Source organism: Chiroxiphia lanceolata, chromosome 14 (genome assembly GCF_009829145.1).
Source record: "Chiroxiphia lanceolata isolate bChiLan1 chromosome 14, bChiLan1.pri, whole genome shotgun sequence".
NCBI classification, from domain to species: Eukaryota; Metazoa; Chordata; class Aves; order Passeriformes; family Pipridae; genus Chiroxiphia; species Chiroxiphia lanceolata.
This window is the reverse complement of record NC_045650.1, coordinates 20127485-20256902: the sequence shown is the minus strand read 5'-3', so window position 1 is coordinate 20256902 and position 129418 is coordinate 20127485. Positions and strand designations below refer to the sequence as shown.

The following is a 129418-nucleotide window of genomic DNA, read 5'->3' as shown; positions in this document are numbered from 1 at the left end:
GGATTCCAGCTGTGCTCCTTCCCTTCGTTTGTCCCAGCTCTTGTTTGCAATGCCGTGGAGCCAAGAGGGGGCCAGGATCTGCGGGACCTGTGGAGCCACGGGACTCCTCCATGAATCCCAACTGTGAGGAAGTGGCTGTGGGAACTGGCCGGTGCCACCACGGTGCTTTGGAGGGCTGGAAAGGAAGAACCAACCCTCATGTACTTACTGTCCCATGTACATGGTGCCACACACACAGTCACACACTGTCACACACACACAGTCACACACACAGTCACACACACAGTCACACACAGTCACACACAGTCACACACACACAGTCACACACACTGTCACACACACACAGTCACACACACAGTCACACACAGTCACACACTGTCACACACACACAGTCACACACACACAGTCACACACACACAGTCACACACACACAGTCACACACACAGTCACACACACAGTCACACACACAGTCACACACACAGTCACACACACACAGTCACACACACACAGTCACACACACAGTCACACACACAGTCACACACACAGTCACACACACACAGTCACACACACAGTCACACACACAGTCACACACACAGTCACACACAGTCACACACACAGTCACACACACTGTCACACACACACAGTCACACACACAGTCACACACACAGTCACACACACAGTCACACACTGTCACACACACACTGTCACACACACACAGTCAGACACACAGTCAGACACAGTCACACACACAGTCACACACACACAGTCACACACTGTCACACACACACTGTCACACACACACAGTCAGACACACAGTCAGACACAGTCACACACACAGTCACACACACAGTCACACACACAGTCACACACACTGTCACACACACAGTCACACACAGTCACACACACAGTCACACACACTGTCACACACACACAGTCACACACACAGTCACACACACTGTCACACACACACAGTCACACACACAGTCACACACACAGTCACACACACAGTCACACACACAGTCACACACTGTCACACACACACTGTCACACACACACAGTCAGACACACAGTCAGACACAGTCACACACACAGTCACACACACACAGTCACACACTGTCACACACACACTGTCACACACACACAGTCACACACTGTCACACACACACTGTCACACACACACAGTCAGACACACAGTCAGACACAGTCACACACACAGTCACACACACAGTCACACACACTGTCACACACACACAGTCACACACTGTCACACACACACACTGTCACACACACACTGTCACACACACACAGTCACACACTGTCACACACACACTGTCACACACACACAGTCACACACATACTATCCCACATACACTGTCACACAGACACACATGCCCACACCACACCCCCCCCACATGCACCCCCCGTCTCCAGCACACACACAGTGGCCACACCAGCATTCCCTGCAGTATTCCAGCTCCCCCTTCCTGCACACCCCAAGCCCACCAAACCCCCTGCTCAACCCTGCCAGGGCTGTCAGTGACCAAGGCACGTACAGGCTCGTGCCAGGGTCACACATCCCATGTGGGCTGTGACACAGTCTGGGGTTACCAACACAGACATCTGCAAGGGCTCCTCGTGCCAGCACAGGCAAACAGCAAACCATGAGCCCACCCAGGGCACCGAGCCCCCCAGAGCCCTGTGCCCACACAGATCCCTGTGCTCACCAGGAGCCCTGAGCCCACTCATAGCCCCGATCCCCCCGTGTCCCTGTGCCCACTCGGGTCCCTGTGCCCACCTGGAGCCCTGTGCCCAGCTCTCCAGGCAATGTCCTTGTGGTGCAGCTGCTCCTTTGCAAACTCACAGTAAAACAAACAATTTTCCTGATACTTTCCAACCTTTTGATGGGATTTTCATTAAGGGAAGGAGTAGGGGAAAAAAACCTATTGAAGGATTTTTCTTCAAGTGTTTGCAATGGATTTCCTTCCCCTGCTAGATACAGCTCTGATCCCACTTATCCTGCTGAAACCCCTCATGTAGGTGGCAACAGAATCATGGATGAATGTCCTGGCTGGCAGCCAGCGAGATGCTGCTCTTGGAGGCTCCCCCAGGCCAGAGGGCTGCCAGCCCAGTGCTCCTGTGAGCTACGGATATGTGCAAATGAAACGGTAAAAAAATCCTGCTCCTGCATCCCTGTCTTCTGGAACATTCCCAGGCCCTCAGTGAGCAGATGGGTGGTGATGCCCGATCCCTGTCATCAGCTCAGGATGGCTCTGAGCAGTTGGAGCAGCTTCTTGGGAGAGCTTTGTGCTTAGCACAGGCTCATGTCAGTGAAGGTTCTGTTGGTTAATGAGTGTGGAGGTGTCCTTCTGCTGGGAGACCGGGAAGAAACCAAACCTGACAGGGATTTGCCCATTCTGCTTGGCTGGTGGAAGCACCATGCGAATGAAAAGTGGTGATGGGGAATGGGAGGATGATACTGCCCAGGTGTGTCACCTGCCCTCATGTGTCACCTGCCCCATATGTGTCACCTGCCCCAGGTGTGTCACCTTCCCTCATGTCACCTGCCCCACATGTGTCACCTGCCCCACATGTGTCACCTGCCCCAGATATGTCACCTGCCCCACATGTGTCACCTGCCCCACATGTGTCACCTGCCCCAGATGTGTCACCTGCCCTCATGTGTCACCTTCCCCACGTGTGTCACCACGTGTGTGCAGCTGCTCTGGCCGGCGGGTGCTGAGCAGGACAGCAGGTCATGGGCAGCACCCCCAGCCCAGGGCAGGGGGGCAGGTGGGGACACTGGGTCATGTTCTTTCTTTCTTCAGCACCACAGTTTGAACTTTTTCATTCAGAAGCTGGGTTCTTATAGTTACCAGGAGATGTGGGAGCCAGGACCTGCAGCACCTGTGTGTGTGTTTGCTGGGGGAATGAACACTGTTTCCACCTGGATTTTCTTGGGCGGCTGCAGGAACTGGAGAAGAAAAGACCTAAGAAATACCAAAGTCCAGCTCCTGCCATGAATCTTTGTGTTTTCTTCTGCATTTTCTTGTCCACTTTCACTTTAATAAAGCAAAGAGAATTTCACTGTGTTCACAGTCCCACAGAAGCTGTCCCTGAGGCTCCTCTCAGGGTGGCCAAGCCCTGGAGCAGAGACCCCCTTGGTGTCGCAGCCGGGAGCCAACCACATCCACGTTCCCCTGCAGACTCTCTGGCTCTGCTCTGGCTCATCTCAGAGGTGTGGGGGCTTTTGGGCCGGCTCAGTCTGAGTCAGAGCTCAGACCATCAGCTCCTGCCCAAGGCAGCAGATGGAGGACAAGGGACACACACTTGGCATCTCCCTGAGAGCAGCGTTGTACATGGATGGGCCCAATTCCATGACAGAGGGTGCAGAATAAGGGATGCTGCCTTTAGTGAAGGCGGGAGAGACTCTTCCTCAGTCCTGTGTCATGCCAGAAGGTGGGATCAGGTGGTGCAATGGCACGTGGCATTCCCAAGGCAAACTGGGGCCCTCCTGAGCCTGTTGGGTTCCTGCCAGCACCCCCTGCTCAGCAGGGAGCTCGGCTCAGCAGGAGCGAGAGCTGGGGCAGTGACTCTCCGCTCAGAGAGGCCATGGATGAGTGGAGAACTGGCAGCATCCATGTGCTGTTGCCATAATGTTCAAGAGGCTCTGTGCTCAGCTCAGGGAACAGGGCCCTCAGTCACGGCCATCGGGCTCAGCCAGGGAGGCAAACCCTGCAGGACCACTCACTGTTCCGAGCCCTGCGGGGCCGGGGGGCCGTCACCCTGCTCTGTAGGGATGCTGAGGGGTGCCCCAGGGGTCACCAGCCCCCGGGCAGTCCGAGTGCTGCTGCCCTCACAGTCCTCGTGAGGTCCCTCCCCTTGCTGAGCTCTCACCTTGGATGTTTCAATAATATATGCTAAAGATATCTGTATCTATGTAAAATAAAGGTGTGGCCCATTTTCTGTCACTAAAGATATTTATTTAGTGTGATGCTCTTAGAGAGTCCTCTCTAGTTGCACACTGAGGCACTGAATGCTCTTCAAGAAATGAGTCAGAATGTACCAATTTAGTAGAAACTTCTAATTTAATTATTTTTCTGGCTGAGTGCTACCCAGTTTGCAAAGGTCCTCCCTTTCATGGCATGCACAGAGCACATACTGGAATAGACTGCTGTCGGTATTGGCTCCTCCAGGTTTCCTGTGGCTGCTTGTGGTTAGGCAGGGATGGTGTTTGCTCTTGGGGAACGATGGAATGTCCCTTGTTTCTGTCCTCTTTGACTGCACAAAGTGTCCTAGCATGTTCAGGCAGAATCCTGGGATTACAGAGAGGTGTCTGTGCTCTACCTGTCTCCAGACCTGGGGCAGGCAGGGTGCTCCAGCCCTTCCGGGTGGGTTGAAGCCTCCTCGTGCCCAGCGGTGCCTGCTCGCCCCCAGCTCATTCCCTGGGGCAGCAGAGGGACCCTGTGCTTGTGACTCACAGAGAAAATCTCTGCACCCACATAAACCCTCAGCAAGTGGATAAAAGCTGCTCTCTGTGCTGGATGTTTGGTGTTCTGTGGCAATTTTATGCTGTTTCTCTTTGTTAACATGTCTCTGTAATAATAAGAGTTCTCAATTTGATATATTTTATTTTCTTTGTATTAAACCAAAAAGCTCCTTGCTGGTGCCTTTTTACCTGGGGGGCCCTCCCAGCCTGCAACTGTGTTCCTGGGAGGAACAGAGGGCATTGTCTCCAACTGTTCCTTCCGCCAGAGTTGAGGGAAAGTGGGAAGCCAATGCCTCAGAACTGGCAGAATGAAAAGAACCAGAGGCCTTGGAATGGCAGAGAGACTTTGGGGTACGTTGCCGGTTCTTTCCCGGGGCGTGGCTCCAAGGCGAGGGCTGAACATGACACTGGGACACCTGGGCCCCGTCTCAGTGGGACTGGGGCTCTCGAGGCCCCGTGATGTGGGCACAGCACACACAGCCTGGGCCGGCCCCGCTTGGAATCACAGGGCTTTGCCCAGATTATTGCACCTGAGGGCAAATCTTCTAGAAAAGGACAAAAGGACGTTCTTAGATTGCTGCTACAGCTCTTTGATTTTTTAATTGGAACGGAATGCATTGGATAAGGAAAGTAGACCCTACAGTGTTCCGGTGCCATGAGGGCCAGAGCACAGTGACAGACGCTGCCGGGGCCGGCGGGATGCAGTGCAGGATGCCCAGGGGGCAACTGAGTCTCAAGTCCCTGTACAGGACTGAAGGCCATTTACTTGTGTAACCAAAGAGAGGAGCCTGTCTGGCACTCAGGTAAAGACAAACCAATGACACTGGGCTTGGGGTAAATGAAAATTCTCCTTTTTGGCTCTGTCAGCCATACCTGGGTCTCATGTGAGCCCTCGGCTCTGCCACAGGGCGGCCCCTCACGCTTGGTGTTCAGCTCCTTCTGTAATCTGAAAATTTGCTGCTGTTCTGAGTCCAATAAATGCAGAATCTGGTTTGCTGGAGCTCTGCCCTCTGCCTGCCTTTGGCTTTTGTGTTGTTTTTGTGCGTGAAATCGCTGTGGGTGTGACAGCTGTCAGCAAGTGAAGGCGCTGGGAATCAGTGGGTCATTTGTCAGTGGATAAGGCTGTACATTGGGTCGTTGTAGGCTTTTTTCACAGTCAGATTTCGCTATTAATCACATGTCTGAACTGGTAATTCAGTTACAGAATTGACTAATCCTTTCATATATTCCTCTTTGGGTCTTTTAAATTGAATTTCATTTGATTAATGTATTTCTCAAAACAAGAAGCTAATAAAGGCCAGTGTCCTCCTCCTTTTGTTGTTGTTTTCGGTAACTTTATGAGTAATTGTAAATCCATTCTGCTGGAACGTCTTTATAAAATTGACCTGTGCTCTCTAAGTAATAAAGAAGATGCTTATCAGCCACTTGTAAATTCAAGGCACAGATGTGAACCCTGCTAAGGGCCAAGATTTGATTAACTGAGACAAAGCAAAGAACTTGGAAAAAAGCCACCCTCATCAGGCCACAGATAAGTGACAATGCCTGGTGTGTAACTGCACAGCAGTTCCACACACCGTGCCCCAGGAGATGAAGCACAGAGAGCTGAGAGCACAAAAGCCTTGGCATCAGGGTTAGTGACATGCAGGGAATCTGGTCCCATCCCTCACTCTGAGACACAGGGAAATATTGATGTGTTATTTTCAAAATTTGCCCTTAGTGGACACTGGGAAGGCCATCAGTGTGCAGGGCTGTGCTGGTATCTCGGGTACCTGATGCCATGTCAGCCCCAGTGTCACCTGCCAAACGGTCACTGGCCACCAACGTCCACAGGAACACGCAGGAGTCACTGGTCAGTGCATTCTGGGGTGATCCACTGAGGGTCCCAGTCCCTCAGTGGCTACACATTCCTGGGCTTACACCAGCCTTGGTCTCTGGCAGCCCCGGACTCATGTGGCCTGAACAGTCCATGGGAGGACAGCGAGGGAACCAGTCTGAGGGTTGCCAGGGTTGGGACTGCCAAAGGGCAAATGCACCTCACTCAACTCCTTCTTCCCTGTTATGTTCCAGTTGTCTCTGCTGTGCATCCTGCATCCCACACTATGCATCCCACATCCCATATCCCACATCACGCACCCTGCATCTCCCATCCTGCATCCCTCCTTCTGCATCCCACATCCCCCATCCTGCATCCCTCCTTCTGCATCCCACATCCCCCATCCTGCATCCCTCCTTCTGCATCCCACATCCCCCATCCTGCATCCCTCCTTCTGCATCCCACATCCCCCATCCTGCATCCCTCCTTCTGCATCCCACATCCCCCATCCTGCATCCCTCCTTCTGCATCCCACATCCCCCATCCTGCATCCCTCCTTCTGCATCCCACATCCCCCATCCTGCATCCCTCCTTCTGCATCCCACATCCCACCCCCCGCCACCAGTCCCAGGACCTGCAGGTCACTGTGGAGCTGCTCCCGCCCCGACCGTTCCGAAGCACCGGAGCCGCGAGGTCGGGCAGGGCGATGATGGCCACTGTGCCAGCACAGGGGCTGAGCCACATGCTGGAGGGTTCCAGAGCTGCCCTTGGAGATGCCTCTGCTCCCAACAGAGTGGCACAGGGCTCTCTGGAGAAAGTTCAGTTACCAGAAAGAAGAAGAAAACTGAAAACATGGAAACATCATGAAAGCCCCAAAATGGCCCCGTGCTTTAAGGCCGTTTGCTTATCCTTGTCCTCAGAGCAGCCAGTGGGAAATTTTTAGAACAGAAAAGTGTTCTGTTTCCTAAAATGATGACGAACTGTGTCAAACAGCCCTTTCGGCAGCAGCTCCCCTCCCCAGGGGCCCACGAGCGCCAGCACTGTGACCCCACTGAGCTGGCAGCCAGCCCGTGTGCCTTCCAGGCTGTCAGGGCTGTGCCCGCGCTCCCAGGAACGAGCTGGTGGCAACCGCAGCCCTCAGTGGGGTCACAGTGACTCAGGTGCCCTGACATGAGGGATGTCGGCCAACACTGGGGCTTTCTCTGGACCCAAAATCACCGCCGCCCGCCGGCTGTGGGCAGGCGCCGAGGGGAGGGCGAGCAGGGCCCGGCGTGCCCCACGTCCCGGCCCCGCTAGAGCAGAGTGACCCCAGTGGCACGGTGGGGTGGCACGGTGAGGTGACATGGTGCAGTGGCACAGTGCCGGGGACAGCCTGCAAGGCCAAGTCACCAAAGGGAGCCAGGGTGTGCAGCACGCAGAGTGAGGGAGGACGGAGCTGTGGGAGGATGGAGCTCCTGTGGGTTTTCTTTGAGCCAACATGAGAATGGCCACATTTTATACAGGATTTCAAGAATCTTCAGAACTTCTGCCTTGCAGGAGCCCTTAGAACCTCTGAGAGAGGTTGTTAAAGCACTTCTGAAAACACAGAGAATGAGAAACATCACAGCTTTTACTGGTTTAAAGCATCTCCTGACTGTTTAAACCAATCGTAGGATTTTTTGGTGTCCTGACCTGATTTACAGCTGTGTGTACAGGACAAGAAACCCACTGAGGACTGCCAGGAACCCACTCAGCACAGGGAGCTGCTCCCAACTCAGGGTGTCCAGATAGGTAATTGTGCAGTGGGGTGGGCCAGGGAGAGCCACAGAGCTGAAAGCTCTGATCCTGCAAGGAGTCCCACGTGGGTGGATTCCAGTGCCTTCATGGGTCCCTGTGCAACACATAAATTTCAGATGTCAGTGCTCCACTAAGTACATTTCAATTCTAAATTTATCACACAGATGTGTCTGCTGCAGCGTCTTTGGCCTCTCCAAATTCTTCCTCTGAGAAGAGCTCTCTGAGGCCCAGGCTCAAGCTTTGGAACTGCTTGTTTTGTTATCTTCTGCCTGTATAAAAACCTACAAGGCTTTACTTGTGCTGGAAAATCATTTTCTTGCTCAGAATAAATCCAAATGTTTTCTGTAAGAAAGCAGACCAGGCAGCTGTGGGTTGGGAGACAAGGATTGTTGGGGCAGTGCCTTGGTGCTCATTCCAGTTCATAATCACTTAATACAAGGGCTAATGGCAAAAAAACCCATTTAGTTTCCCAAATGCCGCTATTTTGAAGGCATCCAGCTTTGGAAAAGTTACAGCTCCAGGAGAAAACATTTCAGAGAAACTAGGAGCCAGAAAAAACAAGCAGAAAAACCTCAAGCTGCTGCTCCAGCTGCACTGCATCCGTGCCCACCCCAGGAGTGCTCCGGCCCAGAACCAGGGCACAGCACAGCCCTCTGAGCTGGCAAACCCGGCCTGGTGCTGCCCGTCAGAGCCCTCAGCGAGGGCTGGGCTGGTACAAAATAATTGCAGGAGGATCCGAGAACAGCAACCAGCCCTGAGAAGTGTGGGTGGGAATGCTCCCCTGCTCCAGCTGGGGACTCTCATGGCCGTGGGGGCAGCTCAGCTGCCTGTGTCCCCAGGAACACCCTCCTGCTCTGGCACCCTCCGGCGTGGTCACCTTGTCAGGCTTCTCCAGAAACCCAGACTCCAAAGCTAGATGCAAGATTCCCATTTCACACAGAAAAAGCTGTTGTCTCCTGAAAGGGCTTGCTGGTGAAGAAAAGCAAGGGGCCTGAAAAGCAAACACTGGTGCACAGGGTCAGAGTCATGAGGGGTGGGAAAGCAGATGTAAGGAGAGGAAAAAGGTGCTGGATAGATGGAAAGAAGCCGGTGCTGGTCACTGCAAATCTGAAGCCTCAGTGACTCACAGCACAGGACACTGTCCTGGCATTGTGGCAGCACAGGAATATTCAGCCTCTGCAGGACAGCTTCTCCTGTCAGAAAATGCAGAAACCCGGGGACTGCAAACGCAGAGTGGGGCCGTGCAGAGCCCAGGGCACTCCCAGTCCCATGGACACAGCCCTGGGCAGCCTCCCTGGGGTGCAGGGCCAGGACCCCACCGGGGACCTGCCCGCAGAGAGGGCAGCAGCAGGGACAGCACTCAGGCACTGGAAAAAGAGGAACAAAACACACTGGGACGGTTCTGTTTGACTTCATGGAAATTTATAAACACTTGTAGCAACCTACGCTTGTACAAACAAAAACAACTCCCAGGCTGATGCCGGGGAGCTGCCACCCACATGGGGCAATCCCGAGTTCCCAGCTGTTGCTCCTGTGGCACTGGCAGCAGGAACTGTGCCCAGAGCAGTGGGGACTGTGCCCCTACGGCAGCAGGGATTGGGCCCCACAGCCCCCCTCACCCCCAGCCCCCCACCACTCCACTGCTGGTCCCATGTTCAGCTGCGCCCACAGAGGCAGAAAAACCAGCACAGACACACAAGTGACAAAGGGCTTTAAAAGGACACCATGAAATATGTCTGCAAGAAGCTGCTTCCTCCCCACTGTTCACACTGTGAGACTGAAACTCAACTGCTCTCGGACCCCCTGCCCGTGGAGCCCGGCTCTGTCTCGGGGGTCTGTGCCAGGCAGTGGGTGTGAGCAGGAGGGGGATGTGACAGCCACTGCTCCTGCAGGACGGGTCCTGGGGGTGTCCCCTCCAGAGCCACCCATAGCAGAACCCTGGGAGCTTCCCAAACTGACAGGCTTGAGGGGTCCCTAAAGCACAGTCCTGAGCGGGGAAGGAAGCTGGGAAATGCTGGCCTTGTGTGTGGGAGCCACCAGCCTGACAGCCCTGGGACAGTCACCCCAGGAGGGGACGAGGCTGCCGCTGAGCTGGTCAGAGCAGCTCCCTCTGACTTCACCTTCATCCTACTTGCTCCAAGACACCTGTCCGGGAGCTGCTGGCAAGGGGCTGCAGCAGGAGGGGCCCAGCACAGCCCAAGGTGCCACTAGTGCCTGTGGCACAGCCTCAGCCACCACAGCACAAGGCTGGTTTGGTTTTAAAGCCTCTTTCATGTACCGGATCCAAAGGAGGGAGCAACTGGGGCACTGCTGAAGCCGAGGGAGCAGGAGCACCATGGACACGATGTGTGAGCACCAGCGTGTGACATCCAGCAATAACAGACACAAGATCACACACGAGGCAAAGCCCCGGGAGACGGGAAGGACGGCGGCAGCATCCCATCGGAAAACCTGCGCCGGGCAGGACACAGCGCGCACGAGGGATGGAGCACCTGGGAAGCAGCTGGTGGAATGTTTGGCCACTCTTTTGGAATGCCCTCGGCACCTAAGGAAAATCATTCAAAATGGGGAAATTGCCTTTGGGCTGGCAGAGGAAGCAGGGGAGCCGTAGGCTGCTGTGTATGGCCCTGGCGCTGGAGCCGCAGACAAGCCTCTACTGCTATGGGGGTGCACGGGGTGGTCCTGGCCAGGGACAGCTCCTGGGTCAACAGGCATTGCCCACAGGACCACTGCTGAGGGACAGACTGGGCATCTCAGACTGGAAATCAATAAACAAGAAAACAAGAAACTGGGCAGCTCTTAGAAAAACGGTGGGTTTGACCCACATTCAGTGAGTTTCAGATCCTCAGCACCTCTGTGCTGGCCCACCAGAATCACCCCAGAACAGACTTCTTGGTGTGCCTGTGGGAAGCGGATCCGGTGGGAGTGTGGCTCACACAGGAGGAGGAGGAGAAGCACCTGCTGCTCCCTTCCCCCAGCTGCACCCTTGGAGCTGCTGATGTGACAGTGCTGCCCGAGAGCCAACCCCGGGCAGGGCTGCAGCCCCACTCAGGCCAAGGCCTCGACCCAGCCATGCCCGCTGGCACAATCTTCCAGGACAGGGATGTGCTGATGCCCGGGAGATGAGGAGATGTCCCACAGAGCTGAGCACAGTGCTTCCCCCCTCCCTGCCCAGCCTGCTCAGCACGGCAGCCTTCCCAGGGACGGCTGCCCCAAACACTGCAACTGCAGCACAGCTCACCAAGTGAGGGACACGAGCACAGAGGAAGGGACTTCTCAGGGCAAGGGGGGCCAACCCCAGCTGCCACTGCTCTGCCCTTGCACCCAAGCATGGGGCCTCAGCCCCTGCACTGTCCGGGGTCACCCTTGTCAAGGCATTTCCCAAAAGTGAGCAGGTCAGTGGTGGCTCTGCTGTCCCTTCCACAGCCGGTCGGTGTCCCCCAGCCCTGCCCACGCTGCCGCCACGTGTGCGGGCACACACGGGCACTGCCACAGCCTGCGGGGAGGAGAGGTGGGAGGGCTGAAAACAGTTCAACACAGACGTGTGGGCAGGGCCTGCTCTCCATCGTGGTCTCCCTCTTCTAATTTCTTGAGCCACTTGTGGCTCGGAAATCATCGTCCAGTAAGAAGGCTGCTCTCCAGGGCACTGGGGCTGGCAAGGCTCAGCTGTGACTCCTGGGTCACAAGCACAGAAAGTCTCCTGGGTCCAGCTGGGCCGAGGTGCTTACAAAGCCTGGAAAAAGAAAACAAGCTCTATGCTCTGCAGCAGTACAAATGCGTCAGCGATGGCACAACCACTAGACTCCCACCACCCCATAAATGTTGAATTTGTGTTACATGTCTGCTTTTGGTTTATTATTTCATTTGTTGTCATAAACACGTACCTTTAGCCTCAGCTCTCATCACCTGGGATCCTGCCTTGTGGTGATGAAGAACTGGATAAAAGGAAATAAAAGAATAAAGAAAAAAATGAATGCAAGGAGCAGGCTCCGACTCAGCCCCACGAGCTGCTCAAGGCTGTGCAGGGAGGGCTGTGTTTTGCAGTAGAACAAATGATCTCCCCAGCAGCACTAGCAGCAGCAGTTCTCAGACTTACAAATGTGCTCGCCCTTGGGCAGAGGCTGGTGACCCTTCAGAGCGGGAAGCTGGAGCTTATTTGGGCAGATGTTATCACAAGTGGTACCTGCTGGCACTGAGAGCCGAGGGCTTCGGTGCCCACACTGTCCACCCATCACCCTGTACCCCCCTGCCCACACAGCCCCGGTGTGGGACCAGCCACATGCCCTAACCAGCCCTGCTCAGCTCGCCCATGACCTGACTCCTCACAAAGCCCCAGTACAATGGGCACTGTGCCACACAGACCCACACCCATGGCAAACAGGATCCACGGGGATGTGTGTGGCACTTGGCAGATTTAATTTATCAAGTCTGTATCTGGATTCACATTTTACTCTTTGTGTACTTGTTTCAGCATTTTAGCTGAGCCCCACCTGCTGCCCACAAGCAAGACCAAGCCAGGCTGGGGCTGGGGCTGGGGCTCAGGGTGGCTGTGCTGGCTCTGCCTCAGAGGGAGCACCCTGTGCTGCAGGACTGCTGCTATCCACGTGCTGCCTTCCCCACGCCAGCCTTACCTGCCTGTTCTTCGGGAAGCCGTCTCAAAGAACTTGGTCCTAGAGGCCACCCTGCAAAGAGGACAGGAAAGGTCATGCCAGTGATTTGATCATTTGCTAATTAGATCTGCTCTGTGCCAGGGGAAAGAGCCACAGCACTGGCAGAACTGCAGAGATCCCCTTCAAATGACAGCTCTTGTGCTAAGGCATAGCTGGGCTCCTTCTGCCACCTGCTCTGGGCCCTCTGCCCTCACAGCACCTGCCAGCACTTTGGCTGTGCTTACAGAACCATGGAATCATGGAATTATCTGGGTTGGAAAAGACCTCCAAGATCATCTAGTCCAACCTTTGACCAAACATCACCACACCAACTAAACCACTGCACTAAATGCCACATCCAGTCATTATTTCCATACTTTTGCCTGTAATCCCATGTGCTGGGTTATAAACCTGCATCCATGTCTTTCATGGTCCCTCCTTCAGTGTTTTCATGCCCATGCTCACAGAAAGAGAAGTTCTCCCAGGCAGTTCAGGAGAGCCAAGGCCTGGCCCTGGATCATGGAGCTGACACTCACGGCACTGTTTTTTCTTTTGTTTAATTCCCACTGAAGCCAGCAGGGTTTCTGACTCTTTAAAATCTGAAAGAAATCTGAGGAGGAAGCTGAACTCTATCCAGTTTCCTTGAGATCCAAGCTGGATGTTGTCCTACCCCAGGAAGTGTCTCATTTGAGAGGTTTGCTGGGACCAAGCAGGGAGGCCATGCCCTCTGCTCAGCTTCCCAAGTGACACTGGAACCTGTGCTCGCAGTGGTGCAGAGTGGATGCCCATGGGCTCCAGCCACTGCACACCGGCACTGGAAACCAACTGGGTATTTCTTCTCCTCGTCTTCCAAAATTTCTGGGAGGTGACGCCTACTCCTACTCCTGTTGCCCAGGCTCACCTTGTTCCCCTTAAGCTTCCCGAGCCCCCAGGAGCCCCCACTGGCACCGCACCCATCACAGGCAGCTGGCTTACACAGATGAGGGCATCTCCTCTGCTGTCCCTGCTATCAGATCTGGCCTCTGCTCCAGCTTTGGAGGGACTGGCATCCTGCAGGGTGGATCTGGAGGTCTCACGGGAGGACGCATTATCACCGGCTTATCGCCATGGGAACGCGGCTTAGGGACACCGTCACACTCACCTGCAGGATGGAGATCACAAACACTGAGCAGGCAGCTTTGCCAGAGGGGAGATGTTTATGAGGGGACACTGAACAGGTCAGTGGATTTAGTTCTGTCTGTCTGCCCCAACTCTTGCTGACAGTGGCCAATTGCCAGAAGGGAGGGACAGAGTCCAGGGAAAGGCAGCTCCCGTGCTGCCTGCCCCAGCCCAACCTTCCTGGCACTGGGAACAGGGCTGGTGAGGACAAACTCGATGTAGCTGCTGACTGTGAAGCTGATACTGCCTGGGAACGACAAGTGTTCTTAACTAAATGCTGTGCAGCGCTGTTTGCAAAAGGGAGAGGAACAGCATGAACTGGTGATCCCTGCGGCTGCTGCTTCTCCCAGCTTTTATGCAGTAGCACTATTTGTCCTCTCCTCAGCTGCTTTTCTTCCCCAAGATCCAGCCAACCTCACTATTCACTTAAACCCTGAAAGTCTTTTAGGGTCAAGTCAACATGGAATGAGTGTCAGACTTTGGCTGTGCCCACGTCTCAGGCTGCTCTGGTCTCTCCTCCCCTCCTGCCAAGCTATATTAAGAGGACTCAAGGTGAGAAGCCCACCACCCACCCCAGAGAGGGCTGGCTTTGGCACCTCAGGCTTCCCCTGGGAGCAGGGCACTGCAGGGCACGGTCCCAGGGCACACTCACCGTCCCTGCTGCCCCCCGGCCGGGGGGCCGGTCTCCTGGCCTGCAGCGTGCCGCTCCTCAGGGCCGGGCTGGCCACCACGCCGTTGGCCGCCTTGCCGGCCGGCTTCACCCCTCCGTCCTGCAGCCTGGCCCCCGGCCGGCCCGGCTCGGGCTCTGCGCGGGGCTGGGGCCGGCCCTCGGTGGGGGGACGCCCCGGCTCGTCCCCCCCGGGCCGGGGCGCGGGCGGGCGGCTGCGCTGGAGGGGTCTGGGGGCTTCCGCGCCACCACCATTGGGGGTCTGGGCGAGCCACTCTGCTGCGGAGTCAAGGGGACAGAGAGCTGTGGGGTTAGTTGTGTGCCATGCTCCATGTCCCACCAAAAACCCTTCACCTCACCCCTCCGGCTGTGCCACAGAGCCAGGAGCAGGAGCTGTGCTGTGAACCTGCCCGCTCCCTGCAGCCCGCTCCCTGATGGTGCTTCCACTCCCAGCTCGGGGAAGCACTGGAATGCAAGGCCAGCCCCAACAGCATGAGCAGGCTGGGGGTTTTAAGGAGTAACGTGAATCAATCGTGTTTTGCCAGTGTCATAAAGTGCATTTCGTGTACACTTTATGCCTAAAACATCATCTGCCTAAAAGCTCTGAGAACTGTAATGGAGAAAGAAATTTGCCATTTCTTTGGTAACAATGGCATCAGGGCACAGCTTGCAGTGACAATTAGAGCAAATTGGGTGCAGAAACATGATCTTAAGCAGATGTGCCCTTCGACATTGCGATAAAGGCTTCAGCATTTCCTTACAGTCAGCTGGAATTAACAGCAGAGCTGAACTTGGTCTAGAAAGTACTATCACTGGGTCCTGAAAAAGTACTTTAGAGTTCTTGCTCTGGAACCACCAGTGGCTGAGCCACCCTGCAGACCTCCCTGGTTCCCATCCCACCAACTCCCTCTGCAGTTCCCTTTGCACCTTTGCCTCCGAAGCCACAAAACCTCTCCTCTGGGCCTCTCCTGTGCAAGAACCAGCCTTAGTTTAGCTAATGGAGAACACAGCAGGAAGCAGAAAAACCCAAATCCCAGGGAATCTGACTTGTGACATGATGCAACCCACGCGCGCGTATTTTTTGCTTTCCTTTCTCCCTGAACAGCCCTCACTGCCTGCCATGCCCAGGGCTAAGGAAGTGCAGCCCTGCTGCTGTTTCCTCCATTGCTTCTGGAAAGGTGTTACAGGAAGCAGGAGGGGTGAGAGGCAAGTAAGGCATCAGAGAACAGGTGGACTGACCTCCACTTTCCTCCACAGAAGCACCAAAGAAGACAGGTCTTTCCCTCAGGGGACGTTTGGAGATGGTGATGGGTTTGTGGCGCCGGGCAGCCACCCTGGGTGGGGGCACTGGAGGGGCCGTGGTGTCCTCTGGGGGGCCGGAGTAGATCTGTAAAGGGAGACACGTCCAGGTGACCCAACACGAAGGGGCTGCTGCCTCACCTCCCGCAGGTGCCCCCACCACCACCAGCACCGTCCCCATCACCAACACCCTCCCCCCCACCAATAACCTCCACACCACCAACACCCTCCCCCCCACAACACCCTCCCCCCCATGACGCCGTCCCCACGGCACAGCAGCGAGATCACAAACACAGACAATCTCTAGAATCAAATTCTCCTGGAGCAGACAAGGGAGGCTTTGAAGCTTTGGAGCTGACAGCTCCTGAGGAACATCAAAATTCCCACTGGTGAGGTGATATGATCTCCAAAACACCCAAACCAGCCCGTCATTGTTTCAGATCTACCTACAACACTCCAGCTCTCGGCTTACAATGAAGTGTGTGGTACCAGGAAATTACCTGGGAAGAATTATAGGCATAAAAACAATACTGCTGACTTTTATCTCCTTTTCTCAGTGGTCATGTGGCACCTATTTGGTGGGTTTAATTGAGAGGTTCTTATTTATGTCAGGGCTTTTTTTGAGAGCTGAAAAAGAATTTCATTTTAATAGCTGAAACATAGTGTTAAGGCCCAAAGGAGCTGCTCCAAGGTTATTCCCAGGGATGTTACTGAAGTTATATTAGGATTGAAAGCCTGAGTTACTGTGGAGGCGTGGCCCGAGCTGCCTGGAGGCTTCACTGCCTGTCCTGGGAGATGTAGCTGGTCCCCTCCAGGCTCCAGCCCAGAGGATGAGAGTGCTGGGCCACCACACCCTCGGGCCACACTTTGATGTAGAAAAACAACTTCATTGAGTCACCCAGAAAAATCTGAACATGAAGAAATGTAACATTTTGCTTTGATTAAGTGCCCCATGTTGGTAATTCAAACCAAAAGTGTATTCCTTCTTCTGTCAGCCAAAGAGCAGGACTGGGAGATCAAGATGAGGGATGGGAGAGGAAAGCACATCCCTAGTTCAACCTCCTTGGACCCGGTGAGCAGCAGCAGCAGGCAGGCTGCCCACACCCCATGGCTGGGCTGTCTGTGCCCAGCCTGGGCTGGCCTGGGATGATCTGTGTGCTGGACCCTGGCCTGGTTGCTGACAGCCTGCCCCCCTGCACAGGAGAGGAGCAGCAGGAACCACAGAATGGCTCAGGCTGGAAGGGAGCACAGTGGGCCATCCAGTCCATCGTCCTGCTCAGGCAGGGTCTATGGAGCAAAGGGCACAGGATTGTGTCCAGATGGTTCTGGAACATCACCGGTGAGGGAGACTCCACACCCTCTCTGGGAAAAAAACCAAAACCACTCAGGGTTTGGTGGCACAGGGCGTGTGCTAGCTCAGTGCCCACAGGGCTCTGCCTGGGCAGGGGCAGGACATGTTCCCCACTCTGGAACACAAAGTCTGGAGTGCTCTCCCTGCCTGGAATCAGAGGGAGTTAAAAGCAGCAGCTCATGTATTATTAAAACAGCAAAGTATTGCCTGCAGGAGGGCAATTTTTTTGAAATATCAACCTCCTTCCTATATCCTAACCAGAATCCAATCCTGATTTTTAAAGTGTTATGTTCCCCATGGATGCTTATAGAGGTACCACAGAATGCTGTTTTGACAAGGTGCTTTTCAACACCTGAGACCCAAGCTAAACCCACCACACACAACTCTGTTTAAGATGTGAGTGCAGCCTCTGCTTTGCTTCTAAATGAAAATCCAAGTTAAACAACCTGAAGGTACAAAGATATTGACATACCCTCACCTTACGAAGGGTTGTATAGGGAAGAAGATGTTTCCAGAACAATCAACCTATTTAACTTATTCGACTTAACTCATGGTACTGAAACATGAGCTGTGAAAATAGTAATATTATCTACAAAGACTTCATAGTTACTTTGTCCTCAGAGCCTTCACATTGCACCACATAACCCACATCCCCTCTTCCTCCAGACTCATCTGTTTGCTCATGTGTGAGCTGAAGACACTCAACTCTAAAACACTGAACTTACAAGCTCAATCTAGTAAATGTGACTAACTTAACCTTATTGCTAGAGAAATTAAAAGCAAGCAAAGGGACATGTGGTTTAATTAAAGGTGCCATCCCAGCTCTTGGAGGTGGCAGGGCAATGGTGTGGTGACTCAGCCTGAGCCATGGGCTGTATGGGGGGAGGACAGAGCCTCAGCTCTGGAGAGAGCTGGGTGAGACCCCAGACACAAACCAGTCCCTGTTTTTCTGTGGGAACTTATTAAAAGCCTTCACAGAGACCTACAAAGGAACTGCCTTGTGTTTCCCTGAGCTTCTGGTGTGGATACTCAGAAGTGTCTCTGAGCTCTTTCATCCTGTTTCTCTGGTTTCAATCCTTGGCACTACAGCCAACTTCCACCCCCACATCTGGTCCCACCCCCACATCTGGTCCCCACCTGGTTGCTCTGGCTCCACATCTCCTGTTGCAAGAACCTTGCTGATCCAGCTTCAGCCACCTATTCCTTTCCTCTCCCTGCCCCTGTGCTGCCCTATTGCTGGGAGCTGCCCCAGCCCCCTCACAGCAAACAGCATCCCTGAACAGATGGCTCCACACCTTCCCTGCCTCTAAGGCATGAGAGAAGTTTGGACACTGTATGCTGTCATGAAAAGTTGAAGGACCAACCCACTCCTTGGAACCTGGGGCAGTTACCAGGGAAGCAGTCTGCACCCTGCTTGGGATCTGCTGCTCAGGATGCAAATGCTGCTCAAGCTTTAAACATTAACACACAGGTCTTGCCATCCCCAGCCACCCTGATGTCCCCGAGCCAACATCAGATACCGCCAGGAGCAAGTAGAGACAGCGGCACGTTCTGCTCTCCAAAGACACAACTCCACACAACAAAGCTGTTGCCTGCACATGGATCTTCGGCACCACCCCAGCAGCTGGAGCCTGGGTGCTGCTCAGGCTGAAACAGCCAGCACAGATCCAGGGAAGGCAGATGGAGCTGGAGGCTCTCCAGGGCTCACTGCCCTGTGCAGAGCACGGCCCAACATCACGGGCACGGGACACCAGCTGCAGCCTCCTCAGACCACTCCACCCCAGGTAGCAGCTCCCCAGACCCCCACACTCCAGGGAGCAGCTCCCCCTAGACTTCCCACACCATCCCCACGCTGTCCTCACACCCGGATCTGAACGGATCGCATTCACAGCTGAATTACTTTCATCAACCATTCAGTACCTGTCTGCTCTGGGTTTTTTCCCCTGATTTAACAGTCGTGTAGTGTCTCATCTTGGACTGTGCACATTAAAACCAGTTCTGCTCTGGCCTAGCTCCTGTCTAGCAAAGAAAAGTGTCAGGCCCTCTAATGTCCAGCCATACAATAGGGGTTTTTCAATAAAGACTACCCTTATTTAAAAAGATAAAGCAAAAATGCCCAGACCTGGTGTTTGCTCTGGAACCAGCTAAAGGCCACGGTGAGGAACACACCTGCAATTCTTTGTTTCCTCCTGAAGCCTTTCAGAGCAGAGTGTTACACAAACCCAGCCCAAGGAGGCTCCCGAAGGAGCCAGAGCGCTGCCGCGTTGCCGCAGCAACAGTGTGCAGGAGCAGCCGGAGCAGCTCCGGGCTGGGGGGCTGCCTGTACCTTCCCAAAGTGCTCGATCAGGATCTCGACCACGATGTTTTGGAACTTGATGTTCATCATTGCTGCCACAGTGTCCTCCTGTGCCCGCATGAGAGTGGGCCCAAAGATCACGCCCATGTTGGACGGCGACATCAGGTTCTCCCGGCTGTGCTCACACACACTGCAGAGAGCAGGGGAAGGAGGAATAGGGTTTGGTTTGGTTTTTTCCAAACAGATCTCACTACAAGCCATAAAAACCCAGGATACAGTAAGAATCAGTCCTTCAATTTTCTTCATTGTGTCTCAGGAGAACCTGTTTCCCGGCAGAGACAAACACGGTTCTAGCTCCGACGTGCATGTTTGGCTGGGACAGCTGCTGAGAGAACAACGTACTGACAGCATTTTCATTTGATCCCTTCCCACTCCCAGCTCCACTTTAACTCTGAAATCAAAAGTCATCTGCACAACACATACACAAAAGGACTCAACAAAGGAATCATTTAAATCCTATATCCTATTTATCCAGAACTAACTTCTGGCTTTAATTTTCCTTCTCTCTCAAGGAAGAGGACTGAAGGTAGGGAGCACACTTCAGTGGTTTCCAATAAATCTCTGCACAGCATCTGCTCTCTGAGAGACCCCAGTTCCACAGGGCAGAGCTCTGCCTGCCCAGTAGTGCCCCGGCTCTGGAGGAGGATGGAGCCTGCAGGGCAGCCCTAGATGTTGGCTGCAATACAAACCATGCAGGTGGGCACTGCCTCAGCCAGAACTGGACCTGAGGAGGGACTGATGCTGACATGTGATGAACTCTGAATTTGCCCTGTAGCTCTGGCCTTAGAGGGTTCTGTCTCCAGGGGGAGAGTGAATAGAATTTAAGAGTAAACACTTTGAGGAATAAACTCAGTGACCACAAGCATTGCATCAGCCTCACAGGGCACTTGGTGTACTGATGGTGAACGCCAGGCACTTGGCTCAGCCTCACACACAGAAAGACTCCTAAAACCACACAGACAGGTACCTGAAAGGCTGAAACCAGCTTGCAGGCAGGGTCCCCCAAAGCAGCCCCCCTGAGGGACCATGGTATTGGGGCATGGCACTCCCCTTTGTGTGGCAGGGTGACAGTGCCAGGTCAGCCCTGCTGATGGAAACAGTCCAGGTTTGAAAACAGCTTCTCCAAAGCAATTCTGGAGCCCAAACAATTGCCCCTGCCCACCAAGTCTTTGAGTTTGGAGTGACAAGGAGGCAGGAAAACCTCCATTGCCAGTGCAGTGCTGGTGCCATGATCATCAGTAACAGGCTCTTTCAGTGGCTCACAGGGGGAGCCACAGGTCACTGTTCAGTGCCACCAAGCACCCACTGCCACATGCCTGTGCCAGAACCTGACCAACATGCTTACATCTTCCTGCTGCTCTGAGGGCTCAGGACATCGACCCACAGGGCTGCAGATAAAACCAAAGCTCCACATGCAGCCCATAGGCACAGGTCCCACAGCCATTCCTGAACCCCAGACCTAACATTCCTGTTACCTGGAGTGAGAGGTGAGATTTATAGCCCTGCTCTCAAGAGGGTATTTTAATTTTAAAATAATTTCCTGCTCTGTGTGTGTCAGAAAGGGGTGGAAGGGGCAATCAGAAAGAGAAGCATCACTTCATGCAGAGGGTAGCAAGGATAATCACCTCATTTGTGCAGTCCATGTGGAAATTCCCAAGGGGGCTGTGGTGGATACAATTTTGCAAACCTAACCCTAAAAATGGCTTGTTCTGCTGATTCTATTATTCCCTTTCTTTGGTTCTAGAGGAAAACATCTGCTTACTTGACGAGGTGCTGGATGAGGAGCTCTAACATCTCCCTGTTCTTGTCAGGCAGTTTATACACCAGTGCATGAATAGCTCCCAGCCTGTAATCCAGGTTCTCGGACTCTGGAAAGCAGTAACACAAAGAAGAGTTTGTGCCCACCACTTTCAAAGTAAATACACCAGGGAAAGATAAAGCCAAAAGAAACCAAAGCTGTTCTCTGTGCAGTGGGAGAGCAAGAGGGAGCAGAGAGAAGTGAGACTTCACAGCAACAGGGTGAACACTGGGAGGAACAACATGAGGTAGAAAGAGGAAGAAACGGAGCCTGAAAAGGAGCTCAGGGCCGCAGGCTGAAAGAGGCTGGGCATGGGCAGGTCCTCCCTTGGCACCCTCACCCCACACACCTGGGAGCACATGGCCCCTCTCTGGTGTCTTATCAGCCCAGAGAGCTCTAACACTGAACAACACCCAAAATATCCTGCAGGGAAAAAAACTGAGTCCCTGACCCAAAGAGGTCACCCTTAGAAGCATAAATAATCCAGAAACAATAAAATACTCAGTGTAAGCATGGTTTGGGATCTAGTGGTTGGGAAGCTCAATGCTGCAAGTTTCTGAGGGAGGGCAGGGAAGGGATCGGGGTCCTGCCCAGACATCATAGACTTAACCAGTTCTGAAACTAATAAATCCTGGGCTTTATTTAGCACCATCAGCAGGAGGTGGAACATTTCCCTTTCCAAGAAAGAAGGGGTGTTATTCATTCTCCAGGGAGCCACATGGAGGAGAGGTGGCCCCTCCCCTCCCATTGACTTCCAGGTGCACAGGGGAGCGAGGGACGTTCTAATGCCACATATTTCTGAATGCTAGCACTCCCCTGCTGAGAGCAATGACCAGCTTCCTGCATCCCTCTGTCTCCCTCACAGGACACCGGCTCCCAGCACGCTCTGAGGATGCAGCCAGTTCACAACTGTCACAGCTTATCTGCAATGGCCACAATGAGGGGACAGTTGAGGACAGGCCAGCTCAGCACACGTGAGGGCCTGGCAATACACCTATGCTTCCTGGCTGACCTCTGTTATTCCTGGCTGTGGCTCAATCCCAAGAGCTGCAGCAGAGAAATGTCTTTCATGTACTGGTAGACACTTTGGATTCAACATCCCAGGACAAATTTCACGACCTAAAGGGAGCACCTATCTGTGTGCTATCTATGTGGGAACAGCACAGCCCATTCCCTCGTGGGTTTTAAAATAAATATATCAATACTACAGGGCAGCAATTCTTGTGGGACTGTTGTGCTGCTCTCAGGTGAGTGACATACCCTGGCTCTCCAGACCCTCTGAGAACATGAAACCCTGTTCAAAGGAAGGGCACTGCAGCAGCAAAGGAAAGAAGGAAAATCTACCTCCCCTGCACAGGTAAGCACTTGAAAAGGAGGGTCACTGTTCTTTGAACAGGGGAAGCAGCCAGACACCATGGAGTTGGGCTGACAGAGCTCTGACAAGTGATTTTGATGGACCCTGTCTGGGGAGGGCAGGGCCAGGGACCATCAGTGGGGCAGCTGTGGCACTTACTGGCAGCCAGGACCAGCTCTTTGTGGAGCTTGTATGTCATGACGGGTTCAGACAGGTTCCTGCAACAACCAGAAGGAAAACTGAGTTGTGCAGGACAGCATGACCTGCTCATCACCGACCCTGGACCGACAGGAACCCGCCACCACAGCGGCACCTCCCCTCAGGCATGGGGGGTTCTGCAACACCCACATTTATCAAAATCCAGTCCTCTTCCCCCAGCCTTTGTGACTCTGCCCTCTCCAATAGCCAGATGTAAACATCTGGCAAATTACTCCACTTTTCACCTGAATCAGCCCCAGGCTCCTTTGCCCCCTTGGGGCAGGGGGGACCTGCAGTGCTACCTGAGATAGAACTTCAGTGAACTGGTAATGGTCTTGATGTCCCAGTCTCCACTCTGGAGATCCACGTCCCCGGGGCATTTCGGATCTGGAGGAAAAACAAAACGCCTTTAAAATAAGGTTCATTTAGAGGTTGTTTATAAATAGTCTGCTCTGGTGGGGTTTCCCCTCGAGACATATGAAGCCACAGCAGCACACAAAGAGAGCTTCTGATTCCTGTAGCTGGGAAAAACAGAACAGGGAAAAGCTGGGAAAAGCACCAGTGTCAGGACTTTGGAGAGGCTGGGGAGCAGTGCTAATGAGGGACAAGGGGGGAAGCAGAAGATCAAATTTAAGCAGTGCTGAAAAGTCAGTGAGGACGTATTCTCCATAGTTTGCTTTTTCCCAAGACTGGCAGAAACAACAGATTTTAACAGGCCAAGACAAGCTTTCTGACATCCATAGTAATCTGAGTGCCAGCTCCAATCCCCCCTTTGCTCCCCTGAATGCTGTTCTGGAAGCATTTCCTCTCGCTGCAGGGAGACAAAGGAGCTCAGGGGGGGCCCAGCAGTGTGGAAGGACAGTTTGCTCCTACCCACCCTCACTGAACAACCACATCATGTCTCTGGTGCCATGAAGTGAAGGATGTGGTTGCAGGGGCAGCTAGATTAAAAAAATAAACAGCAGGATTTATTTTTAAAAAGAAAGAGGAGTAAAAACAAACAAACAAACAAAAATCTAACTCCTTAGAGCAGTTCAGGTTGAAATCCTGCTGCAGCAGTTATTTCTGTGGTGTTGGACTTTCCATCGTGCATTCATACCCAGTGGGTAGCAAGTGGTTATCCAGGCCATGCAGATAAACAAAACAAAAAGCCACTCACTGGTGTGGTTTGGAGGAGAAACCACAGAGCTGCTCACAGGGAGGGTGAGAATCAAGCAGCAATAAAACTTGAGGCTCAGCAATGAGTCACAGGCGAGTGGAGCCAGTCATGGCTCCATGAGAACTGGGCACAGCCAGATGCCAGCACAAACCAGTGTCTTAATAAACAACATCCAGAGTAGAAGCAATAGGAAGCAACAGCCAAAGGCTTTGAATGCTGCATTAATATCAGGTGTCTGAGCTGGGGCGAGCCCAAGGCACGCAGGCAGTGAGGGGATCCCACTCCCTGCCCTGTGCTCCAGCCCCTAGGCAGGGCTGCAGAGAATGGCTCAGCCTTGGGCACACGGGCACCGAGCCCAGGGCTCACCCGAGGGGCTCGCAGGGGTCGGGGCACGATGGCCTCAGCCAGGTCCCAGCCTGGCAGCACCTGTCCCAGCACAGAGCTGTGCTGCTGAACAGCCTGCCCAGGGAGTCTCCTATAGACACTGCCCCCAGCTGCCACATTCTGTGACAGACAGATCCAGTCACAGGCAGGCTCACAGCAGGAATGCATCCACCGACTTCTTAACAGGTACACTGACTCCCTAACACACACAGTGAGGTGTCCCCATCCTTCCAGGGAAAAACCTTACACCAGGATGGAGGCCTCCCTGCAGAGGCCACCTCCCCAGTCCAGCTCACTGTGTTATCCCAGTGCAGCTCACCATGATATAGGAAAGAAGGGGAAAAGACCCAGGAAAGGAGGGGAACATGTGACTCAGAGGGGTTGCAGGGACCCACACTGGACATTTCTTACTGGGGTACTTGATACTCTCTGTCCCTCCCCAGCAATTCAAAACCAGGACAGGGTAATTGCATGGAATAATTAATTCTTACCAAAAAAGGCATTCAGCAACTTCTGCACCTGGATATTGCTGCCAACAGTCCGGTACACGCCCTCTGTGGAGATTCCTAAGAGGAGAAAGCCAGGAGTGTCAGCCAAGGTCCTCCCACTGGTTGGAAGCCCAAAAGCCCCATCTAGTGGAACTGCTCTCCCTGCTGCTGGGCTCTGTCCCACAGCCCGGTCAGCCAGTGCATGGGATACACCAGCCCAAATGTGCCATTTCTGGGAGGTGCAGGTTTAACATGAATGTGCTCAAACCCAGAGAGAAGACAAACACATTGGAGTAGATTCTGAAAACACTGGCCAGTGCTGGGACAGGCAGAGCCACTGTCTTTCCCAGCTCTGTGAGCAGGGTCTTTGTCACCCCATTGCCTCCCACTCCAGGAGGCATTGGCTGCCACAGTCCCAGAGGTTCTGGAGATGAACCCAGGTACCATTCCCTGCAGCAGCCTGGGCATCCAGAAGTCTGAGGGATTCACCCTACTCCTCCAGCCCATTCTGGTGAAGTTCACTGGATGTTCACTGGTGCAGGCTGGGAGACATGGGACAGCCCAGAGGATGAGCTGCCACCCCTCAGCCTGTTTCTGTCCTGCTGCTGCACAGACTGGGGCTGAACAACCCTGTACCCTCCTCAGCTCTGCCTGGCCCCCAGCATGGGCTGTCAGAGCTGCTCTCCTGCTGCCCAACAGTGGGTGTGCTCAGAGCCAGAACTGAGAAAACCGGGAGTGAAAACAGCATAAAGGTAGAAGTTCAATCCCAACCGAATTTGGTATGATGACATTCCAGACTACACAGGATTTCTTCAGCCAAGCTCCTGTGTCAGTGACTAACAAACACGGTACTACAGGAACTATGAGGTGCCTTGAGGCTACGGGAAGCAGGGCCAGGCCAGCAGCACCTCCCGACAGCAGGGCAAGCTCCTCACCTTTCGTCTCCACCGCGTTGATGCACTTCCGAACAAACTTGAAGCCGACCTCGTTCAGCTCCACTGTTTGGGACAAGGAATCCATGTTAGCTGCCTGAGCACCCCTGGGGAGCCCTGGGACACCCCCAGCTCCAGCTCCTCTCAGCACCCCAAGCTGCAGTGCCCCAGCTCACAGATATGTTCACACCTACACCCGCATCCCGTACATCCCTCCAGGAAAACACCAGCACTCTGTACATCCTGACAAGCAGTTATTAGTCCCATATGTTCTCCCATTTCCCCTTGAATTTATTTCGAGTTGCAGTACTGCTCCCTATGCCCTGTCTTTAATAATAGCAGTGTAAATCAGGTCCTGCCACATGTGAATTGTGTCTGATAAAGACTTCATTAATCACTTTTGGAGCAAAATTTGCAGTTGAAGCTCTTCTCCATCATGCAATCATGTATTTTCTGCTTCTCTACGTCACTAGAATTAAAAACCAAAATGAACCCAGCTTGATGTGCTGAGGAAAGCAGAGAACAGGGCTTGTTCCAGCCAACTACCCACAGTTCAGCTCTGGGCCTGTCTCTTTTTAACTTAAAACAACATTTTGCTGGAAAAAACAGCCACAGGATATATCTGGATCAATCCCAGTCCAGCACAGGCTGTGCTGGGGAAGCCCATGGGGTCCCTGCATTTTCAGTAGATTGTTTGTACTGGTTATTTCTGCTCTGAGCAACAGCAACACCAAGCTCAGATGTTTCTTAGTCTTACCACAGGAATCAGCACAGACCCCCTCGGTGCTTGATTCCGAGGGCTGTGATACCACTGGAACACTTACCAGCTCTAATCTATTAAAAATAGAGAGTGTTTATTTAGTGAACCCCTGAGTCACACTGCTCCCAGTGTGCCATGTGAACACGGCCGCACAGCAGGTTTGTGCTCATGCCCCTGTGCTCATCAGAGCCAGCTAATTACAGTGCTGATAAAGTGAGCTCTGAGACAGAATGCAGGTTTCACCCAGCTAACGAGGCCCTGGAGTGTTCAGGGCTCACAAGGTGCACCCCACTGCCGAGAGGGGGGACGTGGGACACTGTGGTGGGTGGGACCTCCAGGGAACTAAATGTCACTTCTTTTGCCCTATTAGTATCTTTGCTAAGGGACATATCCTCAGTCTCTCACTGATCTTTTCCCCTCTGTTATGCTGGCATTTGGAGGTGCAAATTGAATCCCACATCCCACTACTCCTGGCTAAATAAAAACTGCTCATTGCATCACTAACTTCTACTGTCTGCAACCCATTCTTATCTGGGCTCAGTGCCAGACACCGTGATGCAAGGACAGAAGCGACACTGCCACCACAGAGGGGGAACACAGCTACCTGGCAGCAATTGAGAATGAGAGTGTGTGCAAGGAAAACCCTGCCCAGCCTCTGGACAGCTCTGGGAGCCCAGATAACAGTAACAGAAGTGACTCACTTTCTTCCTGCTTCGTGATGGGACTGTGGTAGATCTGAAAAAGGGAGAGGGAATGGGAGAGGGAGAAACAAAAACATCATCAGCATGATTTGGTACTTATTTCTGAAAGAAAATGCAGCACTCGATAAATCACCCATAGATTACCCAAAGATTACCCACAGATCACCCATAAACCACCCACAGATCACCCATAAATCATCCATAAATCACCCAGAGCCAATCACAGCCAAAAAGACAATGTCCCATAGAAATGTCATTTTACAATTAAGCAAGATCCCATTATCTGCACAAAAAGGAGTTTCTGATGCCTCTCTGCATTTCCTTGGGGCACCTGTTGCTAGGGAAATTCTCTGTTCTGTAGGCAAACTGCAGGGCTCTGAGCTTCACTCAGACTGAAGGAAGGAAACCCCAGTAGGTACAGAAAGGTGGGAGAACATGGGTGCAGGGTGGGCAGCCCCACCTTTCCAAAGGCTGCGCAGAGCAGGGGCAGACAAAACATCAGCTCCGGCAGGCAGTGAGGAGCAGGAAAAGGCTAGTCCTCAAGCGGGCTGGCACAGCCAGGGAACATCCCGAGATTTAGGGGGAAACCCAAAATCCCCAGAGGGAGCTGTGCCGAGCCCAGCATGGAGCCCAAGGCCATGATCCACCGGCAGGTACCAGCAGAGAAGCAGGAGGGGCACAGAGCAGGGGCCGTGTCCTCGAGTGTGCCCTGCACCCGCCGGCAGAGGACACTGCTCGACAGCACATTCCAGCTGGGAACAGCTCCGGGAACACTCACTGGCTCCTTCCCGTCCATCGCCTCCATCCACAGTCTTCGGTTGGCTTCCGAGAGTGCCTGCAGCGTGATGGTCCCGGACCTGCGTGGAATTCCCCCAGGGACAGGCAGCGAAAGGAAGAAAAGTTGTTTTTAACAGACAGCAAAGAGGGATTTGCTCCAGGCCTGTGGGGTTTGGGGATGCCTGAACACGAGGCCTCTCACCTTTCATTGGTTTCAATGTCAAAACAAAACCTTTTGTCTATGGAGTCAGTCTTTCTCCTAACACAAGATTTCAGGGTCAGGTCCAAGGTGCCCTAGGAGAGAACACGAAAGCCAAGGTGAGAGGACAGAAACACAGGAGAAGATTTCGGGTTCCTCAGCCCCCTGCAGCTCTAGCCCAGCACAGCACTGCCCACAGATGTCCTGAGAGTCTGATGCCAGTAAGAGGAGCACAGAGGGCTGTCTCTCCACCAACACAGGCAGGGATCAGAGGCTCTGTGCTCCAGGCTTCCTCTCCTCAGCCACAGAATTTTCTGGACTTCACAGCATTACCCCACACACCAGCACTGTGCCTCTGCAGCGCTGGAACGCTGCTCCAGCAAACCTGGTGAGGCAGTCCCTGGTGCCTGAGACCAGAACCACGCTCCCCTCTGATCTGACACAGCTGGGTCCTAATTTTTATCGGGGCTGATCATCAGTACCAGTTCCCCACAACACTGATGGTCATTGATGGCTTTACACAAACACCATGTGGCAAAGGGACATTTTCTGACCCCACCTAGAGCAGGTGTGCTCTGGAGAGGTGGCACTGGGGGCTCAGTCCTGGCTCTGGGTGTTCATGTCCCTGTGCTCTGCAGCACAGTCAATTCATAACGTGATTGTGAAGTTGTGTGGCCAGCTGTGACCTGACGGTGCAGATTCCCAGACTGCCAGAATTTGGGAAAGGCACTAATTTACATGTTTCCAAGCCCTTACCTGCAGTAATTGGCCTTCTTAGACATGCTTATGGCATAGGTGACAACAAATCTCTCCAGACAATAGTTTGGACATTTCTTTGCCCCGGTCTCTGCCAAAGACTTGCAAAACATCTATTTTACTTTCCTGCTGCAGTGTGTAGAGTGCTGCCAAGAACAGACCATGAGCTCATGCACTGGAGCACACACCAGGCTGGAAAGGCCCTGGGGACCTGCTCCATGGCAGAGGAGGGTGGGGGATTCAGCTGGAGGCACTGGCTGTGCTCCATCCTCCCACCCCTTCCCTGTCACGAGGAGGCACTGGGGGAACTCCCAGACTTCGAGCACTTTGTGAAAAGCAGCAGTTCCCCAAATCACTGCCTTAGTACTTTGGAGCTGCATTGCTGCCCTCCCCTCCTCTCCTAACACTGTCCCAGTCCCACAGAACCAGTGCCGAGAGCAGAAGGCAAACCACAGAGCAGTACTGTGAGCACATGAGGAGGCAGGGAAATGCTGTGTTTGGAAGCAGTAACTCCTGTAGCAACTTGAGTCATTCAAGCACTGCAGTGGCTGCCAGAGGGCTCTGAAGCCCAGGCTGCAGCTCACAGCCTATGTGCATGGCGAAGGATCAACATCAGCTGGTCTAGAGAAGCACAAGCTTCACCCCAGACCGAACTCGTGGGTCAGCACTGTCCAGCACCGCTCCCGCTGCCAAACCCTGCCAGGCCTCAGCTCCAGGGACAGAGAGGGGGGAGACCTCCCCTCATGGAGGTGGCTCTTTCAGGCGACACCAAACTGCCCTGTGGGGACAAGGCACGGAGGGGATGGAGCCCCCCCCGCCCCAGGAGCTGCCCCGGGCCCAGCCTGTGGCCAGACACTGCTCCCATGGCAGGGCCGGCTGCTGCTCCTGCCCGTGGCACCCGCACGGCTGGCACGGGAAGGGACACCACGGGCGAGTGCAAGGGGAGACCCCATGGCTGGGCCAACGTTTGCAGACATCCAACTCACTTGCTTAGCTCCAGGCTTCTGGTCTATGGGTGTCATCCGTAAGGTTTTTGCCTCTTTTTCATACTGGCAGTAATACTTCACCCAGGAGATGCCCAGTGCCCCTGCAGAACACACAAGAGGCCAGAGTCAGGGACAGGGCTGTACCTGGATGCAGCTGGCAAGGCATGGCTGGTGCTTCCCATGTCCTCCCTTCTCTGGGGATGGACAATGACAGCCCTGTGGGAACACCTCCCTCACCAGTGTCTCCATGGGCAAGAGCCTGGAGGAGCAGGAGAAGCAGGAGAAGAGGAGGAGAGGAGGAGGAAAAGAGAGGAGGAGCAGGAGGAAGAAGAGGAGAGGAGGGAAGGAGGAGCAGGAGGAGAGGAGTGCAGGGCAGCCACTGCCTCCAGCGCCCTCCCAACACACTGCTGACTGAAAGGGCGTTTGTGGATCTCTGGGCACAAGCCAGGCTGGTTTGGCCAAGCCTAGCCAAGACCTCCACTGGCAGGATCCTATGTGTCCTGAATGCTTGTTCCACACACACCACTACTTTTTCATGTTGATGAAAACTCAGTAATAAAGAAAACAGCAGCTTTAAAATACCCTGAAGTTCCTATCTCTATCACACTGGATTTATTGTCACTTTTCTCTGTTGCCTTACCTGAACCCCTTTATAGGAAATACTTCAACTGGTATTTTTTCTTGAAGTTGCTTTTAAGTTGCAGTTGTCTGGAGGAACAACTCTTTATACTCAATTTATATGGAAACATAAACAGAGGTAGCAAATAGCCACTGGCCTGCAGGAACATGCCACAGAGTCTAAATTACTGTGTGTGTTTTCTTCTAAAAGCAGGATGAACAGATATAAAAATACATGTATAAATAGATTTGTATATATCATTAAAAATCAACTGCTCACAAAGTTGTCTGTAGCCTCAGAGGCCACAGCTCTGCACAGATTCATATCCCCTGAACATTCCTGCTGCATGGCCATGGAGAGTTGCAGCCAGGGTTTGGAAAAGGCTGAATTTGGTTTAATTTGACTCTGCTCAGAATCACAAGTTTTGCTCTCAGCAGCTTAGCTCAGCACAGTTCCCACCTCAGCTGTGCTCAGCTGCCTGCAGAGGCTGAGGCTGAGCACCAGACTCGTTCAGATAAAACACAGCCCAGACACAGTGTGCCAGAGCTCCAGAGTCATAAATCCCATCTCATTGGAGCGCAGGGCAATCAGCCCCGTGCTGACATGGCTCCTGTGACCCAGAGAAAGCTCTGTGCCACCACTGGCAGAGCTGCCAGCTGGAGCTGCCAGTGCTTCCCCAGGCAGTGCAGGCGGTGACACCTCAGGCACTGGCAGGATGTGCTGCCCCATGTCCTGGCAGTGCTGTAACCCTGGACACCCTGTGCCCTGGCAGTGCTGTAACCCTGGACACCCTGTGCCCTGGCAGGGGTGACACCTGGTGCAGCAGGACCAGCCTGGGCTCGGGAGCCGAGTGCATCCCACGGCAGGGCTATGTCAGGGCAGCCCAGGCCTGCACATTCCCTAACACATCCAGGTGCATCCCAAAGCCATTACATTTCTCCTGAGTGTAGAGGTAGCCCTCGATGGTCGGCTGCCCAGGGAGCTTGCAGGTTAGGGGCGCTTCCTTCATCCTCTTCTTCAGGTCTTCCAGCTCCTCCCGCGTGCTGGAAAAGTGATTCCTTGTCTGGTAAGAGAAAACAAATAGAAGCACATTTGAATATGAGCAAAGAGTGAGCTGAAAGTATTCCTGGATAAATTTGAGGTGCTCTGGCAGAAATTAATTGGTCCCCAAGATACAAAATTTGGAAGCCACTCCACAAATCCTCATGGAAACTCTGGCTATGAGAAGCACTGGGCTCTTAGAGATAATTGAAGAGGCAAGGTTTGACACAAGATTTGACACAAGGTTTGACACAAGGTTTGACACAAGGTTTGACACATGGTGCATGGAGATAGTGCTGAGGAGGCACAGCTGGGATGCCACTCGTTCCCTCAGTAAAAGAACCTCAGCTGGGTGGAGTAGAGGCAGCACCTGAGATTCTCCTGGCACCATTGTTCAAGTGACAGGTGTGTTCTCCCAAAAGTGTTGATTCCTCAAAGGCTCCTGCTACACTGCTTGGCAGGGGAGTCCTGTCAACACAGGGTACAAAATCCAGGCATTTTGATGGAACACCACTTGGACCAATTAATGAGCCAGCAGCAAACCCAGCTTGGCTCAGCATTATGGCTGTTGTTCCATGGAAATGAGGGCCAGCAAGGAAAGACTGAGGATAAAGGAAACAGGACCTGGATATTTTACCCCATGAGCACACTTGGCCAGCAGAGGAGCTTACCAAAGCATGTGGTAAGCCTGTAGTAAGCCAGTACAATTAGGATCAAGGTTAGAAGCCTTTTCAGAGTACAATTTCGATCTCATTACACTGGAAGATAATCTCAGGCTTGTTTATGCACCGGGTTAAATGATGCGACTGCAACAGCCCCTCCCAGACAGAGAAAACACTCTCATAGACCTGCGGACTCTGCTGTGCAGGAGAGGGGAAAACACAGTGAACTGAGAAGGAAATAACTGTATCTGCAACCTCCCCCAGTGGAAACACGGCCAGGCTGCTCGGGTGGAAAGGCCTTGCCATCAGAGGCATGTAAATCCAAATGAGAACAGAAGTCAATGGAAAAGTCCTGCAGCTGGGCAGGGACTCACGTTCTGCAGGCTGAGCTGGAGCTGCTGCTTGTAGGGGAGAAAATCCTGTGTCAGCTCCACTGTCAGATTGTTGTAAGTGAAGAGGCTGTGGAGAAACGCCAGCACCTGCAACGAGGGAAAGGGCAGACTGAACTTCTGTATTTCTAATTGGAGGAAGGATGGACAGACAGCCAGGTTTCAGAAATTACAATTCTTTTTTCCTTAAAGCTTTGGAGTGATGCCAGCCTCAGCATGACTTATCAAACACAGTGTCTCTAAAGCCCAGGCTACCACCCACACATCTGTCTGAATAAAACACTCCCAGAATAAAAGACCCTATGGGGAGACCCAGAGCAGATCTGGAGAGTGCTCATCCACACAGTCCACACGATCCCACCACACCTGGCACCTGGGCAGAGCCACCACCCAGGTCCCTGTACTCAGCCACAGGCTGGGAGCACTGCAGGCCAGGCTGTGACAGGTGAGCAGAGCAGGTAACACATCAGCACACCTGAGCACCAACCAACGAGGCTGAGAGAAAAGGAAGCTCCTACCGGCTCCACAATACTGAATTTCTTGCTTTCTTGTACTTCCTGGATCTGGTAGACGTACTCGAGGGAGGACTCAAAGAAATTGTGTCTCTCTTTGTCCACCTGAAGGTCAGCCTGAAAGAAGGAGGGAGAGGTGGAAAAAGAAAATACATCACATGTAGTTTTACAATACTTGAGTCGCTTTTGTCTGTCAGCCCACAGGTAGCTTTGTCCTTACTAAAAACAGCCTGCCAGGTCTCCAGTCCAGGTTTGAACTGGGATATTGGATATTCTTCTCAGTTTGCCTGTTTCTGCCTTCTTTTCATTCATGGATCCAGAACCTCCCCCCACTCTGCAAGGACAAGGTCTTTCCAAAGCTCATTTGTTATTTTAGCACAAGCCCCTTCTCCACCCACAGCCCTGGGAGGACAAGGTCACTGTCACCACCCTCTTGCCTGACTCCATCTGCAACCTGGAACCAGCAGTTCCAGAGTTGCAGCAGGGCAGGACCACAGGACACATCTCCTCTGCCTGCCCCCACAGCCACCCAAAAGCACCAGCAGTGAGACAACAGCAGGCCAGCAAAAGGAATAATAACAGGTTATTTCAGCCAGAGCAGTTCCTCAGGTGAAAGGGTGGCCAGTACCCAGCTGTGCCAGTGCCCCTGGTCGCTGTCCTACACCCTGAGGGTGGCAATAAGGTGACAACCATAAAGCCACTCCCAGCACCCAACGCACATGGAGAACTACGAGCTTGATTTCCCTGGTCTCACCAGAGAATCCAGGCTTTGAGTAGATTCCACTGATTATCAACTTCAACAGATTACTGGAAGGAATAATTCCCCCCCAAATTTTTTTTAAGATCTAGAGCAGCTGGTAGTGTTGCTTCCGGACCCAACTCTGAAAGAAACTCCATCCACACCTCCTGTAACTGGGATTCCTTCTTTTTGGAAGACAAGTGCAGGTGGCGATCCAGCATAGAGTAAAACTTCTCACCATCCTTCTCAAACTTTTTCTTTCTTTCCTGTAGACACAAGAGGTGAAACAGAACCAGTTACTGGCATTTTCCAGATAAGAACATGCATCAACACCAGATCCTTTACGCAATTCTGTATTCCCATAGACAAATTCTGGTCAACCCAGCCAGAACAGAAGGTCACTTCCCATTCACTCTGCCTTCACAGCCCGTTGCCTACCCTGGATGCAGTTACACCTCAGGACCCAGCCCAGGTTGACAAATAGCCACATCAGATGGTAACTGATGTTTTAGCAACTAAATTGCTAAAATCAGGGAATTCCAGCCTGGTAGCAGCCTCAGTGCCAGATTCAAGCAGCTGAGCATGGGTGTGTACATACTGCAGGGTATATACAGGATGTCCAGATCCTCTGTCTGGCTTTGGAAAGCTCAAGAAGGTAGAAGGCAGAATTAGGATATCCCAGCTTCCTGAGAACTAACGGTATCTCTCAACACCTACCTTCTGAAAGCCTTGAAATCCTGTTCTCTTGCCCCCACTCCGAAATCCATGGATATGCAAGCACACACCAGTGCCACCACAAATCAGCCAGACTGGTGGCTACTAGGGATTTTCCTCATGCATTCAGTAGGGACTGCAGAGTTTGCAGCCTCCCCTGCCATGAAATTTTGCTTCCCCATTCCACTTGAACGGACTACTCCATTTGTCTGTCGAGATGTCCTATGTGGCAGGATGCCTGGGGGCTCCCAAAACCCATTACTGGGCTCAACATGGTTGGCTCCCATTAACAGTAACAAGTGTTCCTGCCAGCTGCCTTTCTGGGAAAAGGAATTCTCACCTCACAAGAGTCCTGACTTGGCTGTTGGGAAAGCACAATTACCATGGGGAAATGCAGAGACACCAATTTGACTATTGCTGCTTATATGTAACTGTCCAGAGCAGTGCAGGCTTAACCCAGCAAACCTTTTTACCCTAGCAATTACAACTGCTGCCCTGCAGTTCCTGGAATTACCAGAGCTCTGAAGGGAAGTGCATCTTCTGGAATCACCCCCTGCAATATTGGGTACTGTGACTCTGCATTAGCAACTTCACGCCTCAGAACAGAGAGATCCACATCAAATCCAGAGGAGCAGGGAGTCCTCCACGGGTGATTCCTAATTTAAGCAGTGCTGCAGCTGTGGGGGTGAGGCCAGGAAGGACTGTCAAAACAAACCACCACCCTCGTGACTACCTCTGATCAGCAAACCCAAACCCAGTGCAGTGAAAGCGTTTGTGGAGCTGCAGTTCCTGTGCCTGTCTGTAAGGTCACGCTCCTGGGCTGTCTGGGCCATTAATGCCTGCCAATCATTCCCACTCTGGCTAATTAGCATATAACTGAACAGCAGAAGGATGACCTACAAATCCCTCTGATTGCCAAGCTGAGGCTTCAACAGCTCATTGGCTGCTGAACAGAGTGAGCCAAGACAAAAAAACAACACAAAAACCCACCCAGACTGAAGCACAATCTGGAAACACAAGCATGAATTAGTTCCTCATGAATATTCAGCAAAGGGCAGCACCACCTTCTCATTAAGGTTTGCCAAGTCCAAGAGCCACCCGACTTCCATTTATTGCTCTCCGGGAGCGACGGAACAGATCCCACAGGAGCGCAGGCAGGAGGGTGCTCTGTGAAAGCTCCACACTTGGAGCTTTGGCAGGTGCTACTTTAACCAGGAATGAGCAGGAGCCCCCAGGAAAGCACTGGCTGCCTGGTCTGGCAGGTGATCCAGCTCCAGTGATGCCAGAACCCCTCAGCAGGCATCAGGTCCAGCAGACCAGGGGGGAAAAGGGGCCAAAGAACTTGCCAAAACTTGCCCTTAATCATTAGGTGCTAATTAGGATCCTCTGAAATTCCCATCCTAGGAGAGGTGGAGTGAGTGGCAAACAGGGAACCCGTCTCACAGGGCCACTTCTCTCCTTTGCCTGCTGGAAGGCCCCACCTCCACACGCACCTGAGGGGTTCAGGTGGAGGGGTCAGTGGGTGCAGGATCATCACAACTCCTTTTTATAAAGCATCAGCTGTTAATACAAAAAAAGATAATTTCTAAAGAGTCAAGTTGATGGGTGTAGAAAGAGCATTTCCATCAAACTCCACTCAGTTTATCCTGGTGTTTTTCTCTCACCCACTGGTTTCTCTCAAATGCTCCTTAGGCCTTGCTACTGCAGAGACGAAAGTAAATAGAAGTTACTGTCCTCCCTTTCTTTTAAAATTATAATTAGTGAAACTAATAATAGAATTAATTAAGTCCTTTTATGAATACATTATCTCCTATGGAAGAACTTTTGACAAACACTGCAGCTATTCAGCATCCCTGAGCACAGTGAACATTCCTCCCGCCCTTACAGCGCATCCAAAACAGTTTTTCCCCTCTGACTTTTTGGTTTGCTTTGTGTTTCTGCTTTTGTGTTTGGGTCCTCTTTTTTTTAAAAAAAAAAGCTGTCTCCTTCCAAGTGGAATTGGAACGAAACTTTTCCTATTCAAATCCTCCTCAACACAGTGAGTGCAGCCAGGCTCTTCCAAAAGTACTCCAGCCCCACAGTGTGGAGCTGAGTGCCAGGGCTGTGGGGAGGGAGGGACAGGCTCCTCCGTGTGTGCTGGCTCCTTTCCACACTCACCCCTGCCATAAACCCCCTCCAGCTCCTCGGCTTTCAAGCAGAGGGAGGTGCCAGTGCTGGGAAATGGGTCAGCTCAGAGGGTCCTGGATCCTCACTTTGATCTGTGACGTCTGCACATATACACATCGATCAGCAAGTCATGGGCACAGCAGTGATCCCACGGGGCTGTGGCAGGACAAGGTGGCTGGAGGGGGTCCCAGTGACAGCCCGGGGGCTGCCCTGTGTGGAGCACACCCTCTGCCCAAGCAGATTCCATTTGCCCCAGGAGAGCGGGTGAATGCGGCCTCAGATGTGCTGGTCAGACCGACTGGCTGTGCTCCAGCCAGAGGCATCACAAAGCCCCAATTCAAGGGCTCTTCCTATCTGGCTCCAGCAGCTCACACAGGGAACAGAAAACATCTCACAGAAGGTGACGCTGCCAAAATACGGAAATGAAGCAGAGGGCACAGATTCCCTGTGTCATGTCTCCAGCCTGTCCCACAGCCCAGCCCTGGCCTCTGCCCCTGGTGTGGATCAGGAAGGACTCTGGGGTGATGCCGGTGAGGGACCTGTGCTGACAGAGCCCCACTGTGAGGAGCCTTGTCTGTATTTCACACCTTCTGCTGTGGGATGGGGATGAGCCAGAGGAGCTCTGCAGGCTGGCAGGTGAAGGAAGGCTCTGTGCCTGGAGCGATCCCTGAGGGTGCAGCCCGCAGGCTCCGGGCCAGCAGAGTGACACAGGCTCCTCTCAGGGAATCACTGGAGGTGAGGGCAAGGGGCTGGAGTGGCTAAGGCTCCTTCCCAAACTCACAGTGCCTCTAGGCCGTGGAGCAGTGCTGGGAAGAGCAGAACCTCTCTGTGCATCCCTGTTGGCAGGGGGATCACGGCGGGTGCGAGGCGCTGCCCTGCGAGCTCCCGAATGGAGCACTGGGGTGAGCCAGGGCACAACCCTCTGCACACCTTGTATTCCTCACAAGAAACAAAACCCAAAGCCAAACCACGATGACCTCTGAGCCACCTGCAATGACTCCCTGCCCTCCACCACCTCTCCAACTGCTCTGAGCAGTGTCCTGCCACTGTCACCACCCAACACATCTACCTGGAGGGCCCTGTCTGTCCACAGGGACTGAGGAAGGGCTGCAGGCTGCCAGGGGAATGCATGTCAGTGCTCAGGGCCCCCCACTGCCAGGGTACAGCACCAACCCTTCTGGGCACAGCCACTCTGGAGTGGGACATGGGATATGTGGTCCCTGGGTGGAGGCAGCTCAGCTCCTGGGGCACGGCATGCTCTGGGCTGTGGACAAAGGGATCCTTACACACCATAAGGGCTCCCTGGGAAGGAAACAGTCTCAGGGACACGAGACCAAGGGCTGTGGCTGCGGCTCCTCAGAGGGTTACACACACCCAGCCGTGCAGGGAATGGCAAAGGGCAGGAGGGTGATCGAGTACCTCTTCTCAAACCCTGTATTTATTAAAAGTCAAAGCCTCCAGATGGGCTGGGCTGAATCCAAGCCTCAAGTGTTCTCCAAAACATCTCCATTTCGGAGCTGGGTCAGAGCCAACCCCATTTCAAGCTGCTGCCGAGTAATGTGGAACCTGGATTTCTTGATAGCAGACAAGGGGAAAATTACCTTTTCTGCTCCAAATGTGCAGAATTTGCTTTTTATAGTTTGTTTCTTTAAAAGTTTGATCCAACTGAAAGACTCATTAGATGCTTTATGTAAATATTTCATAACAAATGCCCTATGACTATAATCAGGTTCTGCCTGTCGGCCTTTGCTTCTCTCCCCTCTTCCCTTCCTCCCTTCCTCCCTCCCTCCCCCTCTACCACACACTTCTCTGCAGAAAGTATTTTATTCTCAGTAGCACTGAGTGAACAAAGGGGAGAGGCAAGAAAGCACTCCTTGCTCAGAATGGAGAGAGTTTGGGAATCAGGCCAGGAGAGAACCCAAAGAATTCAGAAAAGGTTTTGGAGCCTCTTATGATTGAAAAATCAGACTGAAAGTCACAGCACGAGCCCTTGTGCCAGCGGCTGAAAGCCAGCATTGAACAGGGAGTTTCTGAGAGCCTGAAGTCAGAATGTAGTACAGCAACTGTCTGCTTGTTCACAACAGAAAAATCTGAATTCAGACACAGTAACAGAAAACAAATCTGTTTACATTGAAAAGAAAGAAACAAACAACCCTTACCTTGGTGAAGCCTATCTGCTCCTTCCGGAAGTTTTCCAAAGGTTTGATCAGCAAATCACTCGCATTCTGCACCTACAGTGCAAAGAAAAAACACTTTAATTGCAGGACATGGATCAGTTTTCTCCTAAACAGAGGCTCAACAGAGCTAGAAGCCAAGAACTCTCAGATTTTAATGTGTTTGACTGAAAACTTCTCTGTCTGTAGGTGAAGTCAACCCATCTGTGCCTGCTCTTCCCCATCAGTAACACCCAACAACCCCCAACCACAGCACAGGAGGCTTTGGGGACATCCCCCATCCTGATCTTACAACACTGCTCCCAAAAAATTATAGACTTCCCTTCTCCCAAGATCCAGCCAGATCCAGCTAGGGAAAAGGGAAAGCCTGCCTGTGACTCTTCCACTCCTGTCTCATGTCTGAGAGATGCTTTCCTGGGACATGCTCTGTACTCCCTTTCCATGAATCCACAGGAAACTCACTGGCTCCAGCTACCCCCTGGCACTGGGATCAATTTTCTGTCTCTTCCCATCCCCACTTCTGTGACAGGCTCTGTCCCAAGGACCAGAGAAGGGAGAGGGGAAGAGAAGGGGACAGGACAACACTCTGCCACAGCTCTTCAGGGAATTTAAAGCTGATAAACATGGTGAGAGTGTGAAACCTCCTGAGGGGCTGCTGTAAACAACTGCTCCTACAAGTGGAGGGCAAAAATCCCCAACTTTGGAAAGCTGGACAGCACCCACGATACCTGAAACAATTCCTTCCACTGCTTCCCCCACTGCCAAAGAGCCACTGTAATTAATAATACAGAAGTATTTCACATTTTCCTGGTTTCCTGCCGTTCCCTGCCTGCCCATGGACCCTCTGGCACAGCCGCCCCTGTGGCACTGGCCCAGCCTGGCACGAGCTCCCGCAGCCACACGAGGCAAAGGAACACAGAGCCAAGCAGCACATTCCTGGCATGCTGTAAGCTCTTCACCGAGCCTAACCTTCATATTTTTCCTGGAAGTAGGAGTGAGATGGGAAGCCAGCACTTGCTCTGGAGGAGCTCTGGAGAGGCAGAGGGCACACAGCAGCGGGAGGCTGATGGCAGGGCATGGCCCTGCAGGAGCTGGGCTGGCACGGGCAGGGCATCAGTGGCACAGGGGCACTGCCTGCCTGCACCAAGCAAAACCAGAGCAAAAACACATCTTATTCTTTAATGCCTGGTTTCAGCACAGAACTAGCTGGTGAGGAGCTCAGACACACCTGGCCCTGCAGAGCCAGCCTGCTCCTGCTGCTGGGCTGGGGGCTCTGGGACTGCCTGCACACCACAGAGGTCTGGGACACTGCCCGGGACACCTCAGCCCTCCCCACCCCGTGCCTCCCCTGTGCTCAGGGCACCATGGAGCAGACATGGTACAAAGCACAACATTCCCAGTGCTCCCAGCTTCCCTGCTATGGGAAGCCTCACACTGAGGCACATGCTGCTCTGGCCACAATTTGGCATTTAACCATGGTGGGAATGACAGAGCCCAGTTTTGATCACCTTACCATCATGGACCTCTCCAGCTCTACCTCTTGCAGCAGCTCTGCAAACTCCTTAAAGGACTCAGCTGTAAGGAAAGAAGAGGCTGGTCAGGAGGGCCGGGACATGGCACCGGAGTGTGGGACACATGCTGGGACACCCCAGTGGGGCTGTGCCCCCAGCACGGCCGGCTAAAGCCTTGCCAAAAACAGAGAAGAGGTGGCCCCTTTTGGCAGAAACTGGGTGAGGCAAAGCCACATGCAGGCTGGCCACAAAAAGTATTTATTTATGCACTGGAGAAGGGGGTCTCCTGGCCAGAGCAATGAGGGAGAGAAGGCCGTGGAAGGGGAAGAGGATGTTAATTAGCTTTCATTAGGAAAGGTGGCAGGGAAGATGCAAACATGGGGAAGGGGTGGCCACTGTCCCCAGGGCCAGTAGCAGGACAGGCTCTGCCATATAAGAGGCTATGGGCAGGATGGGGCTGCCTTTCCCACCTGGACAGCCACTGGCAGCACCAGGATGGGCCTGGCACCTCTGGCCTGGGAAGAGTCGTAGGTGCTCACCAGGACAATGTGTGTAAAATGAAAACAGCCTAGAATGACAAAGGTCACATTTAGTGACAGGAAGCACAAAGTCTGTGTACAGGAGGAAAGGCAGCAGGTGTAGAAATGGTCATAGACACTGACACCACTCCCCAAAATGTTAAAAGTGAAACAAAAGGATCTCACTGATCAGCAGTTGGAGTCCAAGTACAATAAAAATAGCAAGAAAGCTTTTCTTTAATGATCTGAAACTAGACTAATTTAGCCTGGGGAAAAAGAAGACTAGGTTGGAGTAACTGACTTTCCCCACACCGAGAGGGAACATGCAGCCCCTGTCCCTGCCCACCAAAGGAGAATTCAGGAAGGAGCTGAATTTGTCACAGGGGAAGAAACATCTCAGCAGCAGAGCACTGACAGCACTGAGCTGACTGGCTCTGCAAACTCCCAGCTCTCTGGGCTGCAAGGCAAGGCTGGGCCAACATCTGCCCATGCAAACAGTGTGGCTGTGTGCTGGATGCCCGAGGGAACAACCTGATTACCCCAGTGCACCTGGGAACCACCTGGAGTTAGCTGGGAAAGCTTCCCACAGTTCCAGCCTGCTCAGCACAGCATGGGATGGGTCTGACGGGTCCCACACTCCCCCTTGGCCTGGTGTGTACAGCACAGAATGGCTCTGTCAAACCCCCAGAGCTCTGTGCCTGCAGGTCACTCCCTCCCTCCCTGCCCTGCTGGGCCGGGCAGGCAGCACACGAGAGAGCACATCAGGTGTATGGTGAGGCGTGGACAGGAACAGCTCATCCCACAGCTCAGGGGAGAGGGTGCTCCTCTGCTCTCTGTGCAGGCTGAGGGCCCCCTCCCCTGGTTCACAAGCGGCACCTTCAAAGAGGTACCTGTCCTGCTAAAATCCAGCGTGAGAGGATTCGCTCTGCAGCTGCTGAGACAGACACAAAAGGGAACAACCGCAGCCTCGTGACATGGGCCCTCAGCCGGCAGCAGCACAACAGACCTTCTTGATGAGTCAGGAACTTCTGAGCTCTCCTCCAGCGAGGGCTCCAGCAATGCAACAGCCGCTGGCTCATCGTGCTCACCCCCAGGGCCACGCGTGGCTGTCACTGTGGCTGCCCAGGGCCACGGGAAACCTGGAGCGCACGGACACCGGTGGCCTGAGCCAGGAAAGGAATTATCACAGGGAAAAAGAGAATACAGCCCTGAACTTGCAGGGAATATGTCAGTACCTAAAACGTTCCCTAGCTGGTTTTTCCCCTTTGCTCCACAGGAAGAGCCCAGGAACATGTTTCCTGGCTGCAGTCACAGAGCAGCCCACTGAGTTTGTCCCTGCACCACACACACAAGACGCTGCTGCCAGTCCAGCAGTGCCCGGGAGCACTGGGATAGATCTGTGCTACTGGCCTGGGTCAGCACTTGCCAGCCCCTGCAGCACAGCCACCACCTGCCCAGCCATACCTGGGAACAGACACCTGGGGATGCCGGAGTGACTCAGCTGGGTGGCCAGAAGTACTGCAGGAACGTCCTTACTGCCAGAGGATTCCAGGCTCCCATGCCTGGCAGGGAGGAACATGCCATCCCATTTCACTGCTCCCTTCATCTCTGAAGGAGCTGCTGGTTCTGGTCCCATGTGGTGACCATGGCGGAGGGACCATGGGAGTGACACTGGAGGGACAACAGAGGGGACTACAGAGGGGACCACAGGGGGGCTGCAGCCCTGGGGTAACGTGGGTGTGTCTGTAACCATTGACGTCCCCAGGGGAAAGTGCTGCTCGTGACAGATAACACCAAAGACAGACAAAATCAACCCAGAGTCCTGACAGCCACCCGGCCGGGCGTTCGGCTGCTCTCTGCCCACACAGTGAGAGCAGCACGTCTTTAGCTCTATTTATTTGCAACCCAAACACGTTCCCTGCAGCTTATAAGAAGTGCCTGTGAGTGTTTTGCTTTATTCCCATATCCTGCACATCAAATGAGCTCTGTGCTCCCACGCAGATCCCTGGCACCCTTGCAGGAGATGGAAGCTGCCACAGAGACGACAACGCCCTGCTGCTGTGTCAGGAATAAGGGAGCCTCAGCCCCAGCAGGCACAGCAGGCCCTGGGTGGGAGGAGGAACACAGCCCAGGCTTCTTCCCAGGGAAACCAGGGACCTCTTCTTGAAAAGGCAAAAATACTCCCCAGCAAAACTGAAGGGAAATGTGCCTCTTTTCACATGGAGGGTTTTATATCTGCTATGATCTCTCCTTCTCTCACCCGCCTACGATCCCTCCCTTCAACCTCTGCCATTCCCAGCAGTCTCACTTGGCTGTCGGAGCTTTGCCCCTTCCAGCTAAGAGGAGGGACACTCCTTTCCTTGGGAGGCTGTTTGCCTCAGACCTCTCTGCTCCCAGGAGGGGCATTTACACAGCAGTGTTCTCCCCTCCCTGACTCAGATGTGTTTGGAAACTCAGCACCTCTGCTGCCATTAGATTTGGAGGCTGACTCATTTCCAGCATGTTTCACCTAGAGACTTTCCATAAAGGAAACCAGCCTTGGAGGGGCAGGCTGCAATTTGCTTCACATGGCTTTAAATACAACAGCCCAAGGAACAGGCTCCACTTCCTTCCCCTTCTGATGGTGTCCCAGAGATCTGAAACCTGACATCAGCCATGTCCCCCTGCAGCCGCTCTTCAACCACCGCCTGACAAAAGCTGCTTTTCTTTGTTCTTTTCCCCTGTGTGCAGCCCTGGAGCAGCCTGGCAAGACACTGTGCCCCAGCCTGGTGAATGCTCTATGCCTCTGCCTACTGACTGCCCTGTGCCCCCCATGGGCAGCCCCAGCCCCTCAGCCCAGGCAGGCACCCCAAGGGCTTTGTCTGACGGGACAGGGTCAGACTCTCGGGGGCTGTCGTCCTCCCTGCAGCCTGCCACCCCTGCAGCACCCACCCACCCCCTGTCACCCCCGCAGCACCCACCCACCCCCTAAGCCAAGAGCAGATGGATGTGAAACATGGGTTTGGGGCATTGGGGCGCCTCAGCTCAGCCTCCGGGGCAGTGGCCGCTGTGTGACCCACAGAGCTGTGCCGGGGGGGGCAGGGATGGAACAGGGCTCCAGGATCGCTAATCCCCAAACAGATGTGCGGGGAGCAGCAGCCCCACACTCCTGCCACACGCTGCCCTGCCCAAGGCACAGACTGGCCATTGTTTTCCCTATGAGACACATCCAGCCATCCTTTTTCCCAGCAGTCTGCAGCCCAGTCCCTTTTCAATGTGGGGCAGTTTGTGCAGTGGAGTGAAGGCAGCTTTGGGAGCAGCACCCACTGGGCTCCACCGGTGGCACTGGGAAGTGGAGCTGGCTGGGAGGGCAGCACCACATTGCCTCCTCCCCAGCACATGGCAGCATGGAGCAGGCCTGGAGCCATGGAAAACCTCCACATATTATCCGCTGAATTGGGAATGTGAAACTCGACCCGTGACTGTTCAACTTCATAAAATAGGCTATGGAAGAGCTGCCTGGAACCCGGCTCCTGAGGCTGCTTAAAAACCATCAGGCAGGCTAATTTGTAGAGAGGGAGACTGTTCCAGTTACTGAAAATCAGCATCAAAAAAGTGGAGAACTCACCAATATTAATCTCATCATCTGTTAGTGTGTCACCAATGAAGTCGAACTGGAAGGATTGCAGGGTCTGGGAGAACTTCTGCACCGCTGAGGAGTACCCTGAAAAAGGACAGAGCAATCAGCTGTGGGTTTCTGCAACAGTTCTACAGAGGCTGCAAGTCTGTAACCATAGTGAGGTGGTTAGGAAAATCCAAAGGCATCAGGAGTTTCAGCGCTGCAGCAAATGTTGCTGCATTAATAATCCTCAGAGGCTGCAGACAGAGTACTGGGTTTGGGGTTTTTTTCTCTTTGAAAAAGCTTCTGCAGCATTAATGGATGCACTGCACGGTACAACTACTGTCCTGCCATGTACAGGAAGGGACACTGACACACTTCCCTGCAGGAAAACATGCAGGAGATACCCCGGGGCTCTGTGTGCATCAGCACAGCTCCCTGGAGCACAGGGGCTGTCAGACAGCCTGGCCAGTGTTCACATTATAAGTGAGAAAAATCTGTAGAGTCAGAAAATAAACATGAGAAAAAAGGCAGAACTCAAAATAACTGTCCCTCCTGGAGGTCACGGACACAGACAGGCCCTGAGGGAAGAGGGACAGTGCCACAGGGAGCTGGGGGCTTGGCTGGGCTCACCCAGGCACCTGCTGCTCCCGCTGCTGAGGAACCGTCTGGGCTGGAAGCAAAGACACTGTGGCCTGGTGGTGGCTGTGGCTCAGTCCAAATTATTTTTGGACCTTCCAGAGAAGTTTCTGGCCAAAAGAAAGATCCTTTGTGCCTTTGTATCCTGCACAGCTGGCTCAGAGCCCTGGGGCAGTGGCTCTGTTGTCGGATGGAGGAGCCCTGGGACAGGGCAGCAACACTGCAGCAGAGCCCAACCCAGTTACCCACCCAGGGCCAGCAGGGACAGCACTGGTGACACTTCATCCAATCGACCACAACTTCCTGCACAAAGCTACATGCTCTCTGGGGGATAAGGCCTTCTCCAACAGCAAATTCCCGGGATACAAACAGAAGGAGGCTGCACTTGCCTGACCTCAGGGAATAGCATGTAGGCAACAGAACAAAAGCAAAGGAATAATTTTATATTCTTATTTACATCACTGTTTTCCCTAATTTGGAACTCCAGCCATAGGCATGGCCCCAGGCTGGACTCCTTTGGGGGGGTACACCGGAGATGGTACTTTTTGAAGTTCAGGAAGTTGCAAGTGGTGAAGTTGTGGAAGCACAGACATTAGTGTGCAACCAGCTCCCACCCGGGCTTTGCTGAACCAGGAGAGCAATTGCTGAATAAAAAACTTTGGTGTACATGGCTGTTTTTTTTTTAATTTGAACAGAGAACCTAGTACCACAGTGGCAATCATGGAGTGTTCTGAAACACTGCTGTGAAGGAGAGAGAAAAACTGGACAACACTGAAATGAATGTTGAGGAAGACAAATCAAGTGGCCCACTTGGGATCTCAGCAGGTCCCCGGACTGCTCTGTTCCCCTGTCCCTAGGTCAGGAGTGCCCTGGGCCCCCTGGCCCTCCCCAGGGTCCCCAGACAGGAGGGGCAGGGGGACAGCCAGGTACCCAGCATGGGGAGGAGCGTGGGCTCAGAGCACAGTCCTTGCTTCCCCCTCAAAAGCCTCGTTCAGCAGCTCCCTCTGATGGGTCAAACCTTTGCTCCTGAATGAGCAGATTCAGGCCTGAATGTTGCTATTTAGCCCCAGCTGCCAGGGGCTGGAGCACGTAAATGGGTGAACTCTCACACAGAACGATGTCATTGACTTGATGGAAAACCTCAGCAAATAATCCCCCTCAGTCCCCCAGTGCTCACTCAGGCTGGGCCGGAGGCTCATTCAGCCCTTGCTCAGGGGGAGCTTTGTTCGTTCCCCTGCAAACCCTGAGCTGCTGCAGCCCCATCCAGCCCCTCCACCCCCATTATCAGCGGGTGGCCTCCAGTCCCTCCCTCCGAACAGCCCTCCCGGCCCAGTGTGGGTCCCTGAGCCATCCCGAGAGCAGCGTCACCGAGGCAGCTCATCACAGCACCCCCGGCCAGCATCCGTCCGTCTGTCCATCCGTCCATCTGTCCATCTGTCCCCTCCATGTTTGCTGGCCAGGGGAAGGTGATGAGCCATCGGGAGGCTCTGGCTTCATGTCCCTGTGAGCAGGGAGCGTGGCAGCACACGCAGGTCCCGCACAGCACGTGGTGGGGACAGAGGGTCTTCACGTGCCACGTTTCCATGTCAGCCCCTGCAGCAGGGAATGAACTGGCAAGCTTGTGCCTTCTGGGTTTTACAGAAACAGGGGGAAGGGCCATGGCAGAGAAAGGTTTGAAAAGACAAACACAGCATGTTTTAACCAGAAAAGAAGATATAGTACAGCCAATTTAAGTTACATTTTCCTTTCAAAATACGTCTGGCCTGAAAGTTTATTTGCCAAATGTCCAGCTGAAGGAAACCCAGGTGCACATACATCAGCTTAATAGTGACAAACACAATGGATGCCCCACAGTTAGCCCAGTGCTGTTTGGCTGCGCTTGGAACAAGGAATCTTTTTCATTTTGGGAACCATCCTTATCCTTACCCTCAGTAGAGAGGTGTAGGAAGCCCCAGCTGCAAGTGGTGACAGCTGAAGGCAGATGGCTGCCAAAGACATCCCTGGGGTGGCACAGGCCTTCCCTTAGGGAAACAACCGTAGAAGACGAGAGAGGGAGAGGGAAAGGGGAGAGCCAGCACTGCACACGCCTGAGGAGCTCTTAATGGAAACCAGGCTCCTCCAGATCAAGGTGACTCAGCTCCTACAGGTAGGGAGCCTTTGCTGAACCCCAGCTCCTGACAGAGCCCTTGTGTGCTCGCACACAGACAGCCCCACGTGCTGCCGTGGTGCCAACACAGCTTTGGAGTGTTCCCTGGGACAGGAATGGGGCTGGCTGATTGGGGTGTTCCCTGGGACAGGAATGGGGCTGGCTGATTGGGGTGTTCCCTGGGACAGCAATGGGGCTGGCTGATTGGGGTGTTCCCTGGGACAGCAATGGAGCTGGCTGACAGCTGGTTCTGCCGCAGCACTGCCTGCTGGCACCGGCCACCACGGGAACAGAGGATGCTCCTGCCCAGGCCCAGCACAGGGACAGTATCAGGGCCTGAGGCAGAGCACTGGGGGGCACATCACCCCTTCCCTCAGTGGCACCTGAACAGCAGCGTGGTGACACCAGGGATGGGGCAGGGCAGGCGTCTATGCAGAAAGGGATGAGCCATGGCCACAGGAAAGTGGCTTGACCACAGGAAGGGGCCAGCAGGAAGAGACTTGCTGTGTGGAAAATTGGGGCTCCATCCCATGCTGGGAGAGATGTCTGTATTGTCCCTCGTTTTAACAGACACTCGGAAATGTTTTCCCTCCCGATACAAACACTCAGCTGCCAAACGCCCTCACTCTGCACCCCAAAGCCTGGCAGGAGGGAGAGGCAGCTGGAGGGCCTGTCCTGCTCCCCCAGCGCCAGGACCCGAGGCTGAAGAAATAATGCCATGCTCCAAACTGGAATGTCCCTGAGAGCAGCACGCCAAGGCTCAGCACCGCCAACAGCCCCAAGGGCCCTTCCTGCTCGTGGTGCAGCTCAGTCTGTTTCCATGGAAACACACCAAAATGGATTCAATCAGGAGTCCTCAAGGACTCCTCCTTCCAGCCTAAGAATGTCATACCAACTCTTACCATTTGTGGTCACAATACTTTACTCTTCTAGTAAAAATGAAGTTCCATCCCTGCACAGAGTCCCACAGCAGGGCTGTGGGGCAGGAATGGGGAGCACCAGCACCAGTGCCAGCCTCAGAAGCCACAGGGAGAACTTGGGGCTGTATTTATGTGTAGACACACCTCCAGAGCCAACAGCTCAGGAAGGATGTGCCCCACACACAGCCTGCTCAGCAAGGACCTGGCAGGATCCTCACTTCAATCTTTCACAGCAACCACAGGTAACCAAAAACCACAAACAAAAAAGTGCTGCTACCGCTGCAAAAGCCACAGGCCTCTGACAAAGCAGAAACACAAACGGAGCCCCAAACCAGGCTGTGCTGCTGCTTTTTACCTCAGTGCTTAGAATTTAAACCAGAAGGAAACCACCACCACCGGACAGAGCTGTGGGGGACACAGCCCCACACTCCCCCTCACACTCCCAGGGTGAGCAGCCTTGGCTGGAGAATGGGGCAGGAGGTGCCACACCAGGGTCTGTGATGCTCAAGGTGTCACAGGTGCACATCCTTAATTAGCTTTGCTAATTGCAACCCACAATCACAATCTCTGTGACTGCAATGGTCCTCTATTCCCAAGAGAGGAAACCATGTCCCTGAGCACACAGAAATAGAAGTGGCAGTGACAATCCAGTGGTGACAGCTACGGGGACCAGCAGAATCCATGCACCATAGGAGGAATGTGCTTGGGCTGCCTCACTTAACACCAGAGGCCAGGCTGCCAGCACCCTCACCCTCCTCATCCATACCCAAATAGTCCCTGCTTATATGACACTGGTTGGCTGTGCAGCAGCTGCTACAGCCAGCACTGCCTCTGCTTCTTCCTAGGACACAGCCAGGTGGGAATTGCTGCTCCTCCAGAAGGTCAGGGGCTGAGCAGACAGTGGGTTCAGCAGCCCTTTGGCTAATCTTCATCACATGCTACTCCCTGGGCATCACATTGCAAATTAAGGAGGAAAAACTAAAATAAAAGGAACTCCCCCACACCTCAGCACCATGGCAATCATTGGCCAGCAACAGTCCCAGAGCAAAGGCATCCCTGAACTTAACCTGATCCCACCGAGGGTGTGAACAGCTGAACAGCGATGGGGCTGCAGCATCCCCTGTTCCCGGGAAGGGATGGGATGGGATGTTCCAGTCCACACCAGAAGGTGGGAAGTGACTTCAGCTGGTCTCCCAGCTTGGGGAAGAGCAGGCAGCAGAGACTTCCATGGGGGAACAAGCCATTCCCAAGTTTCTGCATCCATCTGACCCACAGATAGCAACGCCAGGTGCCCTTCATGCAGCAACTCAGCCACAACTTCAGCAACCCGTGAGGAGTCCCATAAGGAATCAAAAAGGAAAATCCAAACCAGGTTTGAGCCATGCCAGTGCAAATAACCAGAGCAGATGTAAGCAGGAGCTCCACCTTTGCATTTTGCTTTCTTCTTCTCCAGCTTGAAAACAGAACTGTTTAACCCAGCCATACACTTACAAATAAGCAAACAAAAGACAATAAAAGTTCATTCTGCCCTTAAATAAGAGCATTTAAGACAAGGACAAATTTTCAGGTTAGATCTGAACTCTGGAAATCCATTTTTGTCAGGGAAATGTTGCAAGACCCTGACACAGAGCAGCTGAGGACACACCTACATTTCCTTCCAGTGGTCCCTATGGACCATTTCCTCCTCCCCCATGGAGTGCATGCACAGCACATGCACAACATGAGAAATGCCAGTTTTCCCCAGCATGCAGAGAGAGGGCTGTGATCCCTGAGGGGAAAACAGTGTGTTCATTGTTACCAACTCCCACCAAAGAATTCCCCGGGGTACTGCATCATGGAGATGGAGCTGATCCCTGCTGCCATCTCACAGATGATGTTCTGGACTCGGTACCTGACCCGCTGCTTCCCAGGGACTCTCTGTCCTTTCAGCAGAGCTTCAGCAGCTGACACACAAAGTGTTTGGTCAAGGGGCTGGAGTCTGCTCCGAGCTGCTGGATTTGCACTGTGTGTACTAACTGCATGAAAACCCCAGTCTGTGTCCCACCAAAATACCTCAGCTCTGAAAGCCATGAGCTCCCCCAGCCGAGCCGGATGCACCATCAGGATCAGCAGTAACGAGCCCTGACTCACAGAACACTCCCAAATACTCCACAGCTGCTCAAACACAAAAACATGTTGATTTTCTCAGATGAGGAAAAAATAACTTCCCGGATGGCCTTCTAGGTAGTCCCAAATCCACACCAGCATCCTAGGAAGAATCCAGCCCTCCTGTTGCTGCACAGAGGAGAGATGCTCACCATTAGGGAGTTACAGAGCGGCCCAGGACAGGCAGTGCCTGGCAGTGACCCAGGGCAAGTTGTCCGCAAGTGCCCCCGAAGGCTCTGTGGGGACTCAGAAATCCTGACACGTTGGACAAAGGCCATTTTTCCCACACTGACACGGGTTTTCCACTTGCCAGGAGTAAGTGGCTAGCATGAACTGCTAAAAATAGCTTGCTATATTTAGCTGTGCTTTACAAATCTCTTGCAAAGGAATTTACTGAATGTCTCACACTGTCACACAGTTACCTCTCCTAATCAGGGCTTCACTGACCAAGTCATTCATAAGCTGCTGCTTCCCTGTCTTTTCCAGGGAGAAGAGCAAGGCTGTACTCCCAGTACAAAGACAATTTTCAGTACCTCTCCCTTCACAGTCACCTTTTGCTCTGCAAGCTGGTTCTCTGCTCTCTGGACCACCACCTCCATTCACATATCCTCTCCCACTCTCCCTCCACCCAGTTTCTGTTTCCTGTCCTAAACTTCATCTTGTATTCCCATAAATTCTCCTCCTTGCCCAGGCAGCCTTGTGGGAAATTCCCGAACTTGCTTGACAGGCTCATTTTCTTATTTACTCTTTAATTAAAAACCCAAGCAATGGTTCACACTTATCATATACTTCTCATGCCTGCCTTATCTCTCTCACTGCCTGTGGAAACCGGCCACAGGTTTCCTGTGCCAAACCTGCCACGCTCCAGAAGAGCTGGCAAGGGTTACGAAGCTGCACTGAAGCCCAAGGCAGTTAAACACACAGAGGGGCTTTCCTGGCTGCCTGGAACAGAAGGAGACCACGGGCCTCCTCACCAACAACTTGGAAGTTTGGCAACGTATCGGCCCAAAAACCCAAGCAAAACACAAAGCAACCAAGCAAGGCTGGAAGGACAACAAAGTTTTGGGGCATATTGGTCTGTTTTGGAGAAAACTGGGAGTGAGTGATCTGGGATACAGGTTCTGGGGACAAGGGTGTACTCTTCCCCTCCACTGGATTAAGTGATCACTAATTATCCAGTGTCTTTTTCCTGAGACCTCCACAGTCACAGATCCATTGATCAGGAAGAGAGTCACACGGCAGAACCAAATTTTAAAGCAAAGACATGGAACACACCATTCTAACAGTGACACTCACTGGATTGTACCAGTTTCCTGGAGAGTGGCACTTGGGGCCCTATTTTTAATGTTTTTATAAAGGACCATGTGTTAGACTCATTTTTCTTTTATGATTTTTACTTCTGAAACCTGAGGGCAGCACAGGGCCCTGCCTGGCCCAGCACAGCCACGACATCCACTCTGCCCATGTGCAGCCGCACAGCAAAATTCCTGCAGGCACCAGTGCTTCCCTTAATGCTCCTTGGAATGAGCCAGGGGTAAAACTGCACTTTGGAAGCCCAAACTCCTCAAAGGACAGTTTTTCACCTTTGGCATTTTTGTGGCCTTTTAAACTGACCTTGCAGCTCTGCAAAGCTGGAGCAGTTGCTTCAGCAAAACTGGAAAGAGACACAGGGCAGCCAGCCCAGAACACATGGGCAACTGAAATGGAGATTAAGAAAAGATGATGGCCTTAGAAATCGGCAAAAGCGGTGAAATGTGCATTAAGAAATAATGCAACTACTTTTTGAGCAAATGCTCCCAGAGTCACAGAGGCAGAGAAGAGTCACCAAGGGGGAAACACCATTGCAGCCCTTTGGTCCACCACAGACTGAAGCCCAACTGCAGGGCTGGTGCTGCTACACCTGCAAGAATTTCACCACCTGGTGTCCAAATCCAATTGTCACTACAGCAGGGAATTGCTTAGCACTGCCCTGTAGTGTGCTGAACCTGGGCAAAGGAGGGACAGCCACAGCACGGGGACACTGCCCAGCTCCAGGGGCACTGGCACTGCTGACAGAGGTGGTACTGGTGTTCCTGTGCTGGGCAGTCAGCAGCTCCCAAACCCCTCACGGGAGGCTCCAAGGGCGGCAGCACATGGCTGCTTTCCTGCCAATTCCCAAGGCAGAGGCTGTTGGACACCTGGCGAGCCAGGATGGCAGTGCCAGGTGAGCTGTGAGGATGGCAGTGCCAGGTGAGCTGTGAGGATGACAGTGCCAGGTGAGTTGTGGGGAGGGTGGTACCAGGTGAGCTGTGACTGTGGCAGCTGGGTGTCACTGCAGGGCTGGGCGGGAAGCCAAGGTGGTTAGCTGGAATCAGGGTGAGGCTGGCAGGTGGCACTGGCTGCTGCACCTATTTATATACCTGTTTACATCACAGTCCCACAGAGGCCAGTCACTGCCTTCCCCAGACTGGGGGCAGGGCCTAGAGCTGGGGAATAATGGACAGACTCTTCAAAAACTAAAAATACACAAAGCTGAACCATGGAAAGCAAACAGACTTTTCCCTCCCTGGGATGGAGCGAGCTGTCAGGGAGGAGCACAGCCCCCCTCCCGGGAGCATCGGGACACCTCGTGCCAAGAGGCTGGTCAGGAAGGCCAGGGCAGAGCTGCACAGATCCCTGCAGCACTCCAGGCCACCCGGAGCTCCGAGAGCAGCTGAGCGGGCCCTTGGCACAGAGCTCTGGCGTGAGCGGCAGGAGAGGGTGTGCTCCAAGAGCCGCGGCTCCCCGCTGCACAGGCAGGACGGACACAGGGAAAACAAATATGAAAACAACAGACCCTTATCTGGGGCAGAGCACGAGCAGCCCCCACAGAGACATCTCATGATCTGCAGAGCCCTCACATGCGTCTCCCTGCACTCTCCCTTCCCAGGCCAGGGGGCCGGGGGCCAGGGCGCCGGGCTCGCTCGGAGCACAGAGATGATTTCAGAGTTTCCCTCGATAAGGGCGCAGCGGGGCGGGCAGGGGCCCAGCTGAGTCACACTCTGAGCCAGGGAGGGATTGCCAGCGGCTTGCGAGCGATCCAGAGCCATTCAGCACGAGGAGGGATGCACATCCCTCCTGTCCCAGGCTGGGAGACAGCTGGCACCTCCCAGGAGACCCCTGGGCACCGTCAACCTGACCGCCACTGGGATACCCGCCCACCCACCCTGCAGAGGTGCACCTTGGGGTGCTACCCCACCTCTGGCACCTCTGTGTCCCACGAGGACTTGGAGGTCCAGCTCTGTGCCTCCAACACAGAGGGTCTCCCAATGTCCTGCAAGTCCCCAGTTCATCCTGTGATGGCACAGGAACAGGTCATATTCCTTGCTCTCCATTTTCACAGCTACAAGGTTTAGTAAGATTAATAAATTCACTCTTGTTTTAAAAATCTCCAGGCTCAGCTCTTCAGAATGAGGCTTGGCTGGGGGAACAGGATAAAAAGGAGAGAGATCAGACTAAGAGAGCAACTGAATTCTGGGCTGTACTTGTATTTATAAACTTTATCTCAGGCTATTCCTCTGCTCTTATCATCACTTGAACGACTCGTGACCTCATGTTCACCTGTGCAGAAAATTCGGTGCCAAGAAAGGACACTGGGCACAGAGGCTGCGTTCAGACGTGCCCCAGCAGGGAACAGCCAGCACGGCCTGCGATCGCCACCCCCGACGGAGCAGCTCGGCCGGCGGCCGTGAGGAGGCTGCGAGGCAGAACACAGGCCAAGGTGGAAACTCCACCATCACCAGAACAAACCTGACAAGTTTCCAAAAACTTTCACATTCACACGTATCAGAACAGAAGGTCTATTTGTTTGAAAGATTCATTTAATGCTGATTAGGAAAATGTAACTTCTGCCTGCTGAACTCCTCCAGCAGTTCCAAAGCAGCTGCATTTTGGTGTTCAGCACCTGCAAATGGCACTGGCTGTTTGCCAGAGTTTGGCCTTTTGTTCTATGAACCCACAGTTCTCCAAACCTTTGTGTTCCTGCCAGGACTGTGTCTCAGGAGGTGTCCAGCACAATGGAGCAGGGCCACCGCTGCCGCTCCACGGAGCTGGGCTGGCTCCCAGCAGGACAGAAGCCACCCGTGAAAAGCCTGGGGGCCACTGAAGGACATCACATCTGTAGTTACCAGTGTGCTACCAACAGCATTAGGAAATAAAATATTCCAACAATTTCTCAAGGAAAAAGCCAGAAAAGCTGAGTCTTCACACGGTGACTCAAGAGGAAACTCTTAGGTCAGCAGCAGTGTTGCTGCGAGCCGTGGGCTGTCAGACACACACAGAACATGGATAACACCCACATCCTCCCAGGGAAGGAGCCAGGAAAGGCAGCAGAAGATGGATGAAAAGCTCCCTGCATGCCTAATATGCAGCACAAGAAAAAACATCCCTAAACACATGAAAATTACTTTACCTCTTGCCCTGGCCGTACGCAGGTGAGTTCTTGGGAAGTGTATCAGGGCTGGAAAAAGCCATCACAAAATACTGCACTTTAGCTTGTTTTGACCTGGACCAGGGCTGGTCCTGAGCCCACTCACCAGCCCCCAAGCTGGCAGGGACAGGGCTGGTGTGGTGCTGCCACAGCCACGGCTGGCGAGGAGCCACTTCAGCCCATAATCCTGCCCTGGGCTTCCTACAGCAAACCAAGCCCTGGGCACCCCTGGACACGGGTGGAGCAGCTGTAATCAGCAGAAGCCAGTGGTTCCCAGGGAGGAGGCTGGGGACCCCATGACTGGAGCAGGGAGGGGACACGGAGCCCAGCCCAGCCCAGCCCAGCCCAGCCCAGCCCAGCTCCCACGGGGCCATCACCGCACAGCCCGGCAGCCCTGCACCATCAGCCACCGGCAACCAAACGCCACAGCGACAACGTGCAGGGCAAGAGAGCTGCTCCAGTGGGAGCAAAACCCAACAAACACATCCCTGAGCCCCCAAACAAGGAGTGGGAACTGCCTCGCAGCTGGGTCCGGCGGATCCTGTGCCTGCGCCTCATCTCTCTTGCCTGCACTGAAGATTTGGCTCTGACGGCTTTTGGGAGGGTTTTTGTTCTTTTTTCTGCTATTGTGTTTTAGTCTATGGTTAAAGCATGTCTGGTTTAGATTTGCACTAACTGGGGCCCCAGATCCTGCACTCAGAGCCTGCAGCCCAGGAGCGTGAGCAGTTTCATTGGCTGCAGAGACTGCCCTGTGCTGAGGACACCCGCACAGCGTCTCTGGGAGAGCTGAAGCCCCACTGGGATGATGTACAAACACAGAGACCTTTCTTTACAAGATGAGCATCACTTAGGAGCTGCTGCAGGAGATCGGGATTTGAACTCCCACTCCCCTCAAAGGACACCAGCCCACTGAGGGATAAAGGTGATATATTTCTTCCCAGTGGAAGGAATCACACAGTTGATCCACTCAAAGCCTCCCAGGGGCTCTGTGTGAGCAGCTCCCAGGTGCTCTTGCTATCTCCTGTGCCATAGGATGGTGCAACCCACAACCTGAGTGCTGCAGCACAGAGACACTCAGAGCACACAGGTCCCCAAACCCTCATGAAGACGTTTCACAGTTACTGCATCTTCCCTTTTGCAGAGTATCCTGCTAAACTGGCACGTCCTCTATGTCCTTTACTTATGCAGTGCAATTGGTTTGGGTCTAGGAGGTGTCTAAGTGCACACAAAACCACCTTACAGCCATTGATTGTTTTTAGGCAGGATACGGGTCTGATGTCTCTTCAGATAACTAGACCAGAGAAGTCAGGAGACACTTCACAAGGAGAATGCATTATTGCTGGAGGAGAGTGATGTATTTTCCAGTTTCTGGAGAACCAGGCAGACAGGCTTCCCTGAGCAGCTTCAATCCCATTAAAATAACCTGTTCCAATGCCATGCTGCTTCCCACGCTCCACAGCATTAAACTCTTAGGCACCACATCCAACGACAGCACAGAAACCTGTCCAGAACGGGTGTGCCGTGCTGGGGGACATGGAGTTCCCTAAGGGGACAAGCCAGTTCCCACACACAGCACTGCGGGGACCTGCAGGGACGATGATGGTGGTGGCACCTTCCCTGGGTCCCCCATACAATTCCATTCTTGGGGAAAAGCCCACCCAGTCCCTAAATATACCTTTATCATGTTATCCTTCAGGATAAAGTGCTTGCACTGCCTGGGGAGACTGAGTACTGACAGGCACACCCCAGGCACACTGCAGAGCTTCACACAGGACAGAAATCAAGTGCAGAACCACATACACAACATTTGCATGAGAACTCAGAGCTCCTCCAGCTTCAAAGGACAATTTTCACCATGACAGTACTCAGATATTAATGAGAAAAGCCTCAACCTGACATTTCTGCAATTCCATTTGATATTTAATTGGGAGAGCAGATCAAAGAACAGGGGAAATAAATGGGTTTGCATTACCACACACACGACAGAGTTCAGTGAGCAGGAGAGATTAAAAAAACCACAGAAAGAAACTGCTGTAAAGCAGCTGTTCTTACAGTCACAACTTCTGGCGGCCCTTATGGCCTCGAGCGTGTGGCCTGAGCGAGGCTTCTCTGTCACACCAGTGCTGGCCACGGTGGTCCGGGGCTGCTGCCGGGGCCGAATCTCCGGTGCCCACATCAGGCCCTGGCCCTGGCCAGCCTGAGGGGACAGGCACCAGCCTGAGGGGATGGACACCTCCCAGTCTTTCTCCCTCCCTGACCAGGGCCAGGCCACGGTGGCCTCAGTACTGCCAGTGCAACCTATAGGACTGCCAGCAACTCTCTGTACTCCTGGCATGAAAAAGAAGGGATGTAGCCAGCTTTACAACAAAAATAACTCACATTTCTAGCTCAAAGTAACTTAGTTTCTATCACTGGCTTTCACACCCAAGATTGTTACAAAGGAACAATATTATTCTCTGCTTTAGTGAGTTAATTTCTCACTTGGTACAACCTTATACTTTGTCCCTTATGGTGTCCCACATATAGTTGAGACTGTATTCAACTGCTGGGGGGCGTCAGTCAGCAAGAGAAAATACCCCACTCAAAGGTAGCACTGGTGGGGCTGTAACTGCAGAAGGACCCTCACCAGGATGTGGGGGATGCAGAGCCCTGGGAGGGCTTCACCCCTGGATTTTATTTGTTCCACCCATCAGTCGGGTGGGGAGGTGGAACCAGTTTCTCTTAATCCATGAAAGGCCAAAGGAGTTAAAGCCCCCAAAGTGCCTCCTTCATTCGGTAACAGCCCTCCACCACCACCTGCCCTGCACAGGAACAGAGGCACACGGAGCCTCTGCCCCACACGGACACAACAGGCAGAGCTTCCCAGGGATGGCTCCCAGTGCTGGTCCCTGGACAACTGCGCCAGGCACAGCAGGAGTAAGAGGCAGGGAAGCCCTGCTGCCTGGGAAAGCACTTACCCATGGCCCAGCCATGGGTCAGCCTGGGATGGGGACAGGAAGGGAAGTGCAGCTTTTCATCAGAAATGTTCAGGAAGCTGAAGTCAGCAGACTCCTGGAGAAAGCACCGGGTGCCGGCACCACATGTATGAGAATCACTTGGGGAAGGGGATTAAACAACACTTCATCCAGATCAACAGGAATTCTGCTCTGAGAAAGGGCCTGGGTCACTGCAAGCCTCGAGACTGCTGGGCATAAACCCCAGGAGACAGGTCTGGAGCACAGCCGTGGCTGTCCCAAACTGCAGCCCCAGAGCGTCCCAGCCGGCCCCGCTGGCAGTGACTCACTGCCCAGCACTGCAGCCAGGCAAACTGGGGAATGGGAGCACGTGCATTTGGGAAACAACCAATCCATTAAACACCACAGCACCCACCAGCCACACACACACCCTGCACGCTTTTAATATTCCATGTTTATAATTCCATGCTACTTGAATGACTTGTTTAAAACATTTCCATTTGAGTTCACATATTAATTAGCTACAAATGGGATTATGGCAAATTAATCTACCAGTAAAAGGGCTAAACAAAAGTCAAAACACCCCCAAAAATCTCAAACAGAAGTCATCAAAATGGCCCTGACTAGATGCCGGCTGCCCAGCTTGTGTTGCCGACAGTGATGCCCAGTGGGTCCTCTAGAGACCCTGCTGAACACCCCCTGTATTTTGGTACCCAGCAGGTCGGCTGAGACAGCCTGACCTGGCTGGACACTGCCAGCAAGGGCCGTGCTAGCAGCCCAGGAAGGAACAACAAACACTGAGCTCCTCACACCATGGACAGCCCAAAACCCTCGGCTCACCCAGGGCAACTCAAGGTCCTGCCAAACTCCAAGAAGTGCCACAGTCACTTTGTCCGTATTACTTGGTGGATGGAAAACAAAAGCCAGGTTTGAGCAGGATGTTTTGAGTGGGAAGGGACCTCTATGATGTCTGGGTGTGATCAGCTTCCTTCTACTTCTCTCCTTCCTCCTCGGCCAGCCTCCCTGGGCCGGGTCTGCTGAGCCAGCAAAACCCCTGCACATCCCTGCGCACCACAAAGACTAAAAAGGGAAACAGTTTTGAGCAGAGTGATGAAGGAAAAGAAGAGCATTTCCATTAACCAGCAGGTTTGTTAAAATCCCTCTCATTTCTATTTTTGGGGTTTTTTTTGCGCTGGACTGAGCAGAGATTTGTGTTTTTGTAGCTCACATTAGGTCTCACAGCCCTGTGACGATGGCAGTTTCAGTCACACCAGCTTTTGTCTCTGCTGCTTCCAGATGGGCAAACATGGGCTATTCCAGCCGTGGCCTCGATAACAAGGAAGCTCTGAATTATTCTGAACAAAAGGGCAGCAGCTAAACCGATTAACACCAACTGAAAGCAACCAGCTGGCAGGAAAACCGTGTGTGACCAGCACGGATTGTGTCTGCCTTCACTGCCCCCTTGGCTGCTCTGCTGGCCTGGGCTGGTTCTAGTGCATTTATAACAGTAGAGAATCATGGAATCACTTGGATTGGAAAAGACCTTTAAGATCATCAAATCCAAGGAGATGTGGGAGATGACACAGGGAAGGTGTATATGAAGGCGTAGCTACAGCTCTGGGAAGGGAAAACAATTCAAAGCAGTTGGACGGGTCAGAAACGTGTCAAACACGTGGGTCCTGGTGGTTTCAGGTGACACAACCTGGCCGGGTGCTCTGGTGATCTGTCAGCACTTCTGAACGGGCAACTCCCTCAAAGTCAACACCGAAATCGACCTTTCATTGGGAAAAATTCTCATCGTGATATGAACAATGACAAAACACCACCAACAAAAGAAGGGCTACAGGAGGGATCTGGAGGGCCCCTCTCATCCTCCCAGTGCCCCCCAGGGAAGCAGGGGGTGACGAGATGACCCGCGATGGCCCACCACGCTCCAACCACTTGGGTGACGCAAAATAACGGAGCACCCTCCGCCAACAGGGATTGCTGTCCTTAAACGAGGAGGTGCCTGGGAGAGCTCGGCCGGTGCCGCAGCTGGTGCCAGCCCAGCGGGGATGGATGGTGGGTCCGACCCGGCCCTGCGCGGGGACAGCTCCGGGTGGCCCCGGGGTGGGGGGGCGGTGTGGGGACAGGGATGGGGACAAGGACAGGGCCAGGGCCAGCCCCGGGGTGGCGGGGGCGGTGGCTGCCGCCCGGGGGTCCCGCCGTGCCCGGGGGTCCCGCCGTGCCCAGGGGTCCCGCCGTGCCCGGGGGTCCCGCCGTGCCCGGGCGATGCCCAGCGCGGGGCGGGGCCGAGGCGTCTCCCGGAGACGCGGCTGCCGAGGGGGAGAGGAGGGACCCCCGCCCGGCCCGCCCGGCCCGCTCACCGCGGATGGCGGCGATGAGCGCGTTGCCGTCCTTGATCACCTCCTTGATGAACTTGTTGGTCCGCTCCAGCTCCTGCTCGTAGCACTTGAGGCGCTCTCGGAAGTCGGGGCTGTCCAGGTAGCAGTCGCTGAACTCCAGCGGCGGGTGCCCCATGGCCGCGGGCCGGGGGCGGCTCCGCCGGGCTGCGGCTACCGACGGGCACGGGCACGGGCACCGGGAGCGCCGCCGCCAGCGCCGGCACCAGCACCAACACCAGCACCAGCGCCAGCACCAGCACCAGCACCGCCGCCCCGCACCGCCGACATCCCGCGGGCCCCGCCCCGGCCCCGCCCCGCCGCTGCTGCCGCTGCTGCCGCTGCAGCGGGGCCGGGCCGAGGGACCCCCGCCCGGGCCCCGCTTCCGGCCGCGCCGCCGCCGGGACGTGTAGTCCGGGATGTGCCGCCCGGGGCACCGGGGCCGGGCCGCACGATGCGGTCCGGTCACTCCGGGCAGTCCGGTCCGTAGAATCTGATCCAGTCATTCCAGTCAGTCCGGTCCGTAGAATCCGGTCCGGTCACTCCGGTCCGGTCACTCCGCTCAGTCCGGTCCGTAGAATCCAGTCCGGTCGCTCCCGCAGCCGCGCGGGCCGGTCTGAGCGCGCCCCCTGCCGGAGGGGCGGGGGCGGTGCCGCCTGCCCGCGTTGCCAGGGACACCCCGGCGGCGGCACGTGACGCAGCGGCGCGCGGTGATGACGTCGAGCAGCCTCCACGTCTCCGGGGCAGCCAAGATGGCGGCGGCGGAGGGGAGCGGGGCTGGGGGGACCCTGGTGAGCGGGGAACGGGGGGACATGGGGACAAGGGGACAGGGGTCAGGGGAGACGGGGGTCAGGGGAGACGAGGGGAGTATGGGGGGACTCGGGGGGAACAGGGGGCCCGGGGGTGTCCGCGGGCCCTCGGCCCCCCGCCCTCCCCTCCCGGGGCCCGGCTGTCGGTCAGCGCGGGCGGAGCGGAGTCTGGAGGCCTCAGCGGGCGGCGGCTCGCCCAGAGGACGGGCCCGGGCACAGGGACGGGGGCAGGAGCAGGGACTGGGAGCCGCCGTCCTCCCGCCGCGCCCTCCCTGCCCTGGGGTTTGCCGTAGAACCGGTCTGTTGTGCTGTTTCCTCCCCCTGCGGGCACCCAGAGCTCTCCCGCCCCGCCGGGCTGCGGGGAATCAGCCCGGGGAAACCTGGTTGTGTCACAGCCTCGGTGCGTGCCCGGGTCGATGCAGCTCCCCACGGGTTATTATCCATGGGAGTCATCCCCCTCCAAAGGCAGGTGGTTTCCGTGGCTTCACCTCACTTAAAACACAAACTGCTCTTTCCTCCCTTCAGTTGTTGCTGCTGAAAGAGGGCAGAAAGCAGCTTGTGGGAGGGATTGGAGAAATGCTCCTACACATCTATAAACACATCTCAGCTCACCTGCTCAGGCCATGAGCTGTTCACATCAGGAACCTTTTGTTACCTGAGCAGCTGTGTCCATCCCCAGCCCATTGGAGGTGCACGTGAGCCGGTTTGTGTTCCCTCCTGAAGGCTGAAATCCGTTCAGTTCCCAGGTCTGGCAGATGTGTCCATATCTCAGGACATCCCAGTGGAAGGGGAGATCACTGTCCCCGTGGGATCTCACTCTCCTGATGAGGATTACTCCACGCTGGACGAGCCTGTCAGGGACACGATTGTGAGTCTGGACCTCTGGTTGGGGTAAAACTTGGGTTTTCCAGAGTCTTTGCCAGCTGTTGTGCAAAACCTGTGTTTGTGCACAGCTCTGCTTGACCTGTACTTCAGTGTAAGTCTGGGGATTGTTTTACAACTCGTCATGTAAAACAAAATCCTGTGGGTCAAAAGTGTCTGAATTGTGGCCCCAGAGTTTCTCTGTGATCCTGAAATCAGTGCTAGGGCAGAGGCCTCAGAGGGAGCTTGGGAAAAACTCTCCTGACTGATGGGATTCTTAATTTCTTTTCTTTTTTTAGAGGAGCAAATATTATTGTTCTTCATCTGGTGTTATTAAAGGATATAATATTGTGGTTGTTAAGGAACACAAGGAAAATAGGCAGTGTCTGTCTCAGAGGATGCTACAGAACTGTTTGGGTTGGATCTTCTCCTGAGTTACCGTCATTGCTCCTTTACTTCTGTCTGTCTGCTTTACTAGGAACTGTAATTTTTGTGCAGGGGGAAATTGGGGTGTTTTGTGTCTGTTTCAGATGAGGGACCTGAAGGCCGTTGGGAAGAAGTTTGTCCATGTGATGTACCCCCGGAAGAGCAGCGCACTCCTCAGGGACTGTACGTGCCAGGGGGGCCAGGGAGCAGCAGTGTGGCACATCCCGGGCTGAGCAGCAGCTGGGACAGTCACGGTGTCACCAGGGCTCTGGGCTGGGGGTACAGCTGGGAGCTTTAGCAGGGATGGGCTTTGAATGAATTTTGTTACAGAATATGGTGTAAGGTGCTGAATAAGGAAATTGTAGGGCAGTGGGGTGTTGAAAATGGCACCTTGGGAGTTGGGAAAGGGCTTTGTCACTCCCAAGAGAATGGAACTGAGATGGTTCTGTGACATTTCTGATGTGTTTTCCCTCTCCCTGCAGGGGATCTGTGGGGCCCATTGGTGCTGTGTGTCTCCCTGGCTCTGTGAGTATTGCTGGGGGATCTGGGGTTTTGTGCTCTTGTGCATTTGGGAAGTGAAATGTTCAAAAGGGATTAATGTGTTGAGATCAAGCTTGTCTGATCCCTCTCTGCCTTGTACAAGCACTGCCTGGTTGGATTCTCTTATAAAATATGTTTGTGACACTTCAAGCCTATTAGCACCTCTTGTCCTTAAATTTAGGATTTAAGGGTGAGCACTTCCTGGTCCCTGTCCTAGGAGTGGTTTTCCTGAAGGTGTCCCAGGCACGTTTCCTCATTCAGCTGTGTTGGATGCCTTTGCCCCCAGCTGCAGCCAGGACCCTGGTGTGGGAGCTGCAGGGCTGCGTGTCCTGAGAGCGGTGGGAGAAGGGAGGCTGGTCCAGGGATCAGGGATAGGAGGAGATGGTGGCTCCCAGGAGTTTGGGGGGTCAGATCTGCCTGGTGGGAGGGAAATGTTGATGAGGTCTGTAAGTAACTGAGGCACACCTGTGTACTCAGAGTACAGAAATCACTTAGTAATGTGGTGGGAAAGCTTTAGCAGAAGGAGAGGTGTAATTTAAATATTCCAGTTCATGCCTGCTCACTTCCCCAGGCTCTGTGGTGCCTGCATCCCATAGTTATTCCCAGCTTGCTTTAAGGTTAATGTGTTCAATCACTCACTGCTCTGCTGCTATGAGAGGTACTAAATCTTTGGTACTTTGATTTCCATCTCTTAGCCTGTTGTCTATGGCTTTATTCTTTTCTGAATGCTTGCACAGTTCTCAAAACAGGGAAACAAATGGGCTGAAATCCCCCCTATTGAGCCACAACCATTTTCCTTTCCTGTGCAAAACTGAGGATACTACTGAAAATAAGGAAAGAGATGAAAAACTATTGATCTGCAGCATAACTGGGGATAAGTGTTTGGGGATCCTGTTCTGCCATCTTCCCCAGTTTAGGAAAACTCAGTCAGTGCCTGTCTGTCCCCACAACAGGATTTCTCTGCCCCCACAACAGGATTTCTCTGCCCCCACAGCAGGATTTCTCTGCCCCCACAGCAGGATTTCTCTGCCCCCACAGCAGGATTTCTCTGCCCCCACAGCAGGATTTCTCTGCCCCCACAGCAGGATTTCTCTGCCCCCACAGCAGGATTTCTCTGCCCCCACAGCAGGATTTCTCTGCCCCCACAGCAGGATTTCTCTGCCCCCACAGCAGTATTTCTCTGCCCCCACAGCAGGATTTCTCTGTCCCCACAGCAGCTGTCTCTCTCTGCTCCCCCCAGGATGCTGCAGGGTGGTTCTGCAGACAGCAAGGACGATGGAGGGCCCCAGTTTGCCGAGGTCTTTGTCATCATCTGGTTTGGTGCCGTGGTCATCACCCTCAACTCGAAGCTCCTCGGAGGGACCATGTGAGTGGGTTTGTTCGTGGCAGTTCACACTCTCCTGTGCGTGGAGTTCTGCACTGCCTGCTTTGACTGCTGTTCTCCCGTTCCCGTGTCCCTGTGCAGCTCCTTCTTCCAGAGCCTGTGTGTGCTGGGGTACTGTGTGCTGCCGCTCACCGTGGCCATGCTGGTGTGCAGGCTGGTGCTGCTGGCGGGCGCCGGCACCATCAGCTTCATCATCCGCCTCATCGTGGTCGTGGCCATGTTCGGGTGGTCCACCCTGGGTGAGTGCCCTGTGTGTGCCCTGTGTGCTCTGCTCAGGGGCTTGGTCTGCGTTCAGTCCCTCGGACAGAGCCAGTGGGTGATGTAGTCTGAGGTGCTTCCTGGGCAGCTGTACTACTGTAGAAAGAATCCCAGGATCACTGAGTTTGGAAAAGCCCTCCCAGCCCATCGAGTCCAGCCTGTGCCCGATGCCCACCTTGTCCCCCAGCCCAGAGCACTGAGTCCAGTCCTTCCTTGGACACCTCCAGGGATGGAGACTCCACCACCTCCCTGGGCAGTCCCTTCCAATGCCCAACCACCCTTTCGATGAGGAAATTCCTCCTGGTGTCCAACCTGACCCTCCCTGGCACAGCCTGAGGCCGTTCCCTCTCCTCCTGTCCCTTGTTCCCTGGGAGCAGAGCCCGACCCCTCCTGGCCCCCCCTCCTGTCAGGGAGTTGCAGAGAGCGAGAAGGTCCCCCCCGAGCCTCTTTTTCTCCAGGCTGAGCCCCCCCAGCTCCATCACTGCTCCTTGTAGGACTTGCCTTCTGGACCCTAATTCTTCTAATCCTCGTGCAGGCACAGGTTCAGCCTCTGCCTCTGCTCCTGGTGTCCTTGGAGCAGCTTGGGCTAGTGGAAGGTGGTGGAACTGGAGGAGCTTTTAAGTCCCTTCCAACCCAAACCGTTTTGTGATTCCGTGATTTACCTTTCTCTGTGAAAAAGGGAGCGGTACTTGGTGATTGCAGCCCGTTGTGTGAGCAGTGGGTTGCTGTGGTTTCCCTTTCCCCACAGTTGGCCCCTGTCCCGGGTGGGGCTGTGCTGACTGTTGTGTCTCCGCAGCCTCCACGGCGTTCCTGGCCGACAGCCAGCCCCCCAACCGCAAGGCGCTCGTCGTCTACCCCATCTTCCTCTTCTACTTCGTCATCAGCTGGATGATCCTCACCTTCACCCCTCAGTGAGCCCCATCCAAGGGACTGGCACACGGACTGGAGTTTTTCATGGACACTGCAGTGAATCCTTGGCTTTATCTCTTTCTAATTTATATATAGGGATACTGTAAAAAGGCAGGTTGTGGGATAAAGCCAGAGAGCTGCAAAAAGTGCTCGTTTGTGTGTCCCTCTTTGTGAAAGATACCGAGGTCCAGCTACTGAGGGGTTTATTTAGCCCTGCTCTGTACTGGTGTTAAATAAACAGTGCCCACTGGGACTGAGGACAGAGCAGGAGATCCTGGAATTCCAAGCTGTTGGGAGATGAAGTTACAGGATCACACTACTTGGCAGAGTTCGTGCCTGTGCTTGGATTCTCACTGAAGATGAAGATGCCTTATCAAACTGTAGAACTTCACTGCTGTGATGTGTAGAGAGGGAAAAGACGTGTCCGACTCCTTTCATTCCCTTTGGAGTGGTGGGATGTGCACGTGGGGCATTGTGGGACTGGGGGCTTTCCTGGCAAGCAGGAGTTCAGCAAAACCCAGTTGAGTCTCTTGGCAGTGAATTGGAGCTGGTGGCAGGGAGTTGCCTTTGCCCATATCTGTGTGCTGTGGGTGTTCATCCCTTCCTGTGGCAGGGGAGAGGGTTTCAGCCTGATGCCTTCAGCACTGTGTCACCCTGGCCCTGTGTCTGTGAGGGGTGTGGGCTCAGAGAGGTGTGGCCCTGTGACCACAGGGGCCAGCTTGGAGTCCTGCAGAAACACTCAGAACTGGTTTGGAACTGGTTTATAGCTCTCACTCTGCGTTTGGGAAGGGAGAATTCCCTGGAGAGCACCAAGAGTGTGTATATATGATAGAAACAAGGGGTTCTGTGCAGTAAATTGAGGTTTTGCTGCACGGGCTGTTTGGTGCTGACAAACCACACCAGGGCTTGGGCCCCAAAGTTTTAGAACAGTTTGAAGGAAGGACAGTAAATGGTGCTGAAGGTGAAGGCTGCTGTGGAGCAGGACATGGATTCTGCTCTCGCCTGCCTGTGTGTGACTGTTCCTTTGGTTGTTACAGGGGCAGCAACAGAAATGTGAGCAAATGTGCATTTTGTTCCTTTATACTTGCCCTGAGATGTTGGACACTGTTTTGTGGGGCTTTTGTTTTGCTTAACACTTTTGTAAGAGGGAGGGGGTTTCTTTCTCCAGTCCCTGCAGGTGCTTTTTGTACCTCACCTGGAGAACCACAGGTGGGCAAGGGTTGGGTGTATTTTGGCACAGGGATGAGAGCTGGGATCTGCTTTTGGAAACTGTACAGAAATGGTTCCTGTTGTCCATTGTTCTCAGTCAGCAATCCAGAGGAGAGCTTCGAAACATCTGAGGTGAAAAAGCTGCTGTAAAATGTCCTTTTTCCTACAGTTGTGCAGATAGACTGAACCTGAGGTCTGTGGGTCCTGCTGAGGTGTGAATGTTCCTAATTTATAGTTCTGTGTACAATAGCAGTCTGTGCTGTAAACACTGCTAGTGCTGGGGGTTGGGATGGAAATCACTAAGTTGCAGATTAAAAGTGCATTTTTACCTTTGGAGATAAGGAACTGCTGTGTGTGACAGGGCCTGGCTGTGGCACCAAGGGGCTGGAGAGGAGCTATAGGGGTTCATCGACATGGGGGCCATGGAAATGGGGAATTTTTAAACTTCCATTAAATTATTACTGGTATGGAATGTGGTTTTTCTTCTAAGTGTGCAATTTTTTGTTAATTTAAAAGTTAGTTCAGCTTTATGGAGCTGAAAAGAAATACTCAAGGGAAGTGGATAGTAAAGCTGTTGATGGCTACAGTGGGGTTCCTTTACAAGAACTCAACCACACTTGCAGAGCAATCCTTGGGTTCTGTCTCTGTAGTGTCTTGTGACTTGAGTTGCTGTTCTAGCTGAAGGATAATTGGAGTAACATTTAACTGATCCAGAAATATTTTGAAAGGAAGGAAAATGATTTTTCAGGGGAGTTAAAATCCCAGCCTTTTCCTTGTTTTTGGCTTGGATCTGAGTCTCGCAGTGATTTGTTCTATATCAACATTCTTGGCTTATACAAGAGAATAAAATTGTTCTTACATTAACTTGCTTTACTTTTCAGCTGGTCACTGAGTTTTTCAGTCAAGAACTGTTTTTAATCTGCAAGAACAGGCAGAAGTAACCTGGTTATAGGGGAAGGAGTGATTTTGTTTTGGTTTTTGGCTCATGGCAATCCCCCTTTGGCATGGCAGCCATCGCCTCCTAAAGCTGCGACATCTCCAGGAGGGTCTGTGTCACTGGAGGTGTGACCTCTGTGGGTTTGAGTTGGCAGCAGTTGGGAAGGAAACCAGACTTTCTGGGTTTTCATGGCTCCAGTTGATGTTATAATTGGTTCCAGTTAGTTCTGGAAGAGCCGTGGAGTAGCCTGGCCTTTCCACTCGGATGTCGTGATTATTGGAGCCCTTTTTGTGAGTGGAGTATAAACGGCACAGAGAGACGGAGTGGGGAGCACCAGTGGGAATGACTGGAGAGGAACTGTCTTAGGTGACGTCAGGAAATCAAGAAGCCCAAACTGGGATTTGTTCCTCAGCCACCCGTGGATGTCCTGCAGAGCCCCCACTGTGACAGAACCACCTTGTCCCTTGGTGGGTGAGCGATGCCAAAGCCAACGGAACTCGGGCACGTTAAATACAACCAAAGCATTTCAGTTCAGGCAAGTGAAATGCCTGGATATTTGCAGATGCCTGCAGTTAATGCTGGTAGTGCTTTAAACTACTGGTGTTACCTCGGGGTGCTCAGTGCCCCCTGAATGTCCCTTGTCCTGTCCAGGTGTCCAGCCATCCCTCCCCGAGGGCTGTGCAGGTGAGTGATCCCTGGGACCGCAACAGAGGTTTAGCTTGTGCTGGAAATGTCTGTGGTAACAACTGCTGTACTTTCCAGGGGGAAAGAAAAGCAGGGGGAAGCAGCTGCGTTGCCTTTAATGAAGTGTTTGAACTGTTCTGCAGAGAAGCAGCTGATTCTTTGATGCACAAACCAGGCTTGCTTTCCTACTAGGATTTTTCTAATACTGTTTATCAGCAGAAGTTGTTGTATGTATTTAATTTTGATCTATGTAATACCAATAAAAAGAAAATTTGTTTTTAACTTTAAAATTTGAAAATTCAAGCGGATGAAGGTGCCGTGGGCAGTGTGATGTGCGGGTGGAAGCTCTGTGCTCTCTGTGCCTGTCCCACGGGAGCTCCCCGGGCCCAGCTGAGGCAGGAGGGGGAAGCTCCCCAGTCCCTGCCCTCGTGTCCCCCTGGCCCGACAGGGACAGCAGGACATGGCCATGTGTGCCAGAGCCCCCGGGGCCGAGCCAGGATGTCGCCCTACTCAGGCTCAGATCTTGCCAGTGCTCCCAGCTGGTCACAGACAGCTTGGGGAAGGAGCAGCGGTGCTGGTGTGCCCCAGAATTGGGGTTCAGGTGGCTGCAGGGACCCGAGTGTGCCCAGCAGCACTGGCCAGGGCTCAGTGAGCCGGGGGCTGACTGAGGTGGGGTGAAGGGGGAACAGAGACCTGGTAAGATGGTGCCTCATGAATGAATGGATATTAAACCCCATCTCTGAGTGGCTAATGAACGATAGGCAATTACCCCCAGCCCTGACCTGGCTAATGAACCAATGGCAATTAACTCCTTCCCTGTCCTGCACTGGGATTTGAGGCAATGGCCAGCACTGTGTCCGTGCTCTGCACTGGGGATGCAGAGTGGGTGACGGTCACTTGGGTGACAGTGGGGACACTCATGCCACAGCCATGGCTGGTGAGCCTTGGCCCGGGTCTGGTGGCAGCAGGGACACGGTGGCAGCAAGGACACGCTGCCCCTGTGCCGGGCATGGGCTGCGGGCTGGGGAAGGCCACCACGGCCCGATGGTCACAAGAGGGCAGCAGGACCGCGCCGTCCCTGACCGCCTTTTGTAGCTTGGTTCTTCCCCCGCCTTGGTTTCCGGCTCCATCGGGGTTGCTCCGGGATGCACAGCCGGGGTTTTCGGGTCCCGCAGCCAGGACAGGGCTTGCGGGCAGCCACGAGAGGTGAGCTGAGTGTTGCCAGCCTCGGCCCCTGCTGCGGGTTCTCTGCCTGCTCGGTGAGTTACCAGTTCGAGGCAAGAAGATACTTTCATTCAACAGGGGGCATTTTTTTTTTTAAAAAAAGGCAATTTACTGGGCTGGAAATGCAACTCTTCCACTCAAAAGAGCTGTTTCCGGATGCAGCTCCATGGTTTGTAGTTACACTTTATTTGGATAAAGCTTGGATTTAGCATTTTTTTCCCCCAAGCTAATTTTTTAAGGCAAATATACTGTGTGCTGGATTGTAACTTAGGGTAAATGAATGGGACAGGTAACAGTGGAAGGAAGGACTTTCCCAGTAAAATCAGGGAGCAACTCATCCAGTGAAGCTGTTGACTGACCCCTGGCACAGTGAACCCGTGAGCCCCGACCTTTGGCTTTCCTGGCAGGATCGATGGCATGGCTGTGGGAGCTGCAAGTCAGGCTGGAGGCTGCTGAGTCTCCACATCGCAGGTACTCGGCACAGGGGTGGCAGGCAGTGAGGGGTGGGACGGGCATGGTGTGCCCAGCACGGGGGGTCCTCAGTGCAGACACGGGGAGAGCAGCACTGGGGGCAGGTGGGACAGGGAGCCCAACACCCGGGGCTGCTGCTGGCACAGACTGAGGGTCACTGTGTTGCTCTGCTGTCAGGGGGCAATCAATGCTTGTGCTGCAGGGGAGGGGTCCCTAAGAGAGAGAAGTGCAAGCTTGCTGTAGATTTGTTCCCAGCCATGGCTGGAACAGAAAACAATAAGGGCACTTCCTGATGCAGGTTCGCTGTTTCCACCCCTGTTACTCTTCCTGACCCTTGTCCCTCTGTCCACGTTTAAGGGAAGGGAACAAAGTGTTGTTTGGGGTGTCACGGCCTCCCCGTGCCTGGTACCTCGGCACATCTGCATTCTAAGCCCTCTGTGGCTCAGAAGCTGCTGTTTGAGCTGTGGATGGAGGTGAGGGAGCATCAGTGGGAGCCTTGGGCACAGCAAGGCACAGCGGGAGGGCTCCTGCCACACAGTGCTCCATTGTCCCTGTGGGGTGGCAGTGGGGGATGAGCTGCCCCAGTGCTGCCATGCCCAGGGTGGGAGCAGATGGAGGGATCCCCTGTCTTGGCTGAACTCCTCCTGCCTGTGGAGAAGGCTCGGCCCCAGCTCCTCCCAAGGGTCCAGGGGCAGCATCTCCTGCCCTGAGACACACCTCAGACAGCACCTGGCTAAAATCCATGCACATGAGCCCCCTCCAAACCCCTCCTCTTCCCCTAGTGCTGCACTGCTGGCAGTGAAAAGAGCACAATGTGAAGCATGAGATCCTCTGAAGGGCTAAAAGGAGTTTGGTATTTTAAAATGAAGAATACAAACCCAGCTGAGCCTGTGCTGTGAGTCCACATGTTCCAGTGAGGAGAGCATGGACATTCCTCGAATAAGGGCCATTACATCCCTTTCTAATCAAATGGGATGGAAAGGAAAATGAGAAAAGCAAACTAAATGTCATCTCCTGGGTGGTTCTTGCTAAGAAGTTATGGGTTTGCGTTGCCAGCTTTGCCAGCGGTGGGGGTTCCGTCCATGGACAATGGACACAAGGAGTGCTGAGCACCAAGAACAGCCACTGGTGTCTCCAGGCCAGTGGGGTGAGCTCCTGACCCTGCACTTTTCCTCATCAGCTGAAGATGAGGAAGGTGAGGCAGGTGTCTGTGGCTTCTTCTGTCCAAGGAGCAGCGAGTGCAGTCCTGAGGATGAACCTGACTCTGCGTTGATCCATGACAACTCTGCGCCCTTCCTGTGGGGATCTTTTTCCCGGAGAACTGGAAGGCACTGGCCAAGATTTTTCAGCCTCACAGAGAGTCCTGCAGGGCACGGCGAGGATGCTACAGGCAAGAATAAACTTTTCAGCAGCAGTGAATTGTTGGCCTTTGATGAACATTCCCAGACAAAGCCTGGGCACGTGCTCGGGAATGGCAAAACAGATCCAGAGGGGCTGCTCAGGGCAGACCTGGAGAGAGACCACAACACCCTGGACTGGGATGAAGATGAGGTTAATGACGAGGTTAATGACGAGGTTAATGCCTCCTCGCTGTCCCCGGGGGAGCTGGTAAGTGCCTCTCTCAGTGACTGTGTGTGCCTGTTACCTGCGCCCCACTCCCTGCTCCCTTCAGGTGCCTGGCTGGTCCTGATGCTCTGGCAGACACCGGCTGCTCTATCTTCTCTTTACCCTAAACTCCTGCTTCACCCTCAAGACCTCTGTCCTTGTTATTTGGTTGTGGAGAACTCCGGGCTCTGCCGTGCCCACATGTGGGGGCTGATGGAGCCTTCGGAGCAGCCCCATCCCTGCAACCGTTCTCCTGGTGCTTCCCCCATCCCTATGCCTGTTCTCCTGCTTCCCACATCCCCATTGTTGCAAGGCAGAGCCTGATGAGCTCATTGATTTCTACAAGAAAAAGACAGAGGGTAAATTTTACAGCTCAGGAAGAACTGCTGGATTTCACTGGGATTGTGTTTTCTGGTTCTTTTCAAGTCTTTTCCTGGTGTTTTGTGTTGCTGTCGCAGGCTCATAAACAGAATGTGCAATTATTTATCCCAGGCACTGATTTAAAACCTTCCTCTCCCTGTAACTCAGCCCTCCCTTAGCAAAACCCACAGGGCTGAGAGCTGGGATGGGGCTGCTGCCTCTTCTTTCTCAGGGTTTTGGAATTCTGCCCAGCAGCAGAGGCAGATGTCCAACACAGCACAGCCCAGCACGTGGTGTGGGGACACCAGTCTGCACCCCACCTGCAGCCAGGATCTGTTCCAGTAAAACCTCTTCTACCTCTTGGTTCCCTTTGGAGCACGGAAGCATGTGGCTCCTGCTCAGCCCCTGGCACAGGGCTGGCAGCACGATCCCTCCCCAGGACAAGCCTGGCAGCCCCTGCAGCCGTGGGGGGCGAAAAGAATTCGCTGTCACATAATGAGTCTTTGTGTGTGTGAGGGTTGGCAGAAAGGGTTTTCTGAAGCTTTTTTCTTGGAGCTTTCTTGGCACCCCCAGAGAAGGCTGGGAGTGGCACATGGCTCCTGTCCAGCCCTGGAAATGCCCTGGAGTGTAGTGCCAAGGGGCACGGGATGGGCATGGGATGGGCACTTGTTGTCCCCAAGCGTGAAGTGTCTCTCCTTGTCTGTGCAGTCAGTGGCTGAAGGAAAGGGCATCCTTGGGCAGGGGTTTTGACTGAACAGGTGCCAAGAGAAGCTGTGCCCGCTGCTGGTTTGTTTTCAGTGTCTGCTGCCACCTGCTCTGTGCCCACTGGACCCGTCTGCCCATGCCCTGAGCCCCCTCAGCTTTGGGGTGCTCTGCTCTCGGGGTGCCCACAAGATCAGCCTGGCCCTGGTGGGGTTTCAGCAACCCTGGGCTCTTGAGGATGAGCCAGGAGGGTGTCCTGGCCCCCGGCTCTGTGCTGTGGTGGTCTGTGCCTGAGCACGGAGGTGCCAGTGTGTTATGGTTGTGTGTGTCTGTACACGCGTGTGCAGGAGCACACATGTACTGTCAGCCCTCCCCTGTCGCTCCCGGGCGTTTGGCCATGGGAGCCTCCTGCTCCTGCTAATAATAAGAACTGCTGCAATTCCTTGGGCTGTTCTGGCGCCTGCCTTGGGGGCAGAGGATTAATGTCCCAGCCGGGCTCCAGCAGCTCAGTGCTATTCCCAGGGGAAGGAAATATGCCTGGTGAGTGATCTGCTTATGCCCCCTTTTATACTTAAAAATGCAGCCTGATTTATATTTCTTTTTCTCTTCAACATGCTTGAGTGAGAACTGGAGCACAGCAGCAGGTTTTTGCTGGAATTCTGTCCTGTGTGGGAGCCTCTGTAGACGCTCACAGATATTTACTCTTGGATGCTTGCTTATTATTACCAGAGTTAAAATCAGATGGACATATGGGTCTCAAAAACCCCCAATTTCTTTCCCTATCACTTGAGTCTATTTATAATTTGTGTAATTTGTCTATAGGATCTCAAAAATGTCACCCTATCAGTTATGCTCTTTTAAATGCGTTTAAATAGCTCTTCCCCCATACTAAGCACATCCCCAGGGCTCTGTTGAACACTCCAAGCTTTCCAGCTCACAGCTTTGAGCTTACAGACCTGTGGAAGTCTCAGGGAATGAGGGCAGGAGCCCCCCCAGCTGGCACAGCAGAAATTCTCCAAAACTGTCAACTGATTTTTTTCGGTGATGTTGTCTCTTGCTCAGTAAAACTGAGGTGTTCAGCCAGTCTATGAGGACTAGTCAGCTGAAAAGTTTGTTTGGCTTTTGTGTGTGTGCTAAATCAATCTGTGTTTGTAAATTCTCTCACTGGTGTTTGCAAACTGGAGCATCCTGTGAGGGAAAAGCACAGACCCAGCCTGTGCCAGGACCCCCCACAGGACAGGGAGTGTAGGGGGCTTTTTACAGCCCTGGATGACACACCAGGAGCCCTCAGGTTGTTTCTGGAAGCCCAGTGGACATCTGGGCTAAGGAAAAGTGTCACTGGTATTGGAGGGCAAAGCATCAGCAGGACACAAGTGCCACCAGTGCTGGGAGAGGCAACATCCTGCTGCGCTGCCTCAGCCCTCTGGAAGGGCCGTGCTGAGGGAATGCCGTGGGACCGACTGGCTGCTTCAGAGCTGTGGGATGGAGGGGTTGATGCCTTTGCCCCAGAAGGCCCTTCTGGGTGCTGCCCAGCTCTCAGGAGTGCTCTCCTGCTCATCCGAGCGCTTCTTCTGCCGCAGGAGCCGGCACGTGGGGATTAAGTAATTGCCTAATTGCCCATCCCGGAGGGAAGCTTTCCCGCAGCGCTGCGTCTTGCAGTGCAGCCTGAGGCCCGCGGGCATCCCAACAGCATCCCACCCCCTCCCTCCAGGCAGCGTCCATCCCAGTGCACCCCACCTGTTTGCTGTTGGAGATTGGAGCGTTACTTTGGGGTTATTTTAAATGAGGAATGTTTTAAGGGAGAAGCAGTGGTGGCAGGCAGGGAGCTCACTAGCGGTATGGGGTGGCTGTGGGACAATGGGAGCTGGGCAATGTCTTCTGCTGTCCTTTGGCATTCATGTCTCTCGGCTGGCTTCTTGTGCTCTGGCCGCGGCGGTGCCTCTCCAGTGCAGGGACCCCGCAGAGACCTTTGGCCTCTCGGGCTGGAGCCCAGTGCCGAGGTGTGAGCAGGGACCCGAGCCCCGGCCCTGGGCTGCACTGGGGCTCCGGGGGCTTCCGTGTGCTGGACTTTCCCGGGCAGAGCCCCGCAGCCCCTTGCCCGGGGGCACATCGGGGGGGTTCAGCCCTGTCCTTGTTCTCTCCGCCTCCCCGGTGCCGCTCCCCTGGGCAGCAGGTTTCTCGCGTTCTCCCCCGTCCCTCCACCGCCCTCGTGGTGTCACAGCCCCAGCACTGCCAGCCCCCGCCCTGCGCCAGTCGGGAGAAGAAAAGGGTCCCTGTTCCCGCTATGCTAATGGGGAAACGCCGGCTCCGCGGGAGCTGCGCCCTTCCCGACCTCGGGAAATGCCTGCGCACAGCGGAGAGTGGAAAATCCCCGCGTGCCCACGGCCGGGGGGCTGCCGGGGGTCCCCCGCTCACACCCCTGCAGCACCCCTCGGGTCCAGCCTGGGATCAGCCCCCGGGAGCGGTGCCAGCGGCGGGTTCTGTGGCCGACGGGGACACTGCCCGGCCGGCCTCTGTCACTGATACTGTGCAACAGCCGGGAGAGCAGTAGCTCATCGCTGGACAGGAATAGCTCCGGCCGTGGGGACATGGGATCCTCCAGGGAATGATCTGATGTGGGGGGAGGCTGTACCTGTCCTCCAAAATACCATCTCTGTCCCGTGACTTTCAGAGAACGTGAGATGTGTGTGGCAGTGCTGGGGCTGCTCGGTGGCATCCTGGTGTCCGTCCCAGCTCCGGGCATTGGGGGCAGCTGATGGCATTCACCACATGGGAAGCTCTTAGTGAGTGTGTACAGGGGGGGAGTTTTCCTTAGAAATCAACCTTTTAAAATTAATTCAAGTTTAAAATGGGTTCTCACACAGGTCTGAGGGTGATGTACACACAGGCATATAGATACATACATAGACTGAGTGGACACTGCTTTTGCTTTTCCTGTAGCTGGCTGTGGAGTGGGTACATTAGGAATTTTGGGAAGAGCCAAATGCAGCAGTGGGGTCTGTGTCCCGGCACCACTTGGCAGAAATACCCATTTGCTGTGCACAGTTCCTGCCACTTCCCAATGGATCCAGTCCCCTGCCAAGGATAGTGTCCTGGCACAATAAGGAAGGATCCAAGATGTAACATTACTGGAATGCTTTTGGGATGACTGGGTAGGAAGAGGCTACTCAAGTATGCAGAAGCCGCTGTGGTTTGTCTCCCAGGCCTGGGAAGGAGACAGACTGCTTCTATTTGTGCTAACTTGGCTTTTTTGGCTTTTGGAGGAAGTGGGAGAAGGACCCGCCACCACCAGGGTGAGCGGTGACATGGGGGCTGTCGGGGGGCAGGGGGGCTGGCAGGGGCACTTCTCTGGGTCCTGGTGGGGTCATGGTTGAAACTGTGGGGCTGCCCCCCTGTCTGTAAGGGCTTGTCTGGTTTAGGCAGGACAGAGCCACCTCCACCAGCCTGTCCTGATGACTTTGTGGATGGATGGATGGATGGATGGATGGATGGATGGACGGATGTCTCTCTTGCTACCCCATGTGCTGCCTGTGCTCTCTGGAGCAGGCAGGTGCCCATCCTGCCTGCCAAGCAGAGCACAGTGCTGACAGGTGAGCCCCTGATAGGAAGAGGAGCCCAGTGCCACCCTCCCTGTAGGGACAGTCCCTCCTGTAAGAGGTGCCTTCAGCCCCAGCACAGGCCCAAATGCTCTGCTCTGGGGCCAAAACCTGCAGAAGCATTGAACAGCCTCCTAGGGCTGCCCCGAAAGACAATGGTGGAGCCTTTCCCAGGATCATGGTGGCAGTGCCCTTCCATGTCCTGGCCGCAGTGGTGGCCCCTGCAAACTCAGCCCTCTGGCAGCAGTGCCTGGTGAGATGTGTGGGGATGTCTGGCAGTGGGCATGGAAAGGTGACCCTGGTGGGACACGTGCCATAGAGGTGAGACTGCCTTCCCAGCCCTGGGCTTTGAAAGGAAGAGAAAAGGGACTGATAATACAAAGCTTGCACTGTGCTTCAGTGCCCCCGGCCCCGCTGAGCTGGCCCAGGAACACCAGTGACACGGGGGACAGGGTGAGGAGCTGCAGCTGGTGCCAAGCCTGGGAGTGGTGCCAGAGCCCACTGAGGAATGAGTGAGGGGAGATGGAAGGAGGCAGCTGGAGCCAGTGCTGGGACTTTTCTGCCTATGACCTGCTGCCAGGGCCACGGCAGAGCTGTACTGGTGCCATGGCAGAGCTGTGCTGGGGCCATGGCAGAGCTGTGATGGGGCCATGGCAGAGCTGTGCTGGGGCCATGGCAGAGCTGTGATGGGGCCATGGCAGAGCTGTGCCCGCCTGCAGGGAGTTGCATGGGCGCAAGGCTGGGCATGGGCAGCACCGTCCCTGCAGCATGTGGAGCTGACCCCAGCCTGTGCAGTGGGCAGGAGCAATGCCACGGGCGAGCCCGATGCCAGTGCAGTGTGGGTGGCACCCACCGAGGGTCCTGTGGGAGCAGGGCTGAGCCTGGGCATCGCCTGGGCATCGCTGGAGACGCTTGCCCTTGCTTATTCCGAGCTGTGCCTGCGAGAGGAATCCTGGGGCTGTGAGCGGAGGGCTGGCACAAATGCTCGTGAAGGGACCTTTAATTGTGGCCTTTGTGAACAAATGATGTTTGTGGAAGGCAGATAAGGAGCTGTGAATAGCTGGAGTGAATGGCTCAGTCATATTTGATGGCCGGGGGTGGTTTTCCCTGTGTTGTTCCCTCTGCTGGGGTCTCTCCTGCAGGCTGGTCCTGCGTGCCCTTGCTCTGTGCTGAGGGTGCTCGCCGTGCTCGGCAGTGAGCCTGGGTGCCCATGGTGGGCCTGGCTGCCAGCTGTGGCCAAGGGGAGCCTGGCTGCCTCCTGTGCCCGCAGTGGGGCCAGCAGCACCTGAGCATGCGGGAAGCCGTGGCGGGGGCATCCAGGGATGACACCATGGCTGGGTATCCCTTGTCCCTCGAAGGGGAGAGCACCGGGAGCTGCCAGTCAGCTTGGGCAGCACTGGAGTGACAACCTGAACCGTCCGTTTTTCAGCGTCCTACGTGTGCCTTTGACAGCTCCAAGTGCCTTTCTCCCATTCCAGAGTGTCTCTCTCCCCTCGCCCCTTCACGCTGCCTGGGAATGGGAGCAGGCGGTGCGTTCCAGGCAGGAAGGAAAGCCTGGAGCTGTTTAAAACTCGCAATCTTCAGGGAATTTCAATCGCGTCCAAGCCTGTTCACAACCAACTGAATAACGGTGCAGGGTTTGAATGCTGGCCCGCCTCCGCCGCTGCCTCCTCCTCCTCCCTCCGCCCGCCGGCCGCTCCTGCCCGCACTGGGCTCTGCCCGGCTCCGCTGCCGCGGGCGCTGCCATGGGGGTGCCGGGGGGGGCCCTCCCCGCCGGGGGCAGCGCCGCGCTCTAGGGGGGCTCTGCCGGCCCTTCGCCCGCCCATCATGCCATTGCTGGATTTTTTCTGGTCTTGCTTCAAAAGAGCCAAGGTAAGGGACCGCTGCTTGGTGGTGTCCGCCGCTGGCACCCTCCAGTTTCAGGAGAAGCCTCTGGAAGGGACGACGGGGACGCGTCCCCGGCGGCGCTCGGTTTGCTCACGGTGTCAGCGTCTGCTCTGGGGGGTGTCGTGCCCGTGCCCCACGTGCACGTGAGAGGTTAATTTTGGCTGGGCCGCATGTGGGTGTGCTGGTCCCTGTCCCTGTGCTCGCCCGCTGCCCGTCACTGGGTCACCGTCACTGGGTCACCACGTCCCGCACCAGCAGCCCCGGGTGGGCAGGGGCTGTGCCCGGTGAGAGCGGCGGTGGGCTCGGGGGCTGCGTGTGTCTGGGTGTGCTTTTGGCCCTCCGAGGTGGTCCTGCCATGCTTGGGTGGTGTGGCTGGGCTGGGACACCCCTTGGAACCCAGAGGCTCGGGTTGCTCCCGTTGTGGGAGCACGGCTGCCTTGGCCGACCCGCAGGGCCAGGGTGGCTGTGAGCGACATGACAAAGGAGCAGCGAGGCCGGGGGCCCCCAGTTTTTAATTTCCTGCAGCAGCGGCTCTCGTGGCATCTGGGATTTTTCATTGGGCTTTAATTCGTCATCTGTCGCCTTAATAAAGAGCAAATCTCCCTGCCTGCCTCTGATCACTGTATTGGTTTATTGTGTCCCAGCCCACGCAGTGTGGTGGGAGGTGAGCTGGGAAGATCGTAGAAATATGGTTAGTGTGGATTTTGGGAGCTTCAGATTGGGAAAAGCATAAAATCCCTCTACAGACAGAGCTGTACACCAGGCTGTGCTGGGTGAGTGGATCTGCTGCGGTGAAATGGATGTGGAATGCACACTGTCCCCCGGGCTTTCAGGGCAATGCTTAAAATAGTTGAGTCTAAAAATGACATTTGTGAAATTCATTAGTAATATTAGTGGCTGTCTTGTCCCTGCTGTCTCCAGAGAGCTCAGCTGTCCTCGTTAACCCTGCTTGTCCCTGCGTGCTGCGTGTTGGCATTGCCATCGTACTCGTGGTGGCACAGAGACGGACACTGGCTCCTGCATCCGCCTTGCCCAGCTGCAGATCCCAAGGCCTCCAGCCCAGCCCATGCTGGCTCCGGTGCCTGGGGGCTTCAGTGATGTTGGAAGCAGCCAGTAGACCACTGGATTCAGCGTGTCACCTCAGCCCGATGTGGGGTCTGGTGGCCCCGCTGGCCAGGGCACCACCTTCCTGGGTGCCTTGGTGCACACTGATGGCCTTGTGTGGGGTTGAGGCTTCTGCTTCAGTCTGGCCCCTCTCCCTCCGTGCTGGTGTTGCTCAGCTGCTCTGCTCACCACGAACAGCCGAGGAATTTCTTGAAGAGAGAGAAACGTGCTGGGCTCTGTGGAATTAAAGCTTTCCAGGTTAAATGAGGTGGAGCTGTGGCTGGCGGAAGATTTCATGGGAAAAGGAAGGTGTGGGAACAGCCTGGGCAATGCCAAAGGAGCTGGAGGAGTGCAGTGCCCACCCCCATTGACGTGGGCTCTCTGTGAGGTCGCAGCGATGTCTCCGGCCCCGCTGATGGCACCTCTTGGGCAGGCACTGCTGAGGGAAGCCCGGCAGCAGGGACACGGTTAAACCCATCTCTCCTGGGTCATTCCCAGCCCTGCTGCCCCGGCAGGAAGAGGGGTCCCGGGGGTCCGTGGGAAAGGCCGGCTCAGCAGCGCTCTGCATTCCTGCAGGGATCCTGCGGCCCCTCCGGCCCGTCCACGGGGCTGTGGCAGCGCTCCAGGGCTCCAGGGGGTCCCGGGCTCTGGGTTTGCCTCAGGATGGGGGAGTGGGGGACCCTCAGCTCCACCTCTGCAAATTGCTGCCATCTCCAAAGTGCTGCTGAGGCTCCACTGCTGTGAATCCCATTGCTCTTGGCTTTCCTTGGAGCTGGGGTGGTGGGTGCATGCTGGGCACATTGTGTTTGCCCAGCACTCAGGGTTGTGGGTGGTGCTGGCATTTTAAAACCAATGGGGCCGATGCCCTGGGGAGAAGCCTTTGCCAGAACTGTTCTTCTCCTCAGAGCCAGAGCAGCACTTCTGGTCCCAGCTTCTCTCTGGGTGGAGGAGAGGCTGGAGGGGGGACTGAGCCCAGACATGAGGGGTAGCAGTCCTTGAGTATGAGAATCAAATCTATAACAAAATTATTTCTGTTCTTTTTTTCTTTCTTTTCACAGAGTTTCACATTTCTAGAAGATAGGAAAGATGCAGGTAAGCTATGGCAATGTTTTTTGGGCAGGAATATTGTTGCTGTGGGATGGGCAGGGGTCATGGGAAGAAGACAGTCCCCTTGCTGGGCTCCTGGGTTCATCTGTCAGCAGTGTGATTTTGCCCCAGACTGTTGTTTTCAGAGGGATATATTTGCCAAAGGGCCTTGGTTCCTTTTTGATTCCTCTCTTTGTGGTGAACAGCTTTGTGCTCAGCAGATAAACTCACTGGGAGCTTCGGAGCCTCGGCACTGCTGTGACCTGGGAAGGAGGGTCTCCCTGGCTCAGAGCCCCTTGGCTTTGTGTGACTGAGATGTCTCACGTGTGACCGTGGGGCAGGAGGGACTCGTGGTGCAGCTCCAGGCTGACCCACGGGGATTGTGTGCAGCTCCACCAAACCTCTGCCAGGGTGGGGGCACAGGCTGGGGGTTGGGGCTGCCCTACCCTGTGGGGCTCGTGGGTGCTGGGAAGGCTGGTGGGAGGAGGAGAAGGAGGGGTGTGTGCCAGCAGGGCTGGGAAACAGGGATGGAGATGGGGCTGTGGGCAGGAGGGTCGAGGTCCCGCCTTTTGTCATCCCACTGGTCAGTGCCACAGGGGTCTTTGCACAGTGACACCCCCAGAATCAAACCATTTCATACTACAGGCAGCCCATGGGCACTGACAGCCCTGGAAGTGGGGGAACCTGGAGCCCAGGGTGGCTCTGCTGCTTTTGGCACAGGGCTCAGGACAGGCCCTGGGAATGGTGGCTCCAGCACCAGAGTCAGGAGGAGAGTGGCTGCCCACACTGTTGGCCAGAGCCTTGGTGCCATGAAAAGGGAAACCTGCCGTGCAGGGAGCCCATGGGATGTGCCAGGGAGTCTCCAGCTAGTTCCCTGATTGGAGGGCAATGCCCAGGGGCCTCTTGTTTTCATCCAGGTAAGGGTTAGGTGAGCTCTGAGCCCAGCTGGAGAGAGCCGGGAGCACAGGAGAGCTCTGGGCAACAAAAAGTACTTTGTGAGGGAGCCCCAGAGGTATCCTGGGTGGTCTCTGGCCCTTTCATGGCAGAGATTAGGAACATGAATGTCAAGAGCTTTTCAAAAAGGGTTAAAGAGCCCCATGGAAAGGAAGGGGCGGGGCTGGATAACATTGTGACTGAGATTTTTGGAGGAAGAACATTTATAGGTGTTTTCCCCTTCTTTAAAACTGCCTGTAGAATCCAGGTCTCTCCTGGTGAAGGCTCAGTGACACTCACACCACCCCACCTGATACCTGCCTGTCCCTACTGTCCCTCCCACCGCCCTGCCTGTGGCAGGACCCCCTCTGGCCCACCCTGTGGTCCCCTCCAGCAGCACCTCCAGCTGGGTGGGACACAGTGCCCCTGCACAGTCCCAGCACGGTCAGGTTTCCATGGATTTCCTAACCCTCTGCTTCCTCTCCAGCATTCACTTCCCATGTATTGTTCTGGAAGAGCAGAAAGGAAAGGCTCACAGACTGGCCGTGCACATGAAAACTGCATCCTCAGAATAAACTCCTGCCAACAGCAGCACCAGGACCCTCCAAAAGGGATTGGGAGGTGCTCTGCAGATGTCACTGAGCAGTGACTCCTCTCACTGCCGAGGGACAGGGATGGAGCTGGTGGCTCCTGGCAGCACAGCCAGGCAGTGGTAACATTGCAGCATTTCAGGGTGGGCTCCTCTGGCTGGACGAGGTGAACTAATGGGGAAAAGCAGCACAAGGGACTCGGCTGAACTTTTGCCCCTGCATGAAATAATAAGGTTGTATTTACCCAGCATCTGGATTGCTGAAAATAACCCTCTAAATTTAGCTGTTGTTGATGTGTTGTCACAGCTGAGCTGTTCTTCTCTCCTCACATGCAAATCTCCTGCGCTGGCTCGGCGGGTCTGTGGCCTGAGCACAAGGTCCCTGTTCCTCTCCTGGCCTGTGCCCATGTGTTCAATTCCCTGGGTTTTGGGGAGAAAACGGGGACTGGGATCTGGTTTTGTCATTGCCAAGATGGGTTGGAAGGGACATGGGCAGGCAGGGGGCTGTGCCAGGGCTGGTGGGTGTGCAGGGGCTGCACCACTGCCCTCAGCACCGGGGCCGCACCCCGTCTGTGGTGTCGGTGCCAGGGAGATCTGGGGGGACTCTTGGGCTGGGTGGGATGCTGGACATGGCAGTAGGGACCTGTTCTGGGCAGTTTGGAACTTGCTGAGAAACTGCTGCTGTTACATGGTGGAAAAGGCAGTCACAGGGCTGGGTGTGGGCTGGAGAGGTGGGAAGTAGAAAAGCTGAACCGAATGTGACTATTAGTGGGTTTGGTGGGACATGTGATGAGGGGATTCTGTGCTGCTGCTCCTTCCTCTTCCTCTTTCCTGCCTGCCCGGGCTTGGGCTCAGGCTCAGCTGGTGACTCACACTGAAACACCAACATCCACCCCAAACTAATGCCAGGTCCCTCCTGGCTCCACATAGCCCCAGAGATGAGCTCTGCCACTCCTTGGCCTATTCCTCATGAAGGAAAGATGTTCCTCAAATACTCTCATCTTCTCTCAATTACAGTCTCTGTGGCCTTACTCCTGCACCCTCCTCTCACCAGGAATGGATCCCTGCCTGGCCAGTGCATGTGCTTTGAGATTAACTATTATCAGTAAAAAAGTTTTTCAAAAAAATAATGAGGTCATTCCTAAGCAAAACTTTATGCACTAAAATTCACCCTGCCAGAGCAGTTTGTGCCCCTTCCATCAGATGTTTCCTTAGGAGCTGGGACAGCCTCTCCTGAGGCTCCAGACATGATCTTCAGCCTTTCCCTTCCAGCTCATCAGTGCACCCCTGAGGCTGTTTTGGAGCTGCTGAGCCTTTTGATACATACTTATCCCTGTTGGTTAAATTGCCCTAGGACATGGGCTGGTGCTAGTGCCCTGGGCTGGTGCTAGTGCCCTGGTACAGCCAGGCTCCCACATTTCCCCAAGGGTCACTCTGGGATATTTGTCGTGGGTGCAGGAGGTTTGCAGGGATGGTGGATCCCATGTGAGCCCACGGAACCAGGCACAGAATTCCATCCTCGGGTAATTAAGAGGAACCAGCAGGGCAGTGACATGGGTATGCAGAGGATGCCTGTTAGTACCTTGGCTACAGGAATTGTAAACACATTTTGTTTGTTCCCGTGTCACCTTTATGTTCTTTAGACCATGCAGGATGCTGGTCCCCCCTCCCAGCCCTCTCCCACCTCTCTCCCCAAGGGTCAGGCAGCCATGGAGCGCCCATGCTGCCATGCCTGGCTCCTGAGGAACCAGTGAAAATGGGAAATGACAAAAAACACTTTAAAAGAAAATCAAAACCAACTTGGCCACATTTTGCTTTTCCAATAAATCGTGGGGAAACTTTTTCATAAGCTGGAGCCCCCCCCCCACCCCCAAATGAGGCCAGTTTTCATCCTTGTGCCCCTCTGCCCATAAAATGTCTGTAGTTCTGACCCCCTGGCAACTACTGAAGTGGCAGAGCCCCCTCCCCCAGCTTAGCTCCGTCCTTCTGCAGCTTTAATTCCAGGGGTGGAAATTTTCCTGTTTCCTGTAGGTAACAAAATACAGATCCCCCCTCTGGACAGCAGGATCCTTCTTTGAAGGCCAGAAAGGACGAGCCTGGGTTAGAGAGAGGGTTTTTCTCTGTTGGTGAGCTGCATGGCAGGTGGGAAGTGCAGGGAATGACCTGGGAAAAGGCCCCTGTGGCCACCTGGTGCCCACGGTGTTGCCAAGTTTTTCCTTTGTCAGCAAGGAGAGATTGAGATCGACTGTAAAGTTCTAGCTGCATCCTTGGGGTGGTTTGCATGAGATAGAAGGGGCTGAGAGAGAAGTTCCAAGTGTGATCACTTCTCTGAAATGATAATGAGAGAATACACTGAAAACTGGCAGAAAGGTTCAGCTGGGCAATGGTTTGGCTTTGGTTGGAGCTTTGTCGTGCAAACTCCTTAAACACGCACAGGAAGGTAATGCTTCCTGCGTCCGAAATTGCCCCTCTGTCCTTCTGGGGCGAAGGTGGTGTAAAGGAGCAGGCAGGGGGCCGTGGGAGCCTCTTGGGGCTGTGCGATGCTCACGGGCGTTTGTTTTCAAAGCCTGAGAGGTCAAATAGGGAAAAAGCGGTGAGAGGTGTTCGCAGGCCAGTCTGATCACGTCAACTCCTTCTCCCCTTAATGAAGAGCCTCTGAGCCCTGCCCGGAGTGTCCGCAGGGCTTTGAACACCCGCCCGCCCCCGGGAGCGGAGGCGGCAGCGAGCGAGCGCCCAGGCGCGGTGCGGGGCCGGAGCGGGGGTGACTCAGTTTTGGGAGGATGCAGGTGAAACCCGTGGCTCAGCATCACCTTGACCTCGGCCCCTGGTGACGCCTGACCCCGGGCCGAGGGCTGAGCGGGGTCCCGGGGATGCTGCAGGACGCGGCGGCGGGAGCGGCCCCGGGGAGAGCGGCTTCCTCGGCCGGAGGCGCGGCCGGGGAGGCTCCTCCGGGCGGGGGGAGCGGGCGGAAGGGGAGCGGGCGTTCCCCGCGAGCGGCCCCGGTCCCGTCCGGGCATCCCGGCGGGGGAGGAGCCGCCGCTCCCGCCCGTCCCGCCGGAGCCGAGCGATGGGCGGCCGGGCCGGGGTCGGGGCCGCGTTGCCCCGCCGGGGCTCCGGGCGCTCCCTGGGGCTGCGGCTCCGCCGCGCCGCGGCCGCGGCTCCGTGCGGGGCGGGACGGCGCGGGCGGGCAGGTGAGTGCGGGGCTCGGGGCTGCGAAGAGAGGAGGAGGTCGCGTTTGCTGCTCAGCGAGGGGAGGGGCTGCGGGACCGGTGCAGGGTGGGCTCGGTGCGGATCAGCGCGGGGGCATGCAGAGGGCAGGGCGTGGGCAGGGGACGCGGCTGAGGGGCTCAGGCTCTGCTTTCCTTCCAAACCCGAGCGATTTTGGTGGTGTTCTGTTCTGAGCCGTGCCCGGCTGCCCACTGTGTCTGAATGTGGGTGATCCCACTCCCAAAGCCAAGGGGTAACTGTCCTGGACCGACTGGTGAAGCACATCACCCGCCCAAGAGGCCATCACGTGAAAAAAACCCCCACTTTTCATCAAAGAAAGGGCATTATTTTGTATTTGATCGTGTCTTGATGATGCATGTATCAGTCATCTTGTCAAGGCTGTGAAAATGCTCAAGGAGGTTTTGTTCATTTGGAACTCCAGTGCTTAACTTGGCTTGATGTGGCTCGTAAAGATGCATGTGATAACAGGGTGTGGGTAACATCTTGAAAGCCATTTCTTTTGGGTTGTGTGAAAGAGGAAGCACTGTGGCTCTGGGCTCTGTCAGCTGCAGTGCTTAGTGAAAAATTCCATCTCATACCTGCCCCAAGACTCATGTTGGAGACTCTTTCCTCCTGCTGATAAATGATCCCTTCAGAAATGGCCCAAAACATGCTGGGTGGACAGGGGTTTTTCCTCAGGGATGAGGAGATCAGGTTAGTTTGCCGCAGGCAAGGGAGAAGTGGAGTTTTCCACAGAGCTCCTTCTGCTGGACCCGTGGCAGTGACATTGTTCCCTCAGTGCTGGTATGTGGGGTGAGTTGTAGCCAGGGGCAATTGGCCCCATGAGACAGGGGACACAGAGGGCAGGAGGTTGTTTTGGCATGATCCACATGAGAACAGGGAGCACGTGGATCCCCTCTGGGGGTCTTCTGAAGGGTCCATGGCCGCTCCCAGAAGACAACTGTGCTGGTAAGATTTTCAAGAGATTGCTCAGCATTCTGCCTCTTTTCACTTGTGTTGGAAATCCCGTGCATGCTTCCAAGGCCGGACCAGATTGGAAAATCCTGTCCTTAGAGCTGCAAACCAGCGCCGTTATCTCTGGGACCACAGACTGCTCGGTTTGCCACCGAGCTGCTCGGAGCAGCCATGAGCCCCTCATCTTCCCTGTGTGCCCCCAAGTGCAGGCACGATGCCATCACCTCTGCCTGCTGCAGCAAAGCCCACATGCAGCTGGGACCAGGGTCCTCCCTGTCCCCTCGGTGGGACTGTGTGGAGGGAGGGCCAATCCCTCAGCCCCACAATGTGGCAGGAGGAGGCTCTGGCATGTGTGGGTGAGGCAGGAACAGCTGGGGCACAGAGCTGGTTGCTCATCGCTCGCCAGCGTTTTGCCTTCCAGCAGCTGGGGACTTTCTGCCCTGCTTCAGCAGTGGCCACATAATCCGGATTCCTTGGATAAATTCCTGCTGTTTCTCAGAGATCTGTGGCTGCTGTTTTAATTACCCGGAGCTCTGGGCCAGACACAGGACCCTTGTTGCAGAAACTCAGCTCTCATGAATGATGCTGTTGTGTGTGTCTCTGAGCTTCTCTTTTCCTCCCTCTCACCCTCCTCCCTTGGAAGCCAGGGAATTCGGTGCTGGTGAGATCCCTCCTGCTGTACTTGTGCAGCTGGTGACACGACTCCAGCTGCCATTTCGGGTGCCTTTTTCTTCTCCTAAACAAGGATACTGAAGCCATCCTCCTCCTCTCGGCTGGAGCTGGCTTTCCCACTTCCCTCTGGTGTGAGGCTCAGTGCTGAGCCTGGCACTGGAGCATCCCTGGGGCCCTGGAAGCTCCAGGCAGATGGGGCAGAGACAGTTTCTGGGTTCTCTGTGCTGCAGATTCACCACTTGCAGGGGTGTCAGGGATGTCCTGTGGGCCTGGGGCTCCTTGTGGTGTTTGCTGGGTACCCAGAGGTTGGAAGGGCTGCAGTGGCAGCACCTGGATGCTGCTTCTATGGCTGTGAATTGGAAAAAGCCAACAAGTATTCTGCATTTGGGGAGCCAGACAGAGAAATAAATGGGGCACCCCAGCTCTGCCAGGGGGTGACACCCAGGTGAAGCTGCTTCGTGTGAAAATACCACAGGTTTCTCCTGTTCTCCCTCCACAGGAGTGGAAAAACAGGAGCTGTGGATAATGCATTAGCAAAGTAGGAGTCCCTGAGCAGCTGTGTGTGACACACATACCCCAGTACAGTGTTTTTGTATTCGTACACCTGGAAGAAAACTGTAACTTTTTTTCTCTGTGTGTATTTTGGTTGTTGGAAAAGAGCAGCAGTGACTGGCCATGGCAGGGAGTGCAGGATGAGTCCACCGGGGGTGCTCAGTTGAACAAAGGTGCTTTTGCCACGGATTCAGAGTAGTTTTTTGTCCCTTTTTTACACCGTTTCCTTGGTTTGGCTTTTCCAGGGGCTTTTCATTTGGCGAGGGGTGTTGCGTGTCGAGGCCACCAGAGGACGCCCTGTCCTGCTCCGCGGCCGGGGGGGCACAAGGACAGGGAGGTCGCGGGGGGACCCAAAAGGGCCACGGGTGGGGTCAACCTTGGGGAGGACTCAGAGGGACCGTGGGAGATCTCGCGTGAGGGGGACCCACAAGAACCACGTGGGAGAGTCACACGTCGGGGGGTGTGCAAGGGCCCTGGAGGGGTGATGGGTCGGGGGGACCCAAAAGGACCGTGAAGGGGTCACGCGTGGGGGAACCCGGCGCGTGTGAGTGCCCGTGGGCTCCGGGTGGGACCGGCCGCTCTGCCCCGCCCTCACTGCTGCCTCTTTCCAGCTCAGCGTCCCCGGGAGATTTCCTGCTCTCTGCCCCCACACCCTCCCTGTTCCTGCTTCACACAAGGAATGAAGGGGAAAATGCTTGAAATCCTCTGAGCCCAGCACTTTTCCACTGGCTGTCACCGTTCTGGGACCCCCTCGGTGAAATGTCCATCCTGGCTGTCCCCTGGGTGCTGGCCTGGGAGTCGCTCAGTACCCCGAGGCTCTGCACCCATCATGTTTCCAGAGGCTTTGCTCACCCTTTGTCCCTTTCTGTTCCCTCCCCGGGAGCCAGGGACCTGTGCTCTGAGGGGGTTGGTACTTGTGGGGGTCAAGGCTCAGCTGGGTCCTGGCACCCCGAGCTCCCCTGACCCCTCCCCTGACCCTCAGGCGCTCACAGCCCATCGCTCCTTGCCTGAGTGACTTCCACTGATCCCCCCGGATCAACAGCTGCTCCCTTCTCTGGGGCTGACCCTGGGGGGGCACTGGCTGCCTGCTGTCACCCCCCTGCCATCCCCCTGCCCACCCCCGGGCTCCGGCTGGCGAGGGGCTCCCACACACAAAGCTGTGGGAGGACTTTGCAGCCAACAAGGGCTGCACTGAGCAGCCTGTGCTGGAGCACCTTCCCTCCACGGCCAGGGGCTACAGGGTGGGGGGGTAGAGGCAGGCAGGAGCTTGGTGGGAGGAGGGTCAGGAGCTTGGGAAGGAAGGAAGGAGATGTGCATCAAAAGCTTCTCAGACTATGAAAACAGTGGGGAAAAAAATCCTGGTTTTTAACTTGATCCTCCCACTTTGGGAGCTTGGGCATCCCTCCGAGCAGTGATTTCAAGGGAAAAGCTGTTTTGTGGCATCCCTGCAATGTACCTGGTCTCTCTCCTGCTTTTCTGATGATCCCCCCCCTCAAATTGCCACCTACCTTTCCTTGCCTGTGTCTGTGCCCAGTGTTTGTCTCAGGCCTCCTGCCCAGGGTCCTGTTGCCTCCATCTCATGCTCTGCCTCCTCTGCCTCTCCCTCTATGCTCAGGCTGCTGCTTCCTGACCTTCAACCCTTTTGCCTCCCGTTTCTCACAACAAAATTCCTCCTTCAAGTCCACTTTAAACATTTTTTCCCCTCTTAGCCTCCTATTCCAAACTCTGCCTACCCTTTTCTTCCTCACCCTCTTGCAAATCACATGTGGCTGGTCCCCTCTGGTGTGACATAGGTCTGGGGTCCAGAGCCAGGTTGTGAGGTGTGTGTGCCATGAAGAGGGTCCTCCTCACCCTGTGCTGTTGGAGGAGTAACTATGGAGCAGGTAAATCCCCTGCAGAGTGAGGGGGATTTCTGGGGACACGAGACCTTGAGAGCAGCCCTGCTGCCCCTCTCAGTGCCTCGCTGCTGCTCCCACCCCGGCTGTTCCATCCACGGGGTCTGATGGACAGGAGAGCTGGGGACAGCCAGGCATCTGTCCAGAAACTGTCCTGGGGCTCCTCTTTGTGGGGGGAACAGCCTGAGGGACCCCTGTGGGGGCTGAGCCCAGCGGGGAGGTGGCAGCTGTTGGTGTCACAGCCGCCAGCTCCAGCCCACGGGCCAGGCCAGGCCCTGCAGTTGCTGCTGCCCGTCTGGGAGCAGAGGGAGGGGGGTGGCTGAGTGGAGGGGCTGGGGCAGTGTGGGACATGGACGGGTCTGGGGTTGGACTGGACTTCACATGTGTCACAGAAACACAGCCTGGTTTGGGTTGGAAGGGATCTTAAAGCTCATCTCGATCCACCTCCTGCCGTGGGCAGGGACACCTTCCACTAGCCCAGGTTGCTCCAAGCCCTGGCCAACCTGTCCTTGGACACTTCCAGGGATGGGGCAGCCACAGCTTCTCTGGGCAACCTGTGCCAGGGCCTCCCCACCCTCACAGGGAAGGATTTCTTCCCAATCTTTCTTCTAACCCTGCCATTCCCCCTTGTCCTAGCACTCCAGGCCCTTGTCCCAAGTCCCTCTCCAGCTCTCTTGGAGTCCCTTTAGACTCGAAGGGGCTCTCAAGTCTCCGTGAAGCCTTCTCTTCTCCAGGTGAACACCCCCAGCTCTCCCCGCCTGTCTCCATAGCAGAGGGGTTCCAGCCCTGGACCGTCTCACGTCCCTCCTCTGTCCCGGCTGTGGCCGAAGCGGCTCCGCCGCTCGGTTCGAGCGCAGCCCCCGGAGCTCCGGGAGCGGAGCGGGGCGGTCCCGGGGCGGGCGATCCCAGGGATTGGGAGGCGGATCCCGGGAGTGGGTGGGGTGGATCCCGGCAGGGGGGATCCCGCACCTGCCGCGGCCGCGCTCACACCGATAACAGCCGGAGCTCGGCTGGCACCGCCCGAGCCCGCCCGCTGCCCGCGGCGGGCACCGGGACCCTCCCGCTGCACCTCCGGCCTCCTCCCGCACCCATCCTCCTCCCCGCGGGTCCCCCTGGACGAGGCACAGCCCGAAGGTAAATCAGGAACCTGCGATTGTGTGCGGGGGTTTGAGGGGAGAGGAGGGGGCGGATTTCGATAGAGAGCATCCAGCAATCTGCTAAACTTGGAGGCTTTGTTCCTGGTCTAGGGCTGTGCTGTGCCTGGAACGTTGGCACACACGTATGAGAGAGCCCCTTCCCGAAATCACTTGCAGCTCTATGTGTAACAGAGGAAGTAGACGGGAGGTGATGCAGTGATACAGTGACTTCAAGTTGTGCCAAGGGAGGTTTAATTGGATATTAGGAACAATTTCTTCCTGGAAAGGACTATCCAGCCCTGGCACAGACTGCCCAAGGCGGTGGTGGAGTCACTGTCCCTGGAGGGATTTAACAGCCATGTGGATGTGGCACTTTGGGACATGGTCAGTGGTGGCCTTGGCAGTGCTGGGGGAACTGTTGGGCTCGGTGGTCTCAGAGGGCTTTTCCAGCCTGAATGGTTCTGTGATTGACCTGTGGCTCTGGAGGGTGCTGCTCAGCCCCACTGCCTCCGGCAGCACCAGAATGCCTCCAGGTGGGATGTGGGTGGTCTGGACTGGTGTGCTTGCATGGATGGATGTGGTGCCTGTACGAGGTGGCTGTTGCTGCCGCTGGGGATGATGAGAAGCTCAGAGCTGGTACTTGTCTCCTGACATGCTCGAGCTGTAACTGGATCCCCCTCTGTCGCTGCCAGGCTGAGTCATGGCAGTGTGTGGGATGAGGACCCGCTGCTGCTGTCGGAGCGGGTGTTCAGCCTGTCCAGCTCCCGCTCTGCTGTGCTGACCCATGTGCTGCCAGCAGAGCTGGCCAGGGGTGTGAGGGGCTGGTTGAAGGGTTTGGGCTGCCTGGGTTTTCTCAGGGTTCCTCCTCACCCTCCTCTACCTGGCATTAGTGGTGATTAACCCGGTGGCTGGGAAAGCACAGATTTGCCATCTGATCCAGAGAGTCAGTGAGTTCTTGGAAAAACTGTGCTGACATCAGAAGACTCCAGATCAGGCCCTCATGCTGTGGTGGGGAAGGCTGGGCTCCATGTGATGGCTTTCAGTGCCATGGGCACGTGTTCCCAGCCGATCAGCTCCTTTGGAGCCCTTTGTCATTGGTAGGGACAGATGGGTTTGCCATGTGTATGTCGCTTGTCACATTGTGACCCAATGCTGCTCTGGAGGAGGCTGCTTCCCCAGGGGCTGTTTGATCGTGCTGAGCTCAAACACCAGCTCTTTGTGTGTTTGGATTTGTGGTTTGTGTTCTGGAACAGCTCTGTGTGCTGAGGGCAGCAGAGCCTCTTCTACCAAAGGCCTTTGTACAGTCCCGGGGTGTCGGAGCACATATCATGAGTTATTGGCAGAAATCCACGTTCTTTCCATGTGCATACGTGAACTCTTATCAGTGGCTGTGCCTTTTTCTGTTTGCATTCTAACCGAAGCCCAGCTGGGGAGGTGGCTGTGCAGCCGCTCTCCGCACGCGTGTGCCAGCAGGAGCAGGGGCCACAGACCTGCTCAGACCCTGTCAGCCTCCCTCCATTCTTGCAGGGGAAAGATTAGCTCCCAGCCTTATCCCAAAGGCTTGCCAGCATTTTCCGTATGTGGCAAAACACCAAGCCCCAGCACAGGTATCAAAGCTGCTTCTGAGGAGCAGCTCACGTTCACGCCATGTGGTCACACTTCCTCTGAGAAATCCTTTTCTGATAAAAGACTGGCTGCATAAATCCAGTCATGCTTCCTTTGAGCATTCCTTGTCTGCATCGCCTGCAGTGCCCAGAGCCCAGTGTGTGCAGGGGACAGGCTGCCAGCGGTTCAGTTTTGTAAGAGAACAAAATGTGGTTGTGTCCAAGGGCGCGTCAGGACTTCCCCTTGGTTTTGTACTAATTTCAAAAAGATTTGAAGGTTCTCAAAGTCAACTGAAGTCGAGTGCAGGAAGGAAAGGTTGCCCTTTCCCCGAGGGCATGCAGAGGTTGCTGCGTGACTTTGGGCCAAAGGAACAATCTGGGAAGCTGGCTGGCACCAAGGGGTGTGGGGAGTGCTGAGGGTGCCTGGCCCCTCTGTGCTTCAGCTGTGGGGAGCCAGGGGGAGCGGCTGGAGCCAGGCAGTTCTCTGGCTTTGCTCTCCTGGGGAGTGGGGGAGATCATCCCCAGCAGAGAGGAGAACTGAATCTTCTTCCTTCAGCTGATCTGTCTGTGAAGAGCCTGAGACAGTTTACCTGTCACAGGGGTTTGGGACTTGCCTTTGCTCTTGGTGTGGGCTTTTGCATTTGGTGTCTGGGAGTTTAATCCCCAAATTCAGGCAGCAGGGCTGCAGGGCAGGGAATGCCTCTGGTGTGGTCACTGTGACCCTGACTGTGTGGGGAGCTGGGGGTCCCATGGTACAGCAGGACCCCTGCCCAGTTCCAGTGCTCATCTCCCTGGCCCGGCAGAGCATCACTTAACATGGGGGTCTCCTTCCCTCCCCCAGCTCCAGAGTAGAGATGTTGCTCAGTCCCTCTGGATTTGGTGACATTGATTGCCAGAGCCCAGGGATGAAAGCTGAGCTGATTTTGTGCATGTAAAAAAGGCTTTAGGAGCAGTGTGGGGGCTGTAAAAGCTGAGATGCCATTTCTCCTGCCAGGCCTTCCATCTCATGCTGTGCCCATGTCCTGCCTTCAAGGTGACAGGAGCCACGGGGAGTATCAGCCCCCCAAACCATGGGTGCTGCTGGCACTGCCCAGGTGAGGTGAGCATGGGAATTTCTGCCAGGAAGTCAGGTTTTCTTGTTTCTCAACTTCCCTTCATGCACATGCTCTTCCAGCCCCGCTGGGATGTGTGATGGGAGTGTTTGGTGGGATTTGGCGATGGAGGAAAGCTGTGTTGGAAAGCTGCTGGAGCTCCAGGGGCCGGTGGTCAGGGCTGAGGAGCGTCTGTGAACCTTTGTGCTGAGCTCTGAGCTCCAGAGGGGACCGGCAGTGGCTGCACATTCCAGCGAGGCCGGGGGTCTCCCTCCCGGTTAATGATTGAGCTGCAATGGCCCTTTGGTTCCTGCTGTTCAGAGAGGCACCTCGGGAACGATGTGAACCTTTCCAGGCTGCGGGGCTGGGTGTGGGGATTTAAAGAAACAGGGTCTGTCCCTGCATTTCTAGCAAGAGATTATTTTCCTGGTGCTGGGGGCGATGGCTTGTGGGGTTTTGTTGTCTGTTTGCTGTCTGATTCCTTGAGTACCTCACCTGCACGTTCCGTACGAGGGATCGTTCTGGCGTGGACCTGCACTGGCCTTGCTCTACCCTGCTCCATGCCCCTCCCTCTGTGCCCCGTGCTCCCCCTGGAGTGCCGGCCCTGAGCCCATGGGATGTGACTGCTGCTGGGTCCCCATGTGTCCCTGTCTCTGAGTGCTGTGACGTCCATCAGTGGCCGTCTACCCAGTCCACTCTCTTCCCTCCCCTTGGTTAATCATTGCCCAGGCACACTGGCCTGCTCGGGGCTGTTTGCCCAGCCCTTATCAGCACAGGGCACTTGTCACCCCTGCCAGTCACAGGCAGAGTAATAACGGCCAGTGCTGGGAGCAGCTTTAACAGCTCAGGGCACCTTCCCTGGGGCTCAGCCGATTCCTATCCCATGGCACCGAAGACTCATGGAATACTGGGCTGCTTCGGGTTGGAAGGGACCTTAAGGGCCATCCAGTTCCATGCCCCTGCCATGTCCAGCTTGAGTTCCTTTGCTGTTCCATGGCCAGGCTCAGCTGTCCCTTCTGTGTCCATGTCACAGGTCCCACTGAGCCGTCCTGGTCTGTCGGGAATTGGACAAGGGGTTACCAAAACCCGCTGGCCAGGCTGCTGTTGGGCATCACAGCTTGTGGGACAGAGCCCCCGAGCCCCGCAGCTGCAGGGTGGGGGTCCCTGCTCAGCCTGGTCCAGTGCCAGCTCTGCCCCTGCCTTGGTGGACCCAGGCAGGAGTGTGCAGTGTCACAGCCCGGGGGGCTGCAGGGGGCACGAGGCTGCTGAGGCCGTCTGGATGAGTCCTGGGACAGCTGGCTGCTGGTGTGGGGAACTTCTGGATTTCATGGGTGCTGCAGCCAAGGCTTGGCCATGCCATTGCTTGACTGGGAGCAGCAGCTGGCAGCTCCTCCCGGGGTGTCCCAGTGCTGAACCCGAGGGGCCCAGTGCACCCCAGCCTGGGTGAGCCGGGGGATTTCCTGCCCTGCAGGCAGAGAGGACAAGAAAGCTGGCATTTAAAGGAAAAAAGAAATAGAAAGTAAAAGGAGTGAAGAGGAGGCTTTGCTGTGATTGCTGGGCTGACGGCTGGGCTGGGAGGGAGGGGGGAGCAGTTCCAGGGCTGTAGGTAGGGGTTTGTTCTGGGGGGCTGGTTCCCTCTGCTGCTCCTGGTGAAACTGGAACTGGCCATGGGCAGTGGCAGGCAGAGGTGTCACGAGGCTGTGGGACAGTGCCCAGAGCAGTGACACAGAGAGCACTTGACCTCGTTTCCTCAGTATCATTGGGCAAGAGCAGGACGTCTGGGCAGCCAGAGCCAGTGTTCCAGCTCTGTTTTCCCAGGCAGAGAATGGCCCCAAGGCCCCTGGACACCTTCCTGAGCAAATCCCAGGATGGCTGTTCCCTGGCGAGAGCCACTGGCACGAGCCCCCCGGGCATGGACATGCACCAGGAGCACCACGCTGGTGGCTGTGTGATTGATTTCTCCTGAGCTGAAGTCCTGGGAGCTGTGGTGCTGCTGTCGTGAAAGCAGAAAGGATGTAGGAAGCAGTGCTCCTTCCTCAGCTGAAAATAATGGGTTTCTAAAAAACAAACCCAAATGTTTGGAGGAGTTAACTGCTGTTCCCCAGGCACAGGGTGGCACCGGGAGTGCTGGGGAGTGCCACTGGTTTGCCCAGCAGATATTGTTGAGGACTTCAGCTGCTGAAGATGGAGATGTCCATCCTTGGAACTGCCAGCATCTGTTGGCCCTGTGCATGGTCTCCTCTCCCTTAGTACCTTCCCTGTGGACATCTCCAGAGGCTGTAGGTACCAAAATGCCTCCTCGACCTCTGGCTTTCCCTGTACAGCTCGTCTCTGAAGAGCCAGAGGAACAGCCCTGTTCTCTGTTTGGCCATGGCAGAAGCATCCCTCTGCTCTGGAGCTGCCCCAGGCACTTGTTTCCCCTTGCTGGGATAACTGCAGCTCGGCAGGCTCTGCTCCACCGGGACTGGGGCTGCTTGTGCTGGGAACCTCTGTACACAACGTGAAAAATCAGGGACAGGGCTGAAATCGCCTCCCTTCTCGAGGCAGGCGTGATCTCCTGCTGAACTCTGAGTCCTGGCTGCTGCTCCACATGGACACTCACTTCCCAGCCAAGTGGCAGCTGACCCCACGCTTCCCTTTCCCACGCCTGGCTTCACACCTCCACACGTCCCTGCTCCGAGCAATCCCAAACCACAGCAGGCACTGGGAGGGGGGGGTTCAGCAGCTGAATTGGATCAGACCACATTGTGCCTCGAGGCTGAAAGCCCCGAGTGCCTGGTTTCTAAGGGGACTTTTAGAGAGGCGTTGGGGTCAGTGACATGGGAAGAGCTTTGGCTGTGCCCGTGGCCTTGCTCCTGCCTTGGCTTCAGGAGAGGCTCTGCCTCAGCATCCTCCTCTGTGTGGGGAGAATGGAATCACCTTCTCTGATGCTGCCAGATCCTGACAGAGTTTATTTATTGTCCTGGCCCATGGAGGTTCCTCTCCAGCATCCCTGGCAGTGCCCAGTGCCCATGGAGGGACCAGGGAGGGGGAGCTCTTCCCTCTCCACACTGGGCTGTTGGCTTTGGGCTGTCCTTGACCGTTCTGAGGCAGCTGCCTCTCCCCATCCTGGATTTCCTGGACTTATCTTTTTTTCTTTCTTGTGCCTTGTGTTGGGCCATTGGTGTCAGGGCAATGTTGGTGCTTCTTAAGCCTCCATATGTTGCCCTGCTGGGCTGGAGCAGCTGCAGCACTGGGCCAGCACAGGGCAGGAGCTGCAGGGGGCTGTGGGAGGCTGCATCACTGGGGTACCCCCTCTCTGCCCTGTTTGGGAAGCTGGGGAGCCACATTTCCAGGTGCTGGAGATCCCAGCACACCTTCTGAGGAACCCTCGGAGGGGAGGGGGCACTGATGCCCCACCCAGGGCCCTCGAAGAAGGGATGGGGAGGGGAGCTCAGGTGCAGTCCCCCAGCACCCCTGGCTGCAGGGCAGGACCTCCAGCAATGCCAACAGCTGTATGAGTCCTGCTCTGCCCCATGGCTCTGGGAACGGAGCCAGTGCTTTTGTGGAATCAAGTGTGGGTTCCCACCTATGAGCCCTTTGTGAGGGTCCTGTGCTTTCCTTGCCAGATGGAGAGTTTGTGTTTGGATTCTGGATTTTGTGCCATTTTTGCTCAGGACCTGGCGATGCTGCAGGACCTGCCTATGGCAGGAGGCTGCTCTCATGGCACTAGTCTGGAGCCCAGATACCTTGAAATTCCCTGAGGCACATGGGGGCTGCATTTGCAGCAGGGACTGAAGGGGTTAAAGTTGCTTTGCAGTGTAATTTTTTTTTTAAAAGCCATTTCCTTCATGTCCAGAGACAGTTTATTTTCTTCAGGATGCAGGGAGGTGCCTTTTCTTTAAGGCATTTCCTGTAAGCAAGTTTATATTTGGCCTGGGGAGGGTGGGGAGAGGAGGTAGGTGCTGGGGAGGGTCTGTGGCCGAGCCGGGTGACCTCAGCTTTTGGCTCCTTGTCCCGAATTGTGGAGGTGGCAGCTGTGGGAGCTGCAGGAATGGCTGGCTGTCACAGCAGGAGGAGTGGGGTGCTGGGGGGTCCCGTGTGTGCCCCTGGCACTGCTGCCCCGTGGTGGGGCTGAGCTGGCATCTGCAGGGTGTGCAGGATGCTTTCAGACCATCCCTTCCACTACCTTTAAGGTGATGAATGTAAGGGCTGCTGGACCCCATATCCTACTGCTCAGTCTGATTCTTTTTCCTCCCCCAGGATGGCTTTGATGTCCCTTGGAAAGACAAACAGTCAAACAAATGTGGTAATGTAGCAGATCATCAAAGTTCACTGTGCCCCCGCTGTCTGTGGTGCACATTTAACTCCCGTGGATATTTGATCAGACCTTGATCCTGGTGCAGGGGCTGCAGCCCCAGGCAGTGTTGGGGCTTGAGCTGTTCCCCCCTTGTTCCCCGTGCCAGGTTTCTTCTCCTCCATTTTGTTTTCTTTTTATTACCGTGATTTCCTAACATCGGAAGAGGCGAGTTATGAAACTGGAGTTATCCAAACACGTCTTGTTTGAAGATAGCGTTTCATCCAGCAGATGCAGCTTCCTGCCCTGTAAATGGTTCCCATTGTTCCACCTTGGCTCCCAGCCCCGGCAGTGCTGGGGTGTCGCTTCGCTCTGGCAGCCCGGGGAGTGGGGTTCCCAGCCACGGAATAGCTGCACTGGGAGCACTGGTGTTCTGTACACAGCCTCTGAAAGGGCCAGGGAGGCTCCCTGGGGCTGCCTTGCTCAGAGGCACTGAGCAGGGTGTGGGCTCTGCTCTGGCTGCTCCAGCCATGGATGCTCAGGTTTTCCAGTCTGTGTCCGCTCTTCCCACAAGGTTCTGTCTGGGGGGAACCAGGTGATGCCATTTCTATTCGTAGTCACCCAGGTGTGTACTCCAAATGCACACCTTGATGACACTCACCCCTGGGATCCCAGGTGTTTAAAAAGGGATTCAGAGCATGAGGCTGTGACCAGAGTCCTGCTGCTGACCCGGAGCTGGGACGCAGCACAGAGCAGTGACACCATGGCACTGCTGCCAGCACTGCTCCTGCAAACATCACCTGCAAACAGGGATTGTCACGTGCTGGGCCAGGACAAAGGTAGCTCTGGTCTGATGGCTGCTGTCTGGGTGGCAGCAGGTGGGGAACAGGGAGTGGATAGAATGAGGTGGTGCTGGTTGGTGTGGTGAACTGTGTCCAGCACAAAAGAACCAGCACAATTTTAATTTTTAATTTTATTTTTTTTAATGTTCAAATGCAGAGAGAGGGTTTGGAGATGACCCTCAGGTGTTGCTGAGGCATTGGGAAGAATTTCTCCCTGTGAGGGCAGTGAGGCCCTGGCACAGGTTGCCCAGAGAAGCTGTGGCTGCTCCATCCCTGGAAGTGTCCAAGGCCAGGTTGGACAGGGATTGGAACAACCTGGGCTAGTGGAAGGTGTCCCTGCCCATGGCAGGGGGTAGAATGAGATGAGCTTTAAGGTCCCTTTCAACTCAAACCATTCTGTGATTCCATGATTCTATGATCCCTGTGGTGGTGGCAGGAATGTGGTGTGGGATTGAAGTGGTAACAAAGAGGACAGTCAGAGCATGCTGGTGAGCCAGAGCTTGTGCTTCACACTCCTCCCTGGGTACATGGGTGCTGTCAGCCTGGCCCTGAGCAGTGGCAGCTGCTCCAGCCGGCTGTGGGTGGCTGGAGCATCCTGGGCACAGAAAGGCGCAGCAAGAGCAGGCTGGGACCTGCTGAGTTTTGGGTGGATCACCTTCCTCTGCCTGTGAGAGGAGCTGGGTGTGCCCAAACCTCTCCCTGTGATGGAAGAAGCCATGCTGGGGGTCACGCTGTCCCCAGAGCCTTGGCACCATTGTCCTCCTGCTGCTGCAGCCACACTGTGCTGCTGCCTCTCCTCTCCTGCTCTCCACGGCTTTCCCACCTGCTTGAGCAGCACGGATTGTTTTTTAATTAATTTTTTGTTTCTGTGAATGCTGTTGCAGGCTGGGGAGCTGCAGCTGTCGGCTCAATGCAGTTGTGCAGAAGCGCGACCGGAAGCGGCGCCGGGCCCTGGCTGAGCTCCGTGGGTTGACGTTTTTCCTTCCTGCCCTTCTCAGAGACACAAATCCGTGCAAGCCCTTTGCTGCACTGAGACAGCCCCACCTTGGCCCCTGCTCCTCTTCTACTTTGGGATGACTCTTCTCAGTTTGAGGGGTGGGCTGAGGTCCCCCAGGTCCTCCCCATATCTCTGTTCCATGGCCACAGCTGTTAGAGAAGGCAGGGGATAACGAGATCAGGAGTTTCAATGATTAGTGTTTGATAAGGTTCACTGATATTTTATCTGTGGTCTTCATGGAGAAGAGGAAACGTGGTGTGTTAAGAACATCTGTCTTAACAGGGCCAGGTCCTCCCAAGTGCCCGGTGCTGGCTTGGGATGGGACCCAAATCCTCAGAGATCCCAGTCTCTCCTTACTGCCAGTGCCTGTGGAGATCTTGGCTGTCCTTGGGCTGCTCTTCACCTGTGCTGGCAGAACCAGTCACCTGCCTGGCTGCTTCACGTGGCATTTACCTGCTCTCAGGTGGTTCGTGCCGCTCCTTGAGCAGGAGCTGTGCCGTGAAGGGCTTCTGGCAGCACGGAGGGATGTGCTTGAGCGTTGTGTGAGGCTGTGTTCCATGGATTACTGAGGGCTCTTGTTTCTTGGCTGGGTTTCTCAGCCCATCAGGGCACTGCATGGCTTTGTCAGTGCTTTCCCTGTTTTTCCAGCACTGCTCCCCTTCATCTCCAGCTCTGCTGGGATCTGGGCTGGGGATGGGCACAGAGGCACTTTGCAGTGGCAGTGGGAGGAGATGCCGTGTCCCACGGCCTTCTCTGGGAATGCTCTGGAGACCCAGGGAGAGCAAAGATCGGCTCCTCCGGCCCCGCTCAGTGCTGTTGGCCCAGAGGCACCTCGTGACGCTCCGCAGTCCTGCGGGCAGGTGGGAATGACACGCTGGGTGAGCAGCCGGCGGGGAGAGCAGCGAGTCCTTGTGCGCGGCCGTCACGGGCCAGTGTCACCCGTCACGTGCTGGGCAGGGCAGGGTTGGTTCCCGGCCCCGTGCCCGTGGCTGTGGCTCACTCAGGTGGGCAGCGGGTGAGCAGCTGTGCAGCATGTGTCCGGCCCTGGGACTCGGGGGATTTGGGCACAAGTGTGGGCTGCCTCAGGTGGGGCTGGTCAGTGAGCGGCCGTGGGGGCTGGGGGGCAGGAGCTGCTCATCCCCGAAGGTGCTGAGGTTGCTGAGCTGTGCTGGGCCTGGGGTCCCTTCCAAAAACACACATGTGAGTCGAAAATTAGTGGCTCATAAAAATAGACACGGCAGAGTTCTAGAAGGGTGTGAGCTGATTGATTGACCACAAACACGTCAGTCTGCAGTGCTGAGGGAGAGCTTTGCTGAGGCAAAGGCTTCCTCAGAAACACCAGTGGGACAACCACTGCACACTGGTGGGACTGGGAAGGAACTCTTACTTGGGAAGAGATGAGCGTTTTAGAGTGTTGTTCTGAAGGACACAACACTTACACGTGTAAAATACTGCTGTGCCAAGTGTTAGACTGAGACAGCCCTGGGTGTCTCTGGGGTGGGCAGCCCCTCTGAGGTGCAGGACCTGCCAGGGTCCCTCACTGGCACATGGACAGACAGGCTTCAAGCCCTGTAGAGGCTCCTCCTGGCTGGATTTCCATTAGCCAAAGAGCTCTGGGACATCACTCCTTCCTCCTGAAGCTGTGGGAAGAGAGGGGCTTCTCTGCTTGCACAGCCACTGAGGTGGAGGTTGGAGAGGTTCCTCCCTGTGTGATCACAGTGGGTATTCCAGAATGACTGTCATTAGGGCAAGGTGTTCCTTGTATCACCCCTGGAAAGCACTGGATGTGGGCTGGAGCCTTTGCCAGCCCTGGCATCATCCTGCCATCAGGAGGGGATCTGTCTCCCCTGAGCAGCTGCTCTGTCCTCACCATGTCTGGCTGTGAGCTCCAGCAAAGCTGTTGTGCTGTCAGGGCTGGGCAAGAAAACCCCAAGCGGGTCCTGCTGTGACAAAAATTTTCCTTACAGAGGGGGTTTCACATGGAAGGGAAGCTGGAACAAACATGCCTGTTCCTGCCAAAGGCACTGCTCTGCCAGTAAGAGGCTTCTGTTTTCTATTGCAAGCGGTTGGTGTGTGGAATTGGGTCTTTCTGCTGCTGCCTGACCCCTGGGCTTCTCCTTGGCCTGACCCCCAGGAGCTGTTCCTCTGCTCCTGACCCTGCTGTTGGCAGCCACTGCTCCGGCTCCAATGCCTTCGGCGTCATAACTTCCCATGAGCCGGAATAGCTGTGTGAGGGGGTGGGAGCTCCTGTGCCTGTAAATCCCTTGGAAGGCTGGGAAGCGCTTGGTTAATTAACCAAACTGAGGAAAAATCGTTTGAACCATCTCTTTTCCTCATTGTTTACAGCAAAGGCCTGGGATTCATGACCTTCAGCCACAGATCAGCCCAGTTCCCTTTGTGCATCCTCGGGTCCTCCCTGGCCCTTCACTGTGTCCTGTGAGGCTCTGCTCGCCTCAGCTCCTCAGAAATGCCGTGTTTGATGAGAAGGCCTCTGTTTTGACCTGAGTCCTGGTGCAGGGTGGGCTTGGCTGTGGGAAGGGTCACAGGGACAGCTGACAGAGCGGGCTGTGCTGGATTCACTGGTGGGAGACAGACAGATGGGACCATATAAACTGCCTCTACCATCCTCATGGTTGGTCTTCCACTGAGATTCAGCATCTTGACTGTCAAGCCAGTGTATGAGTCTCTAACATTGCTTGAGGCCAGCTTTTGTATCCTGTTTTGTAATATTCTCTGACATTCCCCACATTCCTGGCAAGGAGACTTCTGTATTTTTTTGAAATGTTCCTTTGTCTCTTTGCAAAACTATGACATCCTTTAAGACTTCTCCAAAAGGCTGTTGTCCCGCTGTCCCAGCATCTCCTGTTGGCTCATAAAGAACGGGGAGCCTTGAACTTCAAATCCAGCCTCAACAGTGTCTCCTTCGAGTGGGGAGAAAGGGAAAAAAGAGAGAGGCAGGTTGTGGGCTCCTGTTTGGCTCGGTGACCTCCCTAACCTGAGGTCTGTGCTGTTTCTTCCACCCTTGTCCTCAGGTTTCACTGCCCCCCACGTTTTTGTGATGACACTGGGCTTGTTGTCTGAGCTTCCATTGCCTGTTGGGACAGTGTGGTCTGGAGGGCCCTGGGTCTGGAGAAGGCAGAAGGCATCACAGTGGCCCTCGGGTCCCTGTCCTGCCTCTTCCTGCTCTCTTCTGTCTGACCTGCCAGGTGTAAGGGAGCTGGGGGCGGGCGGGATGTTTTCCAATGCCGTATCCCTGGACAGGGATGAGAGACCTATCATGTTTCTCACTGGGAATCAGAAACAAGGCAAGATGATGCTCAGCTGAGGGGATCTCACAGCTCGTTCTGGGAATGTGCCACAGCACCGGCTGGGGAAGTGTCGCAGGAAATGTGCTTTTCATTGTGGAGACTAATCCCGTGTCAACCACAGCTTCTCACTTGGACTCTGCTGACCCCTCTGCTTTGGGCTGCCCGAGAGGTAAGCACTGCTGCATGGGGAAGGAGCATTCCCAGGGCAGGTGGAACAAACTGGGCTGAGCATAAACTGAGATGCTGTAGGGAATTGGGCAATTAGGTCTTGATATCTTGGATTGCAGGCACCCCTGTTGTTGTCCCTGAACCATCTTTTTGAGCTTTTAGTCCTCTTTGGTACATTGAGGGACTGGGAAATTTATGATGGATCAGCCTTGGATTTCCCTTTCCCCAGCCTTCTCATCCCTGGCACAGAGAAAGCTGTGTTTCTGGGCAGCACTGGCAGGCGAGAGGAGCCTCAGCTGGACATCACAGTCAGTGGCTTGAGTAGTCCATGTCTGATGGGGTGGAAAAGGGGGCTTTGGGGTGCCCATCCCTCTCCTCCCTCCTGGAGTACTGCCGGGCAGTGCCACGCTCCCGTCCAGCCCCGCTCCCACCGCCTGGGGCTGGCACGATGCCGCCCTGCGGGAAGCTTCATTCTCAGTCCCTCGTTTTTTTCCAGCTGGAATTGAACGCTGCAGCTCGCCGGGCTGGACCGGCACCCCGTGCAGGGCAGGACACGCCGGGTGTCCGTGCTGCGGGAGCGCGGGGCTGTCCCGGAGCTGGGAGGGCTCAGCGCTCCCCGGCGCTCCGGATGGAGCCCTCCCCGCCGCTCCCACCCCCGCCTGGGCGGCTCAGCCCCGCGCGGCCGGGATGTCCTGTTTGCTCGTGACGAGGAGCGGGGCAGCGGGGGCACATCGTGGGGCTCGGCACCGCGGGAAAGGTCGCAGCTCTCCCGGGGGTGCCTGGGGGAAGGTCTCTAACCACCCGCGGACAGTGCTGGGTGGCCAAGGAGGGGATGAAGGAGACCGGGGGTCATGCTGATACTTTTTTCTGCATTTGATCCACGGTTTCAAATGAACAAAGCCGGGATTAACAGCTCCTGCCATGGTGAGTCTGCTCGTGTCCAGGCTCTGTGTTTGGATTGGGAGGCTCCAGCCAGCAAACGCTCTCAGGGGAGGTGGGAAAGGCTGTAAAATGACCTTTTCTCTTGTCAGAGATTTCTTGGAAGCAGCATTTCCTCTGCAGCAGGGTGGTTCACTCTGGCTTTTCACAGCAGGCGAGGGAAGGGTTCAGATGTGTCGGTTGTGTTGTTTTAAGTTGAGGGGTTTTTTATCTTTTCCTGACAAACGGCTTTTCCTTTACCTTTTTTTCCCCTTGAAGTGCTCTGTAGCTACTGCCCTGCGTGTGCCTGAGAGGGGCTGCAGGGGGTGTGCAGGGAGCCCTGTGCGTGGCTGTGTGGGAGAGGGATGAGGGGGCAATGGAAGTGACAGAGCACGGGCTGGCCTCGGTCACACCATGTGGGGCTTTTCCTCCTCCTTCTGCTCTCCAGGGAAGGTACAGCCTTGGTAATATTTGGGTTTATTTCTGACAGAGGCAGCTGAGCCGGTGAGAGCACAGTGAGTGCCATGTGCCAGCTCCTCTTGATCTCTGTTTTTTTTCCTGAGCCCAAGCCAAAATGCCTTTCTGTGAGCCTGACCCCCTTCTCCTGCCAGGCAGTGAGGGTGGTGGGATGGCGGCTGGCATGACCGGGAGCACGACGGTGCCGGTACCAGCTGTGCCGTGGGATGTGGCATCACCTGCTGACACCAGTTCACTGACTTAAAGGCAGTATTAAAAAGAGGAGAGGAGGGAATAAGAAGGGAACAGCTTTGGAGCTGTGGTGTGGGGAGGAAAATGCCCCCTGGAGTCGGGTGAGTGATGCCTGAGTGGTGCCAGTGGACACTGGGTGCAGCAGGAGGGGGTCCCGATGGGAGAGCCCCATGGGCAGGTGACAGCCCTGCCTTGGCACACACAGACCTGTGTCCACCTGAGAAATGTTCCGTGGCTGCTTTGTGAAGCTCAGGGTTTGGGTCTTTTGTTGTTTATGCCGTGCTGTGTGGCTCTGTCTGGAGGAGTGCCCGGAGGTGTCCCTGCACGAGCTCTGTCCCTGAGCCTCCTCTGTGCCAGCAGTGGGCTGAGGGGGGGCCTTGTGCTTGGCTGTGCACCCACAACTCCCTGGGGTTAAAACCCTGAATTTTACCAGTGAGGAGCATTGGCTCCCCCCAGATGGCAGGGACCAGTTGATGAACCAATGCCAAGGCTGGTGGCCAGTGGCCACGGGCAGGAGGGAGGTGGCTTTGGAGTCACGCTGCAGTGGGGAAGGGGGGAGGCAGGGGAAGGAGGCAGGTTATTGCACAGAGCTGGGAAACACTTGATTTGGGGTTATTTTTGTATTGCAACCTTTAAAAAGGGAAGAAGAGAGCCCCAAAGTAACCCTTCGTGCCTCTGCTGGGAATTCAGTGCCCATTTCTTCCTGTAGAGGCACATTTCTGCTCCAGGGCTGTGGCAGTGCCCACTGGCCAGGTGTGACAGCTGTGGTTTGGGGTCCCTGTCCCCGGGAGCTTGCAGGGCTCCCACAAAAGCCACCAGAGCCTGAACATTCCTCAGCTGGGTTTGTGATTCTGTACAGCATGGAAAAAGCTGCAGCAAGACCACGAGGGAATGCTGCTCTGTGGGTTCCTCTGGTAACACACACGTGTTTGTGCTAAATAAATGCATAACAGGAGGAGGGAATTCCCTCATGTATTAAGTGAGTAACTGTGTTTGGTGCCTTCGTTTAGCAGGAGGAGCTGAGGGTTGCTCCTCGGGGTGGGATGCAGGAGAGCAGATGCAGCAGGAGATGCAAATGCACATCTGCTGTGGGTGCTGCAACTGGAACTGAGAGCTCTCTGCAAAACCAGAGCTACCACTGGCTCTGTTTCTTTAGCAGAACTGTTGTTGTTTTCCTTTGCCTTGGTCTTCCTTGGCCTTTGGTAGTGGCTGGTGTTGGGTCTCGTGCTGCCTGTGGTGTGAGTGCTATGCTGAAAGCAGCGCTGGGATGCAGCACTCTGGGTGTTGACCTCAGCTGTGCCGGAGGCAGGATAGGCTGTGGGGGGTTGTGCTGTCTGTGCTGGGTGTAACACTCCTTCAAACAGTGAAAACTGGACTTTTGTTGTTGTCCATGTTAAGAAACGTGGGATGCAATCCCTCCTCACGGGGAGGTGAGGTTAGGCCAGTACCTGCAGTGGGGGATCCGTGCTGGAGCTCTGGCACCACTGTCTGCTCCTGGAGGGACGGCGTCCACTAGTCCAAACAATTTGTGTGTGAGATCCATGGGATGGTCAACAGGAAAACAGCAGGGCAATTTTAGAAAGGGTGGGATACAGGATGGGCAAGATGGATTATTTTTTTCAGTATCTGAGTAGCTGTTTCCATCTTGCTCCTTGTGGACGTTCCATCCCTGGAAGTGTCCAAGGCCAGTTTGGACAGGGCTTGAAGCAACCTGGTCTATGGAAGGTGCCCCTGCCCGTGGCAGGGGTCCAGATGATTTCTAGGTCCCTTCCAAACCAAACTATTCAGGGACTCTTTTCTGGATTTCTCTTTCTGGGCTCAGCAAACACCAGCCAGGAAGGGAATAATGAACCAGTGCCAAAGACAAGGCAGGAATTCACCCCAAGGATAGATCCAACAGAGGTGGCCAGCGGCTGTGCCGGCGCTGATGGAGACCTTCTTGGGGTGGTGCAGGGGGTGGGCTGGAGCCAGGGATCCTCTCTGCCATGAGATTGCTTTGCTGTTGTCTTTTCAGAGATGGAAGGCCAGGCTCCTCCTGGGTTTCCCTTGGACATGGGAGGCTGTTGCTGCTGCACTCCCCGGCACAGGGGGCCGGTCCTGCCCTCTCGGTTGTTCCTCTGGGGTCAGAGCAGCTGCAGAAACGCAGGTGGAGAAGGCAAGGACAGATCAGGGTCCTCACCCTCCTGGCCCTTTGTTTCTGTTCCTCTCTCTTTCCATCCCTTGTTCCCCCCAGACATCTGCTCTGCAGCCGCAGCACTCGGGTGGGCCGTGTAACCCCTGAGCTGCCGCAGCATTCCTGCTCCTGGGCTCTCCGGAGCCGAGGGCTGGGAGGAGGTGTCCTGTGGGAGCAGGAATCTGGAATATCCCGTGGGACACTCCCGTAGCCATCATGGCAGTGCCAGGTCCATCTCTGCCTCACCACTGCATCCTGCTACCACATCCACCGAATGGTGTGTCCCACATCCCTCTGGATCCTTCCCTCCTGGAAGGATCCTTCCCTGTGTCCCTGAGTGTGGCATCTGCTGTTCAACCCTGCCCTGTGCGGTCTGTCAAGGTGTGTTGGTGTGAAGAAGGGACATGGGCTAGTGGTGGCCTTGGCAGTGCTAAACTTGATGATCTTTGGGGGCTTTCTCAGCCTAAACCATTCCATCATCCTAAGCCTCAGGTGTTTGGGGCTGATGTAGCTGCTTCAGTGCTTTCTTCTCACCTTTAATAGAAACAGCACAGGTTGCAAGCCTGAAATTAAGTTGCTCCAAGTGATGTTTGGGGAAGCACTGGTGTTCCCTGTGCATGTGGGATGCAGCTCCTGTCCCAGGTGCCAACCTGCGAGGGCAGGAGCTGCTTTTTGGCTGGGCAGGGTGCTCCAGCAGCACCTGGGTTTCCTCGGAGCTGCGTTCCTGCAGGCAGCACCAGGCTCTGGGGCTTTGGGTGCAAAGGGCTGGTCTGAGCTTTCAGAACACAGTAAAGCAGACCCAAGGCTGCTGTTGGGCTCGTTTGAGGAGAGGAAACCAGAGCTGCCTCATCCCTGCAGCCGATAAGGGCTGTTACAGGCAGCCCTGGAGCTGAGCCAAGGGACAAGGGGGGCAGAGATAAGGTGGGGAGAGTGCTCTGGGGGCTGCAGTGGTGCTGCTGAGGGCCTACACACCCATCCTGCATGGATTCTGATCCAGATCTGATCCAGAAACACAATGAGTCTCCCTGCCCCGTGGCAGCCAGAGGGATTCCTGCCCAGGTTGTACCAGCCGGTGCTTGGGTATTGGCCCCCACGCAGACACCATCAGCAATTTCTTTGATGCCTCTGGAAATGTTTTTCCCCCTGGATGTCCCTGGTGTTCATCTGCCCCACACAGCAGTCTGGGACTGAAGCTGGGTGGCAGAGGGCTCTGGTGCCCCCGCAGTGCCATCCACCTTGCCAGGTGCCAGCCCCAGGGACTGTTGCCCTTGGACCAGGCATTTCAGGGCTAGAGGTGATACTTCTGGTTGGTGACATAGATTCCTGGTTGGTGACATAGAAAGGAACAGTTCCCAAAACTTATGGGACCTATTTGCTGCGTGAAGGTTAATTATGGAAACACGCCGTGTCTGGGAGAACATCCAACAGCATTCCTCATTCCTGCCCGTGTGCCCTGTCCATGTCTGTGCTGGCAGCTCTGAAGTCTCTGCCCTTTGCTGGATGGTGCTGGGAGCTGGAAACAGATAACTGGTGTTCATTAGTGCCACATGCCAAGCTGCCCGTGGACAGGGGGTGCCCATGGACAGCAGATGCCCGTGGATGGGGAATGCCCGTGGCTGTGTGAAGCTCTGTCTGCCTCATGCTCCAAGGGCTCAGCTTGGTGGAGCCCAGTGCTGGGGGAGCAGTGTGGGGTTTCCTCCCAAGCACACTGGGAGGGGACAGGTGTCTCCAGTGGGCACGGAGGGTCCGGGTTTGGCCCTTGGCTGTGTTTGAGTGATGCCCCTCAGGGCGGCAGCCCCGATTTCTGCAGGCACAGCACTGGGGGCTGCAGGCAGAGTCAGTCCCTCTTTCCCTGGCCATGCTGGCCCCAATACCTTCAGCAGCAGTAGGATACATACACCTTTTTCATGGGAAACCTGCTTCAGCTCCTCACATTTTCAAGCAGTGAAGGCACATCCCCCTGGTTTGGGAGAGGCCTTGGGAGTTTCTGTCGTTCCTGTAAAAGGCAGGCAAGAACTTCTGCTTCTAGCTGGGAAGGGAAATCCCTGTTGTATGCAGAGATTTATTTTCAGGTGGGATGGAAAGAAATCTCACCAAAAAGAAAGAAAAAGCAGCAATTTTCCCCCACTGGTGCTGGAGTTGGAGCTTCCCCCGCAGTGCTGGGCAGCTGTTTCCAGCTTTCCATGAGGTAACGTGCGGGCGATTTCGTGGCAGGGTTTTCTCCTCACACACTAATTGGCTGTGTGGGATGTTTTGTGGGGATTTGGAGCCTTGCTGTGGGAAGCTGGGAGCCTGGGCTGGGATTTCTCCCTTCTTAGTTTTGATTGTTAAAGGGAAAGTGCAGAGCCAGGGTTCTGGGAAGTGGCTTTCCTGCCTGTAATTCGACTGACTCCGGTGTTCCAGGTTGCTGGTTTTAGAGTTTTATGATCCCGGGCTTTTCCGTGTCCACGCCTGTTCCAGGCCAGGGCGGGGTGGATGGAACTCCAAAAGCGCTCAGGGCAGAGATGTCAGACTCCAGGCACCCCACAGCCAGAACCATTCCTGTTGCAGCCATCAGTGGGTTATGTCCAGGGAAATGCCGTGGTGCAGTGACTGCGGGAAGGGGATTGGGGAATTTTGTCCTTTGTTTCCACTTCCGTGTTGGTTTTTATCCCTTTCTTCTGGCACAATGGGAGCCTCTTCTCTTCCTTTTGTTTTTGCTTTCTGCCCCTCGCCCGGGTGTGCTGGGGGGTGCTGGGGAGTGCTGGGGGGTCTGGGTTCCCTGCCTTGGGGGGACCAGGTGAGTGACCCCGGGCTGGGGGAGCTGGACCCACTCGGGGCATTTCTGATGGACCACGGTGGCCCCTGGGCCACAGCCTGTGCCCCTTGCTGGGTGCAGGGGAGGGGAGAGCAGCTGTGGGTGCCTTTTCTTGGGAAATGCCATCCAGCCTCAGCAGGTGCCAGAGAAGGGCAGAGCCTTTGCCTGGGGGTGTTCTCTGGTGGCTCATGGGGGTTGTGCACCATTGGGAGCCTTCTCCAGCATTGGTGCTGGTTCACCCCATGGGGTTGTCCAGGTGTTTCCCAAGGGCTCATCTCCCATGGAGAGCCTCCTCGGGAGCCTGAGGCATATTGGGATCACTGGTTTATCTTCCCTGCCTGCAGTCAGGAACCTGGTGGGATTTATCCCCTTCTTTCTCATAGATGTGTGGGCTCTGCTGGGCTTGTTTCCCTGCCTGTCTGCCAGTGCCTGTCCCTGCTCCTCCCGCGATGCAACTTGAATGGGATCATTTCCGGCCCATTTAAACTGCAGATCTCAAAGATACTGAGCTGCTACAAGCTCCTGGAAATTGTTTGCTGATCAGAGGAGGCGAGGAGACCCTCTTTGTGCCCTGCTGAGGGTGGGTGTAGTGTTCGATGAGCCTGTATTAGAGATCAGAGAATCCCCATGTCCCCATTGGAAACCCGTTTCTGTCGCTGCTGCCGGGGCTCAGGCTGAAGCAGTGGGAGTCTCCAGGCACCATTCCCTGGGGTCAGGCTGGATTCCCATGGGAGGCTGCAGCCAGGGATGAGTTCTGGGCTCGGGTCCCATCCCCCTGCCCTGGCAGTGAGGCTGCCAGGAGGTGGCAGGGAGGGCTGGGAACACGGCTGCAATGGGTAACCCTGTGCCCGGTGTCCGGCTGTGCCCCCCCGGCAGGAGCGTTTGCCTGCCCGACCTTTCCTGCGCCTCCCTGGGAAAGCACGTCCGTGGGAAGGGCGGGAGGAGGAGGAAGCTGGCTGCTGGCTCCCTCTGGGACGGGACACTTGGAAAGCTTTTCTGTGCCAGCGCTTCGACGTGGGGAGGGCTCAGCCTGGGCTGAGCAGAGCACCCTGCCCATGGGGGGATGCTCGCTGTTCGAGGGGCTCTGGGGGGGATGCAGGACCTGAGCAGGCAGAGCCCGGGACCGGGCTCCCAAAGAGGGGGAGGAGAGGGGATGTGCGGGGCCCTGGCCCCCCGCCAGCCCCGCGCGGGGGAGGCAGCAGAGGGGAAGGAAATGTCGTGCTCTGACTCCGCGTTTCCAGCGGAGCGATGGGCGGCCGAGCCAGTCCCACGCGGAACATCCTGTCCCGGCTGCTCCCGGCCCCGCCGCCGCGGCCACGCGGGGTGTCCCGGGGCTCGGCATGTCCCCGTCGGTGCCCAGCCATGCTCTTCTACCAGCTCAGCCCCACCGTGGGCTCGGGTAAGCTCGGCTGGGCTCTGCTCCTGCTGCCCTTCCCTCCGCCGGCCTCTCCATGGGAGATGCCAGACCCATCCCTGGGGCAGGATCCGTGGGGCAGGCGGGAGGTTGATGTTTCTGCTCGTGGCTGGGGGTACCCAGAGCTGCAGCCACTGGCTGGGGTGGCCCCATGGAACATCCACTGGGAGCAAAGGGGGAGCAGAGATGAGAAGGAACAAAGGCTGGCAGGTCCATGGGCGGGGCTGTGGGAAATGCCTGTCCCTGAGTCCTGCCCGCCCCACGGGTATGGGAGGGATCTGCTTCCAGAGCTGGCACGGCCAAAGAGATTCACAAGGACCACCAGCCTTGGTGCCCTCCTGCTGGATGGCAACAACCACAGGGTGCCCTCCCTAGGGAGTGTCAGGTCTTTGGGAGGGATACAGTGCTCCACATGGAGCAGCTGCCCCAGGACAGCGCCAGGGCTGAGTTCTCCACTGGAATTGCTGGGGCTGAGCCCTGTCGGGGCAGGAGGGGTCAGCCCCGGGTTTTGGCTGGGCTTGCACCACGGCCAGGGACAGCTGCGTGGTTTGGACCCAGATGCAGATGCTCGTTCCAAAAGTTCTTCCCAAAACTTCCCAAGTATTTGGGTCCAGGGTTTTGGCTTGGTCCTGTCCTGCTTGTTTAGAGCTTTTTTTTCCCCTACTGTAGATTTGGACTGGGGAATGTAAAATGGAGCCAGAGCTCTGGGTTGAGGCAGTGGGTGGATGGAATCAGGGTATTCCAGTGCTGAGTGGGTCTGCCTCAGCCCACTCTGTGCCTGGTGGTGCCTCTGGGAGAGATGGGACAGACCTCGAAAATGCCAAGGCATTTTCTACCCTTGAGGTCAAACATTGTCACCCTCAGCAGTAAAATGCCATTGGACCAGCGGTGCCAACATCTAGCAATGACTTGCTATGGCTGCAGGAGTTTTGAGCTGTTTTCCCTCAAGTTCTCTAAATTTGAGGAATTTCCCAGGAAACAGTGCTGCTTGCTGGATGAGTTCATCCAGGTGATGGCTGATGCCTGTGTGAGGGGTGGGAACTGGCTGGGTGAGGGGGGTAGAACCCCATCAGGGGTTTGCTGCCCATTGGGACAAACACCAGCTTGAAACAAGAGGCAGGGAGGGCCAGGAGGTGAGGAGGAGGTGGGGAGGAAGGCCTCCTTTGGCAGGATTTTCTGGAGGATGTTTGCAGAAGTGACCAGCCCTGAGCTTTGATGAGCTCTGAACTCATTATCACAAATAAAGATCTTCCTCTCCTGCCTGGCCAAGAACTGTATTTGGTTGGTGGGTTCAGATACAAAACATTTCACTGGAAGGTTAAAATTGTGTCTCGTGGCCCCATCATTCCTGTCACTTCCTGATCTTTGCCTGGTGCTGTTGGAGAGGTGCAGCTGAGCTGTGTCTGCCTGAGACCCCTCTCTGTGCCTGGCATTGCTGCCCGTGGGACCCCTGGCTCCCGGTTCCACACCTGGGCATCTCCTCTGCTCTGTGCACGTGGAACAGGGGCTTGGTGCCAGGTGCCTGGGGGAGTGGGCAGTGATCCAGGGAGCGTTGCTGCTGCCACCGGGTGCTCAAGCCGGTTCTTTGCTTTCTTCCAGAAGTTGAAGCCAAGAGAGCCTGTGACTGGCTGCGGGCAGCAGGATTCCCCCAGTATGCCCAGCTGTACGAAGGTGAGAGCTGCCTCCTCCCACTGACCCCTGCTCTGTACCTGGACTCAGAGCCCATATCTCATCCACATTCCGAGGAGAGCTGCAGGGAGAGCGCCCACAGCTCCAGGAAGAGGAGGGGATGGAGAGGATTGTTCACTGATTATATGATCGTGTGTAAAACTTGGCCGTGCCCTTGGCTGTGGCCTGGAGAGCCAGCCACAATTGACTTTCCTGCATTCCTGAACTTTTCCCCTTCAGGCAGGGCTACAAGGAGTCCCAGGGTGGCTGCTCCAGCCAAGGGCAACCAGGCTTTGGAGAGCCATCAGCTCGGGAGAGGTTCAGTGAGTGTTTGCCGTGGGTGGGAGTGCAGGGGCAGCCAGTATAGGTAACGTGGAGAGCAAACACGTTCTCCCTCCTTTCCTCCTTCCCTCCCTCCCTGCTGACCATCCTGCGGCCCCTGCCCTGCTCCGGCTTGCCCTCTCTGAGTGCTTGGTGAGCCCAGCCCGGTGCAGATCCGGTCCCCAGGGCTCCCCAGGTGAGGGGTAGGGGCAGACCCCCAGCGCTCCCGCTCCCGGTGCTGTGCCAGGTGCCCAGGGTGGGTCACAGGGTGGCTGGGCCAGTGGGTCTTGCCTTAGGCTCAGCTGTGTTTACTTGGAAGCCACAGCGGGCCCCTGGTCCTGGCCGGGGGGTCGATGTGGAGCGGTGCTGCAGCCGACCCTGCTGGCCGGACAATAGCGGGAAGCGGGATCCGGCGGGATCCGGGGGCCGTGGCCATTGTTCGGCCGGGCACTTCCACCGGCCCCGCAGCAGCAGCCCCCGGGGATGGCTTTACAGGCTGCCTGTTTGCTGCTGCTGTCTATTTTGGGGAGCTGCCCCACGTGCAAGGACGGGCTGGGTTCCTGCTGGGAGACCCCCAGCGCCAGGTCCTGGCCCCGGGCCGTGCTCACAGCTGGGCACTGAGGAGCGGTGCTGCTGCTGGAGTCCGGGAATGAACCCACCCCTTTCCAGCCTCTCTCCACAGAACTTCCCACATCCTCCAAGTGTTTCCCTCTGTTTCCCTTCCCTTGGTGATTGCACTCCATGGCTTAATGAACAGCTGGTTTGAGACCCTTGGGGTTGAGGGTCCAGATCCCACATGCGTGATCCCAGCAGAGCAGGGAACTGGATGGATGCCATCGGGCACCTCGTCACCCTCACCTAATGCACCTGGGAGCTGTGCCCAAGGACCCTGGGCATGCACCACCTCTGGGTGGTCTCCAGCCACTCAAGTCTCTCCTCTTGCTCCTCGCAGCCTTTCCCTCCTCCCATGCCTCCTGCTGCCTGATGGAGCAGCTGGCTTGGGAGCGGCTGCTGATGTGTCTCTCGCTTTCCTCCCCAGACTCCTTATTCCCTCTTGACATCGGCGCTGTGAAGAAGGACCACAGCTTCCTGGACCAGGATTCCCTCAAATCCCTGTGCAGGTAATACTCCCTCACATCCCTGCACAGTGCAGGCCATGGAACCAGCATGGGGATGTGCTCCAGGCAAGGGCACAGCTGTCCTGGGCTGATGGGGTGGTGGGTGCTGCCGGGTGCCCACCTCGTACCTCAGCCGGGCTCAGAGCCTGCTCTGCTGCTGTTGCTCCCTCCGCAGTGAGGACTCTGGATGTGTCAGTTGGATTGGGCAGCACTGCTGGTGTTGTGTGGTTCCAGGGAAACAATAGCTTTTTTATGAACATCCAGAGCTGCTAGAGAACAGAAACATTGCCCAGGAATAATTCTTCTCTTTGTGGGGCTGTTGGGCTGTGCTTTAATTTCAAGCTTGGGTAACTAGACTGTAAAGCTCGGCTAGAATTGGGTTGGTCAGAGCTGAGCTGTCAAACTGAGCAGAGATGTGTTGTCCCTGCTGTCCTGCTCCCCTGCCCCCTCCCACCACTCCAGGTGGCATCCTTTGGCAGTGGTCCCCAGGGCAGGGAGCCATGTCTGCCCAGGGCACCTTCACCAGAGACTCACAGAATCATTTAGGTTGTAAAAGACCTCTAAGATCATTAAATCCAACCATTGCCCAGCACTGCCAGGGTGATATTGTGAGGATGCTGTGTAATATCTTGGAGAGCTAAAGCCAGGACTAAAGCCTGGTGTGGAAGCCAGGTCTTGCCTTGTCATGAGGAACTGCAGGGGCTCCTGGTGGGGCGGGAGGCGGGAGCTGGTGGCTCACACGGGGGTTTGCTGGGCGCGGGTGGGTCTGTGCCGATGGGACTCTCCCTCCCCGGCACACCGCACTGTCAGCTGCTCTGAGCCGGGGCTTCTGCCTTTCCAAGTGTTCTCTGGCTCCGTGTGACAATACTCTGTGTGATGCTGGTTGTCCTGGTGCCAGGCAGCACAGCCTGGCCGTGTGTTTTCCACCAGGACACAGTGCTGCTGGATCAGCAGGGCTGGGAAGAGCTGAGGGAGCTGCCGCCGGTGTGCTGTGCAGGGAGCAGTGTGTGCTGGGGGGACTCTGCCAGCGCAGAAGCTGACACTCAAAGGGAGGGACTGACTGGATAGTCCCTCTGTCCGGATGGGCTGTGTGTCACCGGTTCTGGGGGTGACTCAGCCTTGCCTTGGCTCTTGGGACACATCATCACAGCCGTGCCCTTGCACTGACTCTGCGCCGTCCCTCTCACCCAGAACAGACAAGGGGCGGGAACAGGGTCTGTTGCTTGTTTTCCCGACAGGACAGAGAGGCAGCTGTGCTGGGCAGGAGGGGATTCCCACACTGCTTCCTGGTGCAGCAGGGTGAGAGGTGACGGGAGGTCTCTGCCTGTCCCGCCCTGTCTGAGCTTTTGGGCCTTTTTTGGGTCCTTTAGTCATTCCCTTGCCCAGCCACAGCAGCTTTTGAGCTGGTTTTGCTCTAATAACTTGGAGCAGGTCATCTGTCCTCACTCATAGGACCAGTGGCCCCAGCTGCTGGCATGTATGTGGCCTGGCTTGGGCTACCATCTGCTGGCATCATCCCCTCAGTAGCTGGGTGTCCCCCTGGCCCCTGGAGCCACAGCTGCAGTTGACAGGTGACAGACACAGGCAGGAAAATGAAAAGAAGCCAAACCCAGCCCTGTGACAGCAGCGGGGCCAGGAGTGGGGCTGGGACCAGGGTAAAGTCTCTCTGTTTCTCGCAGGAGGCTGATGACCCTGAACACTTGTGCCTCCATGAAGCTGGATGTTCACTTTCAGCGTAAACAGGTAGGTCCTGGGCACTCAGGGCAAGTGAGGGGACTGGGGTGTGGGGAGGATCACGTGCTCAGCGGTGGGACAGTGTCCTGGGGTGCCCCATGATGATCCTGGGTACAGAGTGGTTCCTGGAGCCCTCTGCTGCCAAATGGGACTAGGGATGGTTTAAGGGGGTGAACACACTTCTCTCCTCCCCACTGGGGACCATCTGGTGGCTGTGTCCCTCTCTGGGGTGCTTGTCCCCTGGGCAGGGGGGACACGCTGACCTTCCATGGCTCCAACCCCTGTTCTCAACTTGATCATCCCCTGTTCTCAACCACTCACAGAATGAAGACTCTGAGGAGGAAGATCTGTGTGCCATCAGCAACCGGTGGGCTTTCCAGAGGGACAGCAAGAGGTGGTCCCGGGTAGGGTCGGCCGATGTCCTCTCCCAGAGCTCCGAGGCCCTGAGCTGCACCATGAGGCCGGTGTCCAGCCGCGAGAGCATCCTCACGGACCTCAGCACCAACCCGGAGGCCGCGTCCCTGCACAGCACGGGCAGCGTGGGCAGCGTGGGTGGCACGCGTGGCACGCTGGGCACTGCGGCCGTGCCATCCGAACCCCCATCACCGCTCCGTCCCGCTGCCAGCGCCACCAGCTGCAGCCGGAGCGAGCATTCCTCACTGGAGCAGCCCCCGAGCCGCAGAGAGGGCTCCAAGGAGAAGCCAAAGAAACGACGGTCTCGCAGCTTCCTGAAGCGGATCGAGTCCCTGCGGAGGAAGGACAAGGAGAAAGCCAGCCCAGACAGGAGGGTGGCCCTGCACAGCAGCAAAACTCTCCCACCGGGATGGGGCCCCCTGAAGAGTAATGGAGACCTCGCAGCCACCAGGACCAACTCCTCTAAAAGAGGGATACCTGCCTCTTTCCATGGCAAAAAACACTTCTTCTCACTATCGTACAGGACTAACCGCCCACTCGGCGCCGGGGGCACCACGGAGGGCTCTGACCCCAACTGCAGCGGAGTCTCCCTGGAGGACTTTGACACGGCTGCCACGGCCAGCAGCACCTGGGCTGCCGCCTCTGCGTGCCAGCGCCGGCGGGCTCGCCGTGGGGACTGCCTGGTCTACATCCCTTGTGACCACAAGCCTGGCACCTTCCCCAAATCCCTCTCCATCGAGAGCTTGTGTCCCCTGGGCGGCAGTTCCCTGACCCGCTGGGACCCGGGGAGCGTGGCCGCAGGGCTCGGGGAGGGTGGCAGGGGCGGCAGCAGCAGCAGCACGGAGGGCTCGTCCTCCCCCCACGGCTTTGCCCGCCGGCGCCGCGGCTCCTGCAGCTCCCTGGGCAGCAGGGTCAGCATCTACGACAACGTGCCGGACTTCGGCAGCAGCGAGGATTTCTGCAAGGACGGGGAGGTCACCTATGAGAACCTCGACGACATTCTGCAGCACATGTGGGGGCTGCAGCAGAAGGTGGAGCTCTGGTGTAAAGCCATCGCCCCTGGCCTGGGTGGAGAGGAAGGAGGCGAGGAAGAGGAGGATGAGGAGGAGTTGGATTCGGGAGGGGAACCCTCCAACTTGCACTTCGAAGAGCGATCCATGTCTGACGTAGGCACCTCCGCCAGTGACTTTGACAGCACGGGGAACTCCCTCAACGAGGCTGAAGAGATTGAGACGCGGGAGCGCCGGGATTCGGGGGTGGGAGCATCGCTAACGAGGCCCTGCAGGTATCACAGAATCCTGGGATGGTTTGGGTGGGAAGGGACAGAGACCATCTCTTTCCACCCCCTTGCTACGGGCAGGGACACCTTCCTCTAGACAGGGTTTCTCCAAACCCCGTCCCACCTGGCCTTGAACACTTCCAGGGATGGGGCAGCGGGGAGGGGCGCACAGCCCATGGCTCGGAGGAGCAGCACCCCGATCCCGTCCTCGGGGGGCTGGCTGATCGCCCCTCGCCGGGAGGCAGGAGCTGGCGGAGGGAGGGAAGTGCAGCTGGAGCAGCCCGGGCAGGGAGCGGGGCGCGGGTGCGCTCTGGCGGCCGCAGGACACCACTGCCACCGCTGCCAGCCCTCCGTCCACACAGACCCGTCATTGAAAGGTTTCTCATTAACTAAAACCAGGCGTAAGGGCAGGAGGCACATCCCTCCCCTCTGCCAGTGCCCCCGCGTGCTTTCCCTTGGAGACTCTGGCCATTGCTGAGTTCTGTGGCTTTTCTCGCCCTTGCTTAGCGGTGCTGGAGAGTGATGTGCTTGCACCCACCGCTGTGCCCGCACCTTCCCCACAGCCAGGGGTGCCCTGGGTGGGGACAGGCTCTTCCCTGGGCTCGCCAGCTCTCACACCCGCTTCTTCCATCCAGAAAACTGCGTTGGCACAGCTTCCAGAACTCGCACCGGCCCAGCATGAACTCGGCCTCACTGGAGATCAACCGCCAGTCCTCGGCCCAGCTCAACCTGCTCCAGAAGTGCTCCCTGCTCCGGCTCACTGCCATCATGGAGAAGTACTCGGTGCCCCACAAGCAAGCCTGGACGTGGTGAGCTGGCAGGGAGGCGATCAGGATGGTGCCCACAAGCTGCAGCTTGTGCTGTGGCGGGCATTGCCTCCAGCCCAGGGCAGTTTCAGGGGGTGGAGATGGTGGAGAGGGAGGGGGAAGAGCCAAAACAAGGGATGGCTTTGCTCTGTCAAGTGTGAGCTGGGGCTGACCCCCAGGCTTCTGGCGTCTGCATCCAGGGGGCTCCTGGCATCATCTGCAACCATGGGGGCTGCAGATGTTCGTGGGGTATTAAAAATGCTGCAGCAGCATGAGACAGTGGGACAGTATCATAGGCAAGTATCAAAGCATTTTGGCTTAATAAAAGATGCTGCAATTCCTGCTGGAATTCCAAACACGGCAGAAGTGTGCCTGTGTGTGTGTGCCTGTGTGTGTGTGCCTGTGTGTGTCTGTGCCTGTGTGTGTCTGTGCCTGTGTGTGTCTGTGCCTGTGTGTGTGTGTTTGTGAGTTCCCAGGGTCCTGCTCCCCCTGCGAGAGGTTGTTGAGGGCACTGATTGTTGCACTGATTTCTCTCTGTTCTACTCTGCAGGACTGTCCCCAAGTTCATGAAGAGGAGTAAAGTCCCCGACTACAGGGACAAGACGGTTTTTGGGGTGCCACCCATTGTCAACGTGCAGCGCACGGGGCAGCCCCTGCCCCAGAGCATCCAGCAGGCCATGCGCTACCTGCGCAGCCAGTGCCTGGACCAGGTGATGCTGCGACCGCTGCGCAGGGTGCTGGGATTTGGGGACAAAAAAAAATAGCTTTGGGGGTGCCTTCGTTCACCTCCTGTGGTGTGTGGTGAAGTGGGACGGTGGGATTGTTTGTGGGAACCCCACACCACTGGTGTCCCCTTGACCATCCCTCACTCAGTGTCTCCTCTGGGTCAGGGGGAGGAGCTTTTTGGGGGACGGGGTCTTTGCCTGTCCCATGGGCGCTCACCCAGGCCAGTGCCCACTCACCCCCACTCTGCTCCCTCAGGTTGGCATTTTCCGTAAGTCAGGGGTGAAGTCCCGGATCCAGGCGCTCCGGCACATGAACGAGAGCAGCCCCGACAACGTCAGCTACGCGGGGCAGTCTGCGTACGACGTGGCCGACCTGCTGAAGCAGTACTTCCGCGACCTGCCCGAGCCCATCTTCACCAGCAAGCTGACGGACACCTTCCTGCAGATCTACCAGTGTAAGGGCTGGGGAGAGGGGTCCTTCTGCTCCCGTGGGTGGAGGCATTGGGGGTGGGTGGGGGCTGCAGGCACGGCCCCGCTAATGCCAGCGCTGCCCCCGCCCGCAGTCGTGTCCAAGGAGCAGCGGCTGCAGGCGGTGCAGGCTGCCATCATCCTCATGCCCGACGAGAACCGCGAGGTGCTGCAGACTCTGCTCTACTTCCTGAGCGACATCGCCTCGGCCGAGGAGAACCAGATGACTGCCGGGAACCTGGCCGTGTGCCTGGCCCCCTCCATCTTCCACCTCAACGTGTCCAAGAAGGAGAGCACCTCGCCCAGGTAAGGGCACCTCCCCATCACCCTTCCCTGCCTGTTGCAGGAGGAGGCCAGCGGGATGGGGTGATGGTGGGACACAGATGCTCTTGGCACAGCCCATCGCTCTGCCCTGCAGACTGGGAGTCCCCAGTGTGACATAAATCAGAGCCATGGGGGGCTAGGGGCGTGCAGTGCCCACTGCACCCCCTGCCCCCCACAGGGCCATACACAAGAGGGGCACCGTGGGGAAGCCGGACCAGAAGGACCTTAACGAGAACATGGCTGCGACGCAGGGGCTCTCCCACATGATCACCGACTGCAAGAAGCTCTTCCAGGTGGGTGGCAGTGGTGTCCAGCCCAGCACTGCCCGTGGGAGGTGTGACCTCACTGGTGGGTGCAGTCCTGGGGTGACATGAGGGCACCCATCCCTAAGTGGGGCAGCTGCCACTGACCAGTCACCCCAGGGGCAGAGCCCAGTTTCATCTCCTGGTGGTGCAGGCTGTATGTCCAGGGGGGCTGTGTCCATCCTCCCCGCTCCTTGGTGAGATGAGTTGTGGTTCTTTAGCTGCTCAGGACACTCAAAGTCCCTGCAGGATTCATTTGGCTCGCTGAAGTTGTGTGTTCTTGGTTTGCAGGTCTCCCACGACATCCTGCTGCAGCTGAGCAGCTCCTATATGGCTGCAGATGCTTATCCACACCCCCTGACTGACTTGGTATGCCAGGGGGAGAGCAAGGATCTGCACTCCTACTTCGAGCAGAGTGTCCAGAACCTGCTCAAAGAGTCATCAGAGAAATTCAAGGGGTGGCTGAGCAGCCCAGGGCCCCTGAACACAGAGCTGTCCTGCAAAAAGGTAAATGCCACAGTGTGGAGGGACTTGGGGACATGGGGAAAACGTGTATGGGGTGACCATGGGGATCTCTAGGCACCTACGGGCCTGCTGGCAACCCCTTGGTGCTTGTTCTCTTGTGCAAGGTGGGATCAGCAACCCTTTCCCTGGCCAGAGAGGGGACTGAGGGATGGAGGCTGCTCTGGGCCCAGCAGTCCTGGCAGAGAGCCCACCACATTAGCAGAGAAGCTGGCTGCTGCCATCCAGTGCTCCTCCAGCAGCCAAAGCAGATCCCATGCCATCCCATCCCCATCAGCCCCTCACGTTGTCCCCTCAGGTCGGGGATGGGAACCCTCTGCGCCTGTGGAAGGTCTCCACGGAGGTCGAGGCCCCTCCTGCCACGGTGCTGCACCGGGTGCTGCGGGAGCGTCACCTGTGGGACGAGGACCTGCTGCAGAGCAAGGTGGTGGAGGCCCTGGACCAGGACATGGAGGTGTATCACTACGTGACGGACAGCATGGCCCCCCACCCGCGCAGGGACTGCATGGTGCTCCGGTGAGGGCGAGCAGGGACCCCGGCAGGGTCTGCTCTTGGTCTGGTGGATCCCACCTGCTCCAGCCCCATCTCCTACCCCCCGTGGGGGGCTCCCCCACCCCTCCGGTCCTACTGTGGGCCCCGCGTGTGGGCACAGAGTGACCCCTGCCCGTCCCCAGGCGCTGGCGCACGGACCTGCCGCGGGGAGCCTGCCTGCTCATGTCCCTCTCGGTGGAGCACGACAAGGTGCCGGTGGAGGGAGGCGTCAAGGCTGTCGTGATGAAGTCCCAGTACCTCATCGAGCCCAGTGCCATGGGCCGCTCCCGAGTGACCCACATCTGCAGGGCTGACCTCAGGTAACGGGGCCCTCGGTGCCACCGGGGCGGGGACACCACACCAGGTCCTGGTGGGGCACCAGAGCTGCCCACCCCTCCATGGGCCTGGCCTGGCTCCTGCCCCACGGTCCTGCCTGCCCCGAGGGGAGGGCGCTGGGCTGGGGACAGGGTTTGCCTGCCGGGTGGGGACTGGACAAGGAGCCACCAGCTCAGTCAGTACTGGCAGTTCCTCCCGTGGCTCTGAGGTGGCAGCTCCTGCAGAGCACCTGGGGTTCCCTGTGGGTCTGGAGCACGGCCTTGGCGCTGCTGAGCCATGCTGGGGTTCAGGGGTGAGAGGGTGGGCTGGTGGAAGGGGCAGCCTGGTTGGGTCACAGATTTCCTCACACGTCTGAGATGGGGATGGGGGAAGCAGGTCCCTGTCCTGGCACGTGGTGCTCATTCATCACCTCCTCGTCCATCCCTCCGTGTGGGAGCTGTGCCGAGTGCCCATCCCCAGCAAGGGGCACTGTGCTGCTCCATGGCAGGTGCCAGCATCCCTCCTGCTTGCTCATCCCTCTCCTACCTCTTCCCTTTTTCAGGGGCCGGTCTCCCGAGTGGTACAACAGAGTCTTTGGCCACCTCTGTGCCATGGAGCTGGCGAGGATCCGTGACTCTTTCCCAGCCCTGAGTCCCAGTGGCCCTGAGACGAAGATCTGAGGCACCAGGAAGATGCTCTGTCCTGCCTAACATGGACTTGCCATGGATCTGGACTGGGGCTCTCAGCAGGGAGCACGGCGTGGGCAGTGCCCGTGGAGGGGGAGGCAGAGGCACATATTTATGAATGTCCTTTCACCCCAGGCTGGGCAGTCCCTGTCCCATCAGCCCTGAAGCGCTGCAGGGCAGAGGGTCCACAGAGGAAAAGCCACGGAGCCCCTGTCCCACAGGAGGGGTGGGGGAAGAGGAAGAGGGGCTGTGGGGTGACCCCAGGAGGGCAGCCTGCAGCAGGAACTGGGTCCCCCAACGCTGGCTGGGAGCAATGGTGGTGTGAAGGAGTGTGGAGCGAGGGGGGAGGACACAGTAGGATCGAGCAGAGAGGACGGGCCGTGTCCGCAGGTCGCAGAGCTGTGTCGGGAAGTGCAGGGGGGGCAGCGAGGGGTGGAGTGTGTCTGTGGTGTCACCCGGCAGGGACAGCCAGGGAGTCACGGTTTGGTAGTGGAAGAGGCTGCTGTTCTGGGAGGAGGGAGGCTCCCCACAGATACATAGGTACAGCTCGAGTGACAGCCCCTGTTGAGGGGCAGAGGGAACCTGTTGCAGCTTTGGTGCTGAATTCATGGATGAAGCAGCCCTGTACTCCTGGGCCTCGCTCTTCCTTGGCTAAAAGCCCTCTTGTGCACTTGGTTTCAGTGGCGCTGGATGAACAATGTTCCAAGCCAAGCCCATCCCTCTTAACCAGCCAACTCGTTGTTTGGGTGGGGCAGGACACGTCTGGAGCCCCAGAGCAGCTGTCCCTGAGTGGGCTACAAGGGGAAAGGGTAATGCCTGGAAGGCAGGACAAAGGGAGGGAGGGACCCCTTGGAACAGCAGCTCCCCTTTCTTTGCTGCCATCAGGGTTCAGGGGAACACCCTGAGAGGGGAGAAGGGCAGAGCAGCACTAGCTGCTCCATGGCAGTGCCCGGGGCTGGAGGCACCATGAGGACACTGCAGCAGAGCGTGGTTGCCCAGGCTGGGTCACCCCTGTGCCAGCTGCTGGCTCCAGCTCTGTCCCCTCCTGGCTGCCAGGAGTGGTGGGAGATGAAGTTGTCCGGGAATCACCTCTGCGGGCAGCCACAGGGGCACAGCCCATGCCCTCTCCCTTCCACAAAGATGTCCATTCCCCTTCCCATCCCTCCCTTCCCTCCATGCAGAAACTGTCCACTGAAGCTGTCAGCACATGGGAGACGACCTGGTTTCTCCATTCAGGAAGGGACTCAAATTCCCAGACATTGTTCCAACTGGAAGGCAACGCGACCCACGCGCTGGGGACCCCCAGTGTCAGTTTGGCCCTAACATGTCCTGTCTGTCTTTTGGTGAAAAAAGCACAAATCAGCTTCTAGTCTGTGTTTATATATATATATATATATATATATATGTGTGTGTTTTATATATACATATATATATATATATAAATATAACTAACAGTTGGGGGAGTGAATTTTCTCCTGATATTTTTTTAAAGTGTTTCTTTTTTTCTATCTATAAATACTTGTACAGGTGGAATATTAATATATAACTGGTGGCAGAGCTTAGCACCAGGTGATGCTCACTTAGAGCCAGATATTTTGTATTTAAGGGACTTTTGTATCATATAAAACTTCAACAATTGTTTGACTTGGATGGGGGCTGCTCTTCCCATCTGTGCAATTAATAAAGTACTAACAAGATCTGCTGACTGATGAGGAAACCTTCGTGCTCAGAGTTTCAACAGCACTGGAGCAGCCCAGGGCTGAGCAATGCATATCCTTGGGGCTGCCCATGTGTGGGTGAAGGGACCCAAACCCAGCAGCTCCCACATCCAGCTGTGCTCCAGGGCCTTTCCAAGGGTTGGGGTTTACCTGGCATTGCCATCTGCTGTAGGGAGAGCAGCCTGAGGAGGAAGATGAGCATCCAGCATCGATCAAACATCAGTGATGATGATGAAGAACCACATTGTGCCCGCCGTCCCTGGAGCAGACACCTCTCTCCACTGTTCTGGAAGCAGTGATGGAGAACATGCTGGAGTAGATGATGATGGTGATGAAGGCTGTGAGATTCAAGCCTGGAGAGGAAGAAATGTCTCTCTGAGCATGATCTAAGTGTGGGATGAGCAGGCTTTTAGCACCAGAGGCGGCAGAGACTGGTGGGCATCCCTGGCTCGTCCAGAATCCAGCCCGAGCCTGGCGAAGCCCATGGCCAGGGCTCCAGCTTCTGGCTGGAGAGGGGACCCTCCCCAGTCCAGAATGGAGGGTAGAGCTGGCACCTCATCTTACGGGGTCCCAGCAGGATGGTAGCACCCTGTGGATCCACCCAGGCACCCCACTGGCAGCAGGGTGAGGGCCCTCTGGGCACTCCCCCAGGGAACCCTGTCCTGCCGCACATCCGTGCCCGGGTCCCAAGTCCCCAGCGTAGCTGAACAAAGGGGCTCTCCCCACTACACAGTGCTGCACTGGGTTCAGACACTAAAGAACACCCAAAAGCCTCTGCAAAGCCAGCTGGAGGCACGCCAGGGCTTTGGGGCTCACAGACCCCAGCCACACTCCCAAATCCACCTTTGCTCGGCGCAGGCAGCTGATCAGTCCAAGAGCGTTTTCCTCTAACCCCTGATTAGCACAAATGTTTAAAAATCAATTCTTTAATGAAATCCTCCAAGTCCCATTAACACAGATCCACATTTTTTCCTCTGCACATTATTTGAGATTAATCTTTTCAAGCCTTCTAAAAGCCAACCCCCACAACTTAGGAAACCTCTACATTGGGAAATGACTGCAGAGCGGTGATGCCAGGCTCAGTTCAGCTTAATTGGAGATAAAAGGAGAGGAAATCATTCCTTATTAGCCAGTCAGGTAGGAGCTGTACTGTATTTAGAGTGCAAACAGCCCAGTTACAGGGAGGAAGACACACAGTTGTCTTTCATCACATATACTTGAAAATGTGTATCTGGGGAAAATTATTGATTTTTTTCTCATTCCAAAGAGAAGCTGTAGCCCTCACAGACAGCTGTGTGGGCCATGCCCACCCCAGGAGTGGTGCCTGTCCATCTGCTCATCCTTGGGGTCCTCAGGTCATTATCTCAGCCAAGGCAGAAGAATCTCTAACGGAGTGGCTCAGCCACAGCTCTCAGCACCCGGGGGCTTGGCTGGTGGAATCTACCTGGCTCCATTACCTACCCAGTATCTATGTGACCCCCACCACCTACACAACATCTACGTGGCCCCCACCACCGATCCAACAAGCCCCTCAGGAACAGACATCACTCTGTATCACACCTGCACCAGGATGGGGCCCCCACAGCTCTGCAACTTCTCCCTCCACATGGGCACATGGGCACAGTGCTTCCCTTGCCCTAAATCAGCCCCAGACAGGAGAGACCCTCTTGTCCTGGGGGATTTAAGCACTATCTTCATGCTGGGGGGCTTTCAGTGGGCTGGAATAACTTTCTCAGGGAATAGGAGTGAACCGGTTTCCCTTCCTGCATCCACATTGTGGTTTTAACCCCAGCCAGCAGCTCAGCACCACAGAGCCACTCTCTCCCACAAACCCACCAAGGGGAGGAGAATGGGAAAGAAAAGAGAAGCTCTTACCTTGTGGGTTGAGATATAAAAGTTTAATAATCAAAAAAAAAAATACTAGTAATACTAATGAAGAGATGCCCAGTACAATCGCACATCTCCTGCTGTCACAGCACCTTTACACCACATTTGTATTTCTTAATGTGAGCTTTGTTAATGGGCCAAAAAATTCCCACTCTTTGGCAGCAATCCTTGTCCAGAGCCTGGGATCACTCCTCCCTCCAAGCCCCAGATACTGTGTGTTGGACACCTCCCCACAGGGCCTCAATCCCTGGGTGGTGCAGCCCAACAATATATTACAATACATCCCCAGGGGGCTCAGGAAGGGCTTGTGCAACCGTGTAGCATAGATTTATATCCCGGGATTCCAAAGGTGTAACCTCCATGGCACAGCTCTGCAGTCATGTGCTGGGCAGCCCCGGCTCCAGCACGGCCACATCCCTGGATAGTGTTATGTTTGAGCAAACCAAGCCAGCTCTTCCCTTTTGCTTTGCTTTCCAGTGGGATAATCTCTTGGTTCTCACCCAGACCTGGCTTCCCTGGTGCTTTTTCCCCCTCTGGACGAAACCCATGCTGCCCACCCGGGATGGCAGTCACACAAACTGGCACACTGGTTCCAGCATCCCTGTGGAACAGACATTGTCTGGCCCAAAGGCAAGATAGGAATTCAGGCATCCTCACTGTCTGACCCCACCCACGGGATGGTTGGGGCAAAAGTGTTCATTTTCTTATAAAAGAAAGTGCTGTGAACTCATGCAGCACTCTCAGCCCTGCCCAGCACCCTGATGGACACGGCTCCCCAGGCTGGGATCACGCACCCAGCTCAGACAGGGGCCTGCCTTGTGGCCTCCTGTGGGATGGTGAGTGGTCCCAGCAGGAATCCTGAGGGATCAGCCCACTTCAGAACACAGACTACCCATCTGCAGCTCCCAGCTGGTGGCACCTCGGCCGGGCCCTACATTCCTTTTCTGTCCTCAGATCTAGGAGGGGATCCTTCCTCCAGGCAGAAAGGAGATGGAAGAGGGCAAATGGGAGAAAACACTGCTTTAACTGGTGCTTTGAAAGTTAAATAGGAACATGGACAGAGTTGTTCTGGAAACAGAGATTGCATAAATCTGACCAGATTCTGTAGGTAAGTGAAGCCAGAAGGTCCCTGTGGGAAGGGGAAAGACCTGGGGACTGGAAGAAATGGGAGACCAAGTCTTTCTTTGGAGACAGGATACGTTTTAGGCAGCACAACTACAAGAACATTTTAGGCAACACAACTACAAGCTCAGAGGATGCTCCAGCTCTCCTTTCAGTTCCAGCCAACCCGGCAGTCCCATGGTTTTGAGTTGGGATCCCTGCTGTGTTGCAGAAGCCATCAGGGGATCCCATCCCCCTGTCCCCGGCCGGTCCGTCCTCAGCACACGCGACTGCTGCGCTCGGAGCTGGGGCAGCTTCCGAGGGACCCCGGGGGCACGCCCAGGGTGACAACACACATCACCCTGCTCACAAGTGCAACTCATTTTTATGACATCCTGTTTCTGCTGGGGGCCATGACAAAGGAGTCTGTTCCTCCTTTCAGGGAAGGAACACGCCACGTCACCTGACAGAGGTGTGTGTGTTCCTGGCACAGCTGGCACACCCCGGGCTCCTGCCACCCCGAGCCTGCTCTGCTGGCACTGCAGGGACAGAAACAGTTTCCTCAGTGCCACTGGAAGAGCCAACTTCCCCATAGGTGCCCTCCCAAGGGCTGCCTCTGGAGCCCAGCTGGGAGTTGGCATTTCAGCACCTTGGTCTAGCCATTCTCAGCTGCTAAAAGCTTCCAACACTTTCCTCACGTCCCTTTTTCCCCTCCAGTGCCCCTGTGGGGGCTCAGCCACTTTATCCAATCCTGGCTCTCCTTAGTCCTTTCTTTGTGTGGTATTTATATTGAAAGAGCCTCTCCTACTCCAACAGCACCTGGATGGACACTGATGACCCCTTGGCTTTCCAGCACCTGGAAGCTCTATCTCTGCACTGTTTCTCCCTTTCCTTTATTCCAAGGTTTTATTTCTGGCAGGTTGCTCCTGCTTTAAACAGCCAGAGGGCTCTGCTTGGCTATAAACACATCCTAGGGACAGCAAGCAAATGTCCCTCCTTGTCTCTGCTCCTCCAACACCCCTGTCTCCTCTTCCTCTCTGTGTTTCTTCCCAAACTATCCAGGATTTTTACTATCTATCATCAAATCCCTGTTTGTCACCTCGTGTGACCTTATCATCTTCATTATTTTATCAATATAACAAAAAAAACCCCTAAACCCAACAGCGTCACAACCTCTGGCTCTGACTGTGGTATCTCCAGAAAGTACAGCCCCTCCCCAGAAAACCTGCTTTTCCCAGAAACACTCCTGGCATCCCAGCCGCAACTCCACATGTGGAAACAACGTTTGCAATAATAATCAAACCTTTAGCAAACATCATTAGAACCAACTTGCCAACGAGCAGAAATAATTACCAGGTAATTACGCTATGGACAGCCAAGCAGGAAATGCAGAACAGAGTTTTCTCCATGTTAAACAGGGAAACACAGGTAGGGAAAAGAAGCACCAAAGGGCAAAAGTTGCTGCTTAAGCCACAAAATGAGGAGAGAAACGCTCGTTTCGGCCCCACCCGCCTGCTGCTTGTCTGGCCTCGTGCAGGGGGCTAAACCCCCAGCTCCGGGAGCTTCGGCATTCCCAAGGCTGGGATCTGCAGGCACAGCCGGCTGTGTTGTCTTGTTGCTCTGCCCCTGCTCCTGGTGTCGTGCCCACAGCAGGACATGGCACTCTGCTGCTCCCCTGCTGCCTGCGCTGGAACTCAACATCCACACCAAGCTGCTCTGGAGCACTTTGGGAGAGCTTTAGAGCACCATTCCCAAAAGGCTCCAGCACAGGAGCACCCCAGGTGCTGATGAGCTACCCACCCAACCCACCTGTTGGTACTTTAACAACTTCGCCTGCAGCCCCTCGAATTGCTAAAAGCAAGCGAGGAATTTTTCCCTTTCCCCACCGGACTTCTTCCACTCTCTCTGCACATCCCCGTCCTCGCTCGGCCGTGCCAGCAGGTTCCGCGGGTGGGCAGCGTCCTCTTGGGGGGAAAACCAGTCACAGTAAAACTGGTGGCAGTTTTGGGCGCCGCGGGGAGCGGATTATGCAAATGAGGACATCCGCTTTAATGGCGTTCCAAGATTTTTAGTCAAATTTAATTACCTTCCGCCTTCCTCCTCTCTGTGCCTGTCCCTGATCAAATTAAAACAAACAACCCCCAGCAGAGTGTTTGTGACAGGAATCGTGTTGGAGACTAATTAAAACCTGACAATCGTCACTGTGATGAGCCCGGCAGCCGCCTGTGCCAGGCAGAGGGGGGACAGGGCAGGTGGTACGGGGACAGGGCAGGTGGCACTAGGACAGGGCAGGTGGCACGGCACACTCGGCACTGGATGCTCCCCATGGCAGCTCACTACCTGCCCACTCTGATGCCACCAACAGCTCCTGCCCGTGCCACGGCCGGCTGGGAGGCAGCTGGAGGGGGGAACACGTGAGTCTCAATTAACTTCAGCAATAATTTAATGAACTAATTAATAAACCCACGCGGCACCTTCTCGGGATGCTGCGGAGGCTGGTGGGGTGAGCTCTGTGTGGGGGCTGCCATCTGCCATGGCACTGGGAGCTGGGGAGCGGGGGCAGCTGGGCTGGGCACCCTGTCACACGTCTGTCTCCATTAGAGAAGTGGCCTTTGGCACATGGGGACTCAGGCTGGCCCTGGCAGCTTCCCTCAGACCTGCTCAGCTCCCCCTGTCCCTGCTCAGCTCCCCCCATCCCAATCCAGAGGGGGCTTCATGATCCTGCTTCATTTCCCCTCTCCTGCATTCCCCCAGGTTTGGCCTTGGTGTGGAGCAACCCCCACTGTGTCCTCTCAGGGTTGTGCCTTTTTCCCTATTGTTTCCAGTGCCTGTGTGCCCCCAGTGCCCGCTGGAAGTGAGCTGGCAGCTCT

At 55.6% G+C, this 129418-nt stretch overlaps 3 protein-coding genes across 10 annotated transcripts; 2 read left to right on the top strand and 1 right to left on the bottom strand.

Annotated features, from left to right (window-relative positions):
* Positions 1-9480: 9480 nt before the first annotated feature.
* Positions 9481-60531, bottom strand: OPHN1 (oligophrenin 1). 2 transcript variants are annotated; one of them, XM_032701851.1, is made up of 24 exons: positions 60308-60531; positions 44700-44795; positions 40577-40638; positions 39049-39120; positions 34174-34275; positions 33277-33387; positions 32744-32848; positions 31600-31729; positions 30048-30148; positions 28309-28400; positions 28108-28186; positions 27330-27363; positions 25872-25934; positions 24940-25014; positions 23208-23292; positions 22867-22925; positions 21318-21423; positions 19526-19685; positions 15789-15936; positions 14535-14828; positions 13700-13865; positions 12707-12757; positions 11960-12010; positions 9481-11808 (listed from the first exon to the last, which is right to left on the bottom strand). In XM_032701851.1, exons 1-23 carry the CDS (start codon positions 60459-60461, stop codon positions 11968-11970), a joined length of 2388 nt encoding a protein of 795 aa, XP_032557742.1. In that variant the 5' UTR covers positions 60462-60531; the 3' UTR covers positions 9481-11808; positions 11960-11967. The 2 variants fall into 2 exon arrangements, with proteins under 2 accessions (XP_032557742.1, XP_032557743.1); XM_032701852.1 differs by having other exon boundaries at positions 14535-14825.
* On the top strand, positions 59982-68621 carry YIPF6 (Yip1 domain family member 6). 2 transcript variants are annotated; one of them, XM_032701854.1, is made up of 7 exons: positions 59982-60002; positions 61871-61999; positions 62523-62601; positions 62901-62943; positions 64199-64324; positions 64424-64581; positions 65397-68621. In XM_032701854.1, the coding sequence occupies exons 1-7, from the start codon at positions 60000-60002 to the stop codon at positions 65513-65515; spliced, it is 657 nt and encodes a 218-aa protein (XP_032557745.1). In that variant the 5' UTR covers positions 59982-59999; the 3' UTR covers positions 65516-68621. The 2 variants fall into 2 exon arrangements, with proteins under 2 accessions (XP_032557745.1, XP_032557744.1); XM_032701853.1 differs by lacking the exon at positions 59982-60002 and adding an exon at positions 61001-61113.
* A 9423-nt stretch (positions 68622-78044) lies between these two features.
* STARD8 (StAR related lipid transfer domain containing 8) lies at positions 78045-123554 on the top strand. 6 transcript variants are annotated; one of them, XM_032702091.1, is made up of 15 exons: positions 78045-78169; positions 80347-80380; positions 112229-112300; positions 113658-113739; positions 115416-115479; positions 115794-117169; positions 117799-117972; positions 118520-118679; positions 118951-119149; positions 119258-119468; positions 119665-119779; positions 120080-120295; positions 120609-120826; positions 120985-121161; positions 121719-123554. In XM_032702091.1, the coding sequence occupies exons 1-15, from the start codon at positions 78125-78127 to the stop codon at positions 121834-121836; spliced, it is 3261 nt and encodes a 1086-aa protein (XP_032557982.1). In that variant the 5' UTR covers positions 78045-78124; the 3' UTR covers positions 121837-123554. The 6 variants fall into 6 exon arrangements, with proteins under 6 accessions (XP_032557982.1, XP_032557981.1, XP_032557985.1 ...); XM_032702090.1 differs by lacking the exon at positions 78045-78169 and having other exon boundaries at positions 80114-80380; XM_032702094.1 differs by lacking the exons at positions 78045-78169; positions 80347-80380 and adding an exon at positions 90148-90331.
* Positions 123555-129418: the final 5864 nt, after the last annotated feature.

Excerpts from the sequence above, each read along its gene's own strand:
- OPHN1 (XM_032701851.1), bottom strand. The coding sequence starts at position 60,461 with ATGGGGCACCCGCCGCTGGAGTTCAGCGACTGCTACCTGGACAGCCCC. Across the intron at positions 25,015-25,871 it reads CAACGCGGTGGAGACGAAAG|GAATCTCCACAGAGGGCGTG; the intron begins GTGAGGAGCTTG and ends TTCTCCTCTTAG. Across the intron at positions 19,686-21,317 it reads CTCATCCAGCACCTCGTCAA|TGTGTGTGAGCACAGCCGGG; the intron begins GTAAGCAGATGT and ends TGCTCTCTGCAG.
- STARD8 (XM_032702090.1), top strand. The coding sequence starts at position 80,290 with ATGAGAATCAAATCTATAACAAAATTATTTCTGTTCTTTTTTTCTTTC. Across the intron at positions 113,740-115,415 it reads TCCCTCAAATCCCTGTGCAG|GAGGCTGATGACCCTGAACA; the intron begins GTAATACTCCCT and ends TGTTTCTCGCAG. Across the intron at positions 117,973-118,519 it reads CACAAGCAAGCCTGGACGTG|GACTGTCCCCAAGTTCATGA; the intron begins GTGAGCTGGCAG and ends TCTACTCTGCAG.
- YIPF6 (XM_032701853.1), top strand. The coding sequence starts at position 61,036 with ATGACGTCGAGCAGCCTCCACGTCTCCGGGGCAGCCAAGATGGCGGCG. Across the intron at positions 62,602-62,900 it reads CAGCGCACTCCTCAGGGACT|GGGATCTGTGGGGCCCATTG; the intron begins GTACGTGCCAGG and ends CTCTCCCTGCAG. Across the intron at positions 64,325-64,423 it reads AAGCTCCTCGGAGGGACCAT|CTCCTTCTTCCAGAGCCTGT; the intron begins GTGAGTGGGTTT and ends GTCCCTGTGCAG.